This window comes from Neovison vison, chromosome 12 (genome assembly GCF_020171115.1).
Source record: "Neovison vison isolate M4711 chromosome 12, ASM_NN_V1, whole genome shotgun sequence".
In the NCBI taxonomy this organism is placed as follows: Eukaryota; Metazoa; Chordata; class Mammalia; order Carnivora; family Mustelidae; genus Neogale; species Neogale vison.
The window spans coordinates 10,678,779-10,790,480 of record NC_058102.1 but is presented as its reverse complement, the minus strand read 5'-3'; the positions used below and the strand labels follow the sequence as shown (position 1 = coordinate 10,790,480).

The 111,702-nt window shown below is 55.2% G+C and overlaps 2 protein-coding genes across 5 annotated transcripts; one reads left to right on the top strand and one right to left on the bottom strand.

Annotated features, from left to right (window-relative positions):
* Positions 1-16,058: 16,058 nt before the first annotated feature.
* RAC2 (Rac family small GTPase 2) lies at positions 16,059-75,801 on the bottom strand. Of its 3 annotated transcripts, none has more exons than XM_044227291.1 (7): positions 75,728-75,801; positions 29,487-29,558; positions 21,639-21,756; positions 20,963-21,025; positions 20,388-20,547; positions 17,406-17,537; positions 16,059-16,787 (listed from the first exon to the last, which is right to left on the bottom strand). In XM_044227291.1, the coding sequence occupies exons 1-6, from the start codon at positions 75,784-75,786 to the stop codon at positions 17,407-17,409; spliced, it is 603 nt and encodes a 200-aa protein (XP_044083226.1). In that variant the 5' UTR covers positions 75,787-75,801; the 3' UTR covers positions 16,059-16,787; position 17,406. The 3 variants fall into 3 exon arrangements, with proteins under 3 accessions (XP_044083226.1, XP_044083227.1, XP_044083229.1); XM_044227292.1 differs by lacking the exon at positions 75,728-75,801 and adding an exon at positions 31,763-31,921; XM_044227294.1 differs by lacking the exons at positions 16,059-16,787; positions 75,728-75,801 and adding an exon at positions 31,763-31,921 and having other exon boundaries at positions 17,477-17,537; positions 20,381-20,547.
* CYTH4 (cytohesin 4) lies at positions 54,938-84,756 on the top strand. 2 transcript variants are annotated; one of them, XM_044227289.1, is made up of 13 exons: positions 54,938-55,150; positions 63,408-63,490; positions 64,910-64,974; positions 66,513-66,579; positions 68,086-68,204; positions 69,443-69,523; positions 71,469-71,581; positions 73,254-73,402; positions 78,662-78,773; positions 80,416-80,492; positions 80,837-80,908; positions 81,424-81,578; positions 82,761-84,756. In XM_044227289.1, exons 1-13 carry the CDS (start codon positions 55,132-55,134, stop codon positions 82,831-82,833), a joined length of 1,185 nt encoding a protein of 394 aa, XP_044083224.1. In that variant the 5' UTR covers positions 54,938-55,131; the 3' UTR covers positions 82,834-84,756. The 2 variants fall into 2 exon arrangements, with proteins under 2 accessions (XP_044083224.1, XP_044083225.1); XM_044227290.1 differs by lacking the exons at positions 54,938-55,150; positions 63,408-63,490; positions 64,910-64,974; positions 66,513-66,579 and having other exon boundaries at positions 68,112-68,204; positions 69,462-69,523.
* The last annotated feature ends 26,946 nt before the right edge of the window (positions 84,757-111,702 follow it).

Genomic DNA, 111,702 nt, shown 5'->3' with positions numbered 1-111,702 from the left:
CCTGGATCTCTAGATGAACTGCAGTGGGGGAGGGTGGTCCACGAACCCCCTAAACTCTGCTGCAAGTGAATGCATCCATGTCTTTTCTCTGGGCGGAGTCCAGAGTTTTGATCAGGTTCCTCAGATTCTGAATGGAGTTAAGAACTACAGGCACACGGGGCGCCTGGGTGGCTCAGTCGATTAAAGCCTCGGCCTTTGCTCAGGTCACGATCCCAGGGTCCTGGGATCGAGCCCCACATCAGGCTCTCTGCTTGGCGGGGAGCCTGCTTCCCCCTCTCTCTCTGACTGCCTCTGCCTACTTGTGATCTCTGTCTGTCAAATCAATGAATCAATCAATCTTTAGGGGCACCTGGGCGGCTCAGTGGGTTAAAGCCTCTGCCTTCGGCTCAGGTCATGATCTCAGGGTCCTGGGATCGAGCCCCGTGTTGCGCTCTCTGCTTGGCAGGCAGCCTGCTTCCCTTCCTCTCTCTCTGCCTGCCTCTCTGCCTACTTATGGTCTCTGTCTGTTAAATAAATAAATAAAATATTTTTTAAAAAAGAACTACAGGCACAGCTATGTCCCGTGTCCTGGGAATCGGAATGCTTGGGGACCTCCCATGCCAAGCCCAACCCCCAGGGCCCCCGAAAGGCCCTGCCTGGGGTGGCTAGCTGTGAACTTGCCCGGTGGGCACGTGGCACCCATGTTGGAAAATCTCACAGCACACTGAGGGTATTACAAGAAGAGCCACCCCCACCAACCCTGCATCCTTGGGGAAGGCTTCCCAGAGAAGATGGTGTTTCAGGTGGGTCTTGAAGCATGAATAAGAGTTTGCCCGGTGACACAGTGGGAACAGTCATGCCCACTCACGTCATTAGTCCCTTTCTTATCACGCGTCCCATGTATTATAAGGAGCTAGAACTGACTCTTCCCTGTTCCCCGCTAGACCGGCTTCCTTAAATGTAGAGACGCCCTCTCAGCTTTGAACTGTCTCCTCGTCCTTTCATACAGCACAGGCTCTGCCTCAGTGTTCGAGGCGTTAAATGAATCAGAGGAGCCTGGAGGGGCCAATTCTCAATGCAAAGGGGGGTGAATTGCTGATAGCAGAAATTCAAGCCACTCTCGCTCGCTCAGAAAGACCGCTCACCTCCGAACCTGTGAGCCTCTCTCAGGAGGCCCAGTTAGAGGCCAAGTCTCTTCTGGGGCCTGGACCTCTCCCTGCCCTTTCTTCCTGATGACCTCCCTCAGTCCCTTGGTTCCTGTCTGTCCCTGCCTCTTCCTACAGAAAACCCTGAGAGAAAAAGAAAGCCTCCGATATCCCCACTCTGAGCCCACACTGAGCCTGGATCATCTCCCGTGGGACCTGCCACCTGCCTGCCCTAGCCAGACACTACCTTTAAGACGCAAAGCTTCTGGCAAGGAAAGGCACCCCAACTTGGAGCAAACACCCCTGGGTGGGTGAGCCTGCCAGTTTGCCCCTGCCCGAGGACCTTGGATTCCTAAAGGCTCTGAGCACCAGGCCTGGCAATGATGCGGAGAATGGCAAAGATCCCCTTGGCATTGGCTCCTCCCAAGGATACCCCAGGCTCACTGGGCTCAGAGAAGCCCTCCCTGATCCTCCAGCCCCAACCTGTCATCACCCCCAGGACCTCATCAGCCCTCCTGAACCTGGGACACTGGCACTAGGAAGGGGCTATCTGGATGCTGGGCTCATAGGATCCTACCAGTTCCTCCAGCTCCTTGTTATTGACCCCAGCTGCCAGGTTCCAGGCAAAGCCAGTGACACACAGCATCCTATGGGGTCTTATGGGAGAGGGACTAGTGTTGTCCCCACCATTAGACAGGGTGCAAAGAAGAGGCCACACAGTCCTGGTCACACAGCTAGAAAGGGGCAGACCTGGGAGGACCTGAAGGTCCTCCTCAAACACACACACACACACACACACACACACACACACACTCCTCCATTTCACAGGCCGGCAGACTGAGGCTGGGCCTTGGGGAGGCCCCCAGCTGGCATCCCATTATCCCCACCAGCCTATGCAGAGCTCCCCTCCCTGTTCCTCGGGTTCTTGAACTATTAAGATCATGGGCTCAAACCCCTGGAATCTTAGGATCCTAAATATAGAATGTAATTTCTTAGAATGGAGTTATGGAGGCCGAGATCTTTAGAATCCATGTCCTTGAATCGGAATGTCAGAATTCCTGAATGCCAGAATCGGCCCTCTTCCACTCTGAGATCTTAGAGTTCTTTCTGGCTTCCTCAGCCTGGGAGCCCTACGTCACCCGTCGGTCCACCTTGCCGCCCTGCGCGCGCATCCTCTTATTGCATCCCTGTGGGGCAGCCAATCACAGCCCGGGGCCAGAGGAGGCAGGAAAGTGCCAGGCTCCTGAGAGAGGAGCAGGGAGCTGGGCAAACCTAATATCCAGGATGCAGGGACAGATGCCCTCAGGGAAGCCCAGAGGGAGCTCTGAGGACGGCCCCCCCTCCTGCTCAGACACATGCGTGTACACTGCATGCACACACACGTGCTAACACACGGGGCCCCAGGAACACAGCATACCCAGCCAGGCCCTGCCTTTGTACTGGGCGGGGGATGCCACAGACCCTCCCAAAACCGCCTGCTACCCCAGAAGACTATACCTCTACCCTCATCTGGTCTCATCTTTCTTGTCAAAGTTGAACAGGCTGGGCGCCAGAAGGAGGAAAATTACAGCTTCCCGTGGGCATAAGCCAACCTACAATTTAGGTGCCGTCCTTTCTTTAAGGAGCTGGAGTCCTGTGCATGATCTAGTTCATGCTGGGGGAGGAGGGACTTTTCCTCCCTGTCTGGTTTATCTTTGGCACAAGCTTGCCTGAAAGCTGGGGGCGGACTCCTCGGAGGACTGTTCGAGAGGGGACAAAGGCCCAGAGACAGCAAGTGGCGGCGCTGAGCCACACAGCAGTTCAGGACAGCCCCTCAGAGATGCCAGACTCCCCAACCACTTTCCATTCCTCTGCCCCCATCCGCTTACCCTCTTGACGCAGGCTCAGGGGTGCGGGAACCCTGAGCTACTTAGTTCTTCAGCCCCAGCACCTGGCACAGTGCCCAGCCCTAGGAAATGAGGGCAGACCAGGCAGGTCAGCAAGTAGAACTCGGAGCGAGGCGAGGCATTGCTCCCGGGCACAGGGCTCAGACCCACATCAAGAGATTCTCACAAAGCCCAGGACAGAGGATTTTTAGAGAGGAGGACGCTGAGACTCAGAGAAGTTCGGTAACTTGTCCAAGGTCACTAGCTGGTGGGTGCGAGACCAGAATTCAAACCCGGTTCTGTCTGTTCCTCAACCATCAGTACCTCCTGGCCTTGCTGGCTTCCCTTGAAGGTCCCCGGCTGAGAGGAATCCAGGACTGGGACCAGGGATGGCCCCGAAGCCTGCAGGCTGATGCTCCCCAGCCAACCGAGTTCTGCTTTACCCCTGCAATCCCGGGCCTTCCCCCCAAAGATCTAGATTGTGCTAATCAGTGCCAACAGACTCACTCCCATTCCAGGCCTGGGGTGTGACCCCCAGGAACACACCCCGCAAGCCCTGGGCTGGGGGTTTGGGCTCTGCCACGGAATGATAATCCCCAATTACTGTGCGACCTTGGGCAAATGGCTTCCTGTCTCTGGACCTCAGTTCCCACCTGTTCCAATGAAGACAGGTAGATCCACCTCCCAGGGTTGCTGTAAAGATTAAATGGGAGTGCGCTGAGCAGGGGAGCTCAGGGAAGCTGGCCCCGGGGCTGGGGCCCAGGGTTTCTTCCAGAGCTCGGACACTCTGCCACTGTGTGATTCCAGTTTTCTAGAATCATGGCATGAGAATCTGAGATGAACTTGTCCCTACCCCCCACAGCCCACCAAGAGGTCACAGGGAGGCCTTCTTCCTCCCTGGGCCTGCCCACTCTCTCCCAGTCCCCAGCCGCAGCTTCCCAAGCTCATCCCGGGCAGAGGATGGGCTCCAACACCCCACCCTGAGGGACCCCCCCCAGGCCCCAGCCTCCTTACCTGCCCATGGGGTGAGGGGTCCCCCGCTTGCCGCCAGGCTGGTTACCATTCTGCTGCCCCCTCTCCCTGCCCAGTCCCCAAGTGCCCAGAGCACCCTTAGCTGGGGTCCCCACACAGTGCCCACTTCTAGACAGCTTATGGCCCGAGCCCCTTCCTAGGCTTGCAGCGGCCACGGCTGCCCACAGAGACTCTCCCATCTGGTCTCCGGCCCTGACTTTCCACGGGCGCCTGGTGCGTCACCCCCCATCTCCAGGACACGTCCTGGAGGAGGGGGGGTTAGAGGCACAGAGGGGGGTCTGTGGGCAGGAGCTCAGTGTGGGGGCGGACAGAGAAACTCCCAAGGAAAAGAAAAGGGAGCAGGGACTGTCGGAAGCCAATAGAAATAGAGGGGAAAGGGGGGTCGGTCGGAGGTGGAGAGAGAGGCAGAGGGAGAAGAGAGTGAGTGGGTGGAAAGCCAGAATGAGGGGGAGTGATAAGAAATGCGTGGCAGGGAGAAGAGAAGCAGGAGCAAAGAGGAGAGAAGGGGCGAGAGGGAGATGCAGGGAGAGGCAGGGATGGAGAGCGGAGAAGGAGGAAGGAGAAGGAGGGGGTGGCGGGCAGAGTGACAGAGAGGGATTGTGCCACAGATGGTGACATGGAGAGCCAGGGAAGGAGGGAGCAGGAGTGGGGGGAGGGTGCGGGAGGGGCCGGAGAGCAGGTGCAGGGAGGGGGGAGGGGCGGCAGGTTAGGGAAGGAGTGGGGGGGATGGAGGCAGACCCTGTTACCGAGGAGATTTGGCCACCCACGCTGGCCCTGGCTCCGGCAAGCGGAGGGGAGGTGGGGGGTGGTGGGAGAAGAGAGCGTGGTGCTCAGAGAAGCTGGATGCCCTCTTAGGCCACCATGGCACATATCCCCCAGGGCGACAGCTCAGTCCCGAGGCCAGGCAGGTGAGGGATTGGGCAGTGCTGGGAGGGCAGGGGGTGAGCACTGGGCCGGGAGTCCACAGTCCTGGGAACAGGCTGGGCACCAGCCAGAGGAAGGGCGGGTGGGGCAGCCTGGAGAGCCCAGGGCGTGGTGGGGTGGAGGGGGGTTGTGGAAAGACAGGGTGAAGAATACATATTCCAGACTTTTGGGGGCCAAGGGCAGAATCAAAGATATTACACAGGAGAAAACAAATGTCCACTGTTTATAAATTGACACAGTTCAAAATATAGTAATGATTGAGGGCAACATTGTAGGACCCAGGTCTGCTACTGAGAAGAGTGGAATTCTCTGGGCCGGGGCCATGCTAATTAGAGTTCAGGTTAGCATTTCCTCTCCTCAGGTCGGTTGCAAATGCTTATCTACAAACTCCATTAGGAGTCAGCAGCCTGGACAAAGGCAGGTGATGGGTAGGCTTGGCCAACACGTGGTCTAGGTACCCTACCCCAGGCCTGAGCGGCCTCTGGATGTTTACCCCGGCTCCGCTCACCCACCTTGAGACCACCAGTGAGTCGACCCTCCTCTGGGCCTGTTTCCTCATCGGGATCATAGGGAGATTGGACTGGATCATTCCTAAACTCTTTCGATGGGACCATCATAAACATCTGGGGGTCTATTAGCAGTGGCAGCTTTGGATGAACCCCCACCCCCTGCTTCACAGGCATCGGCCAAGGCGGCGGGGAGCAGAGCAGGGTATCCGGTTTTCAGATGGGAAGCTGAGTTCCAGAGAGGGAAAGCGATCACACAGCCAGCAAGTGGAGGAGAGAAGGGCCCCATGTTAACGGGCATTGCTAAGCACCTTCCCCGCAGAGCAGCCTTGCCCCTGCTCAGAGGGCGAGGGGGGACCAGTCAGAGAAGGGAGGACGGAGGGCAGTGAGTCTTGCTTGGGCACCTGCGGTGTGCCAGGCACCATCCAGACCCCTTCCCATCGCGCTCCATTCCTCACCACTGGGGTGGGGCACGCTTTGTCACAAGGCACCCAGGGCTGGGAAGGAGTAGGTCCTCAGACAGGCCAGCATCAGATTTTTCCAGAAGAGCCCTCTGGCTGCCACAGCGCACAATAGGACTAGGAGCACATCTACTTCCAGAGGCTTCTGGAGGCCCCGTTCCTCTATGCTGTCTTTCCACCTGAGAGGGGTCCTAGGCAAGCCAGCCCCTCCCTCCAGCCCCACTGTGCAAGTTCCTGAAGAGTAGGAGGGCTCCAGAGAGCTCCTGGGAGGGAGGGAGGGAGGGGCTTCCAGGGCTCTGTCCCTCTCCTGCCGAGGCCCTGCTAGGGCTTCTCATCCCCCTCAGAATTAGGCCCACCCTGTGCAGCCCTTCAGGCTTTAAAGCCCTTTAGCCTTGCCTCGGGCCCCTGCCTTCTCCTCTGCTCATTTCCTTCTTCCCCGAGCTCCAGGCACACCCAACCTTGCCCATTCATTCATTCATTGACTCTAGATGGGGCGAGTTCAGGCCTCTGAGATAGTGAGAGGGACAGAGCAGTATTTAGGGAGAGGGCCCAGGTGGAAAGCAGAGTGGCTGCAGGGGAGGGAGGCAGGGGAGGCGGCAGAGGGCCCTGTCTCAGTCCGCATGGGTGGAGAGCTTCACAGGTGGGAGCAGAGGAACTTCTTGACCTAATTTCTGTTCTTTGAAGGCTCACCAGTCAAGTACTGGTGACAGTGTTTGTCTCCGCAGGGCCTTTGCACAGGCTGTGCCCCTACCCTGGCCACACTCCTCACGTAACCCCACTATGTGGGAGATGAAGTCCTCCCTGAGGTGGCCTCCTCCTGGAGGCTTCCCCGTCCTAGATTAACTAGGCCTCTCCTCTAGACTTCCCAGCGACCCCAGCCTCACCATGTCCCCAGGCCTGGCACCAGCTGGCACAGAGTAGGTGTTTGCTGCGTGTCTATGGAAGAGAAGAAGATGGGTGGGCATCAAGCAGCAGGGTGTGGAGGAGGGGAGACTATAATCCATCAAAAGTCTGCTGGTAACGGGTCCTGGGCAGCAGGCTGGGGCAGGTGTGGCCTGAGTCAGACAGCGTCCCCCAGCCAGGGACCTTACCCAAGCTGATGTAACCCAGGGATCCCTGATCGATCTCTCCTTCTGAGGTGGCAGGGCAGAAAGAGGATGTGCGACTCCATGCCTCTGCGCCCTGGGAGGCTGGGGAATCTAGGTGTCCCCAGAGTCAGAGCCGGGAGGTGGCCCCACGTGGCCTGGCATCGAGGTCCTGGAGCATGAGAGCCTCTGACCTCAGGCCTGGCACATCAGTGTTGTCGTGTCTGCCTGGTATCCTGGAGGGACTGCCTGGACCACCTCTCAAAACCAGGACTGTGCTATGTCTGCCCCATCCACACTCTGACCTCCCCAGATCACGTCTAGGGCCGTGTCTCCACCCTCAGACTAGAGGGCTTCACCCTCCAACTAGAGACCATGGGCTGCATCTCTGCCATCAGACAGATGGTTTCCCAGAATTTGGGGCCCAGTTTCCTCCCATTCCTGAGACCCCAGATGGTGCTGTCTCCTTGCCCTTTTCCCCTACAATGACTAGGCCAGAGCCAACTGTGGTGTAGGCTGGGGGCCTGAGCTACTGATGCTCCACTCACTGGCTGTGTGACCTCGGATATGTGGCTTAGCCTCTCTGAGCCTTTGTCCCTCAGCTTCAACACCTGCTGCACAGGAGTGGTGAGATAATAGAATTAGTTAATCCCTATATACAGCAGCAATTCCCAGGGACGCTGAGAAGCTGCAGGCAGCATGAACCCCACTGTCCTCCTCTGTGGCGGGGACAGAAGGGCTAGCTGTCTGCATAGATGCCCCTCAGCCCCTGCTCTGACCCAGTCAAGCAGCGTGACTCTGTGAAACCCCTCTGCTAACTTCCTCCTTCGTTAGAATGTGTCCACCTTCCTGTCTGGCCCTGGGTTCTTATGATGGTCAAACAGAGGAAATGCCTGCGGGCTCCTGGCCCCCAGCACCACGCTTCATGACTTCTACCTCGGACTCTCTGCTTTCTGACCTGATCACTGCTCTCCATCCCCCATGTCTCCCTTCTGGGCCAAGCCACCATGGCCTCATCCGTCCCCCTCCTTCTGCGCTTGCCCCACCTCCTCAGTGGGGAGAGTGAGTCCTTTAAAAAATAAGTCATGCTGGTTCCTTCCTCCTTAAGACCCTCTAGGTCCACGGGCTGTCTGCTGTAGAATGAAATCCTCTATCTTTCCGTGGCCTGAGGGGACCACGGAACCTGCCTCTGCCTGCTTCCTTCCCACTCGCCCCTAGGACTTGGCTAAAAATAAAGGCAAATAAAAAGTAATTGCATTACAGATTAAAAAAGAAGACAGAGGAGGGAGTGTCAGAGAATGGGAAGGCAAAGTACTGTTTGCAAGTAAATTTTAAAAACCAAAGTGATAAAAAGACTTCTAAGAGCAGAAAATAGCTGTCCTCCCGTGGCCTTGACCCTTCCCTATCCTGAAAGCAATTCTACCCTCTGAGCTCTTCCTCCTCGTATTTTCTCCATCTTGCCAAATATTGGATTTATTTTTCTAGCTTCCGATCCTTCAATCTTGTCCTTTATCTACTGACTTCCTACTACGGTAGATGAGGATTGTAGATTTCTTACACACTCTGGTCCCTTCTCTCCACCCTATCCATGAAATGACATTTTCAGTTAAGGGAGTGTTCAGTGGTTTCATTAGGAATGGACTGCAAACATTATTTTCCACCCAGCCTGGAGTTCATAATTGTTTCACTTTTTTCATTTACTTCGTTGTTGTTGTTGTTGTTGTTTTTAATATCTCAGTTTTCTAGGACTCTGTACTTGCAAACACTCCTTCTGCTTTTTAAAAAGCTCAAAGGGGAGTTTCCAGGGTTTGAGCCCAGTGAGGATTTCTGCCTAGATGCGTCTAAACTGCTCCCCTCTGTCCTGGTTGTCCTCTGTGTCTGTGCGAGGCTGTTGCCCTGAGAGTCTCCCTTTAATGCTCTATCAGCAATTCCCTTTAGCATTTTCCTGTGTTAGATCCCATTTCTTGAATCTTCCTCCTTAGTAGTTCACTCCCTGATTTTGTGGGTGCACATCTTCTGGTAATTTCCTGAGCAAGTGCATATATTTGAGAAGAGTTCATTCTCCTCACACGTCATTTGATAGCTGGGCTGGGTATAGAAATCTAGGTTGAGAATTATGTGAACTTGGAGGATGGAAGGCATCTGTCCATATGTCGAGCTCCCAGTTCCACTCTTTTTTAAATTTAATTTTAATTTTTTTAAAAAATTATTAAACATTTTAATTTTTAAAATTTTATTTTAATCTTTTAAATGTTTAAAATTTTTATTTAAATTTTACTTAGTTAACATACAGTGCCATATTGGTTTCTGGAGTAGAATTCAGTGACTCATCATTTACATACAACTCCCAGTGCTTATCACAAGAAGTGTCCTCCTTAATACCCTTCACCATCTATCCCATGCCCCCTACCCACTTCCCTCCGTCAAGCCTCAGTTTGTTCTTTATTGTTAACAGTCTCTGATGGTTTATTTTCCTTTCTCCTTTCCCTCCCACCCCTTCCCATATGTTCATCTGTTTCTTTCTTAAATTCCACATATGAGTGAGATCATATGGTATTTGGTTTTCTCTGACTGACCTATTTCACTTAGTGTAATACATTCTAGCCCCATCTGTGTAATTGCAAATGGCAGAATTTCATTCTTTTTTGACGGCTAGGTAATATTGCATCATATATGTATAACCTCTTCTTTATCCATTTGTTCATCACTGGAGATTTGGACTCTCCATGGTTTGTCTTCTCAGTACCATTCCTATTTTCAAACCATTGTGTGTAACCTGAGGTTGCTTTCCCTTTATTCTGGAAGCTTCTAGGATCTTTGCTTTTTCCCTCAATTTCTGCAATTTGGAAATGCTTGTGTTGTGCCTCCCCCACTACAACCCTTCACAACATAGTCCCCCCACCAAGTGTTTGGGGGCACTTAGTGAACTCTTTCAATCTGAAAATTTGTGTTCTTCAGTTCTGGACAAGATTTTTTTCCTTTCTTTTTTTAGAGATTTTATTTACTTATTTATTCACTTGAGAGAGAGGAGAAGCAGAGGGAGATGAACAAGCAGACTCTGAGCTAAGCACAGAGCCCGGTATGGGGCTCAATCCCACAAACACAAGACCATAACCCAAACCAAAATCAAGAGTCAGACCCTCTGCTGACTGAGCCCCCCCAGGCGACCCTGGACAAGATTTTTCTATTGTTTTCTTTTGAACCTCCTATTATTCACCTATTGGCCTCCTAGAGTAACCCTGTGATTTTCTTTTTGTTCACTTTTACCATCTTATTCTCCCTTCTAGGAGTTGTTTTTATTATTGTTGTTGTTCACTCTGTTTTAGCTTCCAAAACATCTATTTAAAAAATTTTTAATAAACACATTTCTAATTTCTTTTTTTATTTTCTTTTTTTATTTTTTAGGGTGCCTGGGTGGCTCAGTTGATTAAGCGACTGCCTTCGGCTTAGGTCATGGTCCTGGAGTCCCAGGATTGAGCCCCGTATCAGGCTCCCAGCTCCACAGGGAGTCTGCTTCTCCCTCTGATATGTTTCCCTCTCATGTTCTCTCTCACTCACTCTCTCTCTCTCACATGGATAAATAAAATCTTTTTTTAAAAAAAGGATTTTATTTTTTATTTCAGAGAGAGAGAGCACAAGCAGGGAGAGCAGCAGGCAGAGGGAGAAGCAGGCTGGGATCATGACTTGAGCCAAAGGCAGATGCTTAACCAAATGAGCCACCCTGGCATCCCACATTTCTAATTTCTAAGAGCTCTTCTCTGTTTTCTGATTGTTCCCTTGTCATGGTCTTCTGTATTTATTTGTGGGTGTGATAGGTTTCCTTCTCTCCCCAAGGATAACAGTGATGATTTCTTTTAATTTTTCTTCTGCTCACTGCCTTGTCTCTATTTATTGCTAGTTCCTTTTCCTCAGTTTGTTTGATTGGGTCTTTTCGCGACAGAGCTTCCCTCAATTGTCCCTTCATCTTTGTTACCCATTCATTTTTAAGAATGAAACATTAAAGCTCGGATCGGGAACTCCGTGTCAAAGGGTAGAGCTTGCAAGATAGTGACTATCTCTGGAGGGACAGCTGGCTCTTTTGTCAAGGATACCTAGCTGTTCCTGAATATCAGCCTCTGTAAGACTTTTCTCTAGGGGGGTCAGATCCTGGCCACAGATTCATCTGGGATAAGTATATGCCTGGGTCCTAGTGTTCCTGAACTCAGCCAGGGAAGGGGCTAATGTCGCCCTTTTGAGTATTCAGACTTCCACTGAATTCCCCTGCATCAGTCAGCTATTGCTGTGTAATAGACAACCGCACAGACCTCTACAGTGCCCAACAATAAGCATTTCTTTTACTTCACACCTTCAGGTCAGCTGGGATGGGTTGATCTAGGCTGGGCTAAGGTAGGCAGATCTGCTTTGAAGATCAGCTGGATACCTCTGCCCTTATGTTCCTGGCACCAGTGGGCTTACCGAGTCATGTTCTTTCATCAGGGCAAGAGAGCATGCCCAAGGGTACAAGCACAACTAGGCTCACTTATGATGCACATGCTAACATCCCACTGGCAAAAGAACAAGTCACAAGGCCAAAGCTAGCATCCAGTGGAATGGGCAAGTAGCTCTGACCCTGGAGGTGGGCGTGGAAGGAGTGATACCTGCCAAGCATAACCAAACCACTACCTCCCAAATAATCAGTCTGGGGTCTCACCCCCCACCTGCCCTGTAGCTGGCGTCCTTGGGTCCAGAAATCTCTGGTTGGATCTTCGCGCCCAGCCTAAGGACGGGTGGTTACCTGGCTGCTGAGTGTAGTGGGGAGGCCCTGCTGGTCTGATTGCTCCTTAAACAAACTTACAGATAACTCACCAATTTTCAGCCTCCTGCCTTGCCATCTGTGGTGTCTGGATCCCCTACTTCGGAGCCTCCCAGGGGTTCTGCAAGGTCAGTTGGTTTGCATCTCTCCCACCTCCAACCCCCCACACCCCGCCCCAGAATAGCAGGCTCTTAAGTTTGCCTTCCCTGGGCTCTGTTAAATCATTTACCACCCCTCCATCTGCTCTCCAGACTTGTATGCTGTGGTTCAGGGTCACAGGTGTCTCCTGGTTTCTTTGAAGATGAGAGTTTATGTTTCTGTTTCATGTTCTCCTTATTGTCATGGCTCTTTTTCAGCAAGGGAGAGGGGGCTGAAACATCTCTACCCCAGAACCCTGAGACCAAAATCTCGTCCTTGCTCTGTTGCATTCGCTTCTGTGGTATGTGGATCAACCACATGGCGGGGGCTGATTTGCTCATCTGTCTGTCTCATTAGCCTCTGAGCCCCCAGGGAGCAGAGGGTGAGATCTCACTGTCTCTGCACCTCCCGCCCCCACACAGTTTGGCATGGAGCCCAGGGTTAGTACATGAACTGAACTTCAAATTTCATGGACAACTGCTCATCATCTCACCTACCTTAGGACCTTCAGAAGTCTTCTAAAACCATCTTAGATCCCTGTCTCCCTCCCCAGAGCCTACCCTACCTTCCCTCTTACAGCCCATGAGACCCAGGTGGAGTCAGGTGTCCCCAGAGGTAGCTATGTCTCTGTTGGGGAGTCAAGAAGATAGGGAGGAGAGGGAAAAAAATCAAAGGAAGAGATAACAGGGACCTCAGCCCCGGAAAAGTCACTGTTTTAGTATACCGTGGTATTGTTTCTCATGATTTTACAAGTTCGCTGAACTCAGTTGGATGTTCTTCTGCCTCATGTAATTTTGGCTGGGACCATCATTATCCGGGGACTTGACTGGGCTGTACATCTAAGATTTCTGATGAGCATGACAGGTCCCTTGGCAAGGACGGCTGGAAGGCTAGGCTCAGCTGGGTCACTGGATGGGCTGGGCCTCTCTCTCTCCATTAAAGTCTATTCTTCCATCTGCTTATTCATTTACATAAACAACATGCACTTATCCAGCATCTACAAGGTGTCAGCTACTTGCTAGGGTCATGGTGAGCCATACAAGCAGAAGGGTCATTTCTCAGGGCTCTCTGTTGGCTCCGAAGGGCTCCCTTCCCTGGGCTGTGAGCTCCTAGGAACAAGCCCATGCTTGACCCACCCTCAAACCCTGTGTTTGCTGCACAGTCCCCATAATGATTCGCTAAATGAGTAGATGACTGAATGAAACCATGGTCATACAAACATTTGTTAAGGCAAGAGGCACACATTGTGACATCTGAGAGGCAGAGCTGTTTGTAAATGAAAAGGAGCCCCTGAGCTTCGCCTGGCGGGGACAGCGGATGCAGGGAGGCCCGTGAGGTGGTCACGGCTACCGTCCAGAGAAGAGATGCAAAAAGCCCAAAATAGGGAGCAGAAGCGGGGCCAGATAAAGGGGTGGGGTTAACATACAACGAGACGCCAGATTTTCTAGTTCTGGTGACCATTGGATGCTGGTCGAGGGAATTAGGGGAGCCAGGGGGACCCCCAGGCCTTTGCTTTGGAGGAAGGAGCAAGGAGCAGCCAGGCTCTGAGACCGGAAGCCCCGAATGAAGTAGCTCATCCGGCAGGTGCTTTCCACACCCACCAGGAAATGACGTCATGGCAAGGCTCCCAGTCTGATGCCCTGATGCCTAGCACGGGCCTGGCCCTGCTAGGTGGGTGTTCAGGGATGGCTGCCTTTGGAGTGAAGAATCACCAAGTTGTCAGCTTCTGCCCGCAACCAGCAGCTCTTCCTGTTTCAAAACCAGCTCCTCACCTACTCCCCTGGAGGTTTCTCTTTCCTATCAAAAGGGCCTCTCGTGCTCAGCCACTTCGCAGAACAGAAGTGATGTCCCCAATGTCCCCCAGTGTCCAGTGACTGTTGGACACAATGATACAGTGGAAAGAGCACGGGGTTAAGAAACCTAAAACCTCAGTTACAATGCTGTCAGCTAACAATAACGGAGGCCTGACCTACCACGTCGTATACCATCCGTGGTTTCATTTTCCTTTTGTTCCCATAACAAGGCAGATTTTGACATTGGCTCAGCTGCCGACCAAAGGTGTCAAGGATCCAGGCTCTTTTCATTTTTCTGCTCCTCCATTCTGAACATGTTAGCGTGTATCTTCATGTTTGTGGTTTCAAGTGAGTACAATGGCTGCTGCAGCTCCAGACATCACATCAGTATTCATCAGGGAAGGGGATGGGACAAAGGGCAGTGTCCATTTTTTGGTGGTAGAGAACAAACACTGTTGCAGAAGTCACCTCTCCAGCTGACTTACCCTTGCCTTTAGGGCCAGCGCTGTGTACCCTTGGGACCCCAGCTGCAAAGCAGGCTAGGAAAACAAGAGTTTTAGTCTGGAGCTGGACACCATACTGTTCTGCACGGAACTACGTGTCTGTTAGCAAGAAGGATGGGGGTAGTGGAAGAAGGTGGGAGAGTAGAGTGTCTGCCCAGGTGAATTGAGCTCTAGCTCTGGCTCCCGTTCCCTCCTGGGCCTCAGCACAACCCAGTGGCTAGAACCTCCATTGGAAGGCTCCTAGGGATTAAATGAGATAATTTGTGCTAGGTGAGAACACACAGAGGCAAGAGAATTTATTTACCGACGTTACTGTCATAAAGCAAGGACTGTGCCCACTGGGATGGGCTCCCAGGAAGAGATGTAGGGCAGACCCCCCCGGCCCCTCCCCTCCCCGCACCCTCTGCTTGCCCTCGACATGCAGGGAAGTTCGAGGAGCAGAGGAAATCATTCGAGGAAAAGAGGACCAGATCAGGGTGTGGAAGGGCGTGGATGAAAGAGGTCTCAAAGTGGCTTTGAGGAAATGAGAGTTCAGTCCCAGGGTGGAGGGGAGGAGAGAGGGAGGGGAGCGTGACCCGCCCCCAGGGCCCACCAGATAGGGGCCCAGATTTATCTGGAGGGCCCAGGAGGGCTGAGAGCAAAAAAAAGGCTCTCCTCCAACTTTGGCCAACTGGAGGGGGCACCCCAGGGCTTCTAAACAACAAACATAGTCGGTGTGGGGTCTGTGTGTGCGTCATGTGCGTGTGGGTTTTTCACGGGGGTGGTTGGTTTCCAAGGAGAAGTAACCTTAAAAACATAAAGGCCTTGTCTGAGCTGAAACTGAGAAGCGCCACGGGGTCCCCCCACCCCCGCAACCCAGGCCCTTCCAGGAGGCCAATGAGCTGGAGGGCCCCCTCCCGTACGAACCTCAGGACATAGGGGGCAGCCCTGGGGAAGCAGAAGGTAGAAACCCAAAGCATCTCACTGGCTGGGAGTTGGGGGACTTCTGTGCTGTCAGGGGTGGGGGCTTAGATTTCTCTTTATTCCTTCCTTGCAGCCTCTCTAGAGGGTCAGCCCACAAGGGCAGGGATTCGTGTGCACGGCTGGACCCCGCACCTAGAACAGAGTGAGAAGGTGCTCAATAAATGTGCATTGTACGCATGGGTACCGCTGGGGTAAGGAGGAGTAATCCTCCCCCGGCGCAAAAGGCCGGCACTTATAAAGGAGCAAACACTACGGTGGGACCTGCTCCACACCAGGTGCTGTTGGACTTGACGGATGAACTTAATTCCTTTCAACAGGTCCTCCTTCTCTCGTAAAGAAACTCGCCTTGGCTTAGTGCCTGCCCGACAGGCATTGCTTCCTTGCACCATGGGAACACTTCCGTGAGCTCCAGCAGTAGAGACTGGGGAGTTCTGACTGCCTGACACCCACAGCCCCACATTCCAGCAAAGTCTCACTCTTCATTTAGGAACAAACCCCTCCATCCTAAAACGCAAGGTTTATGCCCCATTGCCTCCACTCCTTGCTCTAGCAGGGTGTGACGTCCAGGCCTGACCAATCACATCTCAGCAGCCCTCCCCCGACAAATATGATTGGTTGAGGTGGGGTCCAAGACGTGGGCTGGCCCAATCAGAGTAAGCCTTAATTAGAACTTCACCTGGGCCCGAAACTTGTCTTTTTTTTTTTTTTTTTTTTAGCTAACTTTGAACCTGCAAGGATGCTCTGAGTGTCACCTGCCACTCAGAATGAACCAGACATCGCAAGGCAGAGCAGAGAGGTATAGGAAAGCAAGCCCTGATGACGTGCTTTGAGCCATCTTGATCGAACTGTACCTGAAGTCATGATATTCCAAATTTCATAGGATCAATAGGTTTATTTTCTGCTTAAGCAGGTTGAATTAGGTTTTCCATTTGCAGTAGCAAAAGTCCTGACTGGCAGGGTCTGAAAGTTTCAAGACTCCTACAGGCAAATGTAGCTCTGTGAATGACGGAGAAAGACTTGAGCAACCGGAGGAGTCAGTGGGATCCCGGTTTTTGACTGGTTGTTGCAGGGACCCACTAACATGCAAAAAATTTGATTTGACGTTGTCCGGAAAAGGAGGGCTAAGGCGGCAGGAGCAAACTCTGAGATACCCATTTTAGCTCAGTAGGAGAACATTCAGACAAGCAAGACCATCAATACTGGAATAGCCACCTCAGGAGGGAGTGAGAGACCCATCCCGGAAGGTATGCGAGTGGTGGCTGGCCACCATCCTGTCCGAAATTTCCAGAGGGGATTCGGGCATTGGGTGGGACTGGGGTCAAGGGGTAGATGCTGCCACGTGCGGCAGCTGGTGCTGACCGCACTAATGGCTCCCTTCTGGCCCCTGCGAAGGCGGGAGTAAGGGATCAGGAGCGGAGCCTGCAAGTTCACAGCCTTCCAGCCCCTGGGGGCTTCCAGCCCGGAGAAGATGAGCAACCAATCTGCAGCCGCCTGCTAAGAAACACCACAGGAGGGGACAACAGGGCCAGCCGGGGTACCGCTGGGCTTTGGGTGAGGACCCCGGAGGTCACAGCCATCTGGCTGGGAGGGCTGGGCGCCACCTGGAAAGGAGACATGCAGGGGGTAAGGACCTGGGGACAAGCAGAATCGCGTGCCCCCGCATAGCTTTCTCCGCTCCAGGCTCATGGCCACCTCCCATCTTTTTGCTCAGGTTGGCCCTCCCATCGGCCCACCCTGCTCGCGCATCACACCGAGGCCCCTCCATCCTTCTTGTCCCACCTCTCCAGGCTGCCTCCGACCCACACGGGTCCCTCCTCCGCCCTAAGAGCCTCAGCTCCGTCTGCCCTGCCTCCACCCTTATGGGTGGGTATTAGGGAGACCCTGGACCCACTGGGCTCTCCTGGGGGCAGGGGCCAAAGGCATCTATCCATCCCTCTTCCCTCCTGCAGGGCTGGCAGAGTGGAAGCCTCATGGCACCCCTGCCGTGGCTCTGGCTTTTTTCTGACACTCCTTCCTTCTGAGACCCGGGCTCCCTGCCGAGGGAGCTCAGGCAAATAGGGAAACTGAGGCCGCTTTGATACTCCCCCTTCTGTCTTGGCCTAAATGCCATCCCCTGCAAAACGGAAGGCCACAGAGTCATGGCAGGACGCCCCTTCCTGGCAGGAACATGCTGTGTTCGGGTGGGGACAGTCACGGAGCAGGGAAGGAGGCTCTCTTACCCTACAGGATGCTGCAGGGACGCTTCTGTGGCCGCGCGGGCTGGGGGCACAGGACGGCCCGGATAGCCTCGTCAAAGACGGTCTTCAGGCCTCGCTGGGTGAGGGCCGAGCACTCCAGGTATTTTACAGAGTCTGGGGGGGTGGGGTGGGGGGAACATCAAGAAGGCAGAAGCCAAGGTCAGGGAGGGCCCTGGGCAGAAACCTCTCCCGAGCCAGGCCGTGGGGTCAGGGGACCACCGCCCAGCGCCTCCACTTCCTCATGCCTAGAATAGGAAGCTGGACCTCAAAAGGAGAGGCCAAGACCCACAGGGGCAGGTCTGAAGTTTTCTTAGACACAGCAGCCCTTAATTTGTGGAAGGCAGGCAGGAGTTTGGATACATTCCTGGGGGGAAAGGGAGCTCAAGTGACAGTGACTGAATCTCTCTCTGCCTCTGTTTCTTCTAGAAACTTCCCCAGGAGGCCTGAGGTGCTCACCAGGACCTTCAAAATGTCATCTGACCATTCCTTAGCGTCACCTCATTTTACAGGCGAGGACACTGAGGTTCATAGGTGGGGAATCGTCTGTCCAAAGTCCCATGCTGAATGTTTCTCCTCCCGTGAGGGGTGGCTGGGGGCTGTCCGTGAGGGACCGGGATGAGTGCTTTCCCTCCCCCACCTGAGGGGACCAGGCTTCTCCCAGGTGACAGCTCAGGGCAGGAGCTGGGGGCCCAGACAGCCAGAAAGGCAGGATGAGCCCCCACTCCAGTGGCAGCATTCCCTGACCTTCTGGAAGGAACCTCTGTGAGTTCCCATAAGCACTAGAACAGTTTCCCCAAAGTAAGGAACGACAAAAACCCTTCTTCGAGAGGGCTGGGGGCACATTTCAGGAACAAGAGGAAAGAGAGGGGCAGGAAGGGGAACTTTGCCCCGGTGCTGGGGTCTGCTCTTCTCTGGGGAAGGAAGCAGACAGGCTCTGATGGGCACCTGTTCCCTGCTAAGCACTGGCCTGGGTGCTTCCAAAAAACCATGTGAAGAAATACTTCCCCGCTTACAGATCAACAAACAGGCCAAGAGAGGGGAAGCCTGGGTCCCAGAGACACGCAGCTGGGGAGAGGAGAGCCAGGACTTCCGGAGAGGGCAGCCCCTGGAAGGAGGAAGCCCATGGAGGACCTGGGGTTGGGAAGAAAGCAAAAGTGGGGCAGGGACAAAGAAGCTGAGGTTCAGAGAGCATGTCCCTTGCACAAAGTCACGTGTTGGATGTCTCCCCTCTACTCGGGAGCACTCTCCCACCAGGGAGCGTGGGCAGTGGTCCCAGGGCCTGGCTGGAAGGGACAGAGTGCCCTTGCTTCGGTCTGGGAGCCTCATCACCTTATAACATTCTGTGCCTAGAAGGGTGTCCCTGGGCATCCGGCTACTGTCTCCCTGCAAGGGACCAGAGCCTGTGTCCACTTCTTCCACACCTACCAAATGCCTCCTCCCTAGAACCGGCCACCCTCTTGCTCTTCTTGGCCCAGTGGCATCCAGAACAAATGTCCTGAGTGGGGGTGCTGGGCTCTCTTTGGCTCTGCCTCTGACCACCCGACGACTCCCGTCAGTCTGTTTGTGCCTGAGCCTCCCTTCTGTCTAAGACATGGTGACCTAGGACAGCTTGTCAAGCTGAGGCAGGCAGGGCCAAGCAGCTGCAGAGGACATGGTGGGGGGCAGGCTAGGAGGCAGCTGCTGTCTCTCCCCCACCCCCCATCAGACCTGCAGCTCTCCTGGGCCTCCCCTTGGGCCCAGACTGGTCCGAGTCAAGTTCAAAGTCATTGCCCCAGCCCCACCCACACTTGGAATCAGCTCCAGGAGGGATCGTCCAGGAGGGACCAAGGCAGGACTCCGAGCCACCTCCTTACAGAGGAGAAAGCACCTTCAGGGATCATGCAGGCCAGCCGGTATGAATGGAGAAACTGAGGCCCAGAGGGGGGTCCCACTTTCCCGAGATCACACACACTATCAGTGCTAGAGCCAGGACCAACATCCAGGCTTCCAGGCCCCTTCTCCTTGCCCCAAAGCACATGCTTTAGAAGGGGATGGGTCACATGCAGGCTAGAGAGTCAGAGCCCCAGGGCAAAAGGAGCTGAGGGACGGGCTAGTCAGAGAATAAGAGCAGGGAAGGGTACAACACCCGCAGGGCTGAGGAGCCAAGGACCCCAGGGTGGGGCTCAGGACCCAAGGCTTAAGAGGCAGCCCAAGACCCCTTGAGGGAAATGGCCATGTTGCAGGACTAGTCACAGGAAGTGGGAGGTGACAGCTGCGGTTTCTCTTCCTGTAGAGATGTGAGTCCCCAGAGCCCTCCCACTTCCGGCGGAAGGAAGAGCGGTGGGGCTGAGGCAGGGCTGGGGCGGGGAGACCCTACCTACTCGGGGGCCAAACCCTGGACCCACAAGACCCTGTGGCGAGGCAGAGTGCCCCAGGCCGAGGTAGGGGGTGTCACTGCTCATGGGGGTCAAACCCGGCTGGGGACACCAGGTTCTAGGGCAGATGTGCCATCCCCAGGCTGCAGGCAGGTCACGACTGGACCTGGGACAGCAGGCGCAGGTGCCGGGAGAGAGGCCAGACCCCCCAGTTACAGCCTCTCTGGGGCGGGCAGCTCCGAGTCCCCACGAGGAAGCCCCCAGATCAGCAATTTGCTATCTTGTGTTCAAATTCCAGTTCTGCCACCCCCTGGCTGTGTGACCTGGAGAAGTCACTTTACTTCTCTGGCCCAGGGATCAAGAGGCAAAGAGCAGCTGGGCTGAGGAGGGGGCCTGGGGAAAGGGAGGTGAGAAGGAGGCAGCAGGGAAGTCATCCTTCAAACCTAAGGCAGAGGCACGTCCTCCAGGAAGCCTTCCTGGATAACCCGAGCCTGACTTGGCTGCTTGTGCTCAGAGCAGGCACCGCACTGTCCCTCTGTGCCTGCTTCTGTTCGCTCCAAGGCACTTTTCCCAGCCAGCCAGCTCCCCTGTCCGAGCCCGAGCCCCGTACCGATCTCCTTGGCCAGGGCCAGACCCTGTGGGTAGGTAATGGGCGCCAGTTTCTTCTCCTTCAGCCTCTCAATGGTGTCCTTGTCGTCCCGCAGATCCAGCTTGGTGCCCACCAGGATGATGGGTGTGCTGGGGCAATGGTGTCGCACCTCGGGGAACCACTGGGCAGGCAGTTGGTGGAGGGGAGGCCGAGGGGGCATGGGCGTGGGGACAAGAGGGGCGCCAAGTGTGAGAAGAGATGAGGGAGCATGAGGGGGTGAGGAGAGGAGGCATGAGGTGGTCCAGGGTGGGGGGGGATGTGGTTCAGGAAAAGAAGCAGCAAGATTCACGAGAGATAAAAGGCAGGCAGAGGGTGTGTGCAGAGGAGAGAAGGGACATGGTTATCGAGTGTGGGGAGGAAAGCTAATGACCCCAGCCCCCCCTGAACCCCCTCTGAGTCTCAGCCCCGGAGTCACCAGTGCCACCACCCAGCCCTGGTTGGCCCTGGGAACTCTCTCTGCCCACGCCTCCTGCAGCCCCTCCCTCCCTCAGGGTCACCTGCCCCAAGCCCCCAAGGTCCCGCTCTGTGCTGCTCACCTTGGCCCGGACGTTCTCATAGGAGGCAGGGCTAACAAGTGAGAAGCAGATGAGGAAGACGTCCTGGGGACAGAGCAGGCAACAGTCACCCAGAGAGGAGGCCTGGAGGCATCCCAGCCCGGCTCTTCCACACCCGGGCATCCCCTGAGCTGTTTATCCAACCCTTCCGAAAAGCCTGTCCCAAGTGGTGAATCCTCAGGGGACCCTCTACAGGCAGTGTGGCTATGGCCCCATTCTACCGATGGGGAAAGTGAGATCAAGGGCTTGCCTCCAGAGCCCGTACTCCTCACCAGGCGCTCACTACCTGTCAGCTGATCGCCAGCCTGGAAGGAACACCAAGGATGCCATGGCCTAGCAGCCACAGAGCCACCTGCAAGCTTGCCCCCCATCTCTCCTCCCCTCCCCAGAGCCCCTGGGACTCAGAGTCCTGGGCTCCCTATGGAGGCCCCATCCAGGGTCTGCCTGGGGAGCCAGGAGGTGCCAGAGCCCATAGAGGCAGAGGGGCTGGAGAGTCGGGCACAGTGAGAGCAGGGGTACTGAAGGAGGGCAGGGAGGGGCACGGGGAGGAGGCCCCGGCTCTGCCCAGGAGGGCACCGCTGTGATGGGCAGGGTTCCCCAGCCACTGGCCCCAGGGCATCGTCTCCAGCCGGGGCAGGCTGAGCTCAGGGCAGCTCACCGTCTGTGGGTAGGAGAGTGGCCGGAGGCGATCGTAGTCCTCCTGCCCGGCCGTGTCCCACAGCCCCAGGTTCACGGGCTTGCTGTCCACCATCACGTTGGCTGAATAGTTGTCGAACCTGTCGGGGGACAGAAGAGTCAGTCTCCACGCCCGGAGCGCAGGCCTGCGGTCAGCCTCGCATCGCTCCGTGCGGAGGCCAAGACCCAGGCAGGGGCGGCCATAGGCAGTCACACAGCGCTGGGCACTTGACTTTTCTTTCCTTTTTTTTTCCTTACTGATTCATTATGTTAAAAAAAAATTTTTTTTTAAGATTTTATTTATTTATTTGACAGACAGAGATCACAAGCAGGCAGAGAGGCAGGCAGAGAGAGAATGGCGGGGGCGGGGGGGTGGCGGGGAGGGAAGCAGGCTCCCTGCTGAGCAGAGAGCCCAATTCAGGGCTCCATCCCAGGATCCTGGGATCACAACCCGAGCCCAAGGCAGAGGCTTTAACCTACTGAGCCACCCAGTGCCCATACATTAAAAAAATTTTTAATACAGGTAAGCATCAAGAGGAAAACATTATCTCCAATCACCTTTCTGCCTCTGCCTATCCTTTGAGAGGTGATTTTTTTTTAGGCCGTAGACCATTTCCTCTAAGGCTTGACCTGACTATCCCAACCTACTATGCTGGCCTGAGGTTGGTCACCCCTGTGGCAGGAGGGGTCCCCCTCAAAGCAAACCCTGAGACAAGGAGGCGACATAGTGGCAGCCTTGGGAAGGGAGTGGGGAAGAGACAAGGAAGGGCCAGCCAGTGAGCTGTTACTGTTGGGGCCGCTGGAGACGGGGTGCCTCTAAGGGGCATGACTTGGGGTCTCTATCCAGCCATCCAGCCCTCTATCTTACATTGGCAGAAGGATGTCCTAGAGCGCTAAATCCCTGGTCTTCCAGCCCACCCCCGAGTGCACACCGAAAGCCATCAGTCACAGACAATTTCAAGAAATGCCACCAACACACACAGATAAGACATGCGCCAAAGGGATGGTGGGTCAGGTTACGGACAGGAACAACCGAAATCTCCTGCCAGCACCAGTGAGACCACCTGGGCAATCAAACAAGCTTCTAGATTTTCTTTTTATTCAACCCAACAGTATTTCTCACTGGAGGAAGGTGCTGGTTTCTCAGCCTGTGGGAAAGAAGACTGGGATCAGAGAGGTATATTGACCTCCCCAAGGCCACACAGCCAGTGAGTGACCAAACTAAGTGGGAAATCAGTTGTGTGTGATTCTAGCATTCACTGCCCTGGGCCTTCCGGAGATGCCCTCACCTCCTGCCTGTGAGGGCCAAGGATCATCATCTTGTCTCTCCTCACTGAGGCTACCCATGCAGGCCCTGCTCTGCATCCCTGGACCTGGTCCACTGAGACCTCAGGCTCCTCTGCCTTCTCTTCCCCTCAAAAATCAGCCAAGCTGTTTCTTAGGCAAAGCCTACACTGCCTACCTCCCTGGACTTGCTCCTGCCCAGAATGCCCTTCCCCACCTCTCTTTGTCCAAATTTTCCCACTTATCCTGACCACACAGTCCTACCCACTCTCCAGGATTTTTCTCCCATCTGTGCCTCTGTCTAGAATAAACTTTTATACCCTTTCACCCTTGTTTCCTATTCGTGCTTCAAAATCCTGCCCGGGGCAGTTCCTCCCCTCTGGGGAAACCTCCAGGCCACTTCCTTCTCTATCCCTCACCTGGAAAGAGCTCATTGTTCCCTCCCTCTTTATCTTGACTGAAAGAGGCTGTTAGGGTATCTCTGTCTTGCCCGGGGCCCTGGGATCCAGGAGGGCAGGGCCTGTGCCTTCTTCCTCTCTAGTGTCAGGCTTGCCACTTAGTGAGTGGATCGAAATTAAAGCGAACCAAACGAAGCCCTTGGAATGCCTCCTCCTCTAGGAAGCCCTCCTGGAATGCCGCTCAGTGACAGGCTGAAGAAGTCCTAATGTTTCAGAGTGACTCCAAAGACACCTGTTCTGAGAAAGACACACACACACACACACACCCAGAAATGAGCAGCCTGGCATTTTAACACACCATGCTTATTCATCCATGGAGCGTTCCAGTCACCTCTCAGTTCCACAGATGACCCGTTCCCCGCTGCCTGGAAATTCTTACAGACACTCCTCCTCTGACTTCCCACTCTTCTTCCTCCCTCACTCCTCCTCTCCGTGCCCGGCTGACTCTTACTCACCCGCCTCTAGCCCCTTCTCCAGGTCACCTCCTCCAGAAAGCTTTTCCTGGCCCCCAGCCAGTCCAGCCAAGCCAGCAATCTTTGCGCCAAAAGCAGGCGCTGTGCCTGGCTTTCTCCTCACGGCACCCTGAGGCCAGCACAGTATAAGGCACACAGTAGGTGCTCCGTGTACCAGCTCTGGATACCACCCACACTGCTGGGGGAGGTCAGGAAGAAGCCGCTGTCCAGAGAGACACTGCAGGGCACGATGGGAAAAGAAGGGCCTGGGTTGTCCTTGGCTTTGGTTAGGAACATCCCTTCGGGACACACTTACAGGGTTGGGACACTCTTCTCTCTAATGTCCAGCCTGAAATTCTGGTCCCCAAAATCCGCCTAATATTCTTTGAGCCAAAGGCCTGTGTCCTCTTGGAGCCATCCCCACAGTCTCAGGGGCCGTGGCAGTGGGGAAAAAGTGGGGTCCTGGGACCTTGGAGCAGCACCAAGTACCAGATCTGGGGCCTGGCAGAAAGCTAGGGACCTTTCTATGTTAGGTCTTGAAGTCTCAGGTAACCTAAGACAAAAGAACCTCAAGTTACTCCCATCAGACAGATGGGGAAACTGAGACCTCAAGATGTCAAGTAACTTTTCCAAAGCCAACCATCTCATAAGCATAGGACCTGGGATTCAAGCCTTGCTCCTTCTGAGACCTCTGTTAGTGAGCAAGGGGCCGGGGCGGCAGTGGTGGGGGGGGGGTGATTTCCCCAGGGACAGCCACCCAGAACTAGGAGGGACCAGAGTTCCCTGTGAAGCCTTGTTCTGGCTGTGTGACCCTGGGTGAGTCACCTACCTTCCCTGAGCCTCACTTCCTTCAATTTGAAAAAAAAAGTCCTTTCTCTTAGGACCATTAGGAGGATCCAAAGAGACAGAGAACAGTCAGGTCACCCCGAGGGGAGATGCTAAGCTGCTGAGATCACATTTCCAATGTCCTCACACATACCCGCTTGTCCCTCCCCAGAGGCCTGGCCGCCAGGGCCCAGGGGATCGCTGCAGGCACGCAGCAGGGATCCACAGCCCCCCAGGGCCCCCCTTATTTGAAACTGAGGGGCGGCCGGGACCAGAGGAACCTTACACCACCGCTCTGGCCAGCCCCCACCGCTTTTTCCAGATGAGGAAACAGACCCACAGACAGGAAGGCACTTGCCCAAGATCTCACAGTCAGTTGGCGGTGGCCAGGACTAAGTAAGTCCTGTTCCCCAGTTCAGAAAATCCCACAGGGTAAACATGGGGGCTATATTGTGGCTGGAGAGGCGGGGGTTCGAGCCTGGGCGTGGGGCTTCCCTGAGCTGTGGGAAGGCAGAGAACTCACATTTGCTGAACACCCAGGGGTGTCAATGACGGTTCCAGGCCCTTCCTACTTAGACTACCTCAGTGGGCCCAGGGAGCAGTTACCACCCTTGTTCCCATGCTACCCATGAGGGCACAGACTCAGGAATAGGAAGAGACCTGCCCGAGGTGACACAGATGGCGCGTGTGTTCACCCCGAGTCCGTGCGGCCTCCTTCTGCATTCTCAGGCCTGCAGGCCCAGCCCTGACTCTGGAATGGAGTGGAGCAGGGGATTGGGGAGGTGGGAGAAGGGAACTCAGCACACAGCATCACCGGACCCCCAAGCCCACCCCCAGTAAGGAAGAAGGTGTACTCAAGGAACCCGGAGATCAGAGGGCATGCATGGCTCATGACATGGGGACCAGAGAAGAGTGACCAGGTCAGGCGGGGCGTGGACCCCTCTTGGGACTCAAGTCTCAGTCCTCAGGCCAACAGGCCACGGCGGAGAGGCTTGGCCGGGCGGGGCTGCGGGGGTGGGTGATGTGTGATCACATCTGCATTTAGAAAAGGCTCCTCTTGGCGTGCCTGGGTGGCTCAGTTGGTTAAGCGACTGCCTTTGGCTCAGGTCATGATCCCAGAGTCCTGGGATCAAGTCCCACCGCAGGCTCCCAGCTCCATGGGGAGTTTGCTTCTCCTTCTGACCTCCCCTTTCATGATCTTTCACTCTGTCTGTCTCTCTCTCTCAAATAAATAAATAAAATCTAAAATAAAATCTTTAAAAAAAAAAATAAGAGGCTCCTCTTGGCCACTGGGTGTAGAAGCCCGAAAGGAGGGTCAGAGGGGAAGCTGGGGGGCCAGTGGGAGGCTTATAGAACCGGCAGTGAGAGAGGAGAGAGGAGGGTGGCTGGGGCAGGTGGAGGGTGTCCCAGGCGGGGCACAAGGGGCTGCCCGTGGTGGCAGGAGGACGGGCGAGGGGCAGTGAGCGCCCAGCAGAAGACCCTGGGTGTCCACATCCATGGAATTCCAGGCTTGACTTGTCAGGAGGTGAAATGAAGGTGAAAATCAAGTACTGGCCAATGGGACCTAAATTAACTGTGTGGTTTTCCTTCCCACCAGCCGAGCTGTCCGCAGGTGGCTGAGTTCTGGCAGCTTCTCAAAGCAGACCAGAGCTCCCAGTCCCTCCAGAGTGCCAGGGACATGCTCACTCTGTTCTAGAAGCTGGTATGATAGCCGTGAACCGGACGGACCAGGGCCCTGTCCTCCCGGAGCCAGCAGGGGAAGTCGGATCAGGAAGGGCCATAGAGAACATCAAGCATGGGGCGCCTGGGTGGCTCAGTGGGTTAAAGCCTCTGCTTTCAGCTCAGGTCATGATCTCAGGGTCCTGGGATCGAGCCCCACATCAGCTCTCTGCTCTGTGGGGAGCCTGCTTCCTCTTTCTCTCCCTGCCTGCCTCTCTGCCTGCTTGTGATCTCTGTCTGTTAAATAAATAAATAAAAATCTTAAAAAAAAAAAAGAATATCAAGCAGGGGGGCGCAGGGGGGCAGGGGGGGGGGGGCAGAGGGGCGGGAGGGAGGGACCTCTTGAGACAGGGGGTCAGGGAGCTGATCCCTGAGCAGGGAACTGAGTGATGGCAAGGAGGAGGACAGGGGTGTGGGGGAGGCTGATGGGATCCACAAGGAAGCCCAAGGGTCTGGAGTGAGTGGGTAAGGGTGGGGGCCTATGGTAGGAGATGAGGCTAGGGGTGGGGGGCAGGTGCCATTCAGGGACTCACACGGCAGAGGAGACGGTATCAAATGTGAAGGGGGGCCATGGGAGGGGGGGTTTAGGTCTCCGCACAGCTGCATCTAATTTTTGCTTTTGAAAACTCATCTGGGCTTCCTTTTGAGAATGGTTGTAAGGGGGAGACATGGGTCGGGGAGAGCCCCTATGTCACAGGCAGGCAAGCGCAGGGTCCTCCTGCCATGTTCTGGTATCCCCAGTACCCTGCACAAGACCGGCTTCTGTCTCCCCCTCTGTGGCATGAGGGTTTGACCCTGAGCTGTTAACCCCCCACCCCTGGCAAGGAGCTGAGCGCAGCTCACCTGCTTATCTGATTGTGAGCTGGCCTACATGCCTCCCAGGCCCAGCAAACCCTCCTGGGCCCCAGCAAACTCTCCAGCCCCAGAACCAACCCCTGCAGCCCCAGCAAACCCCTCCAGCCCCAGCAAACCTCCCCCAGCCCCAGCAAACCCTCCCCAGAACACCCTCCAGGCCCCGAACCCCAGCAGCTCTCCCCATCTTATCTCTGTGCCAGAGATCCCCTGTTTTCCCCAACTCCGCTCTCGCCAGTGGCCCCCACCTCCCAATGTCAAGAGTTCTGCGTGACTTATCTCCCCTTCCCTGTACCAGGGGTACAGGCACTATAGCGGGAACCCCTTGGAGGGCTCGTCCAGAGCTGAACAACTCTGTCCAGGACCACACAGGAAGGGGACAAGCAGGACTGACACATCTTTGCAGGAGTGGAGGCAAAACGAAAATGCAAGATCCCTTGTGCAAAGGCCAAGAATTTCAAGATGGCCCTAAGTGTCTGACCCAACTCCCCAGAGTCCTGAAAGGCAGACCTTGCCTGGCTCATTCTGTCCGGCCTGCAAGGGTGATGTCCTGAGGCCATCAGGGGCCACCAAGGGCCAGGGCTCTCCAAGATGTTAGGAACAATTGGGTCCAGCCTGGCCTCTGCTCCTCTCCCTGTGTTGCACCAGAGAACACGCCCTTCATCTCCCTGCCCAGGGAAGGCACCCCGGCAGTGAGCCTGGGGTTGCCCAGCCCAGTCTTGCCCCTATAAAAAAAGAAACTGAGCCTCTAAGAGGGGAAGTGACTGGTCTAAGGCCCTTCAGCAAACGGGCCCCCAGCCCAGCTTGGACAGGCAGAGGCAGGACAGCAGGCAGCCAGGGCAGGGTCGATGACGGTGACCTTGTGCAGAAGCTGCTTTTCCTCTGGCCTAGAGCCAGCCTTCTGTCAGCATTAGGAGGCGACTGACCGCCCAGGGGCAAATACGGCAGGCGCGGAGTGGGACAGGTGCCATCACCAGGCCGTCTGGGGACCTGGGGCAGAAATCGGTTTTCCAGGCTCCCTTCGCGGGTGTCTTTGCCCTGTCCTGGCTGCCTGCCTTCCTCTGGCCCAGGCCGGGATGCCGGTCAGGGTCCTGGGGGTCAGGAGGCCCCTTTGCAGTGAGCCTCAGTTTCCCCCATGGGCGGCCTGGGTGGAATGCCACCTCTTACGGGGCTCAAATAAAAGCAGACGCGTGATGTTCCCTGCGGGCGCCAGCACACGACCAGCCCTCAGCGGCTGGAGGCTAGCTCCGATGGACCGTCTCAGGGCCTTTCCATGAATTCGAGTCAACTCAAAACACGTCCAGTGTGTGTAGGACAGCACGTAGATCACGGCGTGCCTGAGACACCGAAACTGAGCTGATGGGGTGACCCAAGGGAACTGGCTGAGCCTTCCTACCCACAGAGACTCCTGGTCACGAGAAAGATCAGATCAAGTCCCTCTGGGGAGTGAGAGGGCTGTGGGGCTGGGTGACAAAGTCTCCCGGGGGAGGGGCCCTGCAGCTGGCCTGGAGGTCGGAGACGCTTTTGAAGGAAAGACACTCCAGGCAGAGCAAACCGCTTGAGCAAAGGCCCTGAGGTGGAAATGCCCAAGGAGTGTTTGGCGGGGACAAGCAGACAGAACATGAGGCAACGTGGGGGCAGCGATGCTGGAAGGGAAGGTTGGGAGAAGCCGGTGTCGCTCTGGGGGTGGGGACGCTGTCCTGTGAGCAAGGGGGCTGCCGAGGGCCGAGGGCCGGTGCTTCCCCACATACTTCCCTCCCGAGGCTGCCACCCACCCACATGGCATCCAATAGCAGCCTTGCCTCCACCCTCGACAAGAGGGCAGGGCCTCCCACTGGCCTCCAGATGGCACTGCCCTCTCCCGTAAGTCCCGCTGCCTGCTCCGTGGCATCAAGGCCAGGGACAGCCTCCTCCTCCTCCACCAGCCCACGCTCCCCTCCACTTCTCAGCCCTGCGTCCCCCGCCTTTGCCCACACCACACCCAGCTGGGAGGCCGCCCATCCCGCCTCACCAGCCCCATCTCTCCCGCTCTGACGGCCTCGGCACTGGTGGCACTGGTCCGCACTGGCCCCCTCAACATTGCACACTGCCTCTGACGGGGTCGTCAGGCAGCTCTGCCCGGTGGGGACACCCCTCCTAGGCCCCACCCAAGGCCCAGCCCGCAGGAAGCGCCTGACAAGGGGGTGGGCTTGGTGATGCGTGTCTCCCTGTCCTCCCGGCTCCCGCCCCCTGCGGACTCACACGGTGGGGATGTACTCTCCGGGGAAAGCGTTCGTGGTGTAGCTGATGAGAAGGCAGGTCTTGCCCACGGCTCTGAAAGACAGGAGGTTCGAGGAGACGGCGGTCATGGCCCCTGCCCAGGACGCTGGGAGGTTTCCAGGTCCCCTAGCCCAACCCTTAGGGAAGACCCAGCCCCACCTCTCCGGGCCTCAGTCTCCCCTCCTGTGAATGCCAAGATCAGCGGTCCCAAGCCTGAGTCACAAGGGTCATCCAGGCTATGTGTTAAAGGGTGGGCTTCAGGGTCCTGTCTCAGAGATTCTGAGCCGTGGTGCGGGACAGGACTGGGAATCTGTGTTTTTAACAAGCTTTTCCAGGTGACGCCGACGTGGGACAGTTAAGAACTGGGGGTACCTGGGAGCCCACTGAACCGGACAATGCCACGGGGCCCCCGGTGCCTGACCAGCCCTCTGCCGTCACACACCTGGGTTCCAGATCCCAGCTCCACCACCTCCCAGGGGCACGGCCTTGGGCAAGGCACTTAATCTCCCTAGGCCTCAGTTTCCCCATCTTGAACATCGGGAGCCGAGGCGTTTCTCCTCCTAGGAGTGTGCTGAATCGTAAATCAGGTGAAGCCCGTGGAAGAAGCCAGCACCATGTCCAGCAGAGCGCAAGAGCCAGTAGACATCAGGGAAAGCCTGTCACTCCGTCCTCTTTCCCTCCCACCTCACCAGAGGGAGCAGCCGTTAAGAGCACGGAGAGACTTGACCTCACATCCCATGAGGTTTTGGGCAAATTACTTAACTTCTCTGAACCTCGGTTTCCCCACCTGGAAAATGGGCCTCCTATTAAGTTGGTGGGAAAACCAGATAGAGAGGGTATGACTGAGTCCAGTACCTGACGCATAGTAAGTGCTAGGGACTGCACGCTGGCTTCCCCGGGGTCTGCAGGTCGCTGGGGCTGGGACGGGGCACGGGGAGTGCAGGGCAAGTCTAGCAACCAAAGGGGCAGCCCTGGGCCTTCCAGCCCTGCTCCTGTGTTGGTCACTTCCTGTTCTGAGGAGGCCGGCCACCTTCTCCCCTCCACTGCCCTGCCCAGAGCTTGCCACCAAGGTGACTTTGAATGACTGGGACGTTGGCTTCAGCCCTCCTCTCCTCGGATCAGATACAAAGAGGAAGTGAACAGAGCCCAGCCTGCGGGCAGATAAGGCCAGGCGGGTGCATCGGAATCAGCTGAGGGCTGATAAGGGACCCGCTCTCCGGAGACCTATCAGAGCCGAAGTTCGTCTGTCCTGTCAGGGACGCTTGACCGGGGCCAGGAAAGATCTGAGTCTCTCCAAGCCTCAGGCTGCCCCTCTGTAGAACGGGAGCGTTGGAATGAAAGTTTGCCAGCTTGAGATGCTGGGGTTTGCTGGATTGGACTCCCAGGAAACCCCAGGAGGCACCTTGTGGGCTGGGGCCTGAGACACTGTGGAAGGCTAGCACCGGAGACCGGCAGATCCGGCCTCTTAGACCTTGTTAGAAAGAGGCCCACGGGGACATGACAACCCAAGGTCACTGTGCTCCCCACAGCCCAGAAGACCCCTCAGCCCAGCCCAGCCTGCACCGACCCTCCCAATCACCCTCCCATCGCTTCTTTCCTCCACTTTCCCTTTATGCCCCTCCCCCTCCTGCTTCTCACCCACATCCCCCACACATCCTCCCCAGCCAGGCAGGGTGCAGGGGGGGGGAGGGGAGAGCCAGGCAGGGAGGAGGAGAGGAGGTTAATAGTTATTGAGCACACTATGCCCAGCACAGGCACTCAAAATAGGTCAGGTGACCCCACATCAATCCCAGGGGCGTGGTCTCTTCCCAGATGGATGAACAGAGGTTCAGAGAGGCTCTGTGGCTTGCCCAAAGACACACAGCTATGCAAGCCAGATACTAGAGCCCAGATCAGCCTGAGGACAAAGGCCAGAATCTTGGCTCTCCACTCCTGCACCTGCATCCGCAGAGTTGAAGACCAGTCCCCTAAGAGACGTGCTCCAGGTCTCGGGGTGCAGAGGAGGGGCCCCAGGCACCTCCACCCTCCGTCCTGTGCCCTCCAGCCACCTCCACCCAAGCAGCTTCCGGAGTGAAGCAGGCAAAGAGGGTGAAGCTGTCCTCTGCCCACCTCAGGGGCTCTCTCTGGATCCCGGGACAAGAAGGGAGCAGCTCCTCCCGGCTGCCTCCCAGGGACTCCTATTTGGGCAGGACAGGCATATCTCAGGGTACCCCCGCCGAGAGCCTCAGCCAGGTGAGGAAGTTCAGTCAGGTACCTACCCATCTCCCACCACCACACACTTGATGGCTTGCATCGTGTCCGGGACCTGGGAGGCAGCGCTGGTGACAGCTCAGGGCACAGAGGGTTTCTGCGGGCTCCAGGGGTTGGGAGAGCCTGGCAAGGCGCCCCGGCAGAGGAGCAGCCACAGCAGGACAGGAGGCAGGAGGAAGCGGAAGTGGAACTTACCCAAGCTGCTGCCCCAACAACCGTTTGCAGAAGGCGGAGCGTGCGGTCTGGCAGAACAGCTCGGGGCCCCTCAGGTGCTGGGCTGGGGCACCCGCGGGAGACCTGGGTACCCTCTGGGCTGGGGTGTCTCTTCTTGCCCCTGGGGCCAGGCCAGAGCTGTTCTCCAAAGACTTCAGGCTTCCAGGAATTCAATGGATCTAAATTCTAAGTGTTAAGCATTTAATGAGTACCTACTGTATGCTGGGCATAGTATCAGGCGCTGGTGAGTTCAGCCTTGCAAAAGGTACAGCTGATCCCTGGGAAGATGCCAGCTGACACATGTGTCAGTAAAACAAGGCAAGAAGCGATGGCATCATGGGGGATCTCCAGGGAGGGGACCTCAGAGCTACACAGAGGGAGAGCTGGGGCCCATGAGCATTTGAGCTAGCACCCAAAAGCTGGTGCTAGAGAGAGGGCACTCCAGGTGAGGGGATTGCATGAGCAAGACACAAGGCTCCCCCCAAGCAGGTGCAAGGATGGGGATCCCAGAGTGTGGAAGGATGGGAGAGGCAAGGAGGTGGGGGGCAGGTGGGGGGCAGGTAGGGGGCAGGGGCCTGCAGAGGGAGAAGGGGAAATAAAAGGGAAGTGATGGGCAGTGCTCCGCATGAGCCATTCTTGTGCTGGAGGCAGCCTGGGGGGACCAGGCACCCCGGGCTGAGGCCCTGCAGCACATCTTAACGATGGACAAATGGAGGGTCCAAGAAGGCAGCGGACTCGCTAGGACCACCGGCCTGAAATCAACCCCAAGCCAGGTGACTCCAAGTTCTTCTGGCACCTCAGCTGCCGAAGGGACAAAGCCTTGGTTCTGTAGCTCATGGGAGGGTGAGTGGCCCCACCTCCGCCCTTAGCCATGAGTCAACTTGGGATCTGAGCAGCAAAGCCTCTCCCCGTGGCCTCTGAGTTCACCTGGTTCCTACCATTCCTTTTGCCACTGCTCCCACACCCAATCCAAGAAAGAAGCAGAGCCAGTGGTCAGCCAGGTTGGACTGTCACTTAGGACGAACCAGGAAACCCCGGGACAGTGGCCAGCTCCAATAGGTGGCCAGTCAGTGATCAAAACCAGCCAACAAACTTGGGTATCTTTCCCCTCTCCTTTGCATAAACTGAGCTGAGATGGGGGGGAAACACTTCACGGTGCTTAGACCGGGTCAGGAAGGGCAGTGGCCCCACCCCCTCCAGGACCCACCCTGGGCTTCCTCCCTCACAAACCCCCTAAGGACTTTCTTCTGGGTGTCCCGCTGTTCCGACCTTCTCTGTCCCATCCACTGCTCCCCTAGAGCAACCCCCGTTGACCTAAACAACGACAGCAAAACCTAAATGCGATGTGATATCCTGGCTTGGATCTTGCAACAGAAAAAGAACGTTAGTGGGAAAAGTGGGAAAATCCAAATAAAGTCCGAAATTGAGTTGACAGTATTGTCCCAATGTTCATTTCTTAGTTTTGACAAAGGTACGGTGGTTACGTAAGTGAGGTTGATGTAAGGGGAAACTGGGTGACGGTTAGAGGTGAATTCTCTTACTATCTTTTTGACTTTTCTGTAAATCTAAAATTGTTCCAGAACAAAATGTTTATTTATTTAAAAAGAACAGAAAAAAAAGAAGAAGAATGCACCTCTTTGGGGAGACATGGTATGACTTGGGAAGGGTAATATGTATGGGTTTTGTCCCCTGTTCTCCCCTCTAGGGCGGGACTTCCTTTTGCAGTGAACAGCCTGCCCGACCACACAGGGCCCTAGTGGTCCTCCAAACTGAGCAAGCCACTTCTCCAGACAACCCACGCAAAATCCTCCCTGACTTAAGGCCATCAGACTCCCTCCTTCATTTTGCATGCCTCCAATGATACACCACTTGAATACCTAGCACTGGGCTTGCTACTTCAGGGAACAAAACCACAGATTAGAAAGCTGGCCCCGAAGAACTCGTGCTTCACTGTGAGTGACCCAGGTACCCTGAAACTGCTCTCTTGGAATGTCCCCATCTGCAGGCGGCCCGCAGGCTGTGTGGACGGGCCAGGGTTGGCAGAGGAACAAGATGGAAAGTGAGCAGCCTGGACGGCAGCATCCGGGTGGCCGTAGGACTGGAAGGACAGGGGCCACAGCTGTGTGCCTCCAGCAGGAGATTCGCAGCTCTAAATACATGACTGGAGGGGGCGCTGTTCCCCCACTTTATAGATAAGGAAACCAAGGCACAGAGAGGCTCCCTGACTTGCCGGAGGACAGACACACTTGTGGCCACTACACTGGGGGTGAATTTAAGTTCTCCTTATATGGGTTCTCCCTCTTTTCACAGATAGGGAAACTGAGACCCAGTCCTTGTGCCCAGGACAATGATGCCGCAGTCCCGGCCTCCGTGCCAATCCTCCCCACTTTATCTTTTTTCTTCTTTTTGAAGGGTCCATCTTGAGATGTAATTTACATTTAATAAACAGATCCATTTAAAGTGTACAGTTCCATTCATTTTGATGGAACTATACACCCATGAACCCTTCGCCATGATCAAGATACAGCCATGATCAAGATACAAAACATCACGGGCACTTCCACCACTGTGAGAAGCTCCTTCCCTCCCCTCACCACACACAGAAGCTCTGATGTGTTTTCTGTCATTCTACATGACTTGGTATTTTCTAGAATTTCACAGAAATGGAATCGCGCAGTACGGACCCTCCGCAGAAGGCTGCTTCCATTCAGCATGTTTTGGAGACGCAGCCGTGTTGCTGCCTGAGCCGGGCCCGACCCCTCTCCCCAGTGGGCTGGCTCCCGAACGGGAATGTGTCACCGTGTGGTTACTCATTCAGTCCTGTCCTCTTTTAACCACACTGAATCACAGAACCGCGGGGCCTCTGGGCATGCGCACAGAGATCACCAAGGCCATGTTTACCCAACCCCGCCCTTGCACCACTGGTATCCAGTGCTTGGTTCCACAGAGCAGCCGTCCTGGCCCTGCTCACATACCTCCAGTGACGGAGAGCTCATTTCCTGAGGAGACAGTCTCTTCCATCCTTGGGCACCTGGGACTGTTACAAAACCCTTGTTCATTTCAGCCTCAATCCACCTCCCTAGACGGTCCTCCCAGAGGTCCCCTAACTCAGGCCACTCAGATCTGGACACTCCCTCCTCCTTATCACAGGCCTGAGGATTTGTGTTGGTAAATGTTTAAACTTCTACTTCTAGTTGGGTTATTTTTGCTGGGATGTAACCTTGCATGGTGTGAATGTATCAGAATGTACTTATCCCATCTCCTGTGGACAGATAGGAGTGAGGTTTGCAAAACTTGCTTTACAAACAGCTCTGCTATGATACATGCAGACCGCTGGGGGTGGTGGGTGAGGTTTCTCTAAAACGGAGCCCCAGAGCTAGAGGCCCTATACATCTTTTCTTTCAATAGAGTGAGGAGTCATGCTTCAGGAGTGCTCGGGGTCCACATTCTCGGCCACACTTGGCCTTGTAGGCTTTACATTTTGGTCAACTTCATGGATGTGAACCACCATCTCATTGTGGGTTTTTTTTTTCGGGGGGGGGATTAGATTTATTTATTTAATTAATTTTTAAATATTTCTTTTATTTATTTATTTGACCCAGAGAGAGAGAGAGCACAAGCAGGGAGAGCAACAGGCAGAGGGAGGAAGAGACGCAGACTCCTTACTGAGCAGGGAGTCCGATGTAGGACCCCATCCCAGGACCCTGGGATCACGACCTGAGCCGAAGGCAGATGCTTAACCAACTGAGCCACTCTCATTGTGGTTTTAATTTATATTCACTTACTTCTGGTCCTATTAGCATTTTTGCAAGTGTTTATTGGCTGTGTGTGTTTCCTGTTACCTAAATTGCCTCTTCATATTTTTTTGGTCCATTCTTTTATATTTATTTGGGGAAGTTCTTTGTATACTCTGATTTCCAAATTTACATTGCTATATGCATTACATGTCTTTTTTCCAGTGTTTGGGGTGTCATCTCATCAGTTGTGGCTTTTAATAGTTTTTATTTGAATGTAGCCTCATATAAACTTCCCTGATGATGTTGTTTTTGGACTGAGTCATAAGAAATCCTACCCTACACCCCCCGTTGCATAAAGATGTTCTCTTATGTTTTCTAAAGCTTTTAAAGTTTGGGGGCACCTGGGTGGCTCAGTCATTAGGCATCTGCCTTTGGCTCAGGTCATGATCTCAGGGTCCTGGGATTGAGCCCCACGCCAAGCTCTCTGCTCAGCAGGGAGCTTCCACTTCCCTCTGCCCCTCTCCTATCATTCTCTCTCTCTCATTCTCAAATTTTAAAAGATTTTATTTATTTGACAGAGAAAGACACAGCAAGAGAGAGAACACAAACAGGGGGACTAGGAAAGGGAAAGCAAGCTTCCCACAGAGCTGGGAGCCTGATGCACGGGGCTCGATGCAGAGCTTGATGCGAGTCTCGATCCCAGGACGCTGGGATCATGACCTGAGCCAAAGGCAGACGCTTAACACCTGAGCCACCCAGGCGCCCCCAAATAAATGAAATCTTGAAAAAATATAAAGCTTTTAAAGTTTTGCTTTTCATGTTAAGGCTTTACACACTCGGGGTGGATTTTAGGATATGGTGAGATACGGAGTTAATTTTGTCTTTTCCATCAACTGCTCTGGCATGATTCACTGAGGCGTCCCGCCTGCCTTTCCCCAGGGAGCCGCAGCCCGCCCACCTGTCCCCTAGCAGGTGTCTTCCCGGGTATGAGTCCACCCCGAGCTCCTCTGCCTGTGAGTCAACTCATCTTCCCTGAAGCCGACACAACATTGCTTTAATTACTGAAATCCTCTGCCAGGTCTCTATATCTGGCAGGGTAAAAATTCTCTTCTCTTGAGCTCCTTCAAAATGGTTATCAGTGACCATGTGCTCTTTCATAGGAATTTGAGAATAAGCTTGTCATGTTCCAAGAAGAACCATGTCAGGATTCTAATTAGAATCTGGTTCAATTTATAGAGGAATTTGGGCAGAATTGACATCTTTGTGATATTCAGGCTTCCTACCCATTAACATGTTATATTTCCTCTTTATATCTTTCAATAAAGTTTTATAACTTCCCCCCAGAAAGGTCATGCACATTTTCCCACCAGATTTATTCCTTGATAACTTATTACTTTCAGTGTCATCATAACGAACACCTTTTGAAATTGCATTTTCTGTTTGTTGCTTCTATGCGGAAAAATGTCAAATTTTGCATATTGGACTTATATTATACTTATATGCCATACGGATGAAATTCTTGTTATAATTTATCTAGAGATTTTGCTACTAACAAGTCTAAGACTGTCTTTGTAGTTAGCCTTCATTGGTGGAAAATGACAGTTTTACTTCTTCCTTCCCAAGTTTTATAATATTAATGTCTTGGGTTGTTTGGAGCCTTTACGATGGTCTTGAACAGAATCCGTGATCCTCTCTGTTTTATTTCTGATTTTTGGAAGAGTGCTTCGAGGGTTCCATCATTAAAGATGATATAGGTTCTTGGCAGGTATTCTTATCCGTTAAAGAAGTTTCCTTGTTATTGTTAGTAATGGCAATTCTGTTCTGTTTTTATCACCAGTGTTTAATTTTACCGAATGCTTTTTTTCTGTGTCTATGGAGATGTGAATAACACTAATCCATTTTGTTGGTGTTCAACTACCCGTGCATTCTTACATAAACCCAACTTAGCCCCTCTGGGGAATGCTGCTGAACGTCCCTCATTAGCCACTGTCTGCTTCTTCTTTTTCTTTTTAGTAACAATCCACGGGTGGACAGAGCAGCCCCTTCTGGTTCCTGCGCAGACATATCCCACCGCTCCACTGCATTTTACCCGCTCCTAGGACGCTGTCCTGGCTTTTCTCTTCACACCCTTGGGGACACTGTCCTGGCTTTTCTCTTCACACCCTCGGGACCATCCCAGCCACTGCAGGGTTCCCACCACCATCCCCAGACCTGCCGGAGATTCCTTCAGCTGACCCCAGACATCCATCGGACCATCCAACTCAATGTCCCCCCTTTCCTCCCCTCCCAGTACAACACAACCATCCCACCCCCCTAACCTGAGACCTAGACAGCAAACTTTTTTTTTTAAGTTTTGTGGTTCTATTTTAATATTTTCACGTTACCCTTGAATGAGTAATACATTCACCTGGTCCCACGCAAAAGAACTTATCATGATAAGTCAGCCTTCTGACCCACCGCCAAGCCACCCAGTCCTTCCTAAGGAGGCCACCTCCATTGCCAGTTTCTTGTATGTCCTTCCAGGGATCTAACAGCAGGAAAAAAAATTAAAAAAGCATTCTTCACTTCCTTTCTCTGACCCCCAAAAGAAGCCCACGCTGCCCAGTGTCCTGCACTTTGCTGCTTTTCCTTTATTGTTTACCTTGAAGTTTGTTCCGTGTTCGTTCAGAATGAGCTTCCTTCTTCATTTTTGCAGCTGAATGCCATTGCTTAGGCGTGCCACAATTACTCTGATTAGCTCCTACAAAAGGGCAGGTAGGTTCCCTCCCAACCCGCCTTGACTTCTTCCACAGTGAGGCCCAAGTACCACAGTGCACCTGCGCAGTTCCACCAGGTGTGAGTATCTGAAGGCCCCGCCCCCTTGGGAGGGCTCCTGGGTGACAGGGGCGTCCTTCCGGCCAAATACCTGGGGGGGGGGGGTAGTACCTATTCATTCTCCCCCCAGCAGTGCCTGAAAGCTCATCTCCCTCGTTCTCACCAATAGTCTTTCCGAAGACTGTCTTATTCCAGACGCTCCTGGAGGCAGTGATAGTCCAATGTCGATTTGCATTCCTTTTAGTACGAGTGAGCGTTTTTCCAGGGGGTTAAAAGCAATTTTCAATTTCCCTTTTCTGTGAGCTGGGTTTTTATACCCTTTGCTCATTTTCTTGCTTGGTGTCCTGGCTTTTCATTGATTTCCACATTAGGGAAATGAGCTGTCCGTCAGTCCCATCAGTGGTGTTTCCCCCGTTCCGTCGCTGGCTTCGCTCATGGCGGTTGGAGCCGTGAAGACATTTTCATATCGATATTGTTCAGTTCATTGGCGATTCTCAGAAAGGCCTCTGCCACTCTGAAATCACATTTAAAAAACGCTCTCCCGCAGCATATCTGCCTGCAGTGTTAAGGTTTAACTTTTTACATTTGGGCTACACCGCACAGAGCAGATGCAATTTGTTTTCCAGGTGGCTGCCCGGCGACCAGCGCCATTTACCTTGACAGTGTATTTTCTCCCGGCTCCCTGAAAAGCTGCCTTTAGCTTCTACACATTCATTCACCCGTTTGACTATTCCTGGGTGGGTCATTGTTCCCTCCACTCAGTCTCCAGCCCCAGGCCCCCCTGGGGGCCCCCATGGTCCCTCCCTCCTACTATTTGTCCACTTAAGCTCCCACTTCCAGCCCACAGCTTTAGCTAAGAAGGCAGGCAGGGGAGTGTTGGTGCTGGGGGCTGTGGGAGGGGGGCTGGGAGCTTTCCCAACTGTCAATGGGATCCTGTTCACCCTCGGTGTGAGGCTCACTCTGGTTCAGGGACAGAGGGTCCCCATCCTGGTCCCCACCCCCACACTTCTGTCTGTCTATCACGCCCTGGGCAGACCCCTGGAAGCTTCAGAGCCACACTCAGCCTGGCCATGCACCTGCCATTCCCTCCGCCCCAAATCCCTGTCCTCCCCATCTGCCTGACTGGATCTTATTTCTCCCCCAAGACTCAGCATTGGGTGTCCCCCCCGGGCCGGGCCCCAGCACCCTCTGCTTACCTCCCCATTCCTTAGCCTTCTTATGGAGGCATAGGAACAGAGACCCCAACCCCAGCGTGTCTGGCAGCCTTCAGGCACGCACACCAATGGCACAGAACAAGCCAAGGTATGGACGCACCGTTGCTCTAGACAGAGCGAGGCAAGGAGTCTTGGGAGCGCTTCTCCACTCCATGCATGGTATCCTCCCCATCTTATCCAATGGGTGGGTCTTGGGTTTTGACTCTCAAAGTCCCCTTCCTCCTCCTTGGACCCAGGCCATTTGACCCCTTCTCTCCTGCCTTTCTGCCAGCTTCACTGCTGGGCGACCCAGGGGACTCTGATGCTGAGTGGGGAGGGGAAGACACTTTCAATCCTGAGGAGGGGGTGCGGAGAGGACGACCTCCTGCCGGCAAGTCCCCTGGGCCGGAATAGGTTGACATGCACAGCGCATCACACCGCACATATGTAACAAGCCAGTCCTGGGTGCGAGGCCCCTGTGGACATGGCACTGGTCAAAGCCAAGTGCCTGCCCCAGGGAGCTCAGGGGCTGCTAGGGACACAGACAATACACAAGTTAATACATATAATGAGAATATAAGTGGCAAAAAGTGCCACGAAAAGCTAACAAGGGAGATGAGGAAGAAGAGAAAGAGAAGGGGAAAAGTCAACGTGATTAGAAGCCAGATTGAGCTCTGCAAAGATGGGGAAAGGGTACAGCGGGCGGAAGGACCCGCTGAGGGGAAAGGCGGGAAGGAGTTCGAAGTGTTTTCAGAGGCGGCAAGAAGGCGGGTGGAGCTCAGTGAAGGGCACACACAGAGGGATGGAAGGGCCTGGAAGCACCAGTGACCACCTCGCCTTCCTTCCACGAGCAGGAAACGGATCCGCATCGCGAAGCGCCCTCTGGCGGCCGAGTGAGGAAGAGCCCCTAGCGGGACAAGGGCAGAAGCCGGCAGTTTGTCCTCACCAAGATGCCCAGGCGAGAGGGCCAAAGGCCGGGACCAGGGAGGTGATGGCGGAGGACAGGAGAAGTGGCAGAACCCAGGATGTATTCTGTGGGGTCTATAGGATTTGCTGATGCAGTCAGCAGGATGGCACCAGTTTCATTGCGAAGATGGACGTGCCCTTCAACCAGAAAGCAGTGATTGGGAGGAGAGGGTTTGCAGGGTCAGCAATCAAGGCTTCTATTCTGGATATTTCGGTTGAGAAGCCTGTCAGACAAAGGCAGGTCGAGTGCGTTGCCTGATGAGTCTGGAGCAAGGGGAAAGATCCAGGGTAGCTATGAGCTTGGAGTTGTCCCAATGTAGAGACACTCAAAGCTGCAGGAGGTCTCCCAGGGGAGAAGTCCCGCTCAAAACAGGCAGGACCACCGGCGTGACCAGAAGCTCCCTTCCATTGCCAGCCTCCCCATACCAGACAGAGGAACTGGGAGGGGGTAGGAGGCAGGAAAATCCCTTCTACCACACATGCCCATCTGGGGCATATCTGTGTCCAGGTTTCCCGTCCCCGCCCTCAGCCCCTCCTCGCCAGCTGCCCTGTCCTCTCTTGGGCCACTTTCCCAGACCCCCATCCCCCTGCACTCCCAGCCAGTAGCCCATTCTTAGATCTCTCGCCCTGCACAAGACCCTTAGCGTCCTTCTTCTTTGTCCTTCCTACCACATACGTGGCTGGTCCCCACCCAGTAGCCTAGACCTCCTGACCCACCCCACCTACCCCTGTGGACACCACTTCAGGCTCAGCAAGATCCCGTGGGCTCAACCATCCTCTTGCTGAGCCCCGAGTGCTTTCCTACACACACACACACACGCCTCCCCTGACCACATTCTGGAACCACCAACCTCTCCTTTGGATGAGCTCAGCTTCCACCCACCAAACCCGTCCTGAGACAGCCCTTGTCCCCCTGCACTTTCCATCTCCCACTGGAGGCACCTGTGTGATCACGGCCGCCTCTGCTACAACCACTCCTCAATGTGCAGCTGCCAAGAGCGGCAGGTAGACAACCCCCCTTCCTGACCTCAGTCCGCAGAGTCAAAGGCACAGCCACAACCACAGCTGGAAGGGACCTGAGAGAAACGGCGTTCTGAGCTTTCTAGGCTCTACGGTTCAAGGTAGCACAGCAGAGGGGGAAGAGCAGAGGGCAAAGTGAGCCGACCCACAGCTTCATCTCAGGCCCCATTCTCCCAGATTCTTGGCATCGCCTGCCTGGGAGCTACGGACCCCCTTTTAAGTACTTTCCAAACGCTCATCTTGCATTGCTTTGGGTCCCTTTGCCAGGCTCTGGGTATCCGCTGACTCTCTCTCATGGCAGAATCCTGGCAACAGAGGCCTGAACACGCACTGGGTTATTGTCTCGTTCAGCAAAATGTCAGGAGCGGGCAGCCCAGGCCTGAAGCCGCAGCCCTGTGAGGCCATCAGGAGCCCAGGCTCATCCTGGTTTTTGGCCCCAGCATTCCTAGCGTTTGTCCTGCCTCTCACGCTTGCTGTCGTCGCTGCAAGATGGCGGCTGCGCCTCCTGGCCTCCCACCACGTGTCAAGTGGCAAGAAAGGGGAGGGGAAGGGGGCCCAAATGGCCTTCTCCTGAGAGAATTCCCTTCTGTTCAGGAAGGGATGCCCTCCCCAGGGACTTCCTCCTTAACCAGAATCACATGGCCACCTTGGCCACAAAGGACACTGGGAAATGATGTGGCTTTCCAGACTCTGTCACAGAGGAAGGAAATTGGGAGACTTGAGGGAGTCAATCTTTAATATTTGTCACAGCCATAAAGGGAATTCATTGGTTTATGTAATCAAGGTGTCCAGGCTTCAGGTTTTGGTGCATCCAGAAGCTCATCCAGACTCCATCTTCTGCTCTCCATCTGCCCACTCACGTCCTGTCAGGATCCCTGTGGTGGCACCAGGAGCCCCAGATTTGCATCATCCTCCCCGCTGGAAGTCGCAACTGAAAAGGAATCTCATTTTACTAGTTGTTCCAGCAAAAACCCCACGGTTGAATCACATTGGCCCTACCTTGGTCACTGGTTCCCTCTTGAACCAATCACCACAGTCAGAAGATGGAATGTTACGAGCTGGACATTCGTCTTGCCTTCCCCATCCAGTTCCTGGATCTAGGGATGGAGTCAACCTCATATATCCTGTGGACTGGAAGCAGAGGGGTGGCGGTCCCAAAATACCTACCTCTGAATAAGGTAGAGCAGATGCTCCCATAAGCATCAATGACCAAGACCTCGAGCTCCCACCCTTGCCTTCCCCGACTAGTCTCCTCCTTTCCTTCTACCTCTCCGACCTCATCTTCAGTTCTGGGTCCTTCTCGCAGCTTGGACCCCACAAGGCTGGTTTCTGTGGGGATCTGAACTTGACCATCCAAAGCTTCCATGAACAGGCACTTGCAGTCCTGTGACCTCACGGTCACCCTCACGTTGATGACCCCCAGATATATTTCCCCAACCTAGATCTTGCCATGGAGCTCCAGATCTGCTGAAGGAGCCAATTTTTACTATTTGCTGCAGCCATAAAATCACATGACATCAAGGTTTCCGTCCTACCCATGTTACATGGACAGTTCTGCGGTATTCGATAGAGTCATAATGTCATACAACCGGCACCGCCCTTCGTCCCCAAAGCCCTCGCCATCTTGTCAGACTTGTCATCTCTGTCATGACACATTAACTTCTCACTCCCTCTTTCCCCAGTCCCTGGCACCCACCCTTCTATTTTCTGCCTCTGTGATTTTGACTAATCTAAATACGTCATGTAAGTAGAATCATACGGTGTTGGTCGGTTTGTGGCTTCCTTCACTGAGCACCAAGAACTCAAGGTCCATCCATGTTGTAGCGTATGGCAGGATCTCCTTCCTTTTTAAGCCTGAATAATATTCTGGCGTGAGGAGGCTGCACATTTGCTTATCCATTCATTCATCTGTCAGGGGCACGGGGGTGGTTGGTGCATTTTAACTACCTTGGATATTGCTGTGGTGAACATGGGTGTACAGATATCTCTCCAAGACCCCGCTTTCCATTCTTGGGGGTGGAGCCCCAGAAATGGAGTTGCCAAACCGTCTGGTGATTCTATTTTCCATTATTGGAGGAGCCGCCATACTGTTTCCCACAGCAGCTCCGCCATTTTACCTTCCTGCCAACAGTGCCCACAGGTTGCAATTTCTCCACATCCTTGCCAGCACTTGTTTTTGGTTTGTTTGTTTAATAAAAGTCATCCTAATGGGTGTGAGGTGATATCTCATTGGAGTTTGGATCGGCCTCTCCCTAATGTGAGCGATGTTGAGCATCTCTGCACGTCCTCGTTGGCTATTTGTAGGTCTTCTCTGGAGAAACCTCTATTCAAGTCCTTTCCATTTTTTAATCAGGCTGGGTTTTTGGTTTTTTTTGTTTTGTTTGAGTAGGCTCTTCGCGGGGAGCCCGACATGGGGAATGAACTCACGACCCTAAGATCAACCTTGAGATCAAGATCTGAACTGAGATCAAGAGTCATACACTTAACCAACTGAGCTACCCAGGTACCCCTGTTGTTGTTGTTTTTTAATTTTAGAAGTTTGGGGGGTTCTCTGTATGTTCTGGGTGTTAATATCTTATCAGATATAGGATTTATAAATATTTTCTCACATGTGGGCTGTCCTTTTACTCTGTTGATGCTGGGGGTTTTTTTTATTTTTAAATTTATTTATTTATTTATTTGACAGACAGAGATCACAAGTAGGCAGAAGGCAGGCAGAGAGAGAGGAAGGGAAGCAGGCTCCCTGCCGAGCAGAGAGCCAATGTGGGGCTGGATCCCAGGGCCCTGGAATCATGACCTGAGCCGAAGGCAGAGGCTTTAACCAGATGAGCTACCCAGGCGCCCCTGGTGCTGGGTTTTGATGCAGAAAATTTTTAATTTTCAGAGCTCCCCCAGGATGGGCAGCCAGGATGCAAACTCAGGCCATGTGAATGCAGAATGCAAGTTCTTAACTACAGACAGATAGACAGATGGACAGGTGACGAAGGGATGGATGGTGGATGATGGAGGGAAGCTGGGAGGGGGAACAAAGGAATAGTCAGGGGGATTCCATGAGAGCCTTCTGGAACTCCAGCTACAACCCAGCCACACCCCACCTGCCCCCTCCCCCCAACACACCTGAGCGAGGGTGAGGTGTGGAACCCCATCACCCCAGGCACAGAATCAAAGGGGAACTCAAAACTTACAGAACAAGTTAAATAATATTTTGTGATATTTTTATTAATCAGTCAAAGCAATAAATCATGGTGGACAAAATACCCACCACTTAAATAAAGATAGGATCTAAACCAGCCTTTGTGTGACCTCACCCACCTCCCCTTGGTCAGGGCCCCACCTACCAACCCTCCCCCGCCCCACTACTTCACCTCCACCGGTGACCTGAGGCCAGCAATGGAGGGTCATGAGGGACAGAGTGGAGAGAGAAAGGGAAGACAGGGTCAGGGTTGCTGAGCTCTGCTCAGCCTCCAGTCCCGGCCACAGTCACTGCCCAAAGACACCCCCCACCACCACCATCCACCCTCCCCACTCCCAACCCCCAAGGCCCAGGCTGTGGCTTCTCTGGATGTAATCCCTGAAACCACCACAGGGAGGAGCCCGCGAGCTGCCTTTGGTCTCTGGGTTTCCGAGGAAGGGGACACATTCCATGGGTGTCCAAAGGGACACCTACCATGCCACCCTAGGCCCCCTACCACACCCCCAGCTGACTTCCAGAAGCTGAGGATCCAAGCCAGGCGCTCCCAGTGCCCCACGGCTGGCCCAATGCCAGCTACCTTTAGTGTATTCCTCCATGAAACCCCTCACACCCATCCCCATAGGAAATGTCATTTTCTCCAGTTTTGTGGAAAAGGAAACCAAAGCCCAGAGAAGGAGAGAACAAGCATTCGGGCATGTCTAAGGGCTAAGGGAGCAAAAGTCCCATCTTCCAGAGTTGGAGATCAAGGCTGAGCATGGCCGAGTGACCCAGTTCCCATCACGTGGCCAGGCGGGACAGAGCCAGTGAGGGAGGGCTGGCTTTGTCTGAGAGCAAGCCCCGTGTTCTTTCTGTGCCCTCATGCCCCCCACTGGGACCCCCACCTGGGAGGCCCCAAGTCTTGGCCTCAAAACTCAGGTCCAAATAGAAGGCTCTAGCAAGTGGGAGTCAGGAGTCCTTTCTCTCCTCTCCCTCCAGGAGCTGACACTGGGTAAGGTGCGTCCCCTGTCTGTGCCAGGCCTGTCTCAGGACCCCCCCTCCGTGGGGCCACACGGAGAAACCAGACATGGCCTCCTCCCCAGCACACGGAGCCTGAGGAGCCGCTGAAGGGATAGAAAAGGCAGTAGGAAAAAAGAATGAAAACGACCCTCAGAGTGCTCGGGCTCCCAACCTCCCGCCCCCCGCCACGATTTTCTCTTCATTGGGGGAGAGACCTCAGACACCCCTGACGACCTTCCAGCAAAATGTTCGAGGACTTGGGGGTCACGAGCTCACAAGCTGGGCTATTTCACCCAACTTCTGGATAACTAACAGTTCTGTTGAACAGAGTCGCCCTGCCCATATGGGGAGGGCCGACCTCAGAGCAAAGGTGAAGGTCCCAGCTCAATGCTGGAAACTGCTGGAAATAGCTGGAAACTGCTGATAGACTTCGCTCTCACTTTTTCCCAGAGCTGCACTGGGAGGGAGCGTTACCACCTGACACAGGTCAGCAGTGGGGAAGACACTCTGACCCCAGCCTGCTGGGCAACTGGCTGCCTTAGTTAGACATCACTTGACTGCCGCTGGCCATTGTCAGTCAGGGATCCACAGGCCCTTAGAGTTGATGTGAGATATCCCTGGCCCCCCAACCCTGCTATTATTCATTCAACAATGGCACCACAGGCCAATCAGACAGACCCAGCCTCATCCTTCAGGGTGTTCATGCTCCAGTGATGAAAACCAATTTTGAGCAAGCAGTTAGGGTGTTGGGTTCTAGGATTCTGGCAGAGTATACAGGAGCCATGTGCATTTGGGTTAGGACACAATGCCCAGAGAAAGCACAGTTTAAGCCAAAACCTAAAGCATAGGTAGGAGTTGGCCAGAGATGGGGAGGAGAAAGAGTAAGTCAGGTGGAAGGAGTAGCATATACAAAGGTCCTGGGGCATGAGAACATAGACTGATCAAGACAAAGGAGGATGGTCCCTAGTGCTGCAGCACAGGGCAGCGGACAGCAATCGGCTTCCAGAAGGTCTTGCTGGTCGTGTTGTGGAGTCTCAATGCCATCCGGAGGGCGGCAGGAAACCCCTGATGGTCTTTAAGCAGAAAAATAATGTGACCAGTTGGCTTTCAAAGCAGGATGTCCCAGGCAGCCCCAGCACTACCCAGAGATGACACCAAAGTGGCAGGAAGTGTCAACAGATCATTTTGTTAAAGTCTATAATCACACTTTCGAGCAAAAAAAAAAAAAATGAGCCTCTGAGGTAGACTGAACCTGCCGTAAGTTTAAATCCTCAAGTATCAGATTCCAATCTTTGAAGGACTGACAAAAACTCTAGAGAAGTGACTTCCTAAATAACTTGAATTGCTGTCCCAGAAATATGACTCAGCCGTAACCATAAGAACACAAGTCAGAACCAAAGCTGGGCCGGTTGGCACAGCTGCGTGTTGGCACAGCCCCTCTGACCTTCTGCATCTAAGTCTGTAAATTAGACACTGGAGGTGCCCTTGGGCCAGGAGAATCTTCTGGCCTTTCCTGTTGGGCTGACCACCTCCCGCCCCAGGCCCTCCGCCCCTCCTGCCAGTGGCCCTTGACTCCAGTAGAGTTGCTCCTTCTTAAAAACACTCTGCCCACCGCCACCCCCGCTCCTGGGCACCCCACCTTTTGATCTGTTCTCAACACCACAGCCATCTGCCTCCACTTCCTCAGCTCCCCCTGCCTCACCACCTCCCACCCCGAGCTGCTAACGCACCCGACGCCCAGAGACCTTCACTTCCCCAACACCCACCGGAGGCACGGCTGACCACTTCTTCAAAGGCCCTCACCTCGGGGTCTCAGACCTGCTTGGTTTCCTCCTGGGCCTCCACCTGCTCCCTCCTCCCCACCCCCACCCCCCACCCTGTCCCTGCAGTAGCATTTCCCTCCAGGGTCCCCGTAGGCTAACACCTTGGTTACCACCAGCCGCCCCCTCCATCCCGCCTCCTTGGCTGGGGAAACCTGCCTCCCACCTGCAGCTTCAAATGCCAGATGCTCCGTTTCCCAGGATCCCTGGCCTCAAGGTGATAGCGGGGACCTGCCTGGGCCAAAGGGGATGAGCAGCAGAGCCCTGGTGGGTGTTGCCATCTGGCAACCGGGAGGGAAGCGGAGACACTGCCCCCTACTTGCCCCAGACCGTGGCCCCATCCCACCCCACAGCACGGACACTGAGGTGCACCGGAGGCTTCTGCTTCTTCCAGGCCCCACTCCAGTGAGCTTTCGAGGAGGTAGAGCCCGGGGCCACCTCCTGTGTGCACGTGACACGCACGTGTACATATGCTTGATGTGCAAATACATATTCCTGTTCCCAGCAGAAACTACAGTCCCAGCCCCAAACCCCTGCCGCCTGTGTTGGGAAGGGGAAGTGGGAGTCAGGGAGCCCCTAAATGGAGGGTAGAGTCGGGGGAGGGGGAGACCTGAGGCAGAACTAGGGCCTGGTATCCGGATTCCTCCCAATCCCACCCTTCTCCCCATCTCAAGCCTCTGAGCCTTTGTTCATGCTGTTCCTTCAACCTGGAACCCTTCCCACCTCCCACCTCCCCTGGAGAACACGCTCTGGCTTGACCTTCCGTAGGATTTTTTCCTTTCTTTAACAGATATCCAAGACTCTGGACAGGCATCCCTGCTCCAGGAGGCCTCACTGAATGGGTCTGAGTGAAGCCCCTGCAGCTCCAGCTTTGCCACTGAGGTTTGGCAGTGGCTGTTGAGTTTTCTGTCCCCAACACCCAGCGCTCAGGGTCACACTCAGGAAATCCTGGCGGCCTACTCAGTGTCAAAGGATGACTCTTACCTAACATCTCCCCTCCCCTCGAAATTCCACGCCGAGATCCCATGCTCAGACTCAAACATTTGGGGAGGGTCCACGTTCTCAGACAGCTGAGCTAGGGGGCACCGGAGAAGTGACTGCTTGATACAGGCTGGTGCTTTATCCCAAATACACCTGTACTCTGAATCCTGCCCCATGACCCTTACACGTTTTGCTTTTGCAATCTCCTCCTCCACCCAGAAGGAGGAGATGTTCTTATCTTCCTTTTGCCTGTAAGGAAGCCGACTCGCAGGTCGGTCAGGTCACGTGCCCCAGGCCACCTTGCTAGAGCTGGGATCTGAGTTCAAGCCTCAGATGAACACAGAAAATTCAAACCACCTTAAAGCCCACAACCCAGAGGCAATCTAACTGTTAATGTTTTGGTGAATATCTCCATCACATGTTGGCAGCTAAGGCATCAAACAGGTAAGCCATGAGTCAGAGACACCCATTGGGTTGGCTTTCACCTTGCTCTCCAGCTCAGCATTTTGTAAATTTTTTTTAAGATTTTTTTTTATTTACTTGACAGACAGAGATCACAAGTAGACAGAAAGGCAGGCAGAGAGAGAGGGAGAAGCAGGCTCCCTGCTGAGCAGAGTCCAATGCGGGGCTCTATCTCAGGACCCTGGGATCATGACCTGAGCAGAAGGCAGAGGCTTTAACCCACTGAGCCACCCAGGTGCCCCTTGTAAATTTTTTTAAAAACTAATTGTTTATTAATATCACACCCAAATTTATAAATCCAGTGATTCTTGAAAAACAGAGATCTGGTCATCCCAGACTCTTATCTTTTCAAGGCAACAGTTGGCTCATCCTAAGGACCAGCTGCCCACTTCATATGGGACAAACCTCTCCATTTTGCCTCAAGCCCCACCATTTCCTGTTGTGCCCTCATTTAGCTTACCATCCTGCCCCATGTCAGGCTGACAACCTCTCTCTAGGCATCTACAACAGCTAACATTTATCAAAAACCTACAACAGGCCAACCCACCCCTCAAACGCACTTGACATGGATTAACTTCTTTCATTCTCAAAGTAATGATATGAAGTAGGCATTATTATTATGCCCATTTTGCAGATGAGGCAACTGGGGATTAATTGCCCAAGACCACAGTGAGAGCCAGGCAGCCTGGCCCCAGAGTCTGCCGCTGACCCCCGTTCTATCTGTAAACACTCCCACACTCAGCCCTAGGTTGTTCCATAGCAATCCGTATAGTCTAGGATCATCTGTATCATAAAAACAAGAGAAACTAAAAAGACAAAACTTACCCCTGAAAATAGCAAGAGTGGACATTTGTTGCCTTTTCTATCCAGTTTTTCTTCCTTCAAGGAACTTCCCTTCTTCTGGCAGTTCTGGTGGGACTATCCCTCCCCCTCTCACCTCCCTCCTTACCGGGAGGCTGGGCATGTGACCCAGTCCTGACCAATCATGGCATTCCTCCTATGATATTACAGGGATTGGTCCAGAGATGGGCACATGACCCAGGTCTAGCCAATCAGAGAATTTCCCTGGGATTTTTTTTTTTTTTTGTAAGATGTCTTTCCAAAGTCAAGGGTGATCTGATGTGAGCCTGGCACTGTTTGTGGCTGGGCTGGCTGTCCTATGGACAAATCCCATCTTAGAAGGAAATAGCTCAGACAGACTGAAAGAATGAGCAAGAGAATGAGAGAGAGAGAGAGACATCTTAAGTCTCTGATGTCTATATCTGCAACGTCATCCACATCCCTGACTCTCCAGGAACTGAGCCAGTAAATTCCAGTTTAAGCTAGACTGAGTTACATTTACTGAAAACCAAAAGATGCTTGAATTCTACATCCTCATTATTCTCTTCAATGACTCACACAGGCCCATCCTCGGGACTCAGCACAATTTATTAACTATTCAGTCCCTGATGAATGTTTGACTCTTCCCAAATTCCCCTGTCACCAATGGGTTGGTGGGAAGAACCTTCATGGGCTCATCCTCTTCCACATGTGTACAATTATCTCGCTAGGGGCAACTTCCAGACATGAACTTGGACATCAAATTGTGTTCTGCTGCCCTTGACCTCCACCCCTGCCTTTGGACCATTGAGCCATGGACCATTCCCCAGATCCAGCTTCCTCCTGTCCCTCTGTGCTACAGGCTCCCAGTAAGTCTTGTAGCCAAACCTGGACAAGAAATGACAGGTCAGGGGGATATCAAGCATGTTTGGAAAGCTCCCTCCAAAGCCCCACATGCAGCTGAGGTCTCACAGCCCAGATCCTCAATAGTCCCAAGATTCAGGGGTGCTCCATCTGCCAGGCAGAGGCTCCTTCTAGTTCCAAGTCACGAGAAAGAATGAGAAATCAGAGAAAATTAAGAAAGGGAGGGACTTGAGAGATGATTCATCCCAGACACACACCCTACCCTCTACCTGCAACATCCCACCCAGCCCAGATAACTCAATCATGTGCCCCATGTGGGCCAAGATTTTTGTCTGTCTTGTGCCAATGCCAAGAACAGCATGTGGCACATAGTGGATGTATATACATCTACTGAATGGATGGATGGATGATGGGATCGATGGAAGGTTTACTCCAACTGTGCAGCCAGTTGTGGTTCAAGAGCAGGTTCTGCCCCTTACTCACTCCGTTAAGACCCTCTCTCTGCAGATCTCTTAACCCACATGTAAAGGAGGTCATTGGTTTAGACCATCCCTAAGCTCTTTCCAGCTCTCTTGTCCTCAAGTCACCTATGTCCAACAGGTGAGGAATTCTGAGCTTTGGGGCCATAGAAAGCAACACCTACATGGTTTTACTACAGTTGGATCCAAGTCCTGGACCTTTCCTACTTTTTGTCCGAAGGGTGGTCAGGTCATTAAATTTCTTTCCAAATGTTTGAAATGATGCTTGCCTAAGTGTAGAGTGAGAATGAAGTCAGACAATGCATAATCTGAGCTTGCCTCTTCCTGGCTGTGTGATCTTGAGCAAGTAACTTAACCCCTCTGAACTCAGCTTCCACATCTGTAAAACAGGGATAGTAATACACTTCGTGGGGCTATGGGAAAGGTTCAATGAAAGGATGTGAAAGCACTTAGCACAGTGCCTGGCATGTAGTGAGCACTCCATAAATGCTGGTAGTGGAGGTTGTCTAAAGACCTCCCAGACCCCATGTCTGGAGACTGCTGTGTGTTGTCCCATAACCATCTATGGACTCCACATAGTTCACATGGAAGAAGCAGAGATCCGTTTCAGGGAAAAGGACTGACCTCAGGCCAGAAAGAGCCTCAAAGAGAAGGCTTTTAAAGAAGCTCTTCCCATCTTCATCCTTCTTCCTACCCGAAATTCTGGCACAATGGCTGTAGATCAGGCAGCCACTTTGGGCCATGGGGAGACCTTGAGGATAGAAGAAAAAAGTTAGAGGGAGCCTGGATCCCTGATTCCCAGGCTTCTATGAAAACAGTCCTATATTACCTACCCCAGGTTTCTTTCTCATAAGAGATAAATATACCTCTAATTTCTTTAAACCACTGTTTGGGTTTTCTCTTTCATATAAAGAAATACAATTTTATCTGTCCCCATTTTGCAGATGACCAAAAAAAAAAAAAAAAAAAAAAAAAAAAAAAAACCACCAGGCTCAGATGGGAGAAATTCACAGAGTTAGCCAGGGCTGACTTGGGATTTGAATCCAGGGCCTCATGGTTCCTGTCCTATTAAATCTACCAAACCTATTGCCACCCACAATGAAAGGGTCCTTCCTTCCCAGACTACTTATATACAAGCTATTAGACTTGAACAGAGCTGGAGGGGCAGAGGATGGAGAGATACAATCACAGAAGACTTCACAGAGAAAGTAGTGTTTGAGTTAGGTCTTAGAGAATGAGTTAGTCATAATAACTGAACCATTCAGCCAGCCCTTCAGACAGAACGGGAAGCCCCAGATGCCAGCCTGTGTCCCAAGGCAAGGTACACCCACTGGGGCTGGTGCAGCATTAGGACACATTTCAGGGGTCCCCAATACTACCCTCAGTTTCAGTGATTCACCTGGAGGACTCACAGAACTCCGCACAAAGTCTTACCTACAACTATGATCTATGACACCAAAAGGGTAGAAAGCAAACCCAGCAAAAGTGCCTGGGGTGAGGTCCGCAGGAAGCTGGCATGAAGGTCCAAGAAACCTCTCCCAATGGAGTCACACAGGAGACACTAAATCTCCAGTAGCAAACCATGCAAATGCATGGGGGGTGCCGTCAACTGGGGAGGCTCAGAAGAAACTCAGCCTCCCAGGTGCTTACTGGGGGCTGGTCATGTAGGCACCCTCTGCCCAACATACACCCAACTTGCAGACTCCCAGAAGGAAAGCAGGTGTTCGCTATAACCCACGGTGTTTGCACAGTTTAGGTTCAGCGAGCCTCTCTCCTCAGGGAACAGCAGGAACCCTCCAGAAACCCAAGTTCCCAGACAGCAGCCAAAGGCCAAACTTGCAAGTGGGCCTTGTAATGGATCACAGTCCTGGTTCTGCTGTGTTAACTCTTCTACATGGGGAATGACACCTTCGTTCCCATTTCTGTTTTTGAAGTGACCCAGGAAATGGGTTTTTATGTCTCAGACCCAGACGTGGAAAGAAAAATCTAGTTTCCTATGGAGACCGTTTCAACAAGTTTCTTTGAGAATGACCTTGAGTTGGGCATGAGCCCAAGGGCAGTAGGGGGATTGGTTCCAAGAGTCCTGAGAGCACAGGACTGGCGGGTCTGGTCCTGAGCAGGCCACTAATTCAAGTTCCAACTTGGTCAAGCATATCCAAAAATGAGCCTCGGTTTCCACCTCGATGAAATGAAGGCGTTGGATCTCACGTGTATCAGTGAGCTTTTGCTGTGTAACAAACCACCCCAAGAGTTGGCAGCTCAGAACAGCAAACAATTGTTATTTCTCACAGTGCTACAGGACAACCCTGAGGGCTGGGCTCCACTTAGCAGTCCTTCTCCCAGTGTTGGCCAGGCTCACTCATGAGGCTGCAGTCAGGACAGCTGAGCCATTCTCTGCCTGGCCTCCCATCCTCCAGGAGCTAGCCCAGGCTGGTCCCCATGGCAGCCAGGCAGGCAGGTGGCCAGAGAGAGACCCAGCCCAGATTCAAGGGAAAGAGAAACGGACCCCACCCCATGACGGGAGGAGTGTCACCTGCGAAGTAGCCATGCAGAGGTGGGTGCACACAGGGAAGGGTAGAAAGGGTAGCCAACTTTGGCATCAACCACACTGTCTCCCCTATGTTCTTTTCATTCATTCATTCATCTGTTCATTCATTGTTCTTACCAGACACAGAGACATGGAGGTGACCTTGTCCTCATGGGGCCTCCAGCCTCATAGGGAAACAGATGAATGAATCTATGGGTGCCACAAAGTTACACCATGTGAGCATTTATTTTACAGAAAATTTCTCCACACAAACTTTGTTCCATCAAGAAATTGGATCAACCTGCCAGAAAAGGCACAAGAAATACAGTTGGGAATTTTAACCAGAAAGGAAAAAGGAAACCAAAAGGGAAAGGAGGCCACGCTCATGGAGTACCCACTTGGTCCCAAGTGTCTTATGCACAGTCTCTCCCACCATCTTTTCTATAACCCCGAGGTGAGGATTTTTATTCCCCCTTTACAGGGAAGTAAACTGAGGCTCATGACAGATAAGTAACCTTGCCCAAGTCCTCACCGGTCCCAAGTGGCCAAGCTGAGAGTCACACAGCTGAGTCTGGCCCCAAAGTCCATATGCTACAGTCGAACAGCTGTAAAGGAGCCTCAGATTTGACTTTGAGTTTCCTATCAGCCTGAGGGAAGAGGGAAAGTAAACCTACGGCCAGCTGGTCACTAGACAGGAAAAAGCCAGACGTGTCCTTGAAGGGAAGCAAAGCCTTTCCTAGCTCTGAATCCATTTTCCTTTTCCCAAGGGAGAGGAGACAAAAGAGAGTTTGTAGAATAGAATTTGGGGGGCCCAGCTGTCCAAAGGTGATCCTTCAGCTTCTATCTGAGGAGGTTGCTAAGTAAACGGCCCACTGTTCCCCTGGAGAAGACTGTGTCCCCCAACAGTCAGCAGCCACGATGTGCGCATGTGTGCGCACGCGCGTATGTGTGTGTGTGTGTGTGTGGTCTGTCTTTCTCACTTTCTCTTTTTATCCCCCAACCCCTCCCTTTGTTTGTCTCTGCTGTCTCTAAATCTCCCTTGCCCACACCCAAAAATGCAAAGAGTCCCAGCAACACGAAACTCAGCTGGTTTTAGGAAGTGCTGCTGCGTCAAGAGCCTACAGACCAGATCCTAGCAGACAGGACAGACTTCCTCCCCACGCGGCGCTGGGCGGGGCCTCCCGGAAGGGGCCTGCTGGTAGCCGAGGTGACACATCTCTGCCCGGCCAGCTCCAACGGCAACTGGGTCAGCAGGCAGCGGCAGCACGGGCCACCCCTCCCCAGGGCCTCAGAATGGACCTGTGCCACCCAGGTAAGCACCTGGGGCCAACCTCTCTGGGCCTCAGTTTCCTCCTCTGTAAGATGGGGACAATCATGCCTGCTTTCACAGGATCCTGGAAGGAATCGATATAGAAATAGATCTAAGACAGGTGGGAAATTCAGAAGCAAGCCACAAATGTTTATGAGCTCAGGCTGGCTGCCTAGCTGTGCTCCAGGAGCTGGGGATCGGGTGAACAAAGCGAGCCAGGTCCCTGCCCCCCTGAGCTCACGCTGTAGGGGGCAGACTGACAGTAAAGGTATTTATGGAATATGTCAGGAGGTGACAAGCAAGAGAAGGAAGAGCCAGGTAGGGGAAGGACGATGGGAGAAGGTGGTCAAGAAGGACAGGAGGACATAGCATTTGGGCAGAGACATGGAGGAAGGAAGGAGTGACCCATATGGGTTTCTGGGGAAGGAATATTCCAGGGGGAAGGAACTGTCAGTGCAAGAAAGATTGCTCAAGTTGCAGATGATGGCGTTGGTGACAATGGCTTTCTGGGCAGCACAAGGGCCTTGAAGCTCCTGTTTGGCCTTTAGGGGTTGGGGGTAAGGACAGCCTTTGGGGAGGCTGAGACCACCGTGTAGAGCGCCGCTGAAGGGGGCCTGGGGAGGAGCCGCAGAGAACCCTGGCTGAGACCCTCCCCAGTGAGCAGGACCGTGCGTCGGGGGGGAAGAGGAGAGGCAGAGTCTGCACAGTCAGTGGGGGAGACGACAAGTGTGCTGGGTTTCAGCAAGGCAGGGGAAGGAATGGGACAAAGCGTCCGTGCCCGGTACCCCAGCACCGCCTGGAAGTCCGGAGGACGAGGCTGCCAGGAGCTGCCCTGTCCTCGGGTTCAGAGGACATCTACCCTGTGAGCAATAGAACCATTTTTCTTGAAACAAAACCTAACAGAGCGGGGCCTGACCCCGCCCACTGGGCCTCCCGCGGGCTCTGGGGAACACAGTGAGAGAACCACACATCCCTTTCAGCAGTCCTTGGGCTTTGGGTGGCATGTGGCTCACAGACTGGACAGGCTCCTGGGCATACGTCTTAGGTTGCGCCTAGAAGATAAGCGGGGACACAGGGAGGAAGCGTGGGGCTCCAGGTCACTCAGCAGATAGGAGCCATCAGAGGCAGGGAGGTCACCCCCGCACACACGGCCCATCTTCCCGCCATTAGTACTTTGTCCTTTGGGGGCTTCACAGACTGAGATCCTTCAGAACGGGGACGGCTGTCTCTCTAAGGGGAAACGGAGGCTCCCGGACATGAACTGGAGGGGAGGGCTGACTTGCTCGAAGTCAGGGCGGCCAGAGTGGGGACAGGACTCTGAGAGGAGACAGAGCCACCATTCAGCCTGGGCTGTGAGAGGCGGGAGGCCAGAAGCTGCTCTCTTGACGCTGGCCCTGGGTGGGGAGGGGATTGAGTCAAGTCAGTGCAGGTGGCGGGCTGACGGGTGTGAGATCTCCGTGGACTGTTCGTTCATTCACTCATTCACACCATCAGCTGTCCTCCCGGGTGCAGGGCCTGTGCTGGGCAGTGCTAGGGACAGTGACCGGCCGTGGGGAAGCTGCTGATCCAGGATATGGGGGGGGGTAGAGGGGGACAGATCCTGCAGTTCAATGACCCAGGGCAGATGAGGAAGCGACTCCTTCCACCTGGGAGGGGGTAGATCTGGGAAAACTTCCTGGAAGAGTCAGAGGGAGGGAAGGAAGGTCATCCTCCCTTACCCAGAGTGGGCCTTAATCAATGCCCCTCCACAGCCGGATGACTTCCCCTCTCCGAGCTCAGATTCATCATCTGTCAGTGGACACCGTCCCCACCCCGGCCTGAGCTGGGAAAGTGAATAAGTAGGGATTGAGGGGTCAGCCCCACCCAGCTTGGGTCCCAGCTCTGCACCCACTTGCCGGCGGTTGTGATGGCCTTTTCCTTCTGTGGGCTCCAGTTCCCTGTCTGCACCACTGACAGGATGGTGGCCAAGGTCCCCCAGGACAGCTTCCCCCGCTGCCCTGTGTTCTGCCCAGAAGCAGATCAGTCCCCCTCCGGCAGGACCTGCTGGGAAGGCAAGAGGTCCAGGCAGCCAAAACCTCTACGTGACCAAAGACAGCATCTTTGGGCCAGTGCAAGGAGGCCGGGTGCAATTAAAAATAGACTCAGCTTGGCTCGGGGGGGTGGGGAGGAAACCACATGACACCCACAAAGCCTCGGGGGCTGGGCCGGGGAGCAGCGCCACCGGACACCCCCTTCTGCCCCAGTGCCCCTCACACTGAGATTCTGAGAAGCCTCTGCCCTCGGGGGCCCCAGGATCGCACCCTCCTCTTGCCCTGGAAAGGGGAAGCAAGGCCAGCTGTCCTGGAAGCGGGTCTGCAAGCAGAACGATTTCTAAAAATATGATGGGAAAGAGGAAGGACAAAGGGGAAGTCGGGAGGAGCTGGGGAGCGGGTCGGGGTGGGCACCGGGGCATCCCCAGCTGGCCTAGGTGCGGGCGCAGAGGGTGGCCCCAGCCTGCAGCATGGGTGGAGCCCATCATCCACAGGCAGCCCTTGGGAGCTATGAAACTCAGAGCCAAGGGAGGAGCCAACAGAGGTCAGGTGATGGCTATGGTCCTCCTTTTATTATCTGTTTGTTTTATTACTACTGTTAGCAAATTGCACCTCCCGTGAGCTGCTCCAGTGTTTGAAATTCTAGGGCTCTCGCTCTGTGTCCTTGTCACCCTCCCTGAAATATCTGTGCCCTCAGCTCTGACATGCAGAGAAGTCCCCGCTTTGAAACACAGAGCTGAAGGGTTGGAAGGTCGGGTGCTTCCCGTGGCTGTTGGGACAGCACAGGCATCAGAATCCTGTTGGGGTCAGAAGCCTGCCAGGAGGGGACAGGGGACAGAGAGAATCCAGGAGTTTGCCTGTCAAACCACAGAAGAGGCTCTGTGAGGCAAAAATGCAAAACACCCCTCCTCCCCCGCCTCAGGCCATCCCACCATCCCGAGAACTTTCCACCCACACCTGTGCCTCAGTTTCCCCAGCTCCAGGAAGTTGGCTGGTCTTCTGTCTCAGCCCTCGCAGAAGGGGAAAGAGGAACAAAGTGTGGGCATCTCTGAGCATCTGGCCTTCATTCTCGAACAAGTCGTCATGGTCAGCATTTGGGTTTTGATGATTTGCATGAAAATATCTGGCGTCAGAGGACCCAAATCAAGGCGTTGGCCTCCGAGTCCCAGCCAGGCCTGGGTGTGACCATCTTCCAGCTGTGTCTCCTGGAGCGGGTCACTGGAGCTCTCTGAGCCCCAGGCGCCTCATCTATAGAGTGAGAGCAGACAGACCTTCCTCCAGAGCTGTCATAGGGACCCAGTGGGATAGAGGATGGTGAGAGCCCAGAGCCCACAGGACCTGGCACGTAGTAGGTGTAGTAGGTGCCCCCGCAGCGTGCCGCCCCCCAACAGACGGCTCCGCTTGTTTACTGAGCAAGACCTCAGAGCGGTCCACACAGATCCCGGAACTGCTGTGGGGACAGGAGGAACAGACACCACACAGGAGGGCACCTGAGAGGGGAGAGGATGAGTGGGAGCTGCCAGGCAGAGGGGAGAAGGAAAGGCATTGCTGGTGTGGGGAAAAGCCAGCACACAGGTTCGTGGGGAAGGCGCACATGGAAGCAAGCCAAGGACATCCAGGTCAGGGACAGCGCAGTGTGAGCCGGGGATGGGGGCATGTGTGCGGGACTGGTGGGCCGGGGCCAGATTCCGGGTCTTCTCTCCAGGACACGGGGATGCTGTAGGAAACTGGATTGGAGGCGCAGAGCGGAGGCAGGGTAACCCAGGGAGGTCCTGCCGTTATCCAGGGCGGAGCCTATGGTCTGTGTGGGGTGGGGCCGTGGGAACAAAGGAGATGCACAGGGCGTGGGGGTGGGGAGACTTGAGGGCCAGAGAAGGAGCTGTGTGTCAACGTGCCTCCTGGGGTCCTGGCCTCTTCCAGGGGCTCTAAGGATTTAAAGGCATAATTTATACAGAGCTGCTGGCCTACAGTAGGTGTTTTGAACTGAAGGTTAATGGGACGCTTGCTTTGTCCCCCGGTTTAAGGGCCACCTCCCCACTCCTCTCTGGAAACTGGGGTCTCTAGGCCTGTGGAGCTCAGAGTTGCAAGGATGGAAAGGAAGACTCCCCGTGGGGGTCACCAAGAGGAGGGTACATGGAGTCACTCCTCCTCCTTGGGCCTGGATCCATGTCAGTGACCTGTTGGGGACAGAGCACCCTCTAATGGTGCATCCAGGGGGAAAGTGCCCATCGGAGCAGGATGTCGGCTCCGAGCTGACACCTCAGCTGCACCTTCGAGAAGCCGCGCCACTGCTCCATCAGGCTGGCAGCTGCTGGTGGCGAAGTGTGGAGAGGACCAGCGGGCCCCAGGCAGTACGCACCTCCCACACCTGCTTCACTGTAAAGAGCGTCCCTTGGTCCAGTGTGATGTTGGGCGGTACTGGGAGTGAGTAGGCTGATTAAGCAGTCTGGAAGCCTCCAGAAAGGGGCCCGGACAGAGCATCCGTGAGAAGGAAGGGCCACTGCGTGACCAGGGCACGTGTGGCTTTCGGTCAAGACAGATCGCTGGCCTTTGAGAGTAGAAGGGATCTGACATTATCAACTTGTTGCCAAGTTGCTGGTTGGCCTTCCCGGGAAACCATCAGGACATGCAGCGGTGGCAGGAGCTAGGGAAGCCTGGGTCCGTGGCTCTAGATGCAGCCTCTGCCCGGGCCCCATGGCAGCGTCACCCATGGACTGTTGTACCAGCGTGGGGTTGGCCTGTCAGAGACGAGCTGACGTCACTGGCCGATCATGCTGTCTGCTTGGTGGTGCAGGCTTTCTCCTGTGCTGGATGGTTGCCAGGTCACAAAAGTCCTCACCCTCAGGGAGCCTGGGTGGCTCAGTCCGGTGGCTCAGGTCATGATCTCAGGGTTGCGGGATCAAGCCCCACATTAGGCTCATACTCTGTGGGGAGTCTACTTGATGTTCTGTCTCCCTCTCTCTGCCCTTCCATCCCCTACTTGCACTCTTTCTCTCTCTCTCTCTCTCTCAAATAAATAAATAAAATCTTTAAAAAAAAATCCTCACCCTCTGTGTCCACTCCTAGGGGACCATCCAGTTCTCTTCCTCAGACCTCTCTGTTCCCAATCTTCCAATCTTCCCTCTTTCCAGCCTCAGACCGAGCCATCCTCTCCTGGTCATTGTTAACCTTAAAAAATAAAACTGCCAGTTACTTAACCAGCAAAGATGGGTTTATTCCAGAATAATATAGAACTACAATCCAGGACAAGCGAGCTAGGGCCAAACCCTGGGTGAGTCTGCAGAACAAAGGACAGGAGGCTCTTTTATAGAGGAGAGGGGAGTTGGGAAATTAATCTCTAGTTACCTGGGAGCTCAAGAGAAGGTGGCTTTTCATCACTGAGTTGTAACTTTCTCATCCACTGGGCTGTTGCTAAGGGAAAAGAAAAGCCTCCTTCCTCCTGCTGGGAGAGTAAAGGAGGAGCTAAAATCTTTCCCACTTGCAAGGTGTGTCTCCTCCAGTGGGGTCTGCAATTGAGGAGGGAGTGAGAGCTCCCCCTCTGGCCTCCTGACTCTAGTCTAGATTTCCTCTTGGGAATTTGCACACCCTATATGCATGTGTATTCCTGCTTCGTGCCCCTGCTCTTTGCCCATGAAACCGATGACCAGGAGCCCTTCCGCAGTTCTGCCCACTGGGAGGACTTCTCACACTGTCTCTCCGGGACACCTTTGAGCAGGGCTATATAGTTCAAGAGCTATCTAGTTTTTGCGGGTTCCCAAACACTAAGCCACCCATTCTGGAACCAAGTTCAGGTGTTTTGCTCCATTGCCAGAAAGATCACAAGGGACCCACCCAAGCAGACATAGTGTGAGCTGAGGGACCTGGTGCAACCACAGTGGGTGACACGGGGACCTGGGTGACCTGTCCATGGAGCTTACTGGACCCATTTGTTCACTGAAGAAACCACTTATGAAGGGCAGTCATTATCAATGTATTATTATCATATGTAATGACCCAGCATTGTAGTACCCTTCCTTCTGGGAACCTTCTCCTCAGTCAGCAGAGTCTAAGTCTGAATACTGGTTCAGGTCCAGAAACTAGGCAAAAGGTCTTGGCTTTTTATGCAGTGACTGTCCCTTGGGAGGGGCAGCTCCATTTGGCTGAGTTGGGCTCCTAGGGAGGAACTCAGCTGGGACAGCAACAGGATATGCCCCCACCCCACCCCCGGCCATGGAGAAAATGGGTGCCTTAGTCCTGCAGAGGGGAGCAGATTGGCACAATGTAGCACCCATTATACATGTGTTGGACACTTGCCCTATATTGACTACTTGCTTGGTGCCTCCCCATCCCAGTACCCAGTTGCCATCTCAAAGTTCAAGTTGGCTGCTCAGTCAATGGGAGGGAGAGATAAGGAAAGGGAGCCCTTAATATTCTCTCTGCTTGCCAAACTATGGCAAGCTCCCTAGTTACCTGGGAACTCAAGAGAAGGTGGCTTTTCATCACTGAGTTGTAACTTTCTCATCCACTGGGCTGTTGCTAAGGGAAAAGAAAAGATGAATGGATAAAGATGTGGGATATATATACAATGGAATATTACTCAGCCATTAAAAAAATGAAATCTTGCCATTTGCAATGATGTGGACAGAACTAGAGGGTGTTATGCTAGGCAAAATAAGTCCATCAGAAAAAGACGATTCTCATATGATTTCACTCGTATGTGGAATTTAAGAAACAAAACAGAGGAGCACAGAGGAAAGGAGGGAAAAATAGAACAAGGTGAAACTAGAAAGGGAGATAAACCATAAGAAACTCTGGACCACAGGAAATAGACTGAAGGTTGCTGGAGGGGAGGGGGTTGGGAGATGGGGTAACTGGGTGATGGGCATTAAGAAGGGCACGTGATGTAATGAGTGCTGGGTGTTCTACGCAACTGATGAATCACTGAGCTCTACCTCTGAAACCACTCATACACAATATGTTCATTGAATTTTTAAAAATTTTTAAAATATTCTTTCTGCTTTCATTTGGGAGTTATAATGACTATCCTTGCAAAACCTTAAAGAAAGGTGACCCCCCCCTCAAAAAAAAGAAAGAAAGAAAAGAAAAAAAGTGACCAGGTTCCCTAAAAGAGTCCGGGAGCGTATGGGCAGGAGGACAGGAAATAGCAACTCAGGGTGGAGGAGCTTCATGGGCAAAAGTGGGGAAGTAAGACTGAGAGACAGGTTGGGGACAGTGAGGAGCCGGCAGACAGAACTGCCAGACTCTTACTGAGAATAGTGGAGAATAAGGCTGGCGGGAGAGGCCAGGACCAGGATGAGAACTTTCCTCTCTGAGTAATGAGGATCCTGTGGAGATTTTGACAAGTCAAGTGCTGTGGATGGAACAGGACACACAACGTGTTGGTGGGGGGCGCCGCTGACGCCGCTGTGGCACCTGGCACAGAATACCAGCACACACACGTCTCCCTTCATTCATTTCCAGGTGAGGGGGAAGGAACCCAGCCTTTGTAGCCAGCCCAATCCAAGTCCCACTCTGGCTCAGCGGCTTGTCCCCATGGAATTGTGGCCAGGTCACCTCATCTCTCTGAACCTCGGTGTCTAGAGCAAGGACTGTGAATTGTCCCCCAAAACCCAGTCACCCCATCTTACATAGCAAGGGCATCAGGACCGCCACACTAAAGACTCATTTCCCAGCTTCCCTTGTGGCTAGGTGTGGTCATGTGACTGCTTCTGGCCAATAGGATACACCACTTTCTGGTTGCACAAATAGGTAAGGGGTTGAGTGATAAACCCAGGATACGGGAAAGGAGTAAGTGAAAGTTCCGAGGAAGGACAAAGGTATTCGGCAAGTGTTCTGAGTACCTGCTATGTGTCAAGCTCCTTCTAGGGGCTGAGGATGCAACAGCGAGCAAAATTCTTGACGTGTCTGCTCTCCCGGTGCTGGGAGTATGAGCAGAACAGAAAACATGCAAATCAACAAAATGACTTCAGGGAGTCTGTACCAAGAGGTACAAAGCTGGGTCGGAAGGGAAGGTGGAGTGTGTAGTCACTGCTTTAGAGTGTGTAGTCAGGGAAGGCCTCCTGGAGGAGGTGACATCAGGGCTAAAGCCCTGAGTGACAAGGGCAAGCAAGCCAAGGGTTTCTGGAAGAAAGAGGGCCCTGGGGAAGCAAGAGTTAGCCTGTGTGGCTGAGCAGAGTGATGGAGGGGATGGTGGTGAATGGGCCAGTGACCACTGGTTCTTCTCTGTTCAGACCCAGCAGAGCTGAGCAGCGGGGAGACCCAGGAGCTGCAGCAGATCAAGTGGCACCGAAAGCAGCTTCTGGAAGACATCCAGGTGTGTGCACACTCACACTCACACACATGCATGCACACGTCCACACACATGCTCGTGCTGACACACCCTCCAAGCCCACTCGCCCACAAACAAACCCTCGCACACACTCACACACCTCCCCACTCACTCCTGACCTCAGCCTGATCAGACGGTGGGGCTGGACTCCAGCCCACGCGTGGCCTCCGCCCCGGCCCCCAGGAGTGGGGCGACCAGAATCCCAGAGGGACTCCCACTGCCAGTCCCCAGATGCCTGTACCCAGAGGGAGCCAGGAGCGTAGGAGAGGGAAGAGAAGACAATCAGCTAAGCACTTACTGTGTGCCGTGCCCCGGCCGGTGCTCTCCTACACTTCATGGGACCATATGCTCTACTCCCATCCATGTGGCACCCATCAGGTCTCATCTCCATGCTGAGCCTCAATTTCAGCCCCTCTAAAACTTAAACCATTTCATCAAGGTAACACCAGTGTGTGCCCGGCACTCACCAATGAAACAGTTGCTCAGCCGTTCACTTGTCTGATTTTAGGCTACATCTGAGGCAGGCCCTGGTTCTGCTCCTGGAATGTACCAGGCTCCGTCCCGCCCCTGGGCCTTTGCACTCACAGCCTGGGACTCTCCCAAGCTCTCCTCGTGGCACCTCCTTCTCATTACATTAATTAGGAGGGGTCCTCTACCCCCGGGTTCCTCCTGCAGGATCAAGATGAAAAAGGCCAGAGGGGAGTGGGGAAAGCACAGACTTGGAATCAGGACTTAGACATGTCATATCACCTCTCTGCACCTCAGTGTCCTCTTCTGTAAATTCCACTAGGATTACTAGGTCCTTGAGAAGAGGGCCTACACTTTCTGGTACCCTTGTGTACCCATAATTCCTGGCCCATAGTAGGCACAGAGTCAAGGGCGAATGACAAAGTCAACGGACGGGTGATGGAAGCCAGAGAGGACTCGGGGCCTGGTCCTAGGGTGGGAATTCATGCTTCGTGGCTGGGAGGCAGTAGGGAGCCACAAAAGGTGTTGGGGAAAGGTAGGTGCCAAGTTTTCCTTCAGGAAGCTGGCAGCGGGGTGGAGGAGGGCTTGTTGGGTAGGCTTCGCTAAAAGGCAGGAGAGGCCACAGCTGCAGAGGGGAGATGGGAAGGCTGGAAATAGAACAGGGTGAAGGGTGGGAACTTGGGGACTGCCTCCCCCAAGACAGGAGTCCTTGGGGAATTGGGCATCAACAGGCAATAGGCGGCTTGGGATTGTGAGGATAAGAAGCATCTGGGAAAGGGATCTGGTCAAGGGTAGGGACCCTCAGTGGTGGCTCAGGGGAGTTGGGGGTCACACCCAGGGGCGAAAGTGGTTGTGGGAGGAGGGGGTTCAGGAATCTTTTTCCATCCCAGCCTCCGTCCTTGACTTTGCACCCTGTCACACCCCTGTCACACACAGAAGCTGAAAGATGAGATCGCAGATGTGTTTGCCCAGATTGACTGCTTCGAGAACGCGGAGGAGAGGTGAGCGGCTGGGCCAGGGGACACCGAGAAGCTGCCGGGGTGGCTTCCCAAGGATGTCACACCCCAGGAATGAGCATGAGGGAGCAGAGTCCATGCCTGGGTCTGGGGTCCTTGTGAAATCAGGGCGTCTGCATGGAGGAAGAGACAGTGGAGGTGAGATAGGAACAGGGAGGACCCTAGACTCCACCGAGTGCCGTGGTCTGGTCCTAACTTCTAACAGACTTCTCTTGAGAGACACCCCTACCCTCAACCCCTCCACCCAAAGTCTCCCCAACCTACCCTGACCCAGCCCCTGATCTGTTGCTGGCCAGGAGCGTCATGGGATGGGCCGGGAGAAGGAGAGTTCAGCCCCAAGGAGGAGGACCAGGAACCAAGGACCTCACAAGTACCAGAGCCTGGCCAGGGCAAGGCCAAGGCTGGCCCACCGCACCCCTCCCGCAGGGTGTCATCCACCTGTATCTCCTATGAGAAGACCGCCCCCCACCCCGGCTCTGTGACCTGGGGCTGGTCCCTGCCCCTCCCTGGGCCTCAGTTTCGCCACTTGTGGCAAATAAGAATCTTGGTTCCAGGGCACCTGGGTGGCTCAGTCTGTTAAGCGTCTGCCTTCAGCTCAGGACATGATCCCAGAATCCAGGGATCGAGCCCCAGTTTGGGGCTCCCTGCTCAGTGGGGAGTTTGCATCTCCCTCTCCCTCTCCCTCTGCCCATTCTGCCCCCACCCCCACTGTTCATGCTCTCTCTCTCTCTCAAAGAGAGAGAGAGAGATTGAGAGTGTTGGTCCTATATAATCCCCTAAGGCCTCAGGCAGGGACTCGGACATCTGCGTCCCAGGAAATCCCCACCCTGCCCCTGCCACCCCTTGGTCTCTGATGCCTCTAGTCACCATTCTAGACCCACACACAAGTCACACGGACAAGCATGGGCACACACGCGGCTGTCCTGGGTCTCCAGGCGCACTGTTCCAGCTCCAACAATAGCATCCCATTCATAGAGCACCTGCCACTGAGCTATTTTGAACATTCCCCCTCTCCACAGTGCTGGGAGGCAGGTGATGGTGTCATCCCCATTTTACAGATGAGAAAACTGAGTCCCAGAGAGATAAAGTGATTCAGCTTCTGCGGCTCAGCCAACAAAACAGTGGTGGGATTTGCACCAGGAGTCTGGCTCCAGCCTATGCCCTCACCTCCAGCCTCCCTGCTGTCCTGCCCCCCCTCTGAGCACAGCCCCCCCCACACACACACCCCTGCCAAAGCTCTCCCTGGAGCAACTCTGGGCTCCCAAGGCCATGGCTCCAGAGCTGGTTAAAATGCTGATGCTGGGTCCATCGGAAGAATCTCCTTTAGCAGCTCTGGAAGGGGCCCAGACCCTGCGTTTCTCTTGCTCTCCCTGGTGACTCCAGGCAGGGTGTGAGAACCCCACTGGAGGCTCTAGGGGAATATTGGCTCTAGTGGGCAAAGCATCCTTGGGGCTTGGAAGGGCGGCCCTGGGGGCCCGGGGTGGTCCCGACTGACATCGTGTCTACTGACATTGTGTCTACAGCCGGTTGGCCCAGAAAGAGAAGGAGCTATGCATCGGGCGTAAGAAGTTCAACATGGACCCGGTGAAGGTAGGCATTTGTGGGGGGTTCAGGTGGTCACGGGGCTGGGGGAGCTGTACGCCAGACACCTTCGCAACATCCTCTTATTCCCCTCAACTGACAATTACCCACCGTACAGAGGAGGAAACTGAGGCCCAGCAGAGCTCAGCACCTTGCCCAGCATCCCACGGCCCATCAAGGCTGAAGGCGTCTGTCACCCTACAGCATAGCATGAGGGGGGAGCCATGGCGGAGGATGTGGGGACCTTGTGTGAGGTCCACGGACCTGGACTCTGCTGCTTCCTCCTTTGTGAGACGGACTTTGGACAGTGGGGCCCTTAGAACTCAGGGCTCAGTTTCTAGAAGTGTCTTCTAGCCTCTCAGTCTGGGGGCACTGGCACGGAGAAACCCAGGCCTCAGGAACCAGCCACGTCTCTCCCCTTCCCCCTCCGCCCATTCCCCGCTCCGCTGCCCAACCTCCAAGCAACCCCAGCCCCACCTCTCACCCAGCTAGGTGGCAGAGGGTTCCCTTCCTGCGTGAACAAAGGCGGGAGGAAACCACAGGCTGACAGGCAGAGGTGGGGTCAGGGCAGCCCAGGCGTCCCTGGAAATTTCCTGCTCGCCCTGAGGAGGCTGCCTCTTCCCCATCACAGGCACACAGGCTCACAGTGTCACATACCCGTGTGCCTTCTGCTGCCACAGGAATCGGACCCCAGCCCCGTCCGCACGGAACACACACTCACACACACACACGTGTACACGCACACACACGTGTACACAGAGAAGGGCCCCCGAGGGAGTCCCATGACCCTCTGCCAGTCAGTGAGAGCCTCCTCCCAACCTGCCCCCCCATCTTCCAGCAAACTCTTCCCCAACAGGAACAGGGACACGGAGGAAAACCAAAGACGGACCCTTCAAACTCCCCAAATTAGAAGGACAGATTCTGAGTGCTGGGGGGTGGGGAAAGAGGTGCGTGTGACATCATCAGATCAGAAAAAGCATTTCGTGTAGAAAGGGAAGGAAAGGCACCACAATGGACAGTGTCTCCCTCTGAGTGGTGGGACTTGGCAATTTCCTCTTCTTTTGATTTAGCTGGTTTTTTCTAATTTTTATACAATGAACATAAATTACTTGTGAGAAAAAAATGAAACACTATTTTTAAATAAATGGGTTTTAAGGGGACAAAAGGAAAGTCTGAATCATGGAATCTTAAAGTTATAAATTCATAGAATCATTGAAGACTATAATCCAAGAGTTCAGACTGAAGGAAACCTGAGGAGCCCATGGCATGAACCTGGTTCATTGCAGGAATGCTCTCTCTCTTTGTATGCCTCCAGTGACAGCGGACTCACCACCTGATAAAGGCCCCTTCTCTTAAGGAGGGACAGAACTTCACAGGACAGTCTGTATCAGAATGCCAGGCCTCCATGCCTCACCATCTATTTTGCAGTCTGGCCACAGGCCGCCCCCTTCTCTTCCTCCTCTCCCACTGGCGACTGTGTCGGGGCTGATCTTGGGTTCTGTGTACCCCCTACAGGGCATCCAGTATCTCACTGAGCACAAATTGCTGACCCCCAATGTCCAGGACATCGCCCAGTTCCTATACAAAGGCGAGGGCCTCAACAAGACGGCCATTGGCACCTACCTGGGGGAGAGGTAAGGTGGGGTGTGGACTTAGGGAGATAGGGAATGTGGGTGTGCAGGTGTGCATAGGTGTGTGCGTATGTGGGCAGGTAAATGAGCGAGTGAATTATGTTAGGGAAGTCATAACTCTTGGGCTTGAAAGGGCTAACTGAGCACTTCTCTCCAACTTCTGAACGCAAGCCTGACTTCCTTCCTTCCTTCATTCACTCATTTGTTCAATAATTAATATTTTTTAGTATTTACCGTGTGCCAGGCAGTGTCAAATTGCTGGATTTAGCCTAGTGAACAAGACAAACAAAAATCCTGTCCTTAGGGAGATACATTCTGGCACAAAAGACAGATCGACAGATCCCAAAATACATAAAATATGTTAGAAAATTGTAAGTTCTTTGGAATGCAAATAAAGTAGGGAAGGGAGATGAGAACCACTGAGAACCACGGGTCAAGGGCTGTGATGTCAGATACTGTGGACATCTTGCCGTCAGATATGGCAAGAGTCTTGTGAAGGAAGTGTCTCATGGAGAAATTAATGCTTGACACTTAAAGGGGGTGAGCAGTGAAGACCTCTGGGGGAGGAGCATTCCAGACAAAGGGAAGAGCATGTGCCAAGGTCCTGGGGCAGAAGCATGTTCAAGGAACAGCAGGCTGGTGACATTAGAAGAGACCAAGGGAGGAAAGAAGTAGGAGGTGACAAGGCGGAGCTCTGTGGGAGGGTTCAGGGCAGAGGAGTGGTGAGAAAGGACCCCTCTGGCTGTTGGGAGTGGCAGGTGGGCTATAAGTGATAAGGGGGGAGCTAGACCAGCAACGCTTCTTCCAGGTTCCCCAGTGAACACGTTCCTTCTCCTAAGAGAGCAGAGGATGCAGATGGCAAAAAGGGCAGAGCTTTCAGTTTTGAGCTGGGAAGAGGGAAGAAATAGGAGTAGGCATGGTTCTCTCTATTTTACAGATGGGGACATTGGGTCTTGGGAAGCCCAATGGCTTAAGTAGGGTCATCCAGGCAGGAAGTGGCAGAGGAAGCACTTGACCCAGAGCAGGCTGTTCTGAAGCCAGAGCTCTCCTCCCAGGTGAACACCCCGTGAGGGTGTGGGGGGGATGACCTGGGCTTAGACAGAGGTGAGCAGAGCAGAAGGCGGCTGGATCCGGAAGGAGGACGCGGCTCCCCTCCTCTCCCTCCCCCACCTCAACCCCCTCCGGGAGGTGGGTGCCCACAAGTTCCCAAGTGCGTGTGCCCTCCTTCCTGCCCTCTCCAGGGATCCCTTCAACCTGCAGGTCCTCCAGGCCTTTGTGGACTGCCATGAGTTTGCCAACCTCAACCTCGTGCAGGCCCTCAGGTGAGTGGTCTGGGGAGTGGGGCTCAGCCCCCGGGGGCAGCCCAGCCTGGGGGGCAGGGAGGGGGTCCAGGAGCCACACTAATGGGACAAACACAGCCTCACCCTTGGTCCCTGATGCCTCTGATCACCTTCCTGTGCCTCCACGACTCCTCATGCTCGCACATTACATTTTTACAGCCGTATTTCAGTATCATGATGACTGTTTCCGTTACTTCTGCCATCCCCGCTACCTTTGAGATTAGTATTTCATTTGTTTTATTAATACAGCATAGTAGGTATTCCTTCTTTCATATATATGAAACTCTGGAGCCAGACTGCCCGGTTCATATCCCAGCTCTGTCACTCACCCCCAGGGCAAGTCTCTGTGCCTCAGTTTCTTTGTCTACAAAATGGGAATAATAATAGTACCCATTAGGGGTGCCTGGGTGGCGCTGTTGGTTGGGCATCCAACTCTTGGTGTCAACTCAGGTCATGATCTCGGGGTCCTGGGATGGAGCCCCACATCAGGTTCGGGGCTCAGCAGGAAACTGGCTTAAGATTTTTTCCCTCCCTTTCTCTGTTCCACCACCCACTTGCTCCCTCTGTCAAATAAACAAATAAATCTTTAGAAAAATGATAATAATAGGGGCATCTAGGTGGCTCAGTCCGTTAAGGGTCTGTCTTCAGCTAAGGTCATGATCCCAGCGTCCTGGAATCAGGACCTGTGTCTGGCTCCCAGCGCAGCAGGGAGTCTGCTTCTCCCTCTGCCTCTGCCCACCCCCTCCTGCTTGTGCTCTCTCTCGCTCTCTTTCTTGCTCTCTCTCATATTAATTCATTATTAATTAATTATTTAAAAATAAATAAATATAAGGGTGGCTGAGTGGGTTAAGGCCTCTGTCTTCAGCTCAGGTCATGATCCCAGGGTCCTGGGATAGAGCCCCATATCGGGCTCTTTGCTTAGCAGGGAGCCTGCTTCTCCCTCTCTCTGCCACTCTGCCTATTTGTGATCTCTCTCTCTCTGTCAAATAAATAAATAAAATCTTTAAAATAAATAAATAGGGTGCCTGGGTGTCTCAGTGGTTTAAGCCGCTGCCTTCGGCTCAGGTCGTGATCCCAGGGTCCTGGGATCGAGCCCCGCATTGGACTCTCTGCTCAGCAGGGAGCCTGCTTCCCTTCCTCTCTCTCTCTCTGCCTGCCTCTCTGCCTACTTGTGATCTCTCTCTGTCAAATAAATAAATAAATAGAGCTTTAAAAATAAATAAATAAATAAATAATACCAAATTCATAGGGCTGTAACAACTAAACAGAAAGTACTTAGAATTGGCTTAGTAAGCCTTGCTGCTATAGGTAATGCTGGGAAAATCAGCTCCTGAATGGGGGCATTTGATCTGGGCTTTGAAGGATGATGAGGAGTTTGCGAGGCAGAAAAGGAAGAAGCCACTAACATCCAAGCAATGTGGCCTTCCCTTCGATTCCCATGCTCTTTTAAGGGGGAGGGGTAGGTGGTTGGGAGTCTCAATATTCATTCCTTCCTTCTTTTACTCATTACTGAGCAGTCCCTGGGCAGTCAGGCCAAGGTGAGGCCCAGGGGCAGGTGTGAGAGGAACTGCACAGACAACCCTTGACCTTGGGGAACTAACTTTGAAGCTCTGGAAGGACTTACGTTGAAAGAACAGGAAAGCCCAGCCAAGAGAATGCACCTGCCCAGGGGTCCCCCGTCCGATCCCAGGGCAGACAGAGCCCCCCACCCTGAGCTGAGGCGCAGGAGGCCACAAAGGGTTCTGAGACCAGAAGGGCAGAGGGGAGCACAAATTCTGCTCCTGTACTTTGAGAGAAAAGCCGCCTTCCCCTGAGCCTAAAGGACGGGGGCAGACAGTCCCATGTACAGGATAAAGACTTGGGCGAGACAGGCAGAGCAGCCTCTCCGGGGTCCTACCCACCCACCCACAGCCTCATTCCTCCCCAGACAGTTCCTGTGGAGCTTCCGGCTGCCAGGCGAGGCCCAGAAGATCGACAGGATGATGGAGACGTTTGCCACCCGATACTGTCTCTGCAACCCAGGTGTCTTCCAGTCCACAGGTGCCCGCGTGGGAGGCGACCTGGGGCTGTGGGAACGCTCCATGACTGCAGGCGCATGGCCGCCCCACCCCTGGGCTCTCCCCACCCCCAGAGCATCGGGGCCCTGGGAGCCCAGACTTCCTCGCTGAGTGCCAACTCTGGGCCAGGCCCTCTGCTGGGCGCTTGTCAGCCGGAGCTGCCTCGGGGCCCAGTCCTTGGGAGAGGATGCAGGAAATAATGCACAGTTGCCCTGGCTGAGGGCAGCGATGGCAGAGTCAGCCTCTCCAGGACGGCTTCCCAGAAGCAGTGAGGTCTGAAAAGGGTTTTAAAGGATGAGTAAGGGGTTTCCAGGAGGTCAAGGTGGAGAAAGGAATTTTCAGGCAGTTTTCATCAGAGCAAAGGCCGGTGGCAAGAAACACGCTGGACAGGAGGACAGGGGCGCAGGGGTCTAGAAAGATCTCAGCGAAGATCAGTACTGCAGCTGACCATCCTGCCCCTAGCAGGGCAGACAAGAAGTCTCCGCAGCAGGCTTGTCCTGGCTTCTTCTCTGTACCTGAAGTTGCCCCAACAACAACAACGAGTTCCATTTTTTAAGCCTTATCTGGGCAACATCAGGTGATCCTGGCGTCTGCTCTCTGAGGTCAGCAGTGTTCTCCTCTCTACATCAAATACAGATACAGTCTGTCCTCTGTCGCCTCCACCAGCCTAAATATCCCACGAGGCGGGGGTCATGTCAGATTTATTCACCAGCGAATCCCCGGTCCACAGCACTGGTGGGTGCACACTACATACTTGCAGAAAGGATGGAATTTTAAAGCCCCAGACTTGAATCTAACAGTCTAACCGCTTCATTTTGTGACGGTGCATGTAACTGGCCCTCCCTTGTGCCTCAGTTTCCTGCTCTGTGCAGTGGGGTTTGTAAGGGTACATGCCTCACAGGGCTGTCATGGGGACGGGCAGCCACTAGGTGGTTCTGCTGGGTGCGGCTGTTTTCAGAGGTGAAATCCTCAGTGGTCCAGAGCATGAAGACTCTTCGGTTTAAACCTCCCGATGTCACAGATGGAGAAGCGGAGGAGGTCAGGCATATCCCTAAGGTCCACCAGGATGCTGGGGATGCAGCTGGACTACCCTGGCTCAGGACCTGGGGCTTCAAAACGCCCCAGAGGAGCAAACACCTCCCTCCCAAATGCTTCGTCCCTGAAAGTCTAAAGAATGGAGCAGCAGCTAGGGCCTCAGGAGCCCCGCCGTGCTGTCAAGCCGGCCAAACAGCACATGACTAAGCTTTGAACAGTGTAGACAACAATAAGTGTTCTCCGAGTTCTGAGGAGGCAGAGAACAGAGTGGGCAGGGGGCTGGAAGGGCTCGGGGAGAGGTTGGAGCTGGAGCTGAAAGGGGAGGGTTGGAATGGGTAGCAAAGGGAAGGGGAGGGCATGCCCGGCAGGGCCCCCACCCCCTCACCCTGCAGGAGCCCAGGTGCAGGGGTGGGAAGGGGTGGGAGGGACTCAGCCGCTGAAGTTTGTTAGGAGCCGGGAGGCCCACAGGAGTGGGAAGGAGACCGGGCCTCGAATGTCAAGCTGGGACAGCGTGGGCCTTGGGGCGTTGAGGCAGGTGATGCTTGGCCCCTCGAAGTGGTCAGGGCAGAGGAGGGGAGAGTGATCGGGGTCAGGACTGTGACCACTGTCCCATCTCGCAGATACCTGCTATGTCCTGTCCTTCTCCATCATCATGCTCAACACCAGCCTCCACAACCCCAACGTCCGGGACAGGCCACCCTTCGAGCGCTTTGTGTCCATGAACCGCGGCATCAACGACGGCGGTGACTTGCCTGAGGAGCAGCTGCGGGTAAGAGGGGCGTGGCCCACCTCACCTGGTCCCCAGGGACCCCAGAAGGGCCCACCCTTGGATGGATAGCCCAAGAGGGGGCTCCTCTGAGATGGACCCCCCAGCTTGGTGTCCGTCTTGAGGTGGGCCACCACGAAAGGGGTCAGTCCTGAGATGGGCACGTCCAAGGGGGCCCCCATCTTAAGGAGGATGTCTGCTATAGACCACCTAGGAGGTCCTCCCAGACTCCATCCTTTGGGGGACCCTGGGCACCCATCATTCATTCACACCTTCTAGAAAGGGTGCTTCACACAACGCAGCTATAGTGCTTGGAATCCCAGATTCTTGGACTCTCAGCATGTCAGAGCTGAAAACTCTCAGTCTCTGCTCAAAGCCTTTCCTCCTCCAGAGAGGGGGAAACTGAGGTCTTCCATAAGGCAGCTTGCAAGCCAAGCAGAATGCGGGCCTCCTGTCTCTTCCTCAAACAGACCCCACCCCAGCCACACTGCACCAGGCCTTGTGCCCAGCATGGGGCACCCAGGGATGAATCAGCCACAGACCAAGCCTAGGCTAAGTTCAGGGTCTGGTGGGAAGATGATGCATATATGAATTATAGCCCTGTGAATTATTATTCATGCTGTACTAACTACAGGAACATAGCTACAGAGACACAGAGGACACTACTGTCCCTCTCCTGGGGGCAGAGGAAGGGGGTCATCCTGGAAGACTTCACAGAGGAGGTGACTTTTGAAGTGGGCCTTGAAGGTTGAATGGGAGTTTTCACAGAGGGAAACAGAGAAAGAACAGTCCAGAAAGGGGAATCTGCCAGAACCCAGGCCTCACCTGGCTAGGAACGGGAGAAGGGTCCAGAGGGGCTGGCTGGGGTTGTGGGTGTGAATGCACAGGGACAGGTGGCAAGGTGGGGCCGGAGCCCCTCGGAAGGAGGCTTTAAATGACAGCCTCAGGGGTTTGCCAGGGAACTATGGGCAACATGGTGCTGGGAACAACCATGCCATAAACACAGAAGTGAACTTCAGAGCCTGCTGCAGCAAAAATGAACAGACAGCTAATTTCCAGGACCAAGGATGCCCCAGAGCTCAATAAAGTTCCCGTCGCCTCCTGGTGACAGCCTAGCAGGAGGGGAGGAGAAGGTGCGAATCCCCTCTCCCAGCTTGGCACCCTGCCAAGTCTGGGGCGAAGCCTGGGTTTGGAAGGACTTGGGTGCCCCTCCCTGTTTAAGAACTACCATGCCCTTAGCCCACCACCCTCCTCGGTCCTCAAAGGGGAAAGTTTATCATGAGGGCAGGGGTGGGTGGGGACCCTAACCAGGATGAGGCCTTGAGAGCTGGTTTGAGCTCAAGTCAAATCCCGTCTCCCCTGTTTGCCCCTCCATGACCTTGGGGAATGACTCACCACCGCCCCCCTCCAAGCCACCATTCTTTCAACCAGGATAATGATGCCTGCGTCACCCAGCTACTGGGAGTAGCAATTTGTAAAGATGTAAAGGCCAGAGCCCCTGCCAGGTACAGAGCATAGGTTCTAAATGGTGGCTTAGGTCACGATGAAGAAGAATTAATAATAACTTTAAAACCCCAGCGCTTAGTAAAATGCCCGAAATCTCAAAGGCATTTGGGAATCGGTAAGTCATCTCATTGTGGTACCAGTGGCAGGAGGTTGGGTGCACCTGGTCTGGCAGATAATGAGTTAATGACATGCCAGCATTATTGCCTCAGCCCCCCAACCGCCCCCCTAGAGCCTTCTTGAGCACCTCCTTCGGCATTTTTCCCAATTCAAGCCTTTTGTTAATAACAATGCGCTACATCTGTACAGAGCTTGTAACTTTCTCCTCCTAGGGCTTAAGGGTCTAGTACCTCAATTTAGCTTCACACTCTGCCTGGGAGGTCTGGAAGGGTTTATTATCCTCCTCGGCAGCCAAGAGAAGCAAGCACAGAGGGGAGGGGGGAGGAAGAGAAAGAGAGCAGCATTGGAGTCACAGCCTCATCCAGGTCCCTGCTCCCCCCGCTCTCTGGTTGTGTGACATTTGGTAAGTGGCTTGACCTCTCTGAGCTCCCAGCTCGTGGGATTTGTGTAGAAATGTAAGGTATTTAGCCCAAGTGCTTGAGTCGTTCCAGTCGTTAATGAATCCAGAGGCTTCCCGGGATTAAAAAAAGGAAACCACACAAGGGAATCCACACAAAGGGAGCCAAGCAAAGGGAACCACAAAAGCCTGGTCCTCGCTGTTCAAGGGTTTTTACTGCAAAATTCCAGGTTGGGGGGCATGGGAAGCCCGGGTGCTGTGCGGTTTGGGGGCATCTGCCTGCCTTCTCTATAAAAGCAAGAACTCACCTTTTAATCACCGTCAAATAGTCAAAGTCTGCCACTTTGTGGAAGGAGTACCCCATCATGGTCCAGGAGCTTGGGCCCTGCTGAAGACACAGAATGCTTTTAAGCTGGGCAAGGCTTCAGAGGGGTGCACTATGGGAGGCGGGGGACAGGTGACAGTAGCACGTCTTGCCCTGGCTATCCTGATAGGTTGAAGCAGAATGCCCAAGAGACTCAGGGTGTGGACTCAGAGGACAGGAGATCCAATGCCAGCTCTGCCCTTTATGGCGATGTGACCTTGAGTGTAAGCCTCAGTTTCTTCATCCGCAAAGTGGGCAGATGGTGGTGCCCTCAGGTGGCTCTCCTGAGAAGCAGGGTTAATACACTTCAAGTTCCTGGCCCACAGCAGGTACCCAAGAAATGCCAAGAAGGGGGCCACTCCCCTGAGAGAGCTGCCCAGAGAGGGAGCTTAGGTGGGAGAGGGGGAGAAGGGGAGAGGCCAAGAAGGAGGGCTCTCCAGCCTCTGGTGTTATAGGTGGAGAATCTCCCAGTTCAGGGCATCTTCTGCTGTGGGCAGCCCTGGACCTCCTGGGTCCTTGTCCAAACATCTCCATCCCCATTAGAACTGACCATATACCAGGCCTAGTTCTGGTCCATCTATGTTCTCATTAACTTCTCCTGACACCCTTATGCAGTGGGCACCCTTCCCAGTTTACAACAAAGAAAACCGACCTCCAAGAGTGGTAGCTGGCCAGGGCTCTCATCGTTTGTGAGGACACCAGATTCGAACCCATGTCTGTCTGACTCCAGGGCCCTTCCTTCTGCAGAGACCAGAAGGCAGGATTTGGGCATGAAGGACTTGGCTGTGCTACCCAGCTACCAGTTGCTTCCTGTCTAAAGGAATCTCAGTTCATGTAATGGAAAAGATCGGGGATTGATTTGGCTTCAGATCTGTCAGCTTCAGGCTCAGCTAGATCCAGGTGCTCAGTGAGGTCAGGACTCAATCTGGTCTCCCCATCTCTCGGCAGCCTTCTCCTCTATGCTAGATTCCCTCCTAAACAGCCTCTCTTCAAGTTGCGGCAGAGTTGGCAGAGAGGGCCCAGGCAGCTTCAGTGTTCGTTCTGGCTTAGCAGTTAAAACTAAAGTCCCAGAATTAAGGGTTATTGGCTGGCTTGGGTCACATGTCCTCCCTAAAAACCAGTCAGCGTGGCCAGATCGGAGTCAGTCCCTCCTTCCTGGAGCCTGGGGTGGGAGAAGGGTATCAACCCCGCTCAGCAACCTGGACAGAGTGGTTCTGGGCAGGGGAGGCTCCAGAGGAAAGCCAGGGGCAGAGAGAGAAGAGACAAGACCAGCAGAGCCTCTGGAAGGTGGCAGTAATTCAGGTCTATCCAGCCAGGTCTGGTGGCCGCCCCCGCCGCGCAGGGGTGTTTACGTATGGGGGAGGGCTGGTGTTTACAAGGTGCTGGAACAGTAGATAAACCAAGCCGTTTCCTCTGCGGAGGCAGAATGTGCAAGCTGACAGGCCACCCGCAGAAGCTGCCAGGGGCCCCTTGTGGGTATCACACAGGAGGATGAGGCCCCTCTGTCTGGCCCCCTGCTTGGTCCTGGGCCTCCCAAATGTTTGTGCTGACAGCTTTGCTGAAAAGGCCTTTTCTGCCACTGGTCTTTGTTCGATCAGCCTGCACCTCTCAAATTCCCAGGGCTGGGCCTGGGCAGGAGGGGCGACAGGGCTGCCCAGCTGCTCTAGGGGTGCGGAGGTTTCAAAAAAGGGCAGATGGTCCCTGCTCCTCCCTACACCCACTGGCACAGCCAGGCTGAGCCAAGGACTCTGGGGACAGTCCAGAGCCACCTCCATCAAGCCTAGGAAAAGCTGTTTCTGGCAGGATTATAACCCCAGAACTATCGGGTCAGCAAAGACGTTTTAAAAACCAGAAAACACCATTTCTAAAACTTTAGGGGAATCAGACAGAACTTATGAAATTTTTCATTTAAAATCTCAAGGAAACCATCAGAACAGCAGCATACACAAGGCAACAGAAGGAAGTGATTTAATTATCTTCGAGATGGAGATCCAGCACTGTGTCTGGTTTTAATAAACAGAAATAGTCGAGAATGTTTTTCCAAACATTTGGAAATAGGGCAGGTTGATCATAGAACACAAGTTCAAAACACACTGAGAAGATCCACTGCAGACATCCACAACTCCCCCATGGGGAGGTCTCAGCCCTGGCTTGCATACCTCTAGTGATGAGGAACTCATTATCATACCAGGTTGCTCCATCCATATTCCAGCACCTCTAGCTGCTAGAAGATCCTGCATGGAGAACTGAAATCTGTTTTCGGGGAACTCCCACCAGGTCCCTGCCCTTGAGAGCCAAGTTGGACATCCCACCTTAAGTGTGTCCTTGGGCCGAGCCTCCCGACGGGGGCAGTCAAACTCCAACCCTTTGGTTGCTCCTCTGTGTCCCTCTAACCAAGGTACACCTGGAAGTCTCCGCTATAGCAGCTAAGAAAAAAGGGGGCCTCTGCCCTCATGGATGTTACCTAAGGAGACCCTGGGTGGGGATGCTGGGGGAGAGGGGGGAGGGGACCATTAACCGCCTGGTTGGTAAAGAGTGGCCAGTTGGCTTGAGGCCAGGCTCTGGGGAAGTCCTGGGGGTTGTGACACCCAGGTGTGCCCTGCGGGAGCAGCCCACCCAGTGGGGGAGACCCAGCCCGGCAAGCAGACAGGCATGGGCAAGGCAGCTGGGCCCGATCTCTCTAAGGAGCAGCCTCCATGCGTGCTGCTCTGGCCCCAGAGCCCCGGGTGGGGAGACCTGGCAGGCAGTGGCGTTTGGGGGCCCCCGCCACCTGGGGGAAGCGGGGAGAATTTCCAGGCCACAGGGGCCCGGCAGGGTCCAGGCTCCGGACTGGGATGGACATCACAGCCTGCTCTTTGCCCCCCTTCTCTGCGGACAGAACCTCTTCGACAGCATCAAGAGCGAACCCTTCTCCATCCCTGAGGACGACGGCAATGACCTCACTCATACCTTCTTCAACCCCGACCGCGAGGGCTGGCTGCTCAAACTGGGTGAGGCGCACTCTCGGGCACACTAGGGCACACTCTCGGGCACACTAGGGCACACCCAGGGACGTGGCAGGCACGCTCAGGCATACACCAGACGCATGCACACATTGACATGAAGCCTCTGGGGTGTAGTCAGGGAACCCAGCCCCCCAGCCATCCACCTGCCCCCTCCCTCCATCTGTCTGTCCTGGGACAGTGGGGGGTGGGGGAGGACGAGCAGGAAGAGGAGGTGAGAGGCCAGCAGACCCCTAGACACTTCAACTACACGCCGGTCTCTCTTCCTGGAGGGCTTCCGAGGAAGCCACGTCCAGAGAGGTTAGGGGACCTGTCTGAGGCCACACAGCCAACAAGTGAGTGCGCAGAGGGTTGGGTGTCCCTGAAGGATGGGGGAGGAAGTGGGACAGGATGTGGCTCAGGGGAGCTTCCCTTCAGCATGAGGAGGAGGCTGGAAGGACCTCCAGCCCGCAGAAAGGAGCCGCAGGTGAGGGTTGGGGGGACGGCTGCTGCAGCCCAGACAGGCTGCCGAACCTGGTAGGGCCCAGCCCCTGGCCCCAGGCACACTCCCGGTTGTGTCCCCAGCAGAGACAGCCCAGCCAGGGACAGTGGGGTTTGGAGGCAGGTAAGGACAGACCCCTCGTGTTGGAGCAGAGACCCGGGCTGGGAGGTGCCTGCCCAAGCCTTCCATGTCCCCATACTCGGATTCCAGACCTTCTGCAGACCACAGGGAATCTTTTCTTGCCCCACGGACCCCTCCCAGCCCTAGGGAGACTCTGAGTCACAGATCCCAGCTCCTCCACGCATGTGCCAGTGGTCAGGTTCCTCAGCCTCGGTTTCCACCACTGTGAAATGGGGATCACAGTCACCAAGAGGGTTCAATGTGTGGCAAAATGGCCAAGCACTTGGACTCTGGAGCTAGGACACAGGGCTTGAATCTGAGATCTGCTGCAGGACTTTGAGCCCACGACTGAGCCTCCCTGTGCCTTGGCCTCTTCATCTGTAAAATGGGCTTAATTACAGGTCCTCCTGATAGGTGGTTCTAGGGATTAATAAGCAAATATTTCTTTCTTTTTTTTTTTTAAAGATTTTATTTATTTATTTATTTGACAGAGAGAAATCACAAGTAGACAGAGAGGCAGGCAGAGAGAGAGAGAGGGAAGCAGGCTCCCCGCTGAGCAGAGAGCCTGATGCGGGACTCAATCCCAGGACTCTGAGATCATGACCTGAGCTGAAGGCAGCGGCTTAACCCACTGAGCCACCCAGGCGCCCGATAAGCAAATATTTCTAAAAACATCTAGGACATTGTCTGGCAAGCGAAAGATGAAATGCTTAGCCCAGTGCCAGTCAGGGAGTAGGCCCAAGGGATGAACTGAGGGGGAAGGGCGGCCACTGGTCCTGGGGCCTGATCATGGAGGAGCCTTGAATGCCAAGTCAAGTGGCCAGGGCTAGCCTGGAATGATGAGAGCCACTGGGGTATTTGAGAAACAAAGCGATGGGTCTAGGGAAAAGTGTGGTGAGCTGGAGTTTGAGAGGTTTGAGGAGAGGGGACAGAGGAAAGCTCTCCAGGCCCCACTCCCATGGAAGGATGTGTCCGTGAAAGAGAACAGGGAGAGGAAGTCCGGCTGACTGCGCCATTGGCTTCTTGCAGGAGGCCGCGTGAAGACGTGGAAACGGCGCTGGTTCATCCTGACGGACAACTGTCTCTACTACTTCGAGTTCACCACGGTGAGCGGGGGTCTCCTGAGCCTGCCCCTCCCCCTCCTCCCAAACTCCCACTAAGGGGTCCACTCACAGAGCATGGGGCCCCTTTGAGATCATTCACCCCTCTCTGCACCCATTTCACAGAGGGGGAAACTGAGCCAAGGCCAGACCAAGCTTACAGTCCAGCCTCCTAACTCCCAGCCCAGGCTCTCCATGCGTTGCTCCCCCCACCCCCATCCCAGGGCTGGACAAATCTGGGAAGATGCGTGTGCTCCTCTATGAGTTTGGGGAGCCCCACAAGTTCACTCCCTGCCCTGAGTGTCAAGGCTGCATTTGCTGATCGTGGCCTTCCCCCGCCCCTCCTGCAGGACAAGGAGCCCCGGGGAATCATACCTCTTGAGAACCTCTCCGTGCAGAAGGTGGACGACCCCAAGAAGCCAGTAGGTGGCGCAGCGGGGTCCTGAGAGCCCCAGCCGCTGGGGGAATTTCTGAACCCTGGGTGGGAGGGGAGGGCAGCTGGCCTGAGCCCTCCAGGAGGCCCCCGGTGGGGTTTGGGGTTGCCTCAGGTTCTCCCCTGAGGCCATGGATCCTGGGGGCAGGTCTATGGCATCAAAAAGGGATGGTTTCATTGTCTCTCGGAGCCTGCTCTGACAGTAGCTGATGACCTCGAGTAAGTCTCTGCTCCTTCCTGAGCCTCAGTTTCCCGGGCACTGACCTGGGGGGTTTAGGGGAAATGGTGGACTTAGGTCGAGCCTGGCACATAGTAAGTTCTCAACGTGAGAAGGAGCAGCTCTGGCCCCCTGGCCTGGCACGGGAAGCCAGCCCCGGGTGGGGTGTATCCCACTGTCTGTCCAAGCCCCAAGTGGATGGTCCTCGCTGAACGCCCGGGAAAGCCTGGTCCAACCACCCCCTCCTCCCAGCCCTGCCTGGCCCTCACCCAGCCACCTCCCCGCAGTTCTGCCTGGAGCTCTACAACCCCAGCTGCCGGGGCCAGAAGATCAAGGCGTGTAAGACGGACGGCGAGGGCAAGGTGGTAGAGGGCAAGCACGAGTCGTATCGAATCTCGGCCTCCAGCGCAGAGGAGCGTGACCAGTGGATCGAGGCCATCCGGTAAGGGCTGTCGGGCCTCCTGTCCCTTCCGGAGGCCCCTGCTTCTCTCTGGGCTTTGTCTGCTTGTCTGTAAAAGGGCCTAATCTGGAATCTCCCTCTTGTCTCTGGCATACAAGATCCGCCCAGATTCTGCAGCCAGGCCCCGGGGACACAGGGGAGGGAGGTCATGGAATAGGGGGACGATCCCGCAAGATGTTGCACGAAAATCTCTTTGCTGGGTGCCTGGCACATGGTCAGTGCTCTCGAATGGTGCTCTCATTAGCACCAGGATCCGGAGGGAGCCTGGAAAGACCTGGTGGAGACGGAGGGAAAGGCTCTGTAGGGGAAAGGACCAGTGCTGGTGAAGACAGGGGGGCAGGTCAATGGGTGGCCTCCTGGACAGCAGCCCGGAATCCTGGGGGTGCTGGTGCTGGGCAGTATGGGGGATAGGGCACATGGCTCTGCGGGGACCGGGCAGTGGGAGGCCAGGCTGCATGGAATAGCAAGTCCTTGGCTGCCATGGCAACTCGTGTGGGTTTCTCCTGGGGGCACCGGACACAGAGAAGGGGTGTGGCCTGGTGAAGAAGGCATGGTGTAGGGGCTGATTTCAAGGTTCCAAGATGGACAGTGGAGGGACAGGTGGAAGGGAGGCAGGTGAGAGGTAGGAGCCAATGGGGAGACATGGGAGACGGTGGGTCCCATCGACCAGAGGAAGACACCAGAGTGGTCGCTGGGCCAGGGGCTGTGTCCCGGGGACTTGTGGGGTCTATGCCCTCGAGCCATGCTGTGGTCCTGTGAAACAGCCCAGCAGGACCCACTTGGACCTCCATTTCACAGATGAGGCCCTGACCACCTCCCCCAGCCCCCTCAGGGGAGGGACCTGCTCTGCCACACAGCCAGTGGGTGGGCAACAGGTCTGCTGGTCCCACTTGGGCTCCTTCCACCTCCTCTGGGAGTCTGAAAAGGGGTCCAAAGAACTTGGGGGCCACTCTCAGCTTGACCCTCTCCCGCCTTGCCCGTGGGACTCCGGGCATGGCTGACTCACTAGGGGCTGGTCCTTGGTGGGGCCATCGGGCCTTTCTCCCGCAGCAGGGCAGGCCATCCTGTCCCCGGGAGACCCACCCCCTTCTACCAGCCTGGGGCGCTGAGAGCCCTCCGGCAGCCAGCTCAGCCCTGCCATTCCCTCACCTGCTCTCATTTCAGAGCCAGCATCACCCGAGTGCCCTTCTATGACCTGGTGTCTGCTCGGAAGAAGAAGATTGCCAGCAAGCACTGAGCGACCTAGGAGGTGGTGCAGGGGAGCAGGCGTCGCGGGAACCCCGTGACCTGTGGTTCCTGGAGACATACGTCCCTCCACAGGGCACCCTTTCCTGGCCCACAGACTTCACCCCCGCCCCCATGACTTTGAGCTACCAGGAACAGGGTAGGGGGCAAGGCTCAGGCGGATGGGTGGGAAGCCCCGGAAGGCCCCCACCCCCTGCCCCACGTCACTGCAACAAGGAGCAAGGACAGCAGCTAACAAGGCACCTGCCCCAGAACCCACCACCCTGTCCTCCCTTTGGGCCTCAATTTCCTCTTCTGTGAAACATCTTCTGTACTCTGAAATGCTGTCGGCCCTCGAGGGAGGAGGAGCCGTGGGGATCCTGAGGGCTTCCTGCCCTTGGCCATGGCAATGCCTTCTTCTTCTGCTCAAGGGGGTTCTCAGCCAGCCCCTCTCCTGGCTTCAGCTGGGCCTTGGCCATCCCTGCCTGAGGGACACACACAGAGCTCAGACCCATAGACAGACAGGACCGCCGGGAGTTGCCAGGAGCACTGGACCAGGAGCATTGGACCCAGCACCCGCGGTCTCCGTCCCAGCAACATCTCCTGCTTGCCGTGTGTCCTCTGCCAAGTCACAGTCCTCTGGTTCTCAAGACACTGGGGGTTTGGATAGAAACTTCTCAGCCCCTTCTGTGTCTGTACTCCACCCCCACCCCAGTGATGGTAACAGCCGTGGGGCAGGTCCCGGCAGTGCCCCAGCTGCCACCTTCCTCTTCGGGGACCACTTCCTTCAGGTAGAAGGACAAGATTATAGTGGATCCGCCCAAGGATCTGGCTGGAGATGGCTGTTCTTGTCGTCGGAGCTGGAGGGACTCTGACCGAAGGCTGCTGGGAAGCCAAGAGCAGAGGGGGCTCCAATCACAAAGATGTCCATTTTGGAGGAGGGAAAAGTGGGACTCCTCAAGAAAATGGCAGAGAGCATCCCAGACAGATGTCTTCAAACAGGGCTGGTGGTACAGCCAAGAAGCTGAGAAGAGAGAGCCTTGTGAACTGTAGTTACCAGGAGGGCTGCCTGAAGGCAGCGCCCACGCCGCTGAGGGACATAGAAGCTTGGGGCAGGGTCCCAGCCCTGAGCAGGGATCCTGTGAGGGGCTGCCCCAGCGGGGTCCTGGCATCTGAGACCCACCGTAGTGCCGCCAAGAGTGGAGCTGACTTCCCCGCACTTAGGCAGGCAGCTCCGCCTCCACGGAGGCCCAGTCTGGAGGAGGATTCCATGAACAGGCTCCTTCTCAGAAGCTCTTTTCACCCCCTTGCAAGGGTCCCAGGGGAGTCTCTGGAGGGAAGTTCCCTGGCAGGAAAGCAGGAGATGCCATTGCCTCTGCCCCACCGCCAGCCTGAGCAAGGCGCATTCCCCAGGGGAGGGAAGACAGTCTCTCTTCCCCTCCGCCCCCACTGACACGCACACACCTTTCATGGAGTCAGGAGGAGCTGTCTTTTGAGTAGTGAGATCCCCATCTCTGGAGGTGTGCGAGTGCCTGGTAACGATATGGTGCTGAAGAGGGTCTGAGTTGGGCATCTGTAGAGGGCCTTGGCGGACATCTGAGGACTTCCACAGACCCCATGGCAGCCTGGGAACTGGATGGCAAAGCTGCCACCTCCTTTGACCCCTGAAAGGGCAGTGAGAGGTCAGGGAAGGAGGACTGGGCTGTGAGGAGCATGGGCTCCGAGGTCCTCACCCGCCACTGGCACACGCTGGCTGTGTGGCCTCTGCCACAACCCCCTTCCCTCTCTGGTCTTCACCTGCCTGTGTCATCATTGAGAGGGCGGAAGCCGTGATTTCCCAGGCATGAGTGGCTGTCCTGGGACTCATTCCGAAGACAGAATAAAGCTCATGATCCATCTGGGGAGGGGGTCCATCCTCTCTGTGACCACACCTGCCGTCCTTGATGCCCTTCGTTCCTTTCCCAGCTGAAGGCAGGAGGGCCAGACAGGGAAAAGTCAGCCCTCAGAGGGCCCTAGACCCTCGTCCTCAGGGCAGCATGGCTGCCACCCACACAGATGTCCCCAGAGGCTGGATTTGTGACAGAGGTCCCCTCAGAGCAGAGCAGGGGTGCAGTGGCCCTGCCAAGGCTAGGAAAAGGCAAAAGAACTTCCAAGGCCAGGAAAAGGCAAAAGAACTTCCCAACAGGCAGTGCTGGCCAAAGAGAGAGTGAGCGATGGCATCGGGAAGCAGATGTCCAGCCTGCCTCAGCACAGGGAGACACCAGCAGTCACTGCAGAGGGAGGGGGGTTCCTGAGCTGGAATTCAGTAACCTTCACTTATCGGTACTTTCCACAATGTTTAAGTAGCATCAGTGTTCCAGGCACGGGGGGTGGGGGGGGCAAGCCCACACGGGGTTTACAATCGGGTGATCCTGAATTCCGGGGTTCTAGGCAGCCCCTCTGGATGTGTTGGGCACTGAAGTGGCTCCCATGCTCTTCCCACCCGCCCTCTGCCTGAGATTCCACCATGGAGTTGCTCCTTGAAGAGGGAAGGTGCTGGACTGATCAATTTCTCCCTACGTTCTTTGCTCCGCCCCCAGCACCTACCATGTACCAGGGTCCATGCCTGCAACCGGGCATCCAAAGATGATGGAGATAAGGCCATGGCCCTCAAAAGAAGCTGGGTGCTGCTGGGGGGGACCCAGTGTGGAGGGGCAGGGACAACCTAGACCAACCCGTGCTGCTATGGCCGGGGACACAGGGGCCAGTGGAGGGCTGGGCTAGGCAGAGAGGCTTCTCAGAGGAGCTGTGCATGAGTGTTCGTTGCCAGCTGGGTCGGGGGAAAGACACACATCTGACCTTGCAGTAAGCTCACCTCGTGTCTGCTGCACCCCCTCCCCACACACACACACCCCGACTGTGAACTCCTCCCAGGCCAGACTGTCCCTGCTCGGTGCCAGGCACACAGCAGGTGCACAATAATTTCTGCTTAGAATGAAACAGTCTCCAAAGGCCCTCTGAGCCTCAGCCTTGACAAGTGCAGGTGTGTAGAGACAGGGAACTAGGAGGAAGCTGGCGCTGCTGTGGGTGGGGGGTTTGTCCAGAGAGGTGGACAGGCAGGGGAGGGCCACATCACAATCAGGAAGGACCAGTAGGCTGGGACTTGCTGACCCAGGCCCCTCGAGCTTCCCCCGGGTGGTCTCTGCTCACCCTCTGCCGGCCCGCCACTTCTCGATGTGGGCAGCAGGGGGCTCCCGCCACACAGGAATGAGAGGTTTTGCTGTGCAGCCTCGGGGCAATGGGAGACCAGAGCTGCCCTTTGCCGGAGGGGAAGCTGCCCTGAGTAGAACTTGGGTCTGGGCATCCCGAAAGGGGAAGCAGGTGGATCTGCAGGCTCGAGCAGCCCTCAGAGGCACCAATGAGCACGGGCCTGCACTCTCCCCTGCTGGGGGACCCAGGGGCTCCTGCTGAGCCCAGGAGTCAGACTCCTTGGCTCTCTCCCTCTCTGGCTCTGGGACCCTACACCACTGGCCTTGCCCATCTAGATGCCATCTTCCTCCTTGAGCACGTGAGTTCCATGACACAGACCTTTAATAAGGACGTCCCTACACAAGGGGGTCTCAGACATAGGCACGACGCAGCCCCGGTCCTTGGGGTAAATTGGGACAGTTTGGGAGGAGTGCAGGGGGCGGGGAGTGGATGAGAAGGTGCCCGGAAAAGCCACTCACTGTGAAGAGCCACAGGGGGGCAGTAGTGAGAGCCACCCAGAGGGCCCAGGTTCAAGGCTTCACTCTACCCAGTGCCTTAAGCAAGTTCCTAAGCGATCAGAGTCTCGGTTTCCCATCTATAAAATGGGAATAATTCAATATGTTCAAAACACTTAGAAGAGTGTTGGGTACCTACTCGGAGTTAAGTGCTATCCTTATTACAAAGCAAACCATGCACATGCTTTTTTTTTTAAGTTTTTATTTTAATTCCCATTAATTAATATACAGTGTTATATTAGTTTCAGGTGTACAATACAGTGGTTCCACATTTCCATACAACACTTACCATGCACGTGCTTTCATGGTACAAAACAGGCTGGGGCCATTGGAACAGGAAAGATTCATGGGGGCAAGAGAGTTGAAGAGCTGGGAAGCCTTCTTGGAAGAGGCGCCCAAGAAAGATAAGCTAAGTGGAGGCCAGGAGGAGCTAGGACAAGGAGCTGTGACAAGGCCAGGTACTTCTGGGATTCCCTTGGGCCCCAAACACAAGCCCCGGCGGGCCAAGAAGGTACAAGTCTGAGGGAGGCTGGGCCCTAGCAGGGGCCGAGGAGCAGACACAAGACTCCCTCGAGTCTCTGAGACCATAGAGCCTCTCGTCATGAAGCTCTGACTGGGGATCCGGAGACTTGGCTGCAGAACAGAGGCCATCCCTGAGCAAGGGAGGACAGGCTTGGCACAGGACGCCCTGGGATGGAGTGGGAAAGAGCAAGGGGGCTCTGGGAAGCAAGCAGGGGTGGGGGGGTCTGCCCTGTGCCGGGGGAGTGGGAGCCCTTCTGGCCTGGTAGCCCGGAACTGGCCCTGGGGGCCTAGGCCCGGATGCCAGCAGTCAGGAGATGGTGGGGTGGGTAGCCAGGACTGCAGCGGCAGGTGTGAGAGCTGGAGAAATTGATTTATTAGGGACAACCAGAGAAGCTAAATATGTTTGCTGGCTCAGCGATGACTCAGGCATTCCCCAGGGGTCCGCAAAGTGTGAGCATCAAAGAATCACAGAGAGGTCTCCTCCCACCCTGGCTGCCAGCTTCGAGCCCCTGCTTCCCCTCCACCAAAGGTCCACCCCCCACCCCAGTGCCCCGAGGGCCTGGCCTCCGAGGGGCAGCAGACACCTCACCATTCCACCCAGCCTGCATGCTCCCCCGACCCTGTCAGACCTCCCCAGGATGGCTGAAGAAGTAAGACACATCTAGGTCAAAGTCCCGGCCTTGCCCCAAATTTCTGCGTGATCTTGGACAAGAGGCTGACCCTCTCTGGGACACACAGTCACCGGAGAAGACCAATCCCCAGCAACAGCCCTTCCCCCTCACCCCGTCTGGCACTGTCAGTACCGCCCCATCCAGCTTCTTCTAGGCAGCTGTGCGCACGGCCTCCTCTTCCTAAAATCCAACTTCCCTCCAAGAGAAGAGCCAGATTCCACAGAGGCTCCTTGGGGGAGAACATGCTCTTCCGGTACCTCGTTCCAGGCCAGCCCTGGGCTCTGGGAGAAACATGAATGCGTCAGAGGCTGAGGCCAGAGGCCAGGAAGAGAGAGGAGGGACAAATGACCTCCCTGAGGGGCAAAGCACTGGGAGCTGCAGGGAGGAACAGGGGAGAAGGGCCCATAGGTGTTCCTCCCTACACCTGCTAGACAGGTGGGGAGGGGGCAGACCTGATGAGTTTCCCCAAGTCCGGCCCCAGTGGTAGTGTGCGGGCTGATCACAAGGACAGTGAGCCCGTCAACATGTCCCCTCCACAGACGTTAGCTGCCACTCTTAGATTCTTGGTGGGGGCTTCCTTACAAGGCCGAGAGCAAGGGTACCCTTACAGGTGCCAGGAGCTGCCCATGCCCTCCTTGCAAGACCAGCTAAAGCCCTCCTCCTACAGGAAGTCCTCCCTGACCACCCCCAGCCCCTTTAAGACTCCAGAGATGTCAGAAAACAGGTGTGCTAGCCCCAAGCCTCCTAAGGAGACCCAGAACCTGCTTTTGTCCTGATCTTAAGTGCTCACAGTTTTGGCTTTTGGCATGCAGGTCTTGTGGTTTGGGGCTGCATATCTCAAGGTTGGGGGGGAGGGTATCAGCTCAGTTCTGCTGCTGGACTCCAAGGTCCCCAAGCCCTCTCCTCCTCCCCATCTTCAGCTTCTGCCCAGTGACTTCCACCCTTGTCACCCTTTCTCCTTCCTCGTGGGGAAACTGAGACTCATGGAGCTTAAGGGACATGGCCAAGGGGTGCCCAACGTGGAGGCTGCACGAGGAAGACAGAGGCAGAAGGTACCAACACGAACTGAGCAGGCCTCCTCTCACTTGCTTCTCTCGGTAACCCACAAGGTAGGCAAGGTCATTCCCATCCAACAGATGAGAATGTGGAGGTTCAGCGAGGTTGTGACTAGCCCAGAGTCATATGGCCCAATAGTAGCATCTGCTCCACTTGCTCCCACTGAGCTATTGAGGCTAGGAGGACCAGTGATCCAGCAGGGAGTTTGTGGCTGCCCAAGAGGATTAACTCCTTGACCTTAACACTCCCTTTGATCCTCTGAAACGAAAGCTTAATTCCCTTCTCTTCCTCCTCCGGATTTTCATTTAATGAATAAGAGCCCAGAGAGGACCCCGCTTTGACCCCAAGGAAGTATTTTTTAATAAAATGTACCCTACTTTAAAAATACTAAAACAAACTCATTATAGAAAAGTTGGATAATGCAATGATCAGGAAGAAAATAACTTAGCTCAATAATTCCTCCCCGTGATCAGTCTAAACACTTCCGATTATTGCCAGCACACCTGCAAGGTTTGTGTGTTACATCTGTGCAATGCCGCGGCAATTACTAGTCTGTAACATGTGTCTTCCTAACATCACGGGCTTCACATTCCCCCACGTGTAGCAGTCAGGGCAGGCTAGGTTATGCCATGTAACAGATAACCCCAAAATGTCAGTGGGTTCGCACGCAAGAGTTTATGCCTTGCTTGCACGGTCTGCCCATTGCGGGGAGGGGGGTGGCCGGGGACCTCTGCTTCTCAGTCACACAGGAACCAGGCTGAAGTAGTCCCATCCCCACCCGGGCTTCCAGGAGCATCACCTGGTTATGACACATCAATTTGGCTCACATTTCATGGGCCAAAGCAAGTCATATAACCACCTAACTTCAAAGGGGATGAGAAGGACCATCCTCCTACCTACCCTTTGAGAAGAGAGAACAGAAATTCTTTGACTGCCGAACAAGTCCCAACTACAACTAGGATGGCCAACCGTCCTAAGTCCTTGGGGCCAGTGGGTTTTCTAGAATACAGGGCTGTCAGCTAAAACTGAGGGTGTCCTGGGAAACCAGAACACGCCGTTTACCTTCACTGTTCCACGCCTTCCAGGCTTCACAAACTCGCTTCTCAATGACCATAGACCATCTAGTACTGGAGTCCAAGTTTTTCTCCCCTAATCCCCTACTGTTGGAGACTTACATTGTTTCCAGCTGTGCACAAGGTTTCGTTGTCTAAAAAGCATCAGGAATAAAACCTTGTCCAATTACTGGCCATTTACAGGCTCGAAACACCTGCTGTCCATGGGTATTTCAAAAGGGTGGGGTCAGTCTAACTTGTCTTCTGTAACAGGAGCTAGTGCCCCCTTCTGGCGGCTCACCTGGAGCCAGGAGCCCAGAACACTAATTCTTTTTTTTTTTTTTTTAAGATTTTTATTATTTATTTGACAGACAGAGATCACAAGTAGGCAGAAAGGCACGCAGAGAGAGAGAGAAGGGGAAGCAGGCTCCCCACTGAACAGAGAGCCCAATGCAGGGCTTGATCCCAGGACCCTGAGATCCGGACCTAAGCTGAAGGCAGAGGCTTAACCCACTGAGCCACCCAGGTGCCCCAGAACACGAATTCTTGAATCACCACATCACAATCACCTTGAGGGCTTGTTAAAATGCGAAGAGTTGGGCCCCGCCCCCAGAGTCTGAGTCAATAGCTCTGACATGAGGCCTGAAGCCCAGCATTTGTATGAAGTCCCCCAGGTAACACCAATGCCTCTGACCTGGGACCGCACTCTGAGAACCCCTGGCCTGGGGGTTAAATGTCCCAGCTTGGCAGTGGGACAGGGGATTCTGCTCAACTACTCTGCAGCTGTGTAACCAGGGCAGATTACCTAATGGACGGCTCTCAGCCTCAGTTTCCTCCTCTGTGAACGGGGGCCATGGCGGGGCCTGAGTTCAGCTCACGTCCGCAGAGCTCTGAAAGGCGCGACACTAGAGTTCGGTAGAAGAGAGTTTGATTCGCTGGGGGATTCAATAACCTCATGTTTCAAAATATTGGTGAATTTGAATGGAATTGCACTTATTAAAGTTTGCATGCCTCGCATGTCTCTGAGTGGGAATGGATTTCTTTCCATGCGATGGTTAAGCACCTGTGTTTCTTTCGGGTGTGAATTGTCTGCTCCTGCCCTTTGCCTGTGTACCTGTGGGGTTCTCCGCCTCATTACAGAGCGAGACAGCAGACGCCATAGCTGTTCTTCTTTGCTACAATGATTTTTCCAAGGCTGCTGCCTGCCTTTCTACAGGGGTCATTTTTCTGGCTAACGGAGTGGACAAATCCATCTGACTTTCCTAGTTTTATTTCTCTGTCAATTTTAAGCCGAGATGGTCTCCCTTCTCCAGAATGTGAAACATATAAAGGAATTGGATTTTGAGCGATGGGAGGAGGATGTCCTCCAGCTCGCCTTAAACCCTCTGCTCACCGCACAGGGCATAGGCAGGAACTGGGGGTCTCAGCACTACCTATCCGCCCCCCAGCCTCAGCCCTGCCCCATAGACACATAGGCAGAGTGTCTGTCTCCCCATCCGCAGAGGCCCCCACTGGAGAGGAGTGGGGAGTTCAAGATGGGAAGGGGTCCCTGGAAGTCCAAGTGGCCTACCCCACCCCGCCCCCCACCCCAGCCGGAGACAGGAGAAGGAAGGGCGTGAGAACCGGCCCCAGGCGTTAGTAGCCTCAGGTTCAGATTTCTCAGGTGTTTGCCCTGTGGGCTTTGCCTTTGCGGGTCTCTATCTTCTCATCCATAAAATGGGAGTGATGAGGGCCACATCAATGGAAAATTTTAAATAGATCAAGAACCTCAGTGCGCTGAGCAGAGTGCTGGATGCCAGATGCACACTGCATAAAAGAACGTGAGGTTATGCCCCGTCCTACTCCCATAGGCAGGGCGTGAGCCCCCAACCTTTTCCTCTCTTCGGACTGAAAATAACCCACACCGCGGCCCCCAGTCCCCAGCACCTCAAAGCGCAGACCCTCCAGCTGCAGCTCCGCTGGGCAGCCCAGGCTCCCTGAAACCTCTCCCCCTCCCCGCCCGCCCCGCGGACTAGGGCACGCTTACGTTTGGGGCAGCAGTGCGGGAGGGACTGGACACCCCAGCCTACCTCCTCCACACGGGGCCCCAGAGCCCAGCCAGCAGCAGGCGCTCACCCCGGGCTCCCGGCTCCCGCGCCACCACCACCGGGGCTCCCGGCTCCCGCGCCACACGGCCTGCCGCTGGGGCCTGATTTCCATAATAATCAGCCACAGATCTTCCCTGCCAAAGGCCTGGAGGCCCCCTGCTGTCGCCACCCCCCAATCAGGGAAGCTCCCCCGGGCGGCGCCCACGCTCCCGACCACCCCCGCCGCCCCGGAGGGAGCCTCATTTTTAAAAGCTTTCCAGAAACCAAGAAACCGAGAAACCGTTGGCGCTGGTGGCAGCTGGGAGGCACCCGCGTGAAGGAGGGGGGCTGAGGATACGGGAGGCACAGAGGCAGAGGCGCGGAGCAGTGGAGACCAGGCTCGGAGAACCCCGGCGGAGAAGGGAAACTGAGGCCGCCAAGGGAGGAGGCGCCTTTCCAGGCCTGCCCTCAGGGTAGCCTCACTGTGACCCTAACAATGGAATATTTTCTCTACAGATGGGGAAACTGAGGCCCGGAGAGGTTTAAGGTCTTCCCACCTGGTGAGGGGCAGGGACACCCTTCCAGAATGGCAGATCTAGAGTTCATGGCTTACCCGCCCTGCCTCCTCCCCCAAGACTAGGCGCCTGGGAGCGGAGTGCATCCTGGAGGACTGGACCATGGGACAGACTGAGCAGAGCCCGAGGGAGAGAGGCGGAGGTGGGGGCACAGCACATGGAGCTGGAGGTCCCCAGATTTGCAGATCCAGATTGAAAACCGGGCTCTACCACCTCCCAACCACAGGGGCCTAAGCCCCCAAGCCAACAACTGTTTTGGGACCACCTGGAACAGAGCATGGTTTTTACATTTTTGAATATTAAACAAATTGCTTACTAAAATCGTCTCCAAGATGAATATTAAATAAATATATGTATATATCAATATATATTTATAATATTTATAATAAATAAATATTCAAAAATATTCCAGATTAATGTTCAAAATAAATATTCATCATTTGAATATTTAAAAAATCAAAAGAAGAAGAATATTTCCTGACACATGAAAGTTATATGAAATTCAAATCCCAACGCTCATACAGCTTTATTAGAACACAGCCGTACTCATTCATTTTTGCTCCTGAATTCAGCTGCCTTTTCTACCACAAGGGCAGGCTTGAGTCTGGTTGACAGAGAGGTATGGCCCCCAAAGCTGGAAAAAATTTCCTACTTAGCACCTTCCAGAAAATGTTCGCCCACCCCTACACTTAGGGGACAAGTGATAAAGTCTCTGAGGTTCCTTTTCCTCATCCGAAAAAGTGGGAACGATATTAAATGAAAATTAAATGAGAAAACCAGCAAAGCACCATGCATGCCATTAGTCCTTTCTACTCCCCCATTGGAAATACCTTTTATTTTCTCCTAGCCCTGCTCCTTACTGCCTCCCCCATCCCCAGTCACAGTGCCCTGGATTGATGCTCCTTGAGCTCGGAGTGTCCCTCCCCAGCCCCTAATTCTACGCTTGCTTCACTCCATGCTCACCAAGCTGAGCCCCCAGCTGCCTAGCCAGTCAGTGAGCGAGCCTGCTGGTTCCATGTCTGGTGCCCAGCCCAGTCCCCGGCACACAGCAGGTGCTCAGCAAACACTTTCTAGACGGATGGATGGGTGGGTATCTCGAAGTCTTCTCCTTTCTCCCATCATCTCTGCTCTGACCTTCACCATCACCTGCCGGGTATCTCTGTCCCCCTGGAGTTCTCTCCATTTTAACTCCTACCCTGCAGACAGGGTGACCTGCCTCTGTCATGCCTCTCCACCCCCCCTGCTCCTTGCTCCTCTCACAACCCTCTCCATTCAGGCCATGCTCCTCCCTGCAGTCTTACCGGAAACCCAAACCACTAGCAATCGCCTGAATCCAAGATCAAGCCTCCCTCCAGGCGGGGGCTCATGCTGTTCCCTCTTGCCTGGAATTTTCTTTTTTATCTCCAGTCCAGGGGGCCTCTGGCATCCTCTACTGGACCCTCCCAAGACCCGTTCAGACCCTGACTCTATAAAACGTTTCCAGATCTCTCACCCACCTCTACTGCCCCCAGTATACCAAAGCTCTCCTCGAACCAGTGGGCCTTCAGGGCGATGCATTACGAATATGCATGAGCATGAATCCATGAATATGCATTCTCCTGGTGAGCCCTGGAGCCTCCAGAGAACGGAGAGTGTGACTGGTATTTCTGTATCACCAGTCCCAGCAAAGGCACAGCCAAAGAAGGCACTAAGGACGTGTTTTATAAATGAACCAAGGAAGGAAGGCATCGGTACAGACGGCATCCAGCCCGTTGTCCCTTGCTCAACAACCAGTGGCTCTCCAGTTCTCTATAAGGCCCGGCCTCCATGCCAGGTCTCCAAGTCCCCAAGACCTATATAAAGTGCCTCTGATCCATCGCCCAGCCTTGTCCCAAGCTGCATCCCCCAGGCCTATCCTCCCTAAAGTGTCCCAGTCTCCAAGCACTTGCGCATGCGTTTCCTTCCCCTTTCCCTCCCCCTCTTCATTCACCCCCTTTTATGCCTATGGGAACCCTGACCATCCTTGGAGATCTCACAGAGCTCAGGGACCAGGAGCGTCTGAAGTAGGGGGCCAATGACTCTCATGTTCCCCAACCCCACAGCAAAAGACAGTGCACAGGGGCTCTGGCAGGAGGACTTGGGTCCAAGGTGAATGAAGGCCATCAGTGTATGCCACAGACACACCAGTTCACCTCTTCAAGTGAAATGGAGAATAACACCCGCCCCAGCGGGCCACCGGGGAGGTTAGAGATGCTGCTGTCTAAGGTTTCCAGCCCCCAGTAGGTGTTTGATTAAAAAAAAAAAAAAAAAAAAAAAGCAGCTATGTCCAGTCCTGCTTGGAGCCCTGCTGCCCAGAGAGGAGGTGCAGGGAGCAGACCTAGACCTCCCCCCAACCTGCAGCCCCGACCTCTGTCTTTCTCGTTCTCTCCCTCACCCCGACAGCGCCTGCAGCCAGCGACGGGTGCGGCTGTGGACAGAATGCCAATGAGGCCCTAAGCAAGCCCATCGGAGAAGCCAAGGCTGGGACAAGGCTCCCAATGAAGGCAGGGCTGGACAGGGACAGGGGCAGGCAGGATGGAGGCAGAGACGGGAGAGGGGCAGTGGCTGGGTAAGAGTCCTGGGGGAAGATGAGGCGGCGAGATAGGAGAGGCGCTGGGGTTGTGCAGGGTGTGGGGTAGGCACTGGGGAGGAGCCAGGCTGGGGCAGGAATCTTTGACTAGAGCAGGAGGGCTGGGTTTGGGATGGAGATAGAGCTGTGGCAGGGATCAGGACAAAATCACCTCCAATCACCTCTGGGGGCAGGAGAGGACTCTGTGCGAGAGTGAAGGGTCCTCCCAGGCCAGGGGACAGAAGGAGGCGGTTTAAGGAGGAGTTGGGGAGGAAGAAGGAGTACAAGAGGGGAGCCACTGACCTCGGGTCATGGGGACAGCCCCGCCTGTGCCAACCTCCTCCTTTTGGCAGGTGGCACCAGTGTGGCACAGGGTGGGGGTTGTGCAGACCAAGGAAGCATCCAGACCCCAGCAAAGGGAGCAGTCAGAGTCCAACCAGCCTATCTCCTAACCCACAGAGGACAGGACGCAGGAGAGAGGGGAGTGGGAAGGGGTAAGATGGGGGACAGGGTTTGGGGGCTGACAAACCAGACAGCCCACTGCCACGGAAGGAGAATCGGACCCCAGTCACATACCCTGCTCGTTCCACACCCTCCTTTTGTGAAGGCCAAATCCTCCCCTCCCCGGGATGCTCTTATTTCCCCATTCTGAGCCCGAGGTCTCTCAGCCCCAACCCATCCTGCATGTCCATGTTCAAGGACTCTCACAGCCCTCAAACACTCCAGCCCTGACTTCCCCCAGCAGCAACCAGTCTCTCCCTTGCCCTCGGGGCTCAACACGGCCAGTTCCCTTCTGGTGGTCCAAGGTCCAAGGGTGCATGCTGGGGTGCCTACCCCCTTCCATGAGCTGAGTCCTCACCAACACCCCCGGGAACCGTCATAGCCTGGTGGTTAAGCTCATGAGCTTGGGACTCTACTGGACCAGGTTTGAGTCCCAGGAGCTTCCTTTTCATAGGGTAGGTGCTTCCTAGCCCCGCCCCCAGCCCCCGCCCCTTCCCATTGCATTGTAGCTCAAGACACACACAGAGCAGGGACCCAACTATGGCCCCCCGGGGCTGAGCTGAGGGGCCCTACTGTTCCCTGCGGGGCCCCTCAGGTCTGAGAGGAGTCTTAGGTATCTACCCTGCCTGGGCTTCCCAACCCAAACCCGGAGCTGTCCAGCTTGGAAGAAAGGCCCATTGCTCATTCCCCTTGAGTCTCTGCGAGTCGGGCAATCAATCCGTCACCATGGAAACCAGCCCTCCAATCAGAGGCAGGCGCTTCCAGAACGCGCCAGCGCCACCCACCCACCCATTCAGGCCAAGCTGTGCCGGTCTCTCACCTAGGACCGCTCTGGGGGGGATAAGGGGAGACCTGGCATAATCTGCCGGCACCTGCCTGCATCCCGACCATTCTGGGGTCCCAAAGAAAGAACATTTTCTTGGAGGTGGGGAGATGGACCACTCTAGCTGACCTCCTGATTTTTACAAGCTTCACTCCCATACCTGACTCCCCTCAAGGCTCAGAACAGACCTGTTCTGAGCAGGGGATCATTAGCCAGATCTGGCGGGGATCATTAGCCCACTAGGCAGAAGGGGAAGCTGAGGGAAGCCCTGAAGGGCAGCTGGGCATACACCTCCTCCCCGAGCCCCGCATCTCCACCACCCCTTCCTTCCAGGCCAGAGGAGTGGGAGCAGGAGAGGAGTGGGCAGAACTCTTCGCCCCATTATGGCCAGAGCTGGCTTTCCCACCAGATCCCACCAGATCCCACCAGATCCGCGTCTGCCACACACAGTGTCCATTAGTGCCAGGCCCACCTGGAACCATTAGCCAGGATCTATGGGCCTGCCCACCCACGCCCGGCCGCAGCCTCCAGCCCCAGGACCTCCTCCTGCGGTGTCTGCCAGCTTGGACAGAGCCCAGACTCTGAGTCAGAGAGCCCCAAGGCCAACAACTGGGCCGTTGCTAGCGCACCTGAGCATTCCAGGTCAGCTCTCTGAGCCTCACTTTCTGTTTGGAGAATGGGAATGATTACCCCTGTCTTATAGGGGAGCGGTAGGGTCAAACCAAGGACATAGAAACCTTAGCACAAGGCATGGTGTGTGACTCATACTCAGTAAATGGAGAGAGGCCCCTGTCTCTACCCCTGTTGTCCCCTCTCGGTGCCCCAAACCATCCCTTGACGCTGAGCTAAGGCTTCCCAGGGGCCCCCTTGCTAAGAAGAGGAAGGAGGCAAATATTACAATCATTAATAACCAGCCCAGGCAAATGGAAGTTACAGGTGAGATTTGCAGAAGGCAAACACGTGTCCCCCAGATACAGCGAGGAAGAGGCAGGATTTGAACCTGGGTCTGGCTGACTCAGACCTGAGTCCTGCCTGTGGTCACACACACCCTCCTGGCCAGGCCAGCCGCAACCAGAGCCCGTCACCCTGTGCCACTGTTGCCCAGCTTCCCACCATGCTCACCGGGGCTTAAAAGCGGGCTGCATTCCTGGCACCCGAGGCACCTGCCCCCACATCCGCCCGCGAGGGGTGCTCGCAGAGCTACAAGGGGCAACAAGGAGATGTTGAGATGCAAGGGGGCACCTGAGCTGGTAGCACCATGGGGAGGGTTCTGGAGGGAAGGAAGAGGTTGTTTTCCTTCTTCAGGCTGAGGTCCTGACCCCACACGGTCACTCCTGCTGCCCACTGTTCGGGGTTTTCTCCTTTTGCCAGAAATGCCACTTTACTGTGCCCTGTCTGCTAACGTCCAAGGATGCTGTGCTGAGAGCCCTCTGGCCCAGCGTCCCAGGCTTGGGTCTGCGAGGCCACTGTTTCAGTTTCATTCATTTCCTCCTTCCCAAACCCATTGTTCTCTCTCCTGTCACTTTCACTGAACACCTACTATGTGCCAGACATGGTAGGACACACATCTACTAATGGCCCAACCCCCTCGCTGGATTGTGTCTCTCTTAGAGACCAGGAAGGAGATAGAGGCACAGAGAGGTTAAGCAGATTTCTCAAGGTCACCCACCTGATAAATGTTAGAATCAGGATTTGAACTCAGATCTTCAAGTCTTCAAAGGTCACGATGTCAGCGTGCTCCCTGAAGGAAGGACGTGGGACCTCCTTGTTGGCATCTGTCTCTTTTCCCTGCACGCCTTCCTAATGATTCCTGTAGGACAGGATGGAGCAACTTGATTCCGGCTATTATCATATTTCTGCTTCCCTTTTCCCTCTTCCCTCCTCCAGAAAACAAATTGATTCATCAAATTATACCTTTAATCTGTCCTGGGGAAGGGGCAGGACGAGCCTCAGTCCCCCCAAGGAGGAAGCAGGGCTGATAATCAGCCCACCCAGCCATGCACTGGGAACGTTTCCCTATGCGCTACCCTCCCATGATTAAACACTAATTGCCGCCATGCTCTCAAATTGAGGACTTTAATTTCCCGAAACGAAAAGTACATTTCAATCAGTTCCTCTCCGAAACCGTCCCTCCTAAGAGGAGCCAGGACCAGAACACAAGCTGTTAGAGAAGGAAGACAGAGGAGCCTACCTCCTCCATGCCTGCCGCCACCCACCGGCACCTCCACAGTCTATCCTTCCCAGGTGCCTCTGAAGGAGGGGGGGATCCTGGGCTGGGGGGCCTGAAGTGTTCAAGGAACACCCAAGAGATTCTTAGAATTGTGGGCTCAGAAAAATGAGGCAGGGCCCCTGGCCCCGGGGTCAGAACAAGGATGGCCCAAGAGGGCACAAGGATGGTCGGCCACAGGCAGGGTGGCAGCTGCCCTCCTCCCCTCCGTCCCCCCTAGGTCAGTCTGGCCCTGGATGCTTCATTTCAGCTCAAGAGAGTGTGTGGAGGCTGGGTAGGAGCTCAGTAGGAGGAGAGACTGAGAGGTGAGACAGATGGCCTCCCCTTTCTGGGTCTCTGTGTCCTTATCCGTCCCAGAGGGAGCTGCAGAAGGGCTCAGAGTCAGGAGCTCAAAGACCCTTTGGTCTGTGCCTCCCAGGACCAGGACTAGGCCAGGTGCAGATTCCCCAGTTCAGACCCTGGAGGAGCTGGCTTACCCGGTCTGCAAAGGGGTTCTAGCTGCTGACAGTTTATTAAGGGCTCTCTGAATGACTCTAGTGCAGGACTGTGGGTTGGGAACTGCTTGCTAGCCCAACCCCCTCAGGTATCAGGTATGAAAGTGGGCCCAGAGAAGGTTGACTATCTAGCTCAAGGTCAAAGAGTGAGCCAGAGGGCTAGGCCAGGTGACCCAGCTACCCTTCCAGTTAAACTATTTCAAGGAAGGAAGTAAAGAGTCCACCGTCCGAAGAGGAAGTGTGACTGGGCAGTGGGAGGCCAAGAACCCTCAAATTTCCTTTTGGGAACCACATTCCCTCAGCAGTGTTGCTTTTAGACTTAAGCAAGTTACTCCTTTATTCCTGAATGTAGAGGGGCTGGGGATTTGCACACGGTCTCTCTATGGTCCATTCTGGCTCCAGAATCCTCCAGCCAGGCCATGGGGACTCGCCATCACCATCACCATCATCATCCTGACACACGTTTATTGGGCATTCACTAAGTCAGGCGCTGAGCAAAGCAATCGCCATGGGCTTGCTCTTTTCTACTCTCTCAAACATCCTAAGATCTTATCCTCCTTCCCCACCGCACCCCCAGCGCTTCCAGAGGAGCCAAGTGAGGCTCAGGGATAATCAAGCAGAGATAGGGCGTTGGGGACTCGAACTCCACTGTGTGGCACTGGAGGCAAGGCTCCAGGACCCTGCGGTGCACGGGAGACCCGGGGGGAGGGGCGCACCCCCGGCTCAGCAGGCAGCAGCCGGCGCCGCGGGGGGCCTTCACAAAAGCACTGCGAGGTGGAGGCTGTCCACGGCCACCAGCCTGGACACTCCCCCACCGACCTGCAGCGTCAGGCATAGATCCACTGGGAAGCAGGGGGAGGGCTGCAGGGTCCCCAGCGTTCATGGACCACCTCTCCTCCGAGCTTGGGGAATGGGGGGAAGGCGCGCGAGTGCACTGGGACTGACGGCCGGGGACACCAAGTAGGAGACAGGCGGGGCCCCTAAGGAGAGTAGCTCCAGAACATCCAAGGGGGAAAGGCTAGTTCGTCACCTGGTCCACTTCCTGTCTTCCCTTGCTTGCGTCCCTGGATACACGCACCACCACCACCACCACCACCACCACCCCCACCCCGCCACATCATGTCGCAGGCGGCTGGTCCTAGGTCGGACAGCCGGAACAGGACCAGAACCAGGTTGCTCTCCACCGGGTTCCCAGCACTAATCCGGAGGCTGGGAAGGGGTGGGGAACAGGGGAGGGCGGGGACCTGACGGCCCCTAGCGCAGGATTTGGAAGGGGGCAGAGGAGGACATCCAGGACGGCGCGCCCACCCGCTCCCCCCGCCCCCGCTCTCCCGGCTCCCCCCCCAGCTCCACCCGCTCCACCCGCAGCGGAGGCGGCAGGAGACGGAACCTCGCCCGCTCCAGCGCCTCCTCCGCCTCCCGCGCCCGCCCCGGCTGGCGCCTCCGTGCTCCGCTGTCCCCCCTCGCTCCCGTCGCGTCTCCGCTGGCTGCCCCCTCCGGGACAGCTCCCCCCTCCCCCACCCCACCCCAAAACGATCCTCTCCCCTTTCCCACTAGTTTTTGGCGGTCGCTGCCCACCTCTCCAACCCTGCTGTGCGACCCTAGACGACTGCCTTAACCTCCCTGAGCCTTAGTACTGGCCTCATATATAAAATAGATGGAAGTGGGGGGAAAGATCGGAAGAGCCTGGTGATGGAATGGGTTAAAATGTGTGTGTGGGGGGGTGTCTCTGCACATATTTGCTTTCCGATGCATGTGTTTGCATGTCTCTGCACAGATCCCCTCGCGGAGAAGCGAAGTCGCTAGCAAAGCTGTCTGCCTCCCCGGAAGGGAGCCTGTTCCCTGGAGGAAGAGACCAGGAGATGGAGACCTGGTATTGCACGATTGTCTTTTAAATATTGAAATATATGAATGCATTAGCAATTCCAGTGACTAGATTAAATAAAACGCAAACATTTACAAAACTAAACTTTGGGAATACCCGTATCTGGAGGTGTTGGGATTAAATGAGATAATGTGTGTGAAGCAGACAGACACGCAGGACTCAGGCAACCGCCCCTATTTTGTCACTGCTGGTTTGCTAGCTCTCTCTTGCTGGCTCTCCATCTCTGTCCCCCCTCCTTGCCTCCCCCACCTTCTCCCAGCCTCTTCTCTGCTCCCTGCCTCTTCGGTCTCCCTCCCCTCTCTTCTGCTCCCCGCAGCCCCTCCGGGAGCTGGAGACAAGCACCTTGCCGCCCACCTCCAGCCCATCTCCAGGGAGGGAGGTGAGGAAGTGTGATGGTGGAGCTGGGCTGTGGTGTAGCCCCGGGAAGGAAGAGGGGCCGCTGGGCTGCCGGTCTGGCCACAGGATTCCCCTTGGCTAGGGATGCCCAGCCCGACTTCAGGGATAGCCCCCTCTTGGAGCTTGGAGTAGTGGCGGGGTCCCTATTTAACCTTGATGGTTCATGAAAGAGTGGGAGGGGGAAAGTCAAAACAGCAGGCATAGCCCCCAGGGGACTGCTAGAGCCCCCCGTGCACTCCCTTCCAAGACACAAAGCCCCAGCTACGCACACAGCCTGTCACAACATTGGGAGGACCCCATCACACCGCACACCGCAGAGCGCCACCCCCCACCACTGCCCTCCCTCTTCTCACTGACAGGCTCCTCCCTGGTTTCTTCCAGCTCTCCCCTTCCTGATCTAGGCAAGGATGAACCAAGCTGGCAAAAAGTAATCCATCCTGGAGCCCAGTCTCGGATGGGGCATTTTGGCCTCAATGCCGGGTACGGGGTGGGGCTGGCTTTCCAGAATCCAGGCAACAGCATCTCCCAGGGCTCTGGGGCACAGGAGAGGGATCACCCTGGCATCCCCAGAAAACCAGGGCAATGGGATGGGGTTGGCCTGGAACCCAGGGCCTCGATCTTGGGACCCCCTAGAAAGACCCTCCTCACTCCCTCCAGGCCACCACCCACAGTGCAGGTCTCAAGGGACCTGATGCTGGGCTAAATCTTCTTTCCCAGTAGAGAGCTCCCCAGCCTGTCTCTGTCTGTCTCTGTCTCTGTCTCTTTCTCATTGTTGGTGACTCCCACAGCCTTGAGGATCAAATTAAACGATTCCACTTAGGGTTCAAGGCCCATCAGACCCAGCACCATGGGGCTCCCTTGCATCATCAGCGGTACTGTCTATCCGGTCCCTATGCAACCAGCTTATTCCTGCTTTCTGGAAAGTACTATGCGCTTTCTCTGCCTGAGATGTGCCCCTGGCCTTCAAGGCACAGCCTCCTACCTTGGGGAGGTCTTCCAGAAGGTGCAACCCCACCATCGCACCCCCATTTGGAAAGCTGATGGTGCTCAACTTCACCTGTGGGAGGAATCCCGTACAGTCTGCAACCATGGGTCTGTCCTGAGCTGGGGGCGTGGAGGCCGGGGTCTGACCCAGCTCGGAGGTTCCAGGAGCACAGGCACACGGTGACCACAGTTGGATTCGAGGAATGACGGGCAACTGGGTCTGCCCAAACTTTGGCCAAGCAGGGTCCCGGCCGTACTCGGTGCCATCAGTGCCCAACTGAGAAACAGCCCCCCTTGCCTTTACCTCCAGCCTTTACCAGAGACTGGCAAGGCCCATGGGATGGGTCCCTTTAACAGGTGAAAGAACTGAGGCTCAGAGAGGTAAAGAGACTTGTCCAAGACCACACAGGCCACCATTCCTGAGCTTCCAGATCACCTGCCTTGTGGCTGCAGTCAGCTCCCAAGCCGGTTCCATGGTCCTTGGACCCTGATAACAGCCCTGCCCTGAATCAGTCCCCCTGGCTCAGGGGATCTCTCCTCCCTGTCTCCTACGGATTCTTCTGATCACCCTGTGTATGCAATCCAGGCCCCGGCCCCACAGCCCCTACCCTCCTCTCACTAACAAGCCTGCTGTTCTCGCCTCCTTGATGTTCCCCAAGCTCACCCCTGAGCCATTTCATGTGCTGGTCCCTCTGCCTGGGACACCCTTCCTAAAGCTCTTTGCCTGGCTGGTCCATCAGTCCCTCTGCCCCACAGCCTCTTAGGGAAGCCTTCCTTGAGCTCCCATTCTGAGTCCAGCTTGCTCGCAGGTCCCTCACGAGGCCCTGGCGCTCCCTGCGCACAATCATCTGATTGTTTATTTCATGTCAGGCGTTGCTGTTGGATCACAAGCTCAGGAATGCCAGGCAAACAGCACATGTTTGTCTCTGGCACAGCTGTGGCTGTGGAACCCCAGCATCGGACACCGTGCCTGGGTATAGCCATCCTCAGTCAAAATTTGCTGAATGAGTGAACAAATCTATGGAATTTGCAGATGGACATGTGGGTTGGGCCGGATCACATAAGGCTTTAAATGTTGGACTAAGAAGGTGAGAAGGGCATGGGGGGTCTCTTTCTACCTTCCTTTCCCTCACCAGACACCTGACTTGCTTATGTCCACCCCCCATACACACACACACTGGGAGCAGAATCAACAATGTTTCTCAGTAACTGTAAGGTTCCCAGCCATTCTGGCCTTCCCCAAACACACACAGATGCACACTGAACCTGGAGGGCCTAGGAGGAGGACATGGGGACTGTGTCAGGAAGTGTGGGTCACCACAAAGCCAGAGCCCCGGATCAGGCTCTTTTTTGCCTCAGGCAGCCCTTCGGGCCATGTTGCTAGCTGCTAGCCTGTCCCCTCCCTTACCCACAGAGCCTTGGGGAGGGCTGATGTCAGCACAGCCAGAGACGATCTGCAAGGTCTGTCTGGTCACCAGGTCAGCATCAGAAGAGAAACACAGGGACCTCCAAGGGGCCTGGCATTCTCTGGCACATTCCCAACAAGCCTGGGACAGCCAGGCCTCCCCCAGGCAGAGCTGAATGGCCCCCTAAAGGTGTGGGCTCCTCATTTAGAGTTTTCAGCCCAGGACCTCTTAGCTCTTCCCTCTCTTCCTCCAGGGGAATGGGGGTCTGGAGGTGTGACTGGCGAACTGGGACACTCACAGATATGTGGAAACAGAAGAGATAAGACAGAGGGATGGAGGGCTGGGGGCTGCAGCTTGGGCAAGCCCCATAGTCTCTCTGGGCCTCAGTGTACTCATATGTTGAAAGAGGTGATCCAAATACAAAACGATGAATCTTTAATTCCACTTTTGTGAGATGCCCAGCATTGGCAAATTCAGGGAGACAGAAAGTAGAAGGGAGTTCCTGGGGCTGACTTGGGGTGGAGGGAGAAGGGAATGGGGAGTTGCTGTCTAGTGGGCAGAGTTTCTCTTTGGAAGATGAGAAAGTTCTGGAGCTGGCCGGTGGTGATGGTTGTTCAACAGTGTGAATGCGCTTAGAGCTTAAAACCGGTCAAAGATGGTGCATTTCATGTTATGTTACTGCAGTTAAAAACTACACACACCCCCCAAGTGGCCAGGCTCTACCCAGCAAGGCTAGCTGGGGCTCATACCAGAGAAGGTGGGGAGCAGGAGGAGCCCCAGACCCCAGAGATGAGCCAGGGGGACCCTGGGGGCTCTCCGGCCAACCTCATCGCCCAGCCTGTCACCTGGCCTGCCCCTCTATCTGCAGTTCGCGAAAGCTCTTCCTTTCCTTAGGATGCCCCAGCATAGACCACCAGATCCATTCCGGGCCCCAGTAGGCTCAGACACCCCTACAGTCCAATAACCTGGGCTAGGGAAGGGAAAACCGCCCCGATCCTCTCCTGCCCACACTTAAACCCAGCCCGGCACCTGGGGACTGTTCTGGAAACAGGCACTGCCTGGAGCTGAATCCTGTCCAGACAGGGCCCCCTCTGTAGGCAAACGCCTCCCCTCCTTCCCTTCTCCACTGAGACCAACCCGAGAATATCCTCCCAGCGAAGAAAGAGGCAGAGGACACTCGGGGAAAAAGCCAACTATCCCCGTGAGAAGCTGCTATTAACCTCCTGGGAGGCTGGAGAGGAGAAATAGCAGGGAGTGGGGCGCTTTCCCGGCCTCCCCCGCCGTGATGGAGAGCCGGAAGGCGGCTGTCAGGTGGCAAGTGGGCGGTGAGGCGCTTGGAGTCCAATGATTTCTGCCACAAATCCCCATCACCGTCTGGCGGCTGCCACAGAGGGAGCACCTGCTAGGTGCTCGGGGACCTCTGTGGACACGGCAACCCTCGAGAGGTCGGGGCCATGGGCACTAGCCCCATTGTACAGATGAGAAAGGTGAGGCCCCGGGCAAACGGAGGCAGATCCACAAAGGTCCCACAGCTCACCAGCGGCCACAGGGCAATGATGGTAACGGGAGTTTGGGGCTGAGTGGGTCCAAAGGGAGGCAGAGATGGAGGGCGGGAGTGAGCCTGCCTCTCAGGGTTCTGGCTGCCACGGGGAGGGGGGCCCTAGCAGCTGGAGGAGGCTCAGCCTCTTCCCCCCTCACTACATGGCACTGTGGCCAGTGGCTGTGGCTCTCGCCCTCTCTCCCTGCCCATCCCGGGCCCAGCTTCAGAGCCAGGGAGCGCTGGCCACAGTTGGGCAGCTCCCACACTTCCTGCCCAGCTCAGGGCTGAGTCCACAGTGCCCACCAGCTGGGCCTAGGGTTGGGGAGCAAGTCTGAGGGACCTGGGTCTTGGTCCTGGCTCTGTCACGGTGTGGCCTCAGGCGAATCACTTTCCCTCTCTGGGCTACGTTTCCAAGATGGTTGAACATTTCCCAGATGGTTCTATTTCTGGGGTTGTCATGCTCTCTGACAATAGCACTGGCTCAGAGAAAGCTCTTTGGAACCATCTGGAGAGCACTGATTCTGGAGTCCAAAGAGCTGGAGGGGTCAAATCCTGGCTCCCAGCCATTCATTAAGCATCTTCTGGACCCACACACGGTTCCGGAAGCCAGAAATATGGGCTTGTTTGATGGCCGGTAACCCCTGACAATTCTGAAACCCTCGGTTTTCTGATCTGTAAAATGGGTCCCTGAGGACAGCGCCCCCTCAAGGGGGAGGAAGAAGAGGCACAAATGAGACCATTTAGGAGAACTCGCCCCACAGACAGATCACTGACAGGGTCCCCTTCTTGCGGGGGCTCTGTGGTCAAAACCACTTACAGCTTGCGTTGCCTTCATGGGAGCTCTGAGATAATCGGTCACAAAGATGGTGCTCCGTCTGTGTTAGGTGGATCCTCCCCCAGCCTCCTGTCCTCAGCCCTACCACCCCGTGCAAGATGTGGGCTTGGGTCCTTGGAGGCTGACAGGTGGCACAGAGCACATCAGGTGATGCAGTTCCATCTCCTGCTCCCAAACCTTCCATGGCTCCCGATGTCCTCCAAGGGAACTCAACTTCTCCTAGGCTTTCGGGCCCTTGGGATCAGACCCCCTCCCTCTGTCCATCTTCCTCTCCCATCTTCCTGGGTCCTCCCCTCAAGCAGGGCCTGCCTCCCCACCCCCACGCCCCCTCCACTCCCCACCCCACCCCACCTCACCCCTCCCGCCCTGCACTTCCTCAGAGCAAGCCAGCCATAACCCCCTGGCTTACTCAGGCTGTTTCTCCTGCCCAAAAGCCTGGCCCACCTCCTTGTGGGAGCTGGGGAGAGGAAGGGTTGCCCTGAGCAGAGGTTCCAAATGCGATGAGAAAGGCAACCCCTCCCTTCGTGGTGCCAGCGCAGCCCAGTCCTGGCAGCACACCGTGGAGTGTGGCTGTCCCTCCCTGTCCCCCCTCCCCGGCCCCCAGATCCCACAGCTGCCCCTGGGTTTTTTCCACCCTGCTCCTCCGGAAATCCACTCAAATTTCTCCGGGGCCCAGGGAGCCGCTGGGCTTCACTGTTGATTTTTCACAAGTGATTATTGGCGGCAGAATTTGTCACCTGCACAATGAAAGGAAAATGAACCTTTCATCAGAGCCGGCCTGCGGAGGCTTCAAGAGCTGGGGAAGCTAGGTGTGGGGAGGGGAGGAGGGGGGGGGGCATTCATCCGGCAGCTCTGCGCCAGGCCTGGGCAGACAGATCCATTTCAAGCCCCTCCATCCCGTTAGAGTAGGGAGAAACTGAGGCACAGACAGCTGGAGAGAGGGCTCCCACAGCAGCTAAGGGACAGTCCTGGGCAAAGAACTCAGCCCGGTCCATCAGCTCCCTGTAAATGCCAGTAAGGTGGGTCCCCTGGAGTTAGAGTCACAGAAGCTGAAAGAAATACAGCAGATAATCCACTTCACAGACAGAGAGACCGAGGCCCACCACGGGGCAGTGACTGGCCAAGGACACACAGCAAGGTGTCACAAGGTGAGACTAGATCTCAGGGCTCCCGCCCTCAGGCCAGCCCCCTCCCTCTGTCCAGGAATCCTCAGGCATGAGGCATGCCCAGCCCAAAGGTCTAGACCACACATTCCCCTCCCTACCTCCCCCTCCCCTTTTCTCCCCACAAAACCTGGGGCTCTGGGATCCCACCCCCTGGATACTTGTGGGACCACTTGAGCCTCAGTTTTCCTCAGGGGAACGGGATTCCCACCTGCCCGCCTTTCGGTCTGCTGTGACAACTCGCTGTCCAGGGCCTGGCACAGAGGACGTGAGCCTCCAAGCCCCGCCAGGCTGCCTCCAGCCTGCGGTTTCTGTCCATCTCTCAGCCCCCATGGCTCTGGGCCCATGATTTTTCCTCCTCTTCTCCTTCCCCCACGTTGGCCAACGTCCCCCTGCTGCTAATCCACCCTGCCCCCTCCCCAGTGCTCCTGCTAACTCCAGCTGCCAGCCAGGGAGGGAGGGAGCTTCTCTTCCAGAGAACCCCAATCTGCCCCGCTCCCCCAATCCTCCAAGCCCCACCCTCTGCTGCCCCCCCCAGATCTCCTCAACCCCCTCCCCCAGCTCTTCCAGGCCTTAGCCTCCTCCCTCAAGCCAGTTAACCAGAGGGTGGGCAGAGCTGTGCAGGGGAAGGGGCCAGGACCAGGAGCACCGGCCAGGGTCTGAGAACCACACTGAGCTCCCACCCCCACTGCATGGCCGCCCAGCCACCAGGCCCCGTGGCTGTCTCCTAGACTGAGTGACCTTCCTGCACTGGGCCGGCTGCAGCCGCCACCGCCACCACCACCACAAGACACACGCGCACAAACCCAGCACACACCTCACACACTCATGCCAATCTACACACCCTCGCACGCACACGTCCATCGCTCCCCCTGGAGCGCTACAGCTGCCACAGAAGCCCCTGGCACTGTTGGCTTTCCGGGACCCAGGAGGGACAGTGTCAGGAGCAGACAGAGAGACAGACTGGCTCAGGGTGCCTTCTGTCACAGCCCAGTAAACTCTGTCTCCGCCTTTCCCCAGCGGGGGCTGCCTTTCTCTCCTGCTCCTCAAGCTGGTGCCTGGCGGGGATGGGGGGGGGGGGGGGGGGGGGTCGGGGGTGGGGGGGTGCAGGGGTGCAGGGGAGCGTAGCAGGGGAGGAGGGCAGGGAGACCCTGGTCACATCACCACCCCCACCGCGCCCCTGGAAAACTCCCCAGGCCCTCGCATTCAGGGGAGGCCCCAACTCCTTATCATGGTCTTCGAGGGGCCTCCTGAGCCAAACCCTGCTGCCCACCTCCTGGGACCTCACCCAGCCCAGCCGCTCCAAGAGCAGGCCCCCCACAACTCCCTCCTGCTCCCCTCTTCTCCCCAGCGGAGCAGCAGGGGTTTAGGGGTGAGCCTGAGTGGGAGTCCCAGCGCTACTGCTCCTGAGCTCTGACTCAACCTCTCGGATCTCTGTGTTCCCATCTATTAGGTGAGACCATCATGATACCTGCTTCCCTGGGCTGTGGGATTTGTTCATGTGAGACCCTTAGACCCTTAGGCACCTAGCACCTAGTAAGCACTCGGTGTGGGCCACCATCACCTCCCCTAGCACCCCCACCCCGTACCCTCTGCCAGGAGCCCCTCTCCCTGCCCCCTTATGGGGGTTGAACTGGCCTGTTACCCATCCACACCGCCTCCCAGCTCCACCAGGCTGTGAAGCGCAGCCTAGCCATCCCCGCTCTTTGCACCCTCTTTGCCTGTCACTGTGCAGTTTTCCCTGCCAGGAAACCCGCTCTGCTCTTCCCTCTCCATCACCATCACTAGCCACCTTCTCCGGGAAGCCCTCCCGAGATGCTCTTTGTGGTGGCCCTGGGTGGTGCACAGGCTGGGGACCCAGGATGATCTGGGTTTGCTCCCTGACTGTGTGAACTTGGACAAGTTGCTCCTCCTCCCTGAGCTCAGTTCCTCATGTGGAAAATGGATCAATAAATGCCAAAGTCCCCGCACACAGCAGGTATGTAGACAAGCCCTGAGGCACACACCTCTTCCCCCACGAAGGGCCCCCCAGTCCCTCCTTGACTCCTGGACTTGGCTGTGGCTCGCCTGTGGCATGGAGCTGCCCACCTGCCCCCTTGACCCTGCACTGCCCCTGGTGCAACGCTGAGCATTTCACATCTAGAACCCTCTACAGGCAAACACGACAGCCAATCCTTCCTGGGGTTACTGTGGGACCCTGTTTCTATTCAGGAAAGGTCTCAGGCCTGTGCGTGAGGTGGGCACTTGCCAGGGCTCCCATGCCAGGCGGCTGGGCCCCCCATGCAGGGTCAGGACCGAGGGCTGGCAGGGGTGGGAGTGGGGAGACTGTCCAGGCTGCGTCTGGGGGCAGGGGCAGAGGGGCACCAGCCTGGCCAGGGCACCCCCTCAGGCCCACAGAGACCCTGGCAGCTGCTCTGTCCCTGCCCCTCTCCACCTCCCACCTTCCTCCTCTTATTTCTCTCTGGAATCGCTTCTCCAAAAGTTCATTTTGAAAGAAATCGATTTCCAAGCTGCTTGGAGATGCAATTTGATTTTTCATCTGGAAGAAATGATGGTTAAGGAAAAGTTTGGAGACTTAATCACTGTGGAAGGCCATGGAAATAAAGAATTCCTCTGCCCTTGGCCAGAGACCACGGGGCCCATGGATAGCTCTCCCTGCGACAGTGGAAAACAGGTGTGTCCAGGAAGGCGTGGGCACGGCCCCACGTGTGCACACGGCATGCGCACACGCTAGGCATGCGCACACGTGTGTGCACACTGACCACATACACACAGCTCCCACTCAGTGAACAGCCCGCACTCACCCCTCAGGGGGCCTTGGCCACCTCTCTGCAGCCCCCTCAGCTGTGCGGGCCAGCGGTGGGTACAGTCAAACTCCCTCTATACCCCCGGGTCTCTCTGCCTCTACCCACCCCAGACCCTCCGGCATGCTGCTCTGGGACCAATCTCACCTTCATTGTTTCTGGAAGGGGCTGACTTCCATGCTTATTGCAAAGGTGCAGACGTTCACCGTCAGAGAGCTCGGCATCATTCCGCAGCCTTCACGGCCTTCCGATCGCCTGGCTGGACGAAGATCACAACCCAAACCATGGACACAACAACCTCACTTCTGGCCGCTGGAGCCCAGCTGTGCTTGGTATCCATCTGCCCCCATGGCCCCTGACAGACCGGGCAGCTCCTGGGCCTGAGCCTGGGCCGGTACCCTCCATGTCATCAGGGAACACACAGAGTCCAGAGAGGCTGAGGGACTCACCCAGTGCTGCACAGCTGCTGGTAGGTGGCCATAGATAGGCACGTACACATGCACATATGCAGGTACGCATGCTAGTCACCAGGCCTCCGACCTACCAACATCCATTCTTTTGCATCTGGAAGATTCCTCTTCGAAGATAACAGATTTCCTCGGAAAAGGCATGATGTCTGATACTCTCAGGCAGAGAACCTCCACATTCCTTGAATCTGGGGCCAGAAAAAGCTCTAAACCAACGTCTCTACTATTCGAAGTCCCTTTATGACATTCTTACCTGGGGTTATTGGGCCTAGAGAGCTTACCTGCTGTCTCCCATCTCCTCTGAAGGTCACAGCAGTGTGACGGCCTAGAAAAGGCTAAGCCCTACCATCGCGGAGGCCAGGGTCCAGATCCCAGCCCCATGTAGCTGTCCTGGGGTTGGCCATGGGCTAATATACTTCCTGGGGACTTGGATCCTTAGGGTAGAACCAAGGCCAGCGAAGGGCTACACCCTCGTGCGGGCGGGGGACCAGCCCGCGGGAGGACGGACGGCCCTGCCCCGGACTGCCCAGCAGGGGAGAGCAGCAGAGAGGTGCCCATGCACGAGGCACAGCCCTGGGAACCAACCAGGCCCTCGGCCCAGATTCCCGGCTCCTGCCCCAGTTTGGCAGACCGGCCTACTTCTGCTCAAGGATACCGGGAGGTTCTGGAGAAGCTCCCTAGGGACCCTGCCCATCTCCACCTCCGGCCTCAACCCGCTCCTAGACCCACACGCCTGACTCCCCGCTTTGCACAGGGTAAGCCCGGTCAGGGGAGACCCCTTCACGGACCTTCCTCCCTCCCAGGTACATCGGATCCCCTGGTCCCCTCCCCCTCTCCCTCATCCACCAGAGAATTACCTGGCATTTGTGCCCGGGGGTGGGGGGGGTAGGGTTGTCACCGACGCTTGTGAGGCTCTGCATGGGAACACGCGTGCGAACCCATGCTGGGCTTACATCCCCCTCTCACCACTACCGACTTTTGCTAGCGGCTTTCTCCAGCCCGGAACATTCCAGACTCACCACCTTCAGGGTGTGATTATGCCCACAGAAGTTAAGGCTCAGCTTTTGAGTTTCTAAATAAAAGTC

Coding starts and splice junctions, on each gene's coding strand:
- CYTH4 (XM_044227289.1), top strand. Junction 68,205..69,442: donor GGCACCTACCTGGGGGAGAG/GTAAGGTGGGGT, acceptor TGCCCTCTCCAG/GGATCCCTTCAACCTGCAGG. Junction 78,774..80,415: donor GGGCTGGCTGCTCAAACTGG/GTGAGGCGCACT, acceptor GGCTTCTTGCAG/GAGGCCGCGTGAAGACGTGG.
- RAC2 (XM_044227291.1), bottom strand. CDS start 75,786: ATGATGGGGTACTCCTTCCACAAAGTGGCAGACTTTGACTATTTGACG. Junction 29,559..75,727: donor TATTTGACGGTGATTAAAAG/GTGAGTTCTTGC, acceptor CCTGTCTTTCAG/AGCCGTGGGCAAGACCTGCC. Junction 17,538..20,387: donor GGCCCTGGCCAAGGAGATCG/GTACGGGGCTCG, acceptor CCACCCCCCCAG/ACTCTGTAAAATACCTGGAG.